The sequence below is a fragment of the Rhipicephalus microplus genome, chromosome X, assembly GCF_043290135.1.
Source record: "Rhipicephalus microplus isolate Deutch F79 chromosome X, USDA_Rmic, whole genome shotgun sequence".
NCBI lineage: Eukaryota > Metazoa > Arthropoda > Arachnida > Ixodida > Ixodidae > Rhipicephalus > Rhipicephalus microplus.
The window spans coordinates 140,053,341-140,186,831 of record NC_134710.1 but is presented as its reverse complement, the minus strand read 5'-3'; the positions used below and the strand labels follow the sequence as shown (position 1 = coordinate 140,186,831).

The 133,491-nt window shown below is 44.8% G+C and overlaps 3 protein-coding genes across 11 annotated transcripts; 2 read left to right on the top strand and 1 right to left on the bottom strand.

Moving 5' to 3' along the window:
- Nucleotides 1-39,571: 39,571 nt before the first annotated feature.
- On the top strand, nt 39,572-89,251 carry MEP-1 (zinc finger protein MEP-1). Of its 5 annotated transcripts, XM_037427915.2 has the most exons (6): nt 39,572-39,729; nt 40,764-40,899; nt 56,183-56,239; nt 66,612-66,709; nt 85,055-86,882; nt 86,974-89,251. In XM_037427915.2, the coding sequence occupies exons 4-6, from the start codon at nt 66,627-66,629 to the stop codon at nt 87,676-87,678; spliced, it is 2,616 nt and encodes an 871-aa protein (XP_037283812.1). In that variant the 5' UTR covers nt 39,572-39,729; nt 40,764-40,899; nt 56,183-56,239; nt 66,612-66,626; the 3' UTR covers nt 87,679-89,251. The 5 variants fall into 5 exon arrangements, with proteins under 5 accessions (XP_037283812.1, XP_037283814.1, XP_037283813.1 ...); XM_037427917.2 differs by lacking the exon at nt 56,183-56,239; XM_037427916.2 differs by lacking the exon at nt 40,764-40,899 and having other exon boundaries at nt 39,651-39,729.
- Nucleotides 59,102-106,432, bottom strand: LOC119176559 (uncharacterized protein KIAA1143 homolog). 4 transcript variants are annotated; one of them, XM_075877877.1, is made up of 4 exons: nt 106,058-106,432; nt 105,863-105,983; nt 60,152-60,224; nt 59,102-59,689 (listed from the first exon to the last, which is right to left on the bottom strand). In XM_075877877.1, the coding sequence occupies exons 1-4, from the start codon at nt 106,163-106,165 to the stop codon at nt 59,674-59,676; spliced, it is 318 nt and encodes a 105-aa protein (XP_075733992.1). In that variant the 5' UTR covers nt 106,166-106,432; the 3' UTR covers nt 59,102-59,673. The 4 variants fall into 4 exon arrangements, with proteins under 4 accessions (XP_075733992.1, XP_075733993.1, XP_037283809.1 ...); XM_075877878.1 differs by having other exon boundaries at nt 59,104-59,588; nt 106,058-106,431; XM_037427912.2 differs by lacking the exons at nt 59,102-59,689; nt 60,152-60,224 and adding an exon at nt 91,169-98,253 and having other exon boundaries at nt 106,058-106,428.
- A 17,687-nt stretch (nt 106,433-124,119) lies between these two features.
- LOC119176558 (uncharacterized) lies at nt 124,120-125,399 on the top strand. 2 transcript variants are annotated; one of them, XM_037427910.2, is made up of 2 exons: nt 124,120-124,226; nt 124,422-125,399. In XM_037427910.2, exon 2 carries the CDS (start codon nt 124,432-124,434, stop codon nt 125,269-125,271), a length of 840 nt encoding a protein of 279 aa, XP_037283807.1. In that variant the 5' UTR covers nt 124,120-124,226; nt 124,422-124,431; the 3' UTR covers nt 125,272-125,399. The 2 variants fall into 2 exon arrangements, with proteins under 2 accessions (XP_037283807.1, XP_037283806.1); XM_037427909.2 differs by having other exon boundaries at nt 124,182-124,316.
- Nucleotides 125,400-133,491: the final 8,092 nt, after the last annotated feature.

Genomic DNA, 133,491 nt, shown 5'->3' with positions numbered 1-133,491 from the left:
CTTCTGCTCTACCCAGCGCATGCGGACGTCCGCACATGTGCATCCGATGCACGCGGAAAATGTAATCACATCTGTATGTCTCTTAACGATGTCACATAGGAATCAAAGTTACTGGTCATGCTGTCACAATGTTTCGTACCTTTTCATTTGAACACCCCTTGTACCAATAACATATGCCATACTTTCCTCGGTATCGTCGCCGGTTTGTGCTCATTTATATCGTGTCAACAAGAAACAGAAACGAGCCTTAAATTCCCACTTCATTCCGTTTTGCGTAAGTACTGTACCGGAGTCTCTGGAGGGAGCCTTCGCGCTTAACCAGTGTGAGATTACGATCGGGGAAGTAGACAAACGACGTGGATTATAGAAACTCATTTGGCGCTATTCCCCACCTCATACAATTCAGATGTGTTTGTTCATGCGCGTTTTAGCCTTTTATAGTATACATACCGGTGAACGGCATTACATCTGACTATAAACGTCGCATATGATTTCTTCATAATGTCAATATGTGAAAGCACTAATCCGACAAAAGCGTAAGCATTTCAAGTATTTCTAGTTTTTTTTTTTTTTCTTCTTTAAAACCTGCGGAAGTCGCCGAAGCGTTGATATGTCAGAAAGAAGAGGAGTGTTTCGTTAGGAAGCTCTTGCTCTATGCATATCATCATGGGAATGATTGAAATACTCTTATTTTACAGGCTTGATCATTGGTGAACGCGTGAGGTGTAGACAGAAAGTTAGCTGGGAAATAATATTAAGACGTTTGCAGGTATAACGTGGCAGCAGAAAGAAGCACATGCATGACCGTGTTTATTGGTGGAGCATGGGAGAGGCCTTTGCTCTGCAGTGGACCTAGTGAGGCTGATGATGATGATGATTGATCATTGGCGAATTCAACTAGCTACTTCAATCGTCAGTTTGCATCTATTGAGAAAATACGCCTCCAGCTCATCTGTCGGCTCTCTTGCGAAGCTGAGCTTTTTTATAGACACATTGCTGCAATAAAACGTCCAATAATACCAAAAGGGGAGCTTCTAATATTATTTGAGAGCATCTAATTTTGAGGAACTCACATTGTTCGTCGGATAAGTAACTACCAAGACAGCCAAACAAAGGCATTTAGAAAATGCGTATCACGCCACATTCACAAAAAGTGTAGGAGGCCTATATCCATACGCTATGGCGATCACACTCATGGTAAAATATTTATGATCTAGGTATGGTGTATAGGCTGCGTTCCGCAGATTTTTAGGTGGTGATGATAACGCACAACTAGTTTCACACAGCCGCCCGCGCCTACCGGCTGTTTTATTCCTGTACGAGCGCTTTCTGCTGTGGTTCCCGCGGTCGACGTCCTTCAGTTCGCTTTTGAACTGGTGCCCACGTTGTGTTCGTTACAAAGCAAATATGCTTGCCCCTGACGGGTTTAGACAGCTTGTTGAAACGTTTGTCGCTTCAAATCGCATGTGAATGCATGCGAGTGACAGTTGACTGCCATGTCATATTTCGCGATTTCTAGGATTTTGCGTGCTGAAACCATGGCAGGATAACGTGGCACGTCGTATTGGAAGGGCTCGAGAAATGTCGAACATCTGGAATTCGTCAGCGTGCGCATACATCACGCAATACACGGGCCTCTAGCATTGCGCCTCGATTTAAATGCGACTGGGATCGAACCAGCGGCTTTCGGGTCAGCACCCGAGCCTCGTCGCCACTTCACCAACGCGGCAGGCAACTGCCGGGCGAGCATTTCAGATCAATGACACAGGTAATTTGTAATGCCGAGCCCACGATTCGGGCTCGGGCCAATCGGGGCAAATCCAGGCCCGCGCAACAGTCTAGTCTCACAGACCTTCAACGCGCCGCAACAAAGGGCGGCTTGACTGCCATTTGCCTTGCCCGCGCGTACCATTCTTCTGTTTTCTCCTCGCCCGACCCCTTTCGTCTAGACGGTTCTCTCGTGAGCCGGCTTGTCTTCTTGCTCACATCTTCCCAGCTCCACGCCTGTACCCTCCTTCACAGGCACGACCTTTTTGCTGCTTCACCCTCCGCCTCCTCCCCACTGCGAACCGCATTTTTACTCGGCGAGCAATCCTGCTACGAAATATCCACGCTCCCTCCCCCCTTCACTCTTTTTAACCCCCCCCCCCCCCTCGGCACCGCGACTCAACCGAAGCGTCACCAGCCGCTGCCGGCACCCCCCCTGGCAGTCTCGCCTCACATGGACTCGCCCGCGTCTGCTGGCGCGCATGCGCACTACCACTGTGCGTGCGTCTGTTCGCCGGTCGTGTCTGTCTGTGCGTGCGTTTCTAGCGGCCAACGCTGGGCTAACGCAGCGTTACGAAATGTAAAGTTGAAGGGTAACGATACCTAAAAAGTGGGCCGTTAAGGGGGCCACTGGCTCCTGTTCATGTGCGGTCTCTGATACATGGATCTTATTGAGAATGAATGCATGTTTTCCGTTCGTTGGGCAGGTTTTATGTTCGTGAAATTTTAACTTTTATTTCCCATGTTGGAAGCAGTCGGCGGAGGCCAAATAATTTAACGACCTTACCCAACTTCGTCTACGGGCCCTAGCCCCGGGCTCAGAACGTGTACATTCCTTTGACGGGAACGGAAATCCCGTCGACAGATTGGTTACACGTGCTCACTTCTCTTCCTTCCCTCTGCTACGATATTTTTATAGTGCTTCGAAATGAGATCCCTGGTGACCGTAAAAGCGGATGTCAATGCCACTTTCCGAAATTATATTTCGTGTTGGAGAGACAGAGAATAAAAGAGCGGCCGTATTTTGTACCATAGGCGTTCAACGAAAGCTTTATCGCATGCATCTGGCAAGCCGGTACAGTTGCTTTATGAACTTTACGGAAGATGTATGTCATCCGTTTCCAAACAATCATGCCATTTCTTTTGCTTCGCAGGAAAGCCAACGTGCAGCACAAGTGTGGAAAGTTCATAGATCAAATAGAGCAGATTCGCTTGTCCTCAATGATGTGCGCAACGCTATACTTATCTAACGTGGTGACTGAGATAGCCGGCTTCTAAAAGGACCTAGGTGTCACTCATACGTTGATGAATAAAAACAATCAATTAGAACAAAACAAGTTTTGAGGCCGACCCAGTATCGTGCACCGACATGCTTCCTTGGAGTCACCTTGGTATCTTGAATTGCAATGACGCTCCTCCTACACCCCCCCCCCCCCCCCCCGCGCTTGTAAGTTCGTTGAAGTGCACGCGTGCTTCGTTTGCGAAACTGGATGTTCCGCGAGTCATAAGAAAGTTTAGTTGCGGCGCACTCGAGTTCTGTCGCGCGGACATCAGCAATGCCAGGCTGACAGAGCGGTCATGAAGGCTTGTTTCATCCTTAACAAATTACGCTTTGTGAATTGGATGACTCGTATTGGCACCTTTGTTACGTGCATAAGCTAGGCATTCCACATTGTGGTTAACCTAATTAGAGCGTAGATGAAACCGACACGTCCTTGCGGAGTACATCTGAGCGCAAGTACATTCTCTGACAGGCCAGTGCGCCTAGTTCGAGCAATAGTCGGGCTCTCGTCCACGTAAAACGGCGAGATATCTATCCAGATAGCGCAAAACCGCAGGCGTACCTCGACCCCGAGCGTAATCAGTTATCGCACGCGGCAGCACGCCTGGTCTCTGGTCAGCTTGAGCAGCTTGCAGTGAAACCCGTCGACGACCGTGTTTATAGGTGCACAGACGGCACGTGACATCTGTATAGACTACTCCTGATCGCGACTGTCGGTCGTTGTTGCACACCTATATGTGTGTGGCATTGTCCCCCATGCCAACACATGAACCCTCAAGCATCAGTCCCCTTCGTGAAGACAAGTCAGCATGTGGTTGACTAAGCTGTGTAGTAAGAAATCGCTCACAAGGTGGCTGATACCAAAGCTCAGGTATAAAGGTTCACGTGTAACTGCCGAATTCATTTGAAAAGCTGAAGCTCCCCGTGCCCCCCCTCCCCCTTCTCTCAGTTTCTCCTGCAGAAAGAGGCTAGTGAAGATGCTGCGTTTCTATTAGACATGGCCGAAAGCGTGTTGTCACTTATCCATTAGCGAAAATACAACCGTGAAATGAAACCGTGTTGTGTTCAAAACCACAACATCCAGATTCACAAGGTTACTAAACAGAATCGTCGAGGCACAGCGGTATAGATAACCATCCTCGCCACCTTGTACAGCGAGCTGAGAGAGAGAGTGTCACGTTCTCTATCACAGACATCGACGTCGGTCTCACTGAGCGTCGGTACTTGCGTCATTGGCAGACATTGCAGCAACCTCCCAGTGAGCTCGCCTGCCACTTGATGCGTCCCTCGGACCGCACTCATATAAAAAAACGTTGTGGTGATAGAACTGCTTCTAAGAGCTGCTCTATGTCGGCGAACCGTGATGTTGTACATTTCATTGTACACTACTATACAGACTGTTTCCGATAAGTTTATCCAATCATACGTAAACCACAGGCAATTACGTAAACCACAGGTAAGTAGAGCTGTAAGGCGTTTTGTCAACTGTCTACTTTTACAATACCACGTTTGTGTACCAGTCACTTGGTTAATTAGAGAAAAACAACAACTTGGCTGAGGTTAACTGGGACGCACCGCGACATAGTGGAGGCGGCAGCAAATATGAAACGGCGATTGCGAACAAAAAGCCTTGCAATTTCCGCCATTTGATCCGGGTTCACAAAAAAAAAAAACATATTGGGCTGAAAAGTTCGTGAGAAAGCCCAGATACTCGACATTTCGTAAGCGAAACCGGCCAGCCGATTGCAAATAGCACCGAGAAACGAGAAACATTGCGAATTTGGGTCCGGGTCTTTTAGAAAGTTCGTAAGTGCTGTTGCCATTGTTTGACCACCTTGGCTACTCAGTGCCGGCTATATAGCGGTGGTGATCAGGGGGATCGCTCGCGACACCATTAAAACAATGGGGAGGGAGAGTAGGGCACCGACCACCTGTAGAATTCTGCTTTGTCGCATGAGCAAACACAGTGCCGTAGGCTCCATTAACGTTATGCTTTCTCAAATGCATCTCCTAGCTGGCAATGTGTTCATGCTGTCTAACTACCGACGCGCTTAGAAAGAACGTAATAACGTACTATCTAGACGCGGGTGTATACAAAAAGGAAGCCTCCTTCATTCTTGTTACCACGCGACCGAGTTCGCCCTGGGCGCCTCACGGTGGCGTAAGAGAAGCCCTGTTCCCGTCATCGGGAGTGGCCGAAATTCTATTCGCGAAATGTTCTTTGGGAACAATAAAAAGGGGTAGGGACAAGTGGGCAGGAACTGGAATTTTGAGTTTCAAAGTGTTCTGTTATTCAAGGTGGTGATGAAGCCGGCAATATTCCTCCTTGTCGCAGCGTTCTCGCCCAACGGCAGCTTCCGCTTCGCCGCACTACCACCGTGGGCTGTCCGGCCGAGGCGTACGTCCGGTGACCTTCGCACGACGCCTGCCAACTGGCCTCCAGTCATCCTCCATGGCGCCATTCTCCGGAGGAGGCCACGCTGCCTGGGTCACCGGTGCCTTACGATCAGTGGCACAAGCGTAGCCTTGCAGTAACCGTCTGCAAAAAAAAAAAAAAGAACGAACATACCGTAGCAAGATATCTTGCAACATTTCGGACATTTTCCTGCGAAGAGCTCGAAACAATGCGCGCGAGAAACTAACCCAAAAACTTTACTCACTCTATCTCATTCTACGTGAAGAAATGAATTTCGAAATGAAAGAAAGGAGAGAGTACTCCAATGAAGCGCCTGGCGCAATGCACACCTTATTCGACTAGCTGCAGTATGCTCCGAAAGAATACGTTGCGCACTATGACGGGGGTTAAAGGAGAGTTAAATTTCTGTATTCCGCCATTGATATATTGATGGGTGTTTCAGCTACATTTTAACGGTGACGAGCACGCGCCCGTAGTCACCACAATATTGCCCCCAGATTAACTCAGACGCCGAGGTCCACCCGGATTATGTTCGCGAACAGACATATTCTTGAGAGAAACTCACACTTACACGCTTTTAAAAATTTTTTATTGTTCCTGCAGCGCTTACTAATTTTCAGCTTGCGTGGTAACCTGCGGTTTATTTCGGAAATCAAACTCACGATATTTTGTTTCTTTTTTTTTCTTACTACGAATTGATCCATGACAAAGCCGCATAGGAGGTTAAAGTGTGGCTCAGCGTGCGAAATTATTATGCAGATCACAAAAAAAGCATCACCTACTACATTTCATGTCCTTGATATAAATGTCAAACTGCACCATGATACAGTTTTTTTTATTATTATTATCAAATTACTGTAACGTTCGGCGCCTTCCTGTGGCGTGAAACCTCATTTTTATTGTAACACCTTTAGCTTGACCTACTCGCTTGAATTTAGTTCATTGATGTAATGTAGTTGTGCAGGAATTCTTAGAAACAGGCTTGACGCTTCTAGAAGACACTTGCAGCGCCACGTTCAACACGCCAAAAATTTTCTTGCGCTGGACAAACTTCCCGTTGTCTGTTACCAGAAACTATAACACTAACAATATTCGCATTAACACAAACCGGGACAGCTACGGTGCCACCATTTAGCACCCTTCACGTGGTCTTCTGCGCTTTGACTCCGTTCTTTTTAGCTCGTTTCCAGATGCATGAATAGCATTGAACTATATACATACGCTCTGCCCATTCAGATGACCATTCAAATAAAGCGTGAGTGAAACAGGGTGTGGTGCGCACCTCAGTCTACTAAATGTGCTCTATTGTCTCGTTCGAAGTTAGCCCACATCGGCGAATCAACCATTCCAATGCGGTATCTTTCGTGCATATGCAACTCCATGGAGCGCACAGCCTGCACGACATTGTATACTATATCCTGTCGAGAAATCTGTGTTGGCAGTTGCAGCTGCAAAACTTGCAGGGTCTCTTAAGCATTCGTCTAAGACGACCCGAACATGAAAGCCATCCTCTTTTTGTTTTTCAGGCGGTGTATTGGTCCTTTCCCTAGCTCCCGCCTCTGAAAGCCTTCTGCATCTCACTTGGGGTTGCAATGCCTCCCGGATCGGAGGCACCCCAAGCTTTCTTCAACTCACTTGGTTATGCACTGCCTGTGTGATCGGCCCGCCTTTGACCAAGTGACCATGTGGTGACATCATCACGTGATGATGCTTTTGGTATAACTCGCGTTGAAGTCGACTCCACCGATGGTCAGTTTTCGTATTCGAGGAGGCGTCTAAGGCATATCGCCTTAATGCACCTACAAAGTGCCAGATAGGCCTTCACTCGTCTCCGGTGGAGCTCCGTATCAACAAGCCTGGGACGCCGGCATTGAACCACCCCGCCACCGTGGTCTAGTGGACAAGGCACTCGGCTGCTGACCCGCAAGTCGCGCAATCAAATCCCGGCTGCGGCGGCTGCATTTTCGATGGAGGCGAAAATGCTGTAGGACCGTGGGCTCAGATTTGAATGCACGTTAAAGAACCCCAGGTGGTCGAAATTTCCGGAACCCACGGCGTCTCTCGCAGTCATATGGTTGTTTTGGGACGTTAAATCCCCCATATCAATAATCAATCAGCCGGCATTGAACCGTCGCAGCAAGCTCTTAGTTGCCACAGGCTGGACCCCAATGGTGGGCATCATAATCACGAAAACATCCGCACTGCGTGCGCTCTCACATTACGAAGTAGCGACTGTATGTAGCTTTGTAGTAATACTAATAATATATAAGGTTTTACGTCCCAACGCCAAGGTATGATTATGAGGCAAACCGTAGTGAAGGGCTCTGGAAATTTTGACCATCTGGGGTTCTTTACGGTGCACTGACATCACACAGTAGACGAGGGGTCTGGCGCATTTCACCTCCATCGAAATGCCGGCATCGAACCCGTGACCTTCGGGTCTGAGCACTATAGCCACTGTTCCACCGTGGCAGACGTATATAGCTTTGTGAACGAGACGTTTTATGCGGTAAGAAAAGGCATTCGCTGCACCGTACATGCAGCGAATAGATGGTTGGAATCGACGTGTGTGTGTGCGTGCGTGCGTGCGTGTATACGCGTGGCGCCGTTCGCAAATTATTTAGAGGGGGCATAACTCTGCCCCATACCTTCGATACTCAGTCGTACGTGTCTGGTAGTTGTTTAGAGATCAGAATTACGGCCACTGAGGTTTTGGGCAATATACAGTGGCGACTGAAGACACCTGATGTTGCATGCATTCCAACAAATGTTTTCTTCTCATCTTTACTCGCCAGAAGCCAGATCTTTATTTTTATTTTTCATTTTTCATCCTCTGTGAAACACGTCGCCGTTAGGGCTCTACCAAAAGGTGGGGGGGGGAGGGGGAGGGGTGGTTGAAAGTTTAGATAAACCTTGGCCCCTCATAATGAGGAAGCCTACGCATTATTGAAGAATTGCTTTATGCATCCAGAACCGATGTAATCGGTTCTGTTTCGGCAGCGACATGAGAAATTAACCGCTGCATAGACCGCGAATTTGGAGGTTGTGTGCTCTAATACGACTCAGACTGCAGTGTCTTTGCACGGATGAAAAAGCTTCTTCGTCTAGCGGCCGTGGTCTTCATCAGACAGGAGGAGTCTCGAGGAAACAAACAAAAAAAGATGGGGAAAAGGGGACTTAGTTAATAAACAAAGTGGTAGCTTTGGTTGGGCAAGGAGCCCGCGTACGGAATACCTTGATACGGCTGCCTTTATATAGTTGTAAAAAAATGAACTCATGTGCTTCATTTGATAGTGCGAAGTCTTCACCCACTTTTCTGTGCTGTATCAGCTCTAGTGGTGTGTCTCGAAGGCCGCAGCTTGGTCTGATTGGCAAGCGCCTCATGACACGGCCTGAACCCATTACGAGGGAATGGCAAAAAATAAGGTTGTAAGGCTGCACAGAAGGGGGAGGGGGGGGAGGGTGCGTGAGAAAATTAAGCGTTGTAAACATAAATTTTAGCCTATTCTACGAAATTCTTCGTGACAAAGGTGTGTTCCAGATATCTTCACTTTACCTCATCTTGAGCGGGCTGACTCCATTTTAAGCCTGCGGGGGTTACCTATAGTTATATATGTACGCACGCGTATACATTTGAATGTGTGCTTGGACATATATACATGCAACAGTGAACATTCTCGAGGCGGGCGGTGGGTTGAAGCTCCTGGCTATACCAGTGGCGATAGCATCCCGTTCTTCTAGGGCACCCGTTGATATGTGTAGCCTTCTCATTCGCTTGCCACGCTTCGCTTATTGGTGATCCACCGCAATGGTCTAGCGGTCAAGGCACTCGGCTGCTAACCCGCAGGTCGCGGGATTGAATCTGGGCCGCATTTTCGATAGAGGCGAAAATGCTTGAGGCCGATGTGCTTACAGCACAGAGAAGTGGGTGAAGACTTCGCACTATCAAAGGAAGCACATGAGTGCACGTTAAAGAACCCTAGGTGGTCGAAATTTCCGGAGCCCTCCACTACGGCGTCTCTCATAATCATATGGTCGTTTTGGGAGGTTAAACCCGAACAATTATTATTATCGCTTATTGGTGGGTGCTTCATTCTTGTCGCGAGGAGGAACGTCCGTGCACGTAACATTAGCCGTTTTAAACTATATATGCCGAATGCCTGCTGCAAGCACAGTTCCAAGGGCCCACAAAGTCACAATTTTATCATTTTGTGAATTAGTGGAGTACATCCTGCGCGTCCGTAAAACAATGCGCGCACTTCTTGTCGGTCCTGTGGTTATTGATGGCGACGACGATGATGATGATGATGAATTGTAATGAGTTAGCAGATTTAGACAGCCCACCCTATGCCCGATTCACACGGTGCGATGCCTGGTACGATCATAACCTTCTGCCACGCAATTACGTGCATCTATCTATCTATCTATCTATCTATCTATCTATCTATCTATCTATCTATCTATCTATCTATCTATCTATCTATCTATCTATCTATCTATCTATCTATCTATCTATCTATCTATCTATCTATCTATCTATCTATCTATCTAGCCACCTACGACTTTTGGCTCTTCTGATCGTTTCGATAATGGGATCTATACCAAAATACGAATGCCTATGGCGAGCATTAGTGACTAGTCATACAAGAAAATTATAATATGGTTGTCGTGAATATGATGATTTACATTTCACGGTCTTGCTGCTCTTGCGGTAGTTTCGTTCACATCACATATCGTAAAACTGGTATAGTATGACATGACTGCGTCGCGAAAATAAGGGACAGGTCCTAACGTGGAAATCATGGTATGCATATGTCATGTAAGTCGTGACTACACGCCACGCTCATGCTGCGCTCGCGGCTGTTTCACTATAGCTTCACATACACCAAGTTTGGTAAATATGATGAAGATATATCACTGGTGCACACATGATAATCATAATATGCGTGTCATGTAGGAACATGACTACAAACCACGCTCATTGTGCACTCGCGGTCGTTTCGCTAGCTTCATACATACCACATTTGGCATTACGCGATGCGAATGGACGACGAACACAAATGCCAGGTGCGAATGCGATAATCATGACATGGAAGTCATGTATGGCATAATTTACATTCCTACCATTGCTGGTGCTTATATTACAAACGTTAGAGGTGCTGTCGTTACGCGACTATAAACAACATACGTGAATCCCATCTAGATACGTGAGTGCGCTTAACACTTGTAATAGTGTTTACTGTGTACTATACGTCCGTCTGCCTCGTGACGTTGTGCTGATTTCAATGGGACAATTCAACCTTCCACATTCATGCTTCGCATATAATCTTTTCCCAATGTACGTGGGATCTGCAATTTATTTATTTATTTATTTATTTATTTATTTATTTATTTATTTATTTATTTATTTATTTATTTATTCATTTTGGAACTGCAAATAACCTTGCTCACCTTTCGATCGTGTCAAATGGTACGAGTGTATACGTGGCTGCAACCTTCCCGTAAGGATGATACTGCTATACATGCTTAGTACTTTTTTTAGTACTTAGGTGTCGATACCATCTGCACCAGCTTAAGACGCGCGTCTTTCATAATCATATGATGGTTTTGGGACGTTATACCCCACATATCAATCTATCAGCTTAAAGCGCTGCATGCATTTAAGTTGTCGGTTAAACCAGCGACATCGGCAGCCTCAAACGTCATCTTGGGCATTACTGGGCAACATTACCGATGTCTGGAGGGCAATTAATTTTTCGATTATTCGGTAAAAACCAAGCAAAAAAACAAGAGTTGAATTTACTTTCACAATCTTGTCACTGAATGTGTCGATTACGCTCGTCACGCCGTGATAACGATTGCCAAGCGTACGGGTTCATCATTGGGAACCGCCCCGCCGCGGTGGTCTAGTGGCTAAGGTACTCGGCCGCTGACGCGCAGGTAGCGGGATCGAATCCCAGTTGCAACGGCTGCATTTCCGATGGAGGCGGAAATGTTGTAGGCCCATGTGCTCAGATTTGGGTGCACGTTAAAAAACCCTAGGTGGTCAAAATTCCCCGAGCCATCCACTACGGCGTCTCTCATTGTCGTATAGGTGGTTTTGGGATGTTGAACCCCACATATTGATCAATGCCCTATGTTATAATCACGGCTCCGTGCCTTCTGGTAAATCAGAAAAAAGAGATATATACTCTCGCCTGCAAAATGTTCCATCATTATAATTTTATTCCTCAACTCCCATTTTAACGCGATAGCGTTAAACAGCTTGCTTTCCAGAAATGCCGGCGTCGGTCTCGGATTTGGCGTCGTTGGTTGTGAACGAAGAATCATCTTATGCGTGACCCAAAAATGGAGAACGATGCAAATAAAATAATAGATAACAAATATGTTAGGTGTCAGCTATAGATCTGCCTAATGTTAACTACAGTTGCGAAGTGTTGCCTATCGGCTCTTTAAAAAATATGTTCTACTGTGGCACGCTATTCGACGGCGCAGCCTTGAGCTAACGAAGCCTGCTTGTGTATAAACATTCCTCCCATGCCTGTCCCCGATGTATATAACGGACGTCTGCCCTTGAATGTGAGTGCGGACACTACGTCGTACGCTATAAAATGCCCTTCTGGCGTCGCAGCGTAGTTGGCGTGCCTCGTAAGCTTTGGTTACGCGCACAACTACTCGGTTTACACAATGGCGACGCTCAGCGCTCGGCTCAAAACCAATTAAACCAGGCCCGTAACCATAGGAGGGGCGCTCCTCTCAATTCTGATGGAGGGGACTGTTTTACCAATAATAAATAATAAATATGGGTCTTTTTTTCAATTACCAAGGCTCTCAGCAAGTGCGTTTCCTATACCTTCACTCACCCTTCGAAAATAATTCCAACAGTATATAGGCAGCTCATCATTGACTTCTTTTTGCGTAAAAACGATTCCCGCATTGCGTGAGATCTGCCCGAATTCATTTTCGTTTCTGAAATAAAGCAATACACAACGTTTAGTCAAATAATAAATATCACACCTTAGTTTCCGCTCCTAGCGTTTATTGGCGTATTTGCGAGCATGCTTGAGTGGGGAAATAAACGCTACACATGTTCAGTGGTATCAAGATAAGGAGCGGTATAACACTGCTCAGTGAAAGCGACATCTTTTTTTTTTTTTCACCAACTATAGTCTTAAAAGATGCTAGTATACCTTATGAGGGGACTCAAAAGCCGCGGCTGCAGAACTCCATGCGCTCTGACGACGCGGGGCAGACGCCTCGGGAAACGCGCTGATCTTTCCAAATGATTGCACATGATACTTGACAAGCGGCTCTCGTGAGCGGTAAGAGGTGCAGCCTCGCCCAAGAGGAAAAGATAATACTGCCCTCTCGGAAGTAAAAATAAACTAACTTTCATTGCTTTCATTGCGGTATTTCGTTAGAGATCATCTGCTACAGCATTGTCATTCATGAGAAATTCGCCAGACTATGCGAGACATATATATAGAGTTTTCTACGGATTACCTATAGAGGTAACTGTGGCACTTGTGTTTACAAAAGTTGCAATATACGGCGTTTCAGTCAGAACGGTAATAATGGGTAGTACATGGACTTGTCTTATCTTTATTCTTTCGGCTTTGTTTGGCTCTATGTGGCCCTCAGCCGCTTTGTCGCAAGTTTAAGTTCAGCAAATGTTTAGCGGTTCCAGTTCACCACTGAAACCTCTTTAGGCTCAGCAATTCATTGATTGATTGATATGTGGGGTTTAACGTCCCAAAACCACCATATGATTATGAGAGACGCCGTAGTGGAGGGCTCCGGAAATTTTGACCACCTTCTTTAACGTGCACCCAAATCTGAGCACACGGGCCTACAACATTTCCGCCTCCATCGGAAATGCAACCGCCGCAGCCGGGATTCGAACCCGCGACCCGCGGGTCAGCAGCCGAGTACCTTAGCCACTAGACCACCACGGCGGGCCAGGCTCAGCAATTCGAATCGTCTCATGAAATTCTCATCAATCCACTATTTTATCCGAAACAAACGCCATGCGCAACAATAAACAATATAATGTGTTTTTTTATTTGCTCGTTCAAATTGAGTTTTTGATTTGCACATTTTAATTATTGCGTTTTCCTGAGAAATGGGCTCCGATGGTGTGACCCGATCTGTTATCTGTTTTAGTTTCTACGTAACACCCAACTGCCATGATGATTATGATAGTATATTGTGACGGCATCTAGGTTCGATTCCAGCATGTAAGAATCGAGTACACTGTCCTTTGAGGGGGGACATAGGCTTAACATACCAGTTTCAGGAAATTTCGATGTCATTATATATGCGAGCGTAGGCGTGCGCAGTCTGTCCAATCAGAGGGAGGGAAGGAGGGGGGCAGGCTATCATTTCAAAGTCCCACAACGCGTTGGACGAATCTAAAAGACATGCTTCGCAGTGGATTAATTTTTTAATTAAAAGTGATGAAGCGCTGCTCACAATGACCTGCCTTTGGTCCCCAGCTGTCTGGCGCTGAAGGTGAAAACAAATTATAGAAACACAAAGTCGGGAGCCATCGGCCGCCATTATCGTCGAAAACCAGCGTGGCCATAACACTATCCTTTAAATATTGACGGGACAGGTGCGACTGAAAGTATGAGGCAGACTTTGCGTTCCCCCCCCCTCCTTCCCAGGTTATTGGAAGGCACGGACAGACCCCCTGCACCTCCACCCCCCCCCCCCCACTCAGGCGCACGTGTATGCATGCATGCGAGCACTGGACCAACCGACTCGTGCCAAATATAGGTTGTAGTACTCACTAACTTGATTTACTAACTACTTGTCACATACCTTACTAACCGGTAAGTAAAAGCGGTTAGTGACGGAGAGGTTAGTATTACACGTTAACTACACTCGCCGTTAAAAACACAGTTAGTAATGGTTGGTAACGTAAGTAGTGACGGATACAAACTAACAAAAATGTAGTAGCCACGACCATATGTTCACCTCACGAATCACCCGTTTTTATAACGGCCCAATTCGCGAGCACCAACATTGCGATGTATTATTGGGTAATTATGCACATAATCTCACTAATATTTAGAAAAAAATGTTTGACGATTATGAGTACTTCGTAGTTCGTACTCGACTATGGGAGAGCAGTGAGCCGTCCCGATGATGTTGTCATTGCTTCTGATTGAGCCTGCTGTACGTATGCAGGAGTGTGTTTAGAAAAAATGGGTAATGATTTAGAGTACAGGGTACTCTACTATGGGAGAGCTTAAAGCCGTCCCGGGCTGTTCGTATGCAGGATAACCTGAATTTGTACGATTTCAAGCCCACGCGACAAGTAGTCCCAGAAGTATTTTAGTCCTAGCTTTTGGGAACGCAGCTGGTGGTGCTGGCGGGTGGTTATGCTCTAGGTCAAACAATTTGAGTTACGCATTTTTGTTTAAGCAGCGTACAAATCTATTTGAAGAACATGTAACGTAGCGTCGAACTTTTAATCAAGCATATAAAGACAAGTGATGCTTATTTTTCATAATACCGCCTAACCTGGTTTATTATACAAGACCTATGACGGGCTACCAAGCTTACATACATCGCCTCATTGAACTTGAGTGGATATCCGTGCTGTTAAATAGGTTGTTAGACGCTCGTAACAGTAACCTCTAAGGCTCTTTTCAACAAGTTGGTGACAAACAGTTAGTATAACTGTGTGCAAAAGGTAGTAACAGTGGTAACCTTTAAGTGTCTGTTAACGTAGGTAGTAAAAAGGTCGCAAAAATTAGTAATGGCCTAAGAAGGTTAGTAAGAGCTGCTGTTATTGTTTGAGTGTTGTTACAAGCTTTTTCTAACTTTTTTTTAAAGTACAGATCTTAAGGAGTGATGAGAAGTTCTACTCTGCATAATCGTCCCAACTAATTTAAAAAAAAAAGATACGGAAACCCCCACGAGGCATCTGAAGGAACCCTCGTCTTGACCCTACGTTAGACCCTAAAGGTCAATTCTCGTTTAGATACTTAACTGTATAGAGTCCACCCGAAGCTGCCGAAGTAGACCGCCGCAACCTCTGAAAAGTGTGACAACAAGGACGTTTTGTTAGTTGAGTTCTTGCGAAACGTGCCAAAAGTGCGTTTTATCAAGCAGTGGTGAGGCACAACGTCTGGATAGGTTATTTACATTCACTTTAAAGGCTTTTTAAGTGTGCTGTTAAACACGGATGAAGATTAGAGAAAGATAGGCCACGTGCATCCTCGTCTTCGTCCGAGTTTATTAGCGCACTAATTAAGCCTTTAAAGCGAGTGTTTTATGGATACGATTACAGCATTTCAGGACGTACGCTGGGTTTGACTGGGCGCGGAAAATCTAGAACATATTTTCATCAGTGGTACATGCATACCATTGTGTCTGTATGTATGCGATAACGACGGGGAAAGCCCAATTAGAGATTAATATCCGTATATTTCGGAAGTTAATTTATACTTGGACGGTTTTTTTTAATTATTATTTCGTGCACAGAGGTTTAGTGGACGTGACCATCAGCGTTCCGAGAGAACGCAAGGAAGGTGACGATTTCAATTTCGGAGAGACGCTTAAGGCGCTATCGACTTCTAGAGCTCCCCGTATATTGCATTACATGCCCTTTATGTACACTCCAAGAAAGTATAATTTGTTTTATCCCGGCTGTGGCGGCTGCATTTCCGATAGAGGCGGAAATGTTGTAGGCCCGTGTACTCAGAATTGGGTGCACGTTAAAGAACCCCAGGTGGTCAAAATTTCCGGAGCCCTCCACTACGGCGTCTCTCATAATCATATGGTGGTTTTGGGACGTTAAACCCCACAAATCAAATCAAAGTATAATTCGTTCTCTACTTATTTCTGACGTTTAAGAAAATGATACGCTTGATCCTCCCTCTGTTGTCCTGTCTTATAAGATCAACGCTAGCACTGAAAGTTTCAGCCGTTCCCAGTGAAAGCTTATTTAGAAATAGATTGTTCTGGGGTGCAGCTCGAGTGTATCCAGATGTCCTTCTTTCGACGTCACTAATCTTGGAGAGTGCTCTTTCAGCCAGAGGTGCGGTATAACTGTAATAATAAAGCTTGGACGCAATGACCACGCATATATATGTACTCCTTTTGTTGCATTACAGTTTCTTTACATTCTTTTTTTTTTAATATTTGCGCATCGTGATGCCAATTTAGTGCAGATTTCTCTCTACGGGCAAGGCAGAGTTTTCCGATGTTTAAGTTTCCCTGGATTAGGCGCCAAGTGGGCAGCATGCTTCACAAATACACCAAGCTTCGTTCGTCTCCGTATTATATATGGCAGCTGCATGACTCAAAAACAAACTGACAGAGCAGACTTCGACGCTTCGGAGCTTTGGCTCATCTGTTCCAAAACTTTTATGACACGAGAATATATAGAAATCGTTTTACCCCTCCCTCGTGCGTGCACCGCACAAAATTCATGGAGTTCGCTTGGAAGTACAAGGAAATTCTGCCGACTGATTTCTTGCGCCTCTTATCATTATTTTTTAATGGCTATGTTTGCAAAAACAGAGAGGCTACAAGGTTACAGTTCTGTGACTTAGTGCCACTATTCAGCAAGTTGTGCCTTTCAAGTCATGCGACCGCGACAAAGTGCATGTTCTTTAACAACTCCTAGAAACACACTCTTTAAAAAAAAAAGTTGTAGTACTTTCTAACTTTGGTTTACTTATTTTTCCCTTATGTTGCTACCATCTTAGTAAATGAAATTAGTGACGGGGAGGTTAGTAAATGCTACTACCCTCACCGTTACAAACACAGTACTGGTTTCTACTCTTGTCGTCACTAACTATTGAAATGTGGGTAGTAACGTTTACACCCCCCCCCCCCAAAAAAAAAAAACAGCGTGGTAACTGCGATCATTACGCCTCACGAATCACCCGTTTTTCAATGATTAATTGCGCCACCAGCAACACTGCAATACATCATTCGGTTATTAAGCCCTGTCGTGGCTCTCAGCGCTGTTACCCAGTTGTTGCTACGAATCCCAGCGCTGAACACCAGTTGTTGCGGATCCCGGTGCTGAGTCGCATCCCACCGCTGAACACCAGTTGTTGCGGACCGGGGTCTGCCCGGTCTCTCGTGGTAGCGTGGTGTAGCTTCGGGTCGAGGAAACGAACGCTCACAAGATGGGGATACGAAAAAACAAACAGGTTTATGGCACTATTTACAATTATTTACAGCATGAGGTTAGAAGTTTCACAAACCACGAGCACGGTGGTTGAACCGTTACAGAGCGACGTCCTGCACTCTGCAGCGTCGTTTTAAACCCTGTCGGGCTCCTTCTTCTTGATTGGAACGTCAATCACACACACACACGCAGCGAAGACACCGCCCACACGGCAAAATTCAGTAGCACATGGTCCGCCGAATAGTTATTGCCCCTCTTTACGCTATGCTCTGGGGATAGGGGAAATGGTGTTCCTTCCCGGAACAATTTGGCGGTTGGGTTGCTTCTTCCGCTTTTCCCATGAAGGGCAGCGCCAAAGAGTAGGTACTTGAATTGTGGAGACACGACCTGTGCGGTCGGTCTGCTTCGCCGTCTCGCTAAACAAGCCGGTTCGGAGGAATTGCTTGTCGGGACGTTGGCTCACGGACCGTCTTCTAATCCTTTTGTCGCTCCCCGCCGCTGGATCCGAGAAACTGGGGTTCCGGGCGTGGGAGCGCTGCCCGGCTACGTTTCTCAGCGACAGCACGGCGACTACCGACGACGGTCATAACAGCCCATAATGCCGTGAATGAGAACAACACAAATGCGTAACGACAAGGTCACGGGATACTGTTTTTCTAACTTGCTTGTAAGGGTACGTTATACGTATAATTCACAAGTGGTTTCAGGAGTATACATAGCCTTACCTATGTATAAGTTATGTGTCTGTAATTAGCTAGTATACAATTTTATTAGGTGCGTGAGGTAACGGATAGTAGGACTTCTAATTAATCATATTAATACAAATAATTTATACTGACTCTTTTTCATAATACCACATCAACATGGCCTAATATTCAGGACTCAAGAGGGAGGTTCAAAGCTTATGGATATCGCATCAGTGAACTGGATCGAGTGAAATCTCCGTGCTAGTAAATAGGTTGCAAAAAGCTCGTAATAATAACTTCGAAGATTCATTTAATAAGTTCGTTTAACAGGTACGTGCATAGCAAAAAGTAACGGTACGCAGGAGTTAGTAACCATTGCAACCTTTGAATGCCTGCTAATGTAGGTAGTTAAAAGACAACAAGAAGTTAGTAATGGATCAAAAAAGTGAGTAACACTGCTGTTTCTAACTGTTTGTTCGTGGTTGCAAAATAATTTTTTCAAACTTGTTTAAGTCTGTTGTGGTCCTTTGTTGGACCATCGTAAACATTGTAACAGCGTTACGTGCGCTGAGAATTGATACTTCAGAATTGACCACTTCAACTACCGTGATTGCTTACGTGCACCAGTACTACGTATACACGCCAGGAGGCGGGGATTTCCCACGTATCCTGAACGTTCCCAACCAGGTCAACCAAAACCAGACACAATACGTGTATATTGAGTCTATATATAGTTGCAGAGAGCATAATTCTCCAGATATTGTTTTTTTTTAATTTTAGAGTTTATTTATGAAGTCGTTAAAGTAGTACCAGGCCTTATACGGCCATACCAAGCAGCAAAAAAGGGCAGTAAACCATTCCGTCGGGTGATTATGGCAGTTTGCTGCCACCCCTTCCACGAAGAGAGTGACAAAAAGCCGCCAAAACAAGCCGACGCATCTTTGCGAATTCTCAGTCGCTTCGACGGCCCTGTAAGAATAGCGGGAAGATAGATAGATTTGTGGGGTTTAACGTCCCAAAACCACCATATGATTATGAGAGACGCCGTAGTGGAGGACTCCGGAAATTTGGACCATCTGGGGTTCTTTAACGTGCACCCAAATCTGAGTACACGGGCCTACAACGTTTCCGCCTCCATCGGAAATGCAGCCGCCGCAGCCGGGATTTGAACCCGCGACCTGCGGGTCAGCAGCCGAGTACCTTAGCCACTAGACCACCGCGGCGGGGCATATAGCGGGAAGAAAGAGAGAAACCAGAGAGGTTAAAAGAAGATTGCTAAAATTGGAAATTGACAAATTTCGGGGAGGTGGGGGATTTTCTGCCCCTCCCCCTTCCCCCGGACTACGTTAATGAATAGAAGCAGCAATGTCGGCACGTTCAGCGCTGTGATCCACATAAAGTGGGCACGTGTGTGCGCTTCTGAAAAAAAAGTGCGAGGTCGGCTATGGAGCACGCACATTTGAACCACGGTACGGTTGAAGCATGTCCCAACTCGACTGAACAAAGCAGAGAGGAGAAGCAATAAGAATGTTTTGGTGTTACCTCGACTCCTTCGTTTCAAAAGCAACGAAAGCGTAGAATGTTAGTGCACTTATAAAGCCGCAGAACGCCAGTCGGCGCATTTTCCCTTGACGCTCGGGATAAGTCTTTGTTACCGCGGACTGTCAAACCTGTTATAGACGCCGACTGACTCGATGGCCTCGATGCTAGCACCTTCACAATTCATGACTCATCTCGACCGGCTTGAGTTAGTGCACTTATGGCTTCTTTCGAAGGGTGTAATTATTATTATTATTATTATTATTATTATTATTATTATTATTATTATTATTATTATTATTATTATTATTATTATTATTATTATTATTACTGGCTGCTATGCCATCGTGACAAACGACAGTGTCCTCTTCCTAAGGCGAGTTACTTGGTGTCGCTCAGGAGTGAAGAATGACCTAAGGACATGTGGACGGACGCGGGTTGGCGACTCTGTGGCGCTATCGGGACGGCCCCAGTCAGGCCCCAGCAGGCGCAACTTATCTCACCGCGTCCAGAAAAAAAAAAAGAAAACCAGCAAAGAGGGATGTCAGCCGCCGCCGCGACTCGTGGCATCACCAGTGCCGTTGGAGCCTGTTTGCGGAGTGTAACCGGCGTAACTTGACGTCGAACACAAGTCACTCCCGCATGATTGCTCGATGTCGCCGGTGCGCAGGCGCACTGGTGACTCCCATGTGCCTTTCTTTCTCCTCCTTGCGCGCATGCGCACCTTGAGAGAGGGATCAATACGAGAGGAAGCGAACTGAATATGGCTGCCTGATCGGCCCTGCCAATCTGGGCAACACCTTTCCCTTCCCCCCTCGCTCTGTCCTTTCCCGCGATTTATTTCTCATTCTTCTTTTCACTCGCGTCCGCAACGCAGTCGTCGCGCGACTAGTCAGTCCGCTTTCTCTGTTGGGTGGAGAGCGACCAGGTGCGTTCCGCACAGCGTGGATGTACCCCGCGCACGCGGCCGTTGAACGCACTGCGGGCAACAGGCGAGTGGATGTGCGAGGAGGAGGGGAAGGTAGCGGCTCAGTGACGGCTACAACGAGAAAAAAAATAGAGCAAGAAGAAAAGGAAAGATTGAATAGCGAAGCCGTGGAAGAGTTTGCTTTTTGCATTGAAAATCTTGGTTTTATTGGCCAAGCTTTTGCATTGAACTGATTGCATCGAAAATCTTGGTTCTATTGAGTAAAGCGAGCACTCATTATTCATCGAAATTCCACATCACGTTGTACTAGAGTTTCCTCATGTACCGCATCTGAACCAGGCACACCTCCTATGTTGACCTCATTATCACCCTCGATCTGCGTAAATATCGTTTCGTGCAAGATGCGTGACTGCAACTCTACTTACTACGCAGTCTTGAACGAGCTTTAATATGGGCTAGTCGTGCTTGAAGTGGCCTATACTTTCCTAATCGAATGAATGCTGCTGGAAACGCCGAGTGGATGTCATGTTATACACGCAATTGTTGTGCTAACCCGTTTCTACCACGTAAGCGTCGCATATGTTTATAATCCGGAGTACACCTTCATGTAGCCATACTCCGTTTTATTTATCAAGTGCAACGCTGTGGAGGCTGCGAGACTTCTGGTAGTATATGCATGCAGACCATGAAATAGTCCAATGATTTTACCAGCCGTAATCTGATTCCTTTTCATGTTTAGGCTGAGTGATAAGTGAAGATTCAATGAGTCTCAAATAAAAACAAACAGAAGTACATGGCTGTGAATTGAGTTCTTCTGCAACGCTAAGCGGCTGTTTGTTTCCTCTTTTGGTGTTTCATTTGAAGCCTTTCGCGACGCATTACGCGCTCTTCTCGCGCGAGCGTTTACAACCATGAAAGCCAAGCGCGAGACGCGCGTACTGACACATCTTGCCGGCTGAACTTCTAGCACACCTTCACAGCGGTAATTGCATTCAGGGCCTTAACCAAGGGAAGTTGAGGAGGTTCTAATATCCCCCAACGTTTTATTATGTTTTAACCTTTCGGGTGGTACTAAATCATTTATACGCTTGCACATCGACCACCAGTTGACAAAGCTATAGCCGTGCTACACATAAACACCCCCCCCCCCCCCATATAATAAAAAAAAACATCCTGTGTATGCATTCGATGTACGAAACGGATTCAACAGTGAATTGAATTGTTGGGGTTTAACGTCCCAAGACCACCATATGATTATGAGAAACGCCGTAGTGGAAGGCTCCGGAAATTTCGATCAACTGGGGTTATTTAACGTGCACCTAAATCTAAGCACACGAGCCTCAAGCATTTTCGCCTCCACCGAAATCGTGGCCGGGATTCGATCCCGCGAGCTGCAGCGGGTCAGCAGCCGAGTGCCTTAGCCATTAAATGGATTCGAGAGTGTTACTTGTCGGGCGTACATATATACTCAATCTAGATTAAAAAAAAAAAAAGGCCATTAAAACGTCGAAAAAGGAAGAACTGAGAGGCTGAAGCAGACAGGGGCAGAAGCAAAGATAGTGAACACAGAGCCACCTCTGTCTTCACTGACTCTCAGTTTTCTTTTTTTTTTTTTCGGTGCCGTTTTAGTGGCTTTCTTCGAGCTTAAGTATGATACAGAGTATAGCCCTAATGTGATCGACCTATAACGGACCAACGAGAAATTTTCCCCTCCTTCCCCTGAGACCACATTTCTTCTCATGTGCGCGCGACTGCCGTCGCCGGAACTCGCGTAGCTGTCAATACTTTCCTGCATTCCGCGTCCTCAAGTGTATTCGCAAGAAAACGCCTGCGCCATTGCGCTGGTTTCCGGTGACGGCTGCAGGTTGGGTTAGAACTGCCGTTGACTCAAGTCTGAACGTCACTCCGGCCACAAGGCGAGACGGAGAATGCTGGCGTCACGGGAGGCGCCGACCGCGTGCGCGCATGCGCAAACTGTTCTCTGAGCGTCCGTGGGAGACTGCGTGTGGCGCAGGCAGGCAACGGCTGCAGCTGCGCCGCTTGGTCTCCGCGACTCGCCGCCTTCTCCTAAACCGTCATTGCGTAATTCAAAAAAGAATGAGATATGTAAGAAAGAAGAAAAAGCGCTCACATCGATTTTTCTTTCGTTACTGAGCAGCCAGCCGAAGAAGAAAAAAAATAACAGAGGCAGCGCTATTTCTTTTTCTCTTCGGGTTTCATTGCGTCTCAGCCTTAGGCTTCCTTTGTTCAATAATGTACGCGTGTTTCTTGCTCAAATGATGCGAATTCTACCGCGCTTTTAGCACTGTTTCGATGGTGTCGTCACTTCAACCGCGGCGTACCGTTTTGAGGACTTTGATGATTGATATGTGGGGTTTAACGTCCCAAAACCACCATATGATTATGAGAGACGCCGTAGTGGAGGGCTCCGGAAATTTTGACCACCTGGGGTTCTTTAACGTGCAGCCAAATCTGAGTACACGGGCCTACAACATTTCCGCCTCCATCGGAAATGCAGCCGCCGCAGCCGGAATTTGAACCCGCGACCTGCGGGTCAGCAGCGGAGTACCTTAGCCACTAGACCACTGCGGCGGGGCGTTTTGAGGACTTCATAGAGAATTGTTCGTGTGAGCTTCCAAAAAAAAAAAAAAGCTTGTCTAGGACAGCACCGGATTGAGCCGGCACTGCTGAGAGTGATCCCAAGAGTGTTGAATATCATTGAAATTATTACGGAGGCCACAGCGGACGTAGAAATGAGCATCTGAGTGAAGACGGAACGGGGGGGGGGGGGGGGTGCATTGTAAACTATGTGTCTTTTATACGACGTGTTTAACAGCGATAACGAGAAAAGAGCGGTCCTTTCCTCACGAAAGCCGCAATGAAACTGCACTCATTGAATACCATACCTTTGCAGATCAGAACATGTTGTTGTGCTGCTTGGGTTCACACTGTGCAAGATGACTCAACGCAAGGCGAAAGAAAAAAGAGGTACGGGGCTGCACTTCCTGTTTTCTTCGCCTTGTGTTGCGTCATTACCTTTTGCACGTACAAAGGCTGTCCTAGCTGTACCACCCCTCAAACCGCTAAGCAAACGGAAAGCAGCCATACCCGTGACTACTGTGGTTAGAGAACTCCGTACCCAAATATGGTCATCATGGAATAATTGACAGCGCAATGGTTTAAATGCATACCGGAAAAAAAAAACAGGACTCATCGCTGATGGACTGCAGCATAGGGACTGTACGAAAGGGTCCGGCGAAAGAAAGGAAGCCAGTGCCGCCTAGCTCAATGAGACATGCGGGGAGCCCCGACCCAGTACGACCACACAAAGTCCTTGTCCGTGTGGAACTGCGCCGTCCACATTGGCCACCGAAACCACTTCAGTGCTTCCTCGCCCACCCACGCGAGAGCCTGCTCCGCGGCGGATGCTACGCAGCAATCGGGTGGTTGCTTGTAGGCCGATTATTTCTATCACACCTCGTGTGCTTGCACGTCGTGTGTTCAATCCCGGAGTCGAATAACCACAGTTGGTCGATATTAAACCGACATATCCAGCTTGTGTGTGTGTGTGTGTGTGTGTGTGTGTGTGTGTGTGTGTGTGTGTGTGTGCGTGTGCGTGTGCGTGTGCGTGTGCGTGCGTGTGTGTGTGTGTGTGTGTGTGTGTGTGTGTGTGTGTGTGTGTGTGTGTGTGTGTGTGTGTGTGTGTGTGTGTGTGTGTGTGTGTGTGTGTGTGTGTGTGTGAACGGTGACCATGTCACTGCCTTGATTACTAGTTTCGTCCGCAGGTTGAAGTAACATCGTTACTGTCGTTTTGTTTAACTTTTTTTTTGTAGTGACTCTGCAGTCGTTGGATGACCAGGGGGCATACAGTCAGTGGATCTACACTCTATACATGCAAAGCTGAAGCCGGTGAACAACCTGCCATAGCACTGGGAATTGCAGGCACGAGATTCAATAAAATTTAAACTGATTCTAAAATCGTAAGTGGCTTTCAGTAGAGTAAAAGTAGCTCCTCAAGCGGCCAGAATAATTAAAGAAATCAAAGTACAAGGCTTAAAGTATGTTTGTTAGTTTCCAGCTCATTTGGGAAATATCGAAGAGTTGCCCAAAAATCCAAATGAGTTGGCTAAAAGGGCTGCCTACGAACTCACTGACCGGAGCGCTTCTACAAATGGCCTCGACTCTGGTGGATTTGAAAACACACTCAGACATTCGCCAACGACACACAACGGACAATATCACGCGAGTAGGAGACTATTCCCTCCACATATCACGCTTAACAGGGCGCAATCAGTGACACTTAGGCAATTACAAACTCGTTCATACTATCACTGGTGCTGTACAAAGAATGGCATAGCATTCAATGAATATTGTATGTAAAACATGCAATTGTGTATTGGAACATTGGCTCTGAGTGTGTGGTTCGCTTGGCGCTACCAACTTCTGACTGGTTCTCAAGCATTATTCGGTCGCGAGACCACACGCAGCAAGTTATAGCTGTCCGTACTGGAAACGGGAAGTAAAACGTCCTGGCTTATAACAGGACCAGTAGGCCCTATCACGGGCCAGGACGGTCTACTGCTACACTAATGCTACATACTAGTGACGCAACACTATCGAACACTGCAACATTAATGACGCAGACAGATAATGTAGCAACATTATCACCATGAGATCAAAATGTTTCCGTTTTCACGTGCCAGAACCACGGTTTCAAGCAACGAAAACACCTGTTTGTCTGTAGAATTTGCAAATAATGAAGGTGTAAGGTTGTTTGCTTTCCCAAACAGCCTTTTTCATTTGCGTAAATAAGTGTTAGTATACCAAAACACTCGTTAGGAGCTTACGGTATTGTGGGTTATCAACACACCTGTGCCCCTTGTGACAGGAGTGCAAGCTAATAATCCTAGGTCGATAATGAAAGAAGCACTGAATAATATGTGGGTTCAGATTAAAATGTCCGTCAGTTTGGGGGCTATCTGCAAGCTCACTACGTATTTACGCATATTCTGCGAATTTTCATTGTTTTGCTGTGCAGCGCAAACGCTCTGTCCACGTGGTGGTTTACGCTGCTTTATTTGTCTGTAGAGTTAGGTGCATATATGCGGATTTCTATCCTTCCATGCTGATGCAATTGGATTTACTCTTTTAATTTTCTGCTCTTCAGTAATAAGGTTGCTTACGGGATCGGGAACATCCAATTATGTGGGTGTTTTTATAATTGAAAATGCATTTTCCCAGGGTGTAAGCGTGTTCGTTATGATCTGGTAGCACACGTTTGGGGGCTAGTTGGTGCATTATTTCTGAAAAGAGTGATTGCGCAATAAACACAGCACACAAAGACAGAGACGACAACATTGCGCCAGTGTTGTCGTCTCTGTCTTTGTGTGATGTGTTTATTGCGCAATCATTCATTTCGTAGAGAGGAAGTGTTCGCTATATACACGACAAAACTCTCTTAAAGTTTAAAGTGGTTTACAACTTCACCGCTAGCTTCCAGCAAACATTTGTTGAAAAAAGCCTTAGATGTTATTATTACGAACGTCTAACAACCTATTTAACAGCACGGATATCCACTAAAGTTCACTGGGGCGATGCATGGCAACTCGGTAGCCCGCCTTCGGTCTTGTATACTAGGCCATGTTGAAGAGGTATTATGCAAAATAAACATCACTTGTCTTAATATGCTTGATTAAAAGTTCGACGCTACGTTACATGTTCTTCAAATAGATTTGTACGCTGCTTAAACAAAAATGCGTAACTCAAATTGTTTGACCTAAAGCATAACCACCCGCCAGCACCACCAGCTGCGTTCCCAAAAGTTAGCACTAAAATACTTCTGGGACTACTTGTCGCGTGGGCTTTAAATCGTACAAATTCAGTTTGTCCTGCATACGAACAGCCCGGGACGGCTTTAAGCTCTCCCATAGTAGAGTATACCCTGTACTCGAAATCGTTACCCATTTTTTCTAAACACACTCCTGCATACGTACAGCAGGCTCAATCGGAAGCAATGACAACATCATCGGGACGGCTCACTGCTCTCCCATAGTCGAGTACGAACTACGAAGTACTCAAAATCGTCAAACATTTTTTTCTAAATATTAGTGAGATTATGTGCATAATTACCCAATAATACATCGCAATGTTGGTGCTCGCGAATTGGGCCGTGATAAAAACGGGTGATTCGTGAGGCGAACATATATGGTCGTGGCTACTACATTTTTGTTAGTTTGTATCCGTCACTACTTACGTTACCAACCATTACTAACTGTGTTTTTAACGGCGAGTGTAGTTAACGGTTAACACTAACCTCTCCGTCACTAACCGCTTTTACTTACCGGTTAGTAAGATACGTGACAAGTAGTTAGTAAATCGAGTTAGTAGGTACTACAACCTATATTTGGCACGAGTCTGTTGGTCCAGTGCTCGCATGCATGCATACACGTGCGCATGAGTGGGGGGGGGGGGGTGCAGGGTGTGTGCCAGTGCCTTCAAATAACCTGGGAAGGAGGGGGGGACGGAAAGTCTGCCTCATACTTTCAGTCGCACCTGTCCCGTCATTATTTAAAGGGTAGTGTTATGGCCACGCTGGGTTTCGACGATAATGGCGGCCGATGGCTCCCGACGTTGTGTTTCTATAATTTGTTTTCACCTTCAGCGCCACACAGCTGGGGACCATTGTGAGCAGCGCTTCATCACTTTTAATTAAAAAAAATTAATCCACTGTTAAGCATGTCTTTTAGATTCGTCCAACGCGTTGTGGGACTTTGAAATGATAGCCTGCCCCCCTTATTCCCTCCCTCTGATTGGACAGACTGCGCACGCCTACGCTCGCATATAAGAATGACATCGATATTTCCTGAAGCAGGGATGTTAAGCCTATGCCCCCCCCCCCCCCCCCCTCAAAGGACAGTGTACTCGATTCTTACATGCTGGAAACGAACCTAGATGCCGTCACAATATACTATCATAATCATCATCACAGTTGGGTGTTACGTAGAAACTAAGAGAGATAACAGATCGGGTCACACCATCAAAGCCCATTTCTAAGGAAAACGCAGTGATTAAAATGTGCAAATCAAAAAGTCAATTTGAACGAGCAAATAACAAAAAAAACACATTAGATTGTTTATTATTGCGCATGGCGTTTGTTTCGGATAAAATAATGGATCGATGAGAATTTTATGAGCCGATTCGAATTGCTGAGCCTAAAGAGGTTTCAGTGGTGAACTGAAACTGCTAAACATTCGATGAACTTAAACTTGCGACAAAGCGCCTGAGGGCCACATGGAGCCAAACAAAGCCGAAAGAAGAAAGATAAGACAAGTCCGTGTACTACCCATTATTACCGTTCTGAGTGAAACGCCATGAATTGGAACTTTCCTAAACACAAGTGGCAGAGTTATCTCTAGGTAATTTATAAAAAAAACTCTATATATGTCTCGAATAGTCTGGCAAATTTCTCATGAATGGCAGTGCTGTAGCAGATGATGTCTAACGAAATACCGCAATGCCAGCAATGAAAGTTCATTTTTACTTCCGAGATAGCAGTATTATCTTTTCCTCTTGGGCGAAGCCGCACCTCTTATCGCTCACGAGAGCCGCTTGTCAAGTATCATGTGCAATCATTTGGAAAGATCACCGCGTTTCCTGAGGCGTCTGCCCCGCGTCGTCAGAGCGCATGGAGTTCTACAGCCGCGGCTTTTGAGTCCCCTCATAACGTATACTAGCATCTTTTAAGACTATATATATAGTTGGTGAAAAAAAAAAAAGATGTCGCTTTCACTGAGCAGTGTTATACCGCTCGTTATCTTGATACCACTGAACATATGTAGCGTTTATTTCCCCACTCAAGCATGCTCGCAAGTACGCCAATAAACGCTATAGGAGCGGAAACTAAGGTGTGATATTTATTTTTTGACTAAACGTTGTGTATTGCTTTATTTCAGAAACGAAAATGAATTCGGGCAGATCTCACGCAATGCGGGAATCGTTGTTACGCAAAAAGAAGTCAATGATGAGCTGCCTATATACTGGTGATATATATATATATATATATATATATATATATATATATATATATATATATATATATATATATATATATATATATATATATATATATATATATATATATATATAAGTTTGTTCTTGAACATGGTGTTTTTCCAGAAGCCATGAATAAAGCTCGAGTATCGGTTGTTTTTACGATTAATATGTGGAGTTTAACGTCCCAAAATCACTATATGATTATGAAAGACGCCGTAGTGGAGGGCTCCGGAAATTTCGACCACCTGGGGTTCTTTAACGTGCACCCAAATCTGAGCACACGGGCTTAGAACATTTCCGCCTCCATCGGAAATGTAGCCGCCGCAGCCGGGATTTTACCCCGCGACCTGCGGGTCAGCAGCCGAGTACCTTAACCACTAGACCACCGCGGCGGGGCCATTTTTAAGATTGGTGACCGCAACAATGAAAATATCTACAGGCCTATATCGGTCCTTACTGTCTTCTCTAAATGTTTAAAAATAAAAGTATTCGTGTCTGCATAACGAAATTTTTTAATAAACGATGTGTTAACACATGCACAGTTAGGCTTTACAATCGGCAAGTGCAATGAAACTGCATTGTTGACATACTTCATAGCTTTGAAGAAAATGAATTCACATTCGGCATCTTTCTAGATTTCAATAAGGCCTTTGACTCGCTTCATCATAATATATTGTTAGACAAATTAGAATCAAATGACATTGGTTGAGTTGGCAGATTTTTAATTTAATCTTATCTTATAGCAATAGGCACCAAGGTGTTTACATTAATGAAAATAGTTCGTCATTTTTCCCCCCACTTGTGGTGTGCCGCAAGGCAGTATGCTTGGTCCACTGATGTTCAATGTTTACATTATTGATATTGTTCAGCTGGTGACAACAGTTAAATACGTCATATATATGGACGATTCAACAACAATCCTTGATGGCGTCAACTTAGATGACATTGTAAGCGAAGAAAATGATATACTTTCAAGAATTCCGTCATCGTTCAGAATGAACCTGCTTAAAATTAATCCAAATAAAACGAAAGCTGCTCTTTTTTGTGCCAAAAACACCATGCCTGTGCGGAAGGTGCAACACAGTCACAGCGAAGGTTAGAAGAGCGGCCTTTCAGAGCCTTTTCTGAACAGTCATTGGGTAACTGCTGCAAGCACACTTGCTCGGACTGTTTCCTTGGCACTGGCGGAGAAGAATAAGCGAGCATCGATGAGTGGCCCCGAAGCGAAGTGTCTAGATTGACTGTTGATAACGGCGACTGTCGTCAGTGAGGGCGTTGTCAAAGAATGATAGGTGCGCTGTTCGGGGCGTCGGTTTTGGTTTCGCCAGATAAATTGCTCATCACTCCATGATTGATTGATTTGTGGGGTTTAACGTCCCAAAACCACTATATGATTATGAGAGACGCCGTAGTGGAGGGCTCCGGAAATTTTGACCACCTGGGGTTCTTTAACGTGCGCCCAAATCTGAGCACACGGGCCTAAAACATTTCCGCCTCCATCGGAAATGCAGCCGCCGCAGCCGGGAATCGAACCCGCGACTTGCGAGTCAGCAGCCGAGTACCTTAGCCACTAGACCACCACGGCGGGGCTCATCACTCCATGGTGATTACCAGCAGCCGCCTCTCCAAAATTTCAAAGCGGCTGTCGACTATTCGTAGGAAGTTCTTTGACTCGCCCATCGACACGAGCGGCTATTTCCACTGGTTAAAAAGTTAATTGTCTTAGTTTCTGTAATTACTACCGTAATTAATCTTTGTACAAATCTGAAGATGCCCCCTGCCAACGTAAATAGAACACCGCAGGTATTTCGCAAATGCCTCCTTTCTGTGATTTTAAATAATACTGGACACATTTCTTGAGACACTCTGTGTGTCTTTTTTTGTTTTTTTTATTTATTTATTTATTTATTTATTGGTACTGCGATCTTTTACAAGATCATAGCAGGGGTGGTACAAAACATAAACATAAACATCCGTGGAAACAGGCAAACAAACAATAAATGTAATACAAACTTATGTAACTGATAGCTACAGTGATTCTTCGAGACAAGAGAATCAACATAAAGCGAGGTACAAACATAGATAACAATCATTTCTGCAGTGACTCTTCAAATGCAGACAATGTATTTAGGGTAACAACATCGTTATGTAGATTGTTCCAATCCACGATAGTCCTCGGAAAAAAAAGAATATTTGAAACAATTTGTTCGTTGCATCAATGGAGAGATAGTGAGATTGTGTCTCTGTCTTGTTCCGTAACCCGATGAAAAGTGAACGATATGTGATGTGTCAACTGCATAGTGACCTTTTATTAACTGGAAAAGAAATTTTAAGCGCAATATTCTATTTTGGTCCAGAATGTTTGGAAATTTGCTTTCCAAGAGAAGTTTTGTAATTGAAGTAGGACCGTACGAGTTATAAATGAACCTAACAACCTTTTTTTTGCACCCTTTCAAGTTTTTGGATATCAGTCTGAGTGAACGGGTCCCATATGACCACAGCATACTCCAGTATAGGACGGATAATGGCATTGTAAGCGAGGAGACGAATACTTGGTGTGGTTGATCTTAAAGAACGCCTTAGGAAAAAAAAAAAAGTTTACGGAGAGATTTAGCTACTACAAAATCTATGTGCTTTGACCAGGATAGATTTTTTTTTTTGTAATCCAGAGACCAAGGTACTTGTATTGAGTTACTTCTGACAGAATTGTATTGTTGGTGGAGTACTGGAACAAAAGAGGGTCTTTTTTAAGGGAAATTCTCATAAAAACTGTTTTACCAAAATTAACAGGCATCTGCCATTTGTCACACCACGAAATTTCTTTTAGAAAGTTCCGATTTAGTTTAATTTGATCGTCAACTGAGGTGATCTTTTCATATAAGACACAGTCGTCGGCGTACAACCTAATGAGAACAGAAAGGTCAGTGACGATATTATTTATATATAACAGAAAAAAAAAAAAGAGGCCCAAGGACGGATCCTTGAGGAACGCCTGAGTTTACAGGAGCTTGTTTGGAAGATGTATTTTTTACCGTAACAAATTGACGCCTGTTTGTTAGGTATGCTGTGATCCAGTCAAGGATCTTTTTGTTTTGTAGAATACAAGTTAATTTGTGAAGTAATTTAGTATGCGAAACTTTATCGAAGGCTTTTTGAAAATCCATAAATATGGCATCCGTCTGCTTCCCTTCGTTAATTGCTTGAGCAAAGTCATGCGTAATTTCCACTAATTGAGTATTCGTTGAAAAGCCCCGCCTGAACCCATGTTGAACATTTGTTAATACTTTATGAGAATTAAGGAAGGTAATTATATGTTTATGAATAATGTGTTCTAGAATTTTACATGATGTTGATATAAGGGAAATCGGTCGGTAATTCGGAATAGATGACTTGTCTCCCGCTTTGTGTAAAGGCTTAATTTTGGCGATCTTCTAGTCATCTGGCAGTTGGCCCTCATTCAACGAATGGGTATACAAAATAAACAAATAGCGAGAACACCATTCTGCGTAGCGCTTCAAGAAGGCATTTGGGCCCCGCCGCGGTGGTCTAGTGGCTAAGGTACTCGGCTGCTGACCCGCAGGTCGCGGGTTCGTATCCCGGCTGCGGCGGCTGCATTTCCGATGGAGGCGGAAATGTTGTAGGCCCGTGTGCTCAGATTTGGGCACACGTTAAAGAACCCCAGGTGGTCAAAATTTCCGGAGCCCTCCACTACGGCGTCTCTCATAATCATATGGTGGTTTTGGGACGTTAAACCCCACAAATCAATCAAGAAGGCATTTGGAATGCCATCTGGCCCGGTTGATTTTTTAACATCCAGATTCAGCAGTAAGTTTAAAATGCCATTCTCGGAGATGACTAAGTCTGGAATAGGTGGGAGCGATATTGAAAAATCAGGAAGGATGCCGTTATCACAAGTAAAAACAGACTTGAAGTGGTTGTTGAAGGCGGAACAAACTATTTCTTCATTGCATGTTCTTTGGCCGCTTATCGTGAATGAGTCAATCGAGCGAGATGTTGGCGTGATCAGCCTCCAAAATTTCTCGGGTGATGTTTTGATAAAAGTTGGAAGCGATGTTTCGTGGTATCTTTTCTTGTCACGCGCAATTTGCAGTTTTAGTTCGCCCGACAGGTTAGCTATCAGCGGTGTATAAACAGCTTTATCATGAGATTTCGCTCTTTTGCTTTTTATTCGTTTAAGTTTTCGCTGTAAATGTAGCGTTTCTCTTGTAATCCAGGGGTTCCGGCATTCAGTTTTTTTAACAATTTTCGGTATGAAACGCTCCACGCATTCAAAGACAATATCTTTAAAAGTAAGCCACGGATCATTCACACTGCTACCCGCGTGTTTAAAATCATCGTAATGAAAATCAAGGATATCCAGAACGGATTCATCGTCAGCTCGGAAAAAATTCGGAAAGGAAATTTTTGTAACATATCTAAAAAAGTTAGCAAAACTGCCCTGTGATCCGAAATACCGCTGATGACTTCACATATTGCCGTGTTTTGGATTGAGCCACTCAAAAAGAATAAGTCCAAGATAGATTTTGAACCATTTAGTTATCTAGTGTATTCTTTAACAACCTACAGTAAATCGAACGAAAAAACAATATCTAGCATTTCGTGATTAGCATTGCTAGTAGAATGAGAAGAAAAATTTTCCCAGTCAATATTAGGCAAGTTAAAATCTCCTGACAAGATGAGTTTGTCATGTGGCTTTATATTTTGCCGCAAGTAGGTTCTAAGCTTATCCAGAACACTATCAGAAGAGTTCGGGGGACGATAAACCGCACCTATAACATAACGAACTTTGCCTATATAGACTTTGCAAAGTATGCCCTCAACTTCTAATATATCAGGCAATTGTTGCGGATGTAAGGAGTTCTTGAAAAGTATCGCAACTCCTCCTCCTCTTCGGTCGCGGTCCTTGCGGAACACGTTATAGCCTTTTGGGACAAATTCGCTATCAAAAACTTCACTGCTTAACCACGTTTCAGTAAGTACGGCTACATCGGCATCGTGCGACAGTATGAGACCCTCAAGCTGGACTGATTTGTTGACAATGCTGCGGCAATTTACGTTTAAGATAATGAAAGGCGATTTCGTTTTGTTATGAAGTCATTCGGAATTTCCGGAAACCTTGTAACGCTTGCCTTTTTTTTCGTCCCATCTGTATATTTTCTTGTCAATGCTTAGCTTATCAAAAATCATTTTGACCTTACTACCAGCTTCTCTTTCTTCTGCAGAACTCTGCCAGAGCTTTTTCCGAATTTCCCGCACTTTCTTAGAAAAATTTTCCGAGACCGAAAACGGTGTTCCTTTTAATTTTGGACACGACTTCAAAATCTCTACCTTGTCATGATAATCTAGGAGCTTAATTATAACCGGGCGAGCTTTCTCGTTCTTTTTGCCAAGTCTGTGGCACCTTTCGATACTGCTCACCGAGATTTTAAGCTTCTCTTAGAAAACATTCGTTTTTATCTTCTCGACAAGTTTTTCGGGTGTTTCAGACGGGTCTTCATCGATACCGTACAGGTAAAGGTTAAAGGATGTAAATGTCATTGTATTGGATGGTCTATGCACGGGGATATTTTTTTTTGGAAAACCGTTTTTTAACATTTATAAAATGTGTAAAATAATCAGTTGGGAAGATATTTTTGAGTTCGTATGTATTGTTCATGTTTTATATTGTACTACTTGCATGTGATGTAGAAATGTCCATCATTTCCACGCTACTGCCTTTGTCAGGGCCTTTGTCAAGCCGTTCTCGTGGCTTTTAGCCTTGGCGGCCTTCCAGTTTTAGCTGGTGAATAAAAAATTATTTGAATTCTCTGCACGTACCTGGGTAGGGGTTCCAGCTCAACACTGGTGGAACGCCCTGCCACGGTGGTCTAGTGGCTAAGGTACTCGGCTGCTGACCCGCAGGTCGCCGGATCACATCCCGGCTGTGGCGGCTGAATTTTCGATGGAGGCGGAAATGTTGTAGGCCCGTGTGCTCAGATTTGGGCGCACGTTAAAGAAGCCCAGGTGGCCGAAATTTCCTGAGCCCTCCACTATACGGCGTCTCTCATAATAATACGGTGGGTGTGGGACGTTAAACCCCACATATCAACACTGGTGGGACATGGCGAATCAGTATCTCAACTCTGTCGTTCAACGGGATCGTCTCGTTTAGCGAGCCCCATGGCGTGTACGTATATACTTTGCACTAGAAGTCAGTAACGCAAATGAATGTACGAAATCCACTGCAGGAGCCGGCTCTTGACAAGACTATCGATGCTTCTCGCGCGCGTGTTGCTGGGTAGGTGCTGGTGTCGCTTCAAAGAGCCCACACGCATCGAATGCGCAGTGTGAAGCGATTCACCGTTGCTGTCCTGCCGGAGGAAACGGATTCATTCGTGGAGTGGAACGAAACGAAAATGCTGTGAAAACGCAGTCCACGGCTTTCTTTGTGTCGTTCGTTTTGTTACGCGCGCTTTCTGATATCTCTAGAAAACGGCAATGGCTGCTCTAAAATGTGTCGCTCTTCTTACAGTGTCCAAGATTGCGAGGGTGGTTAAGGTAAAACGAGGAAGACGCGCGCTCGGAGCGAGTCTCTCGACGTCGCCGTTTTCTGCTCAGGATGGTGAGCGCGCAAACAATGGTCGTCGAGTGTTTTTCCTGCTCCGCCACGGAGGTCTATGGCGCTCGACTGATGGTCACGGGGTCGAATCCCGGCTGCCGCGACTTCGATGGAGGCGGAAATGTCTGAGGCCCGGGTGCACTTCGCAATTTTCCGAAAGCGGGTTGACCGGTCGCCCCGCTCATGACGTCATGCGCGCCCACTACTGGAGGATTGTGTGCATTTGCCTTTGAGTAGAAAATGCTGCAGACTTCTAAAGCCGTGTCCGACAATATAGGAAGCTCAGTAGCGTAAGTGATATGGCAACCAAATGCGTAAAGTCAAACAGTATTTACTGGGTGGCAGTGATCAAAAAAAAAAAAAACGGCTTTCAGTAACAACCAACAGTGCAAAAACGAGGGGGGCATTTTATGATCATTCAAAGGCAATCATTTACTATTTGAAGCGAGATCGGTTTGCTTTACGACGCGTAATTACGAAGCGAGATTCAGTAAAGAAGAACAACAATGCACATGCTGTGGGGAAGATAAAGAAACGATGGGGCATGTTCTGATTGAATGTAGGGATATTCATTCAATCCCACCCCCCCCCCCCCTCTTTTTTCTGGATGGGGAATCATGCGCACGCCTACTAGTTGTGCTGGTGATATGACGTTATAAAGATGCTAAGTACACTATGCTTGCAGCCGTGCACGTGCACCAACTAATTTTTGTCAGTAACGAAAAGCAATGCTCTAACTTTTCCGGGAAAAAGAACCACCGAGAAAATATACACACACGCACCATTGTGTACTTTCTGCCTATCCTTTTTTTTTTCTTACTGCTGCCCGATTCGTGCATGAATGATCCATCTCCTTGTAGTGGTTGGTCGAGCTTCAGGTGCCATTGTTCTGGACAAGCACACTCCAGATATTAAACCACGTTTAAATAACGATAACCGCGCGTAAGAAATGAGAGTCCACCGCTGTGATGTAACCGCTACGGTGCTCTGCCCGAAGGTCACGAGATCGATCCCGGAGGCCGCATTTCAATGGAGGCAAAACGATATATGCCGGCCCGTGTACTGCGAGATATGAGTGCACTTTAAAGGGAAGCGAAGAAGAAACAACGAGTTGTTTTAGACCAATCAACTGCACTCTGAGAACTCCAATATCACGGTTATCCTGTCCCAAGTTCATTATTAGCGGGGAAAATCAAGGTTGAAGCTTCCTTTCGAAATTTCGCGCCGTAATCACCGCACATGGCGCAAGAAATTTCTCAATGTATTTGTCGTATTTGCACGACCTTCGCTCGATAGAAAATTGTTTTGAGACTTGGTATGCTAAGTGTATGGCACCAGCAGATTACAGTGTGCTTCGAAATTTGATGGCGTCACAGTGTTTGGGTGTGGGAATGGCATCTCCGCGCGCAGTTTCTTTTCGCACGTTTTCTCGCTCACGAAGTGTGTTGCGGTGCGAGTGGCGTTTTCAGGATCGCAAAATTTGTACTTTATTAACACGCGAAAAAGCGTGTTGCTCCTTAGTGTCCCTTTAAAGAGCACAGGTCGAAACACCCGGAGCCTTCCACTGCGGCGTCGCTCACAATCATTTGGTTTTGGGAAGTAAAACCTCATTATTACTATAAGGAATGAGGCATGCATAACCTTCCAACTGCAAATTATTTTTTAAGAAATTAATAAAAAGGAAGCTTTGAAGGTTCAAGATGTGCGCCTTTGGCAGGAGTGGCTCCAGGATTTTTTTTTTACTGGGGGGCTCGGAGGCGGGGTATTTAGGCGTTGTCTTGACTGTGTTTTGTTCTTAGGAGAGCACGAGGCGGTGGGAGGCAGGCGAAAATGGGGGGGGGGGGGGGGCGGGGGTTCAGCCACCTTTTTCGTTTCCACCACTGGCGCCCCCCCCCCCCTGGCCTTTGGTGGAGACGGGGGTCTGATTAACCCAGACTCTACCCCTTTTCCAAAGGTTCCTCGACAACATGGGATAGTAAAGCTAAAGCTATAGTACTGAAATCGAGGCGACAGATTTTATGCCACCATTTTGTTTCTCTCTCTCTCCATCTGTGTGTGCGTGCGTGTGTATATGCTTTTCCTTGCCTTTGTGCATAATGGCAAGATTCTGGCGGGGCGGCAAAAGCTCAGTTCGTTTAGGTCACTTTTTGTATAGATAAATGAATAAACTTTGTTTGAAGTCCGGCTGCTGTATCTTTTCTTTTTATGCTGTTTCTAATAAACTGGTAAGTTGCGAGTAAGCGATGTGTCTACTTTTTGCCCTGTAGTTTGCGCTGCTTTAATTAATATTATATCCATGCCACTATCAGCGTTCCAAACAAGTAATGTTCACTTATGTAGAACTTTTTTGCCAATGAGCATAGGTGTAGCAGGATTTAGTTTACTGGGAATGGGAGGTGGGTGGGGGGGCACCCTCGACTAGTGAGTTTCTTCAGGGGGTAGAAAGGCTGGGAACATATGCGTTTTGTTTTTACTTTATCTTCGGGAGAGGGGCAGGCAGGCAGGAATTTTAAGGGAGGGAGGGCTCCAGCTTTCTTATAGCCCCCCCCCCCCACCCCCCTTGAAGCCACCCTTGGCGGTGATGCGCAGTAACATAAACCACGGCCGCTCTGGAACCGAGCAGCTGTCTATTGAGCCTACGATGAGTTCGCCACCATTTCATCATCTGAGGATGATGCCTGGGGTGGGTGTACGGGAGTATATGGGACATATAGGCCCGAGATTATGGGTTTCAACCCGAATCATTATCCCACGCCTGCTTGGAGCCTTTTGTGCACTTCGACGATGGAGCCCGATCGAATCATGCGAGGTCAGAAGTTCTCAAAGAACAGGTATCGCGCCAAGCATTCGATCAAAACGTTGGCACGTAGCAATTAACTCGACAGCTCGTGCAATGTGCCACGAATGTGTTACCTGGGTTATTCGCTACCCTTGCTACATACGCAAGTGTGATTGCCATACTAGTTTAATAAATTCAGTTTGTCGGGTGGGGCAGTTTTATTTCGCCTTGCCCTTCAGCATGCACAGCTTCTCTCTCTCTCTATTTGGACCAATGTGAATCTGTCGGCTTCGCTAATGTCACTTGCCAAAGTTAATCTTCTTTAATGGCTGGACCAGAGTTGTTGTCGGCACGCCTGCGCTAACTGAGAATCAACGAACCGAAGGCGCTTACTGAAGCGAGCTCCGAGTCAAACAGCACAAGTGGCTGGTAATGGCTTAGCGTGCGCAGCTTTCTTAGTAGTGCGTGCTCATCTACAGTGTTACGGAATATGCGATGGCAAATTGCTTCTGCTGTGCGTCCTCTATTCATTCCACAGAGATGTGCTGAGTGTCAGAGTGCACTACATGCTGCTCGAACCAAGGCAACTAATTGGAACAGGCAAATGCGAACTGCAGTTATTTTCAGTGCCTGAAACATGGCGCGTTTGAAACACACGTACAAAATGCCTTTAGCACTAATTAGCAGTCATTAAAAGTCGCGCTGCGCCCAGGAACTGGAGACTTGTGGACGCACCGTCAGGGCAGTTTCCCTCGCAAGTTGGTCCCATTTAGAAAGGACCGTTGTGTATAACCGCCTTACTCGGGGTGCAAAGTATGGACACGTGGCCCATGTGTCCGACTTGAGACGCAGATGGCCAAGGCCGAATGCAATGTTTCTCGAACTGCGTCCAGGGACACCGTTCTGAAGCTACCACAGAGAACAAAGCCTGCGTGATGACCTGTACTCTGTTTGTAAGAGTGCATGCACATGGACTACGGACAAGATCATGGACCTCGATGGACACATTGAACAAGGCATCGAACTCTCATGCTCCTTGTTCCAGGAACATGTGTCCCGCAGCTCCTACGGAGCGGTGTTTCGTAGCGCGTCTCAAGAGCTTCAGGACGCCCAGTACGCCAAGAACGCCAGAGCGCACTCGCCAGTGAGATTGCTCCCAGTACTTCCGGAAGTGTCAGGGCCCTCCATGGAGAAACGTTCTTCGCCATTGGGCGAGTCCACCTTGCTTCGGGACCGAGGGGTGGAAGCCCGTTTTCTGGTTGGCCGTGCTGGACCTCAATAAAAAACGCAGCGACGCGCAAAGTTAATGTCGACCTTGAAAGCTCGTCTCCAACGGTTTCCAGGCTTGCTGCACGGCACATGAACTGAAAATAAAGCAAATTAACTTGCCACGTCACGTGACCCACGAGCGCCATTTTGGTATTCACTTTGGCTAGTTCTCGTTCGCAGGAGCCGCCGCCGCCGCAGCGCGCCGTCGTGCACTGCTGCTCGAAGGTTTCGTGAAAAAGTAAGCATTACGAGCCTCTATTTGGTCAGGGAAGTCAACATTTTGGGATTACAGCGCTTTTCGTTGCGTATAATTGACGAGTATACGGTTATTTACCGGCATCGTTTGTTGGATGCGGCATACAGGGCGGACTAGGCCTAGGTGGCCCGTTCTCCAATGGACTGGCTACTTCGGTGCGTCTCGAGCGTCTCGCGGTATTAGCGACGCCTTTTCGAAAATTTGCAGCGTCAGTTTTAGTGATGCGCAGGAAACGTTTAATATATGCATTCATAGAGTGACTTCCGCAAGAAGTCGCGACTAAGGGGTTCGGACGCCCTCTCGCGTAACGAGCGACTCTCCGGATCCGTCTGCCGGATACTTGGCTTTCCGTTGGCTCGCGCTTCAGAATGGGCGCTTTCTTTGCCCGCTTTGACTGTCTCAGTTACACCCTGTCACAGTGCCCGGTGCTCATTGACGCGCCATTGCGCATCTGCTCTACATTCGAGCGCCAATTCGGCCCGCTAAAAAAAAAAAAAAAAAAAAAAAAAGGCGCCGGTTATGGAGTCTCGTGTCATTATCCTGGGAGCCTTGTTCTTGTTTGGATCGGCACGTTTTCTTTTTCCTCGCCATCAGTGAGATCTAACGTGCGCAAATTTATACGATGCCGGCTTTTTATACGCCTTCTCGGGTAGGAAGCAGTATTACCATGTGTGCATTTCGTCGACTACGATAGTGTCATGCCAGCGTGTCTGCTCGTGAATAAGGGATGGCGGTGGTGAACCGTTTTTATTTTTTAACGAGTACGGACCTGTGCATGGTAAGGGGCTTCAACTTAAGGCGAGTGTACGATGCTTTGATACTTAAAAAATGTAGTTATGAGACGCGGTACGCTGTAACAATTTCAGTGCACGAGAATTTTCACCTGTGTCGTTCGCCTGTCATTGTGTGGCCGTTTGGCGAGGCCTCTCCATTCAGTATTTTTGGAAGAGGATTTTGTATGATTATTTTTCGTTTTGGTGCATTTTAAATCCGCGTTTTTCAATTGGTTATTTCAGAGAGAGCGCTGACACATCACCATTATCCCATCACCATTATCCCGGTGCGGGTTTTCCCAGCAGCACCTGTGCGGCGTTTCTTGCCTTTTTGTGAGACGAGGAGCTTAAAAAATGTGCTCCAGGAGTTAATGTAAAGGTAAATACTTGTTCACGCTCTTCTCCTCACCTCTTTTGTCGTTCCTAGGTTTGCAGCTTGTCAGCAGGCAAATGCTGCATTAATTCTTCTAGAAAGGCGACAGCAACTTGAGGGAAAGGATCCACAAATGGTATTCTCACTTTTCTAGAAATGCGGTCTCAATTCATTCTGATTTCTCCTTTGTAGTCATGTGGTTGGGTTACCTTGCCCGAAGTATTATGACCTCAATATTGAGGGTAAGGTAAAGTGTATGTGCACTCCAATCATCGGTGGGGCCTGCCACACTATCCGACGCTATGTGGCCATAATGTCACGAAAACTTTTGATGGGGCATAGGAAGAACTTGCCAATGGTGGAGCTCATTTGCGTGTTTCTTAAATTAGAGATGGCATGAATGAAAGTAGAAAACCAATGGTGGTGTTCCCAATGAAACCGGTGTATTATGCTCCCAAATTTGGCATGTGTGCCACATTGTACATAAGCTGAATTTCCTGATGCAAATCGACATTTGCGTTTCTTTTATTTTTTCAGAACTGCTTCTTAATAATTTCATGCATGCACATTTGCCTATTCTTTATTACAAGGGAAGAAAAAATACCAGCTCCGTCCACAGAACTACACCATGCCTTAGCTGATCACAAACTGTGCACTTTTTCTTGGTTAATGGTAAGAACACGTATATAAAGAACTAAAGGTCATTTGTTACTACCTAAAACATTGTTTGGCTAAGCAGCAATTTAAGAATCCAGGAAGTTTACCAGGATGTTCGAGTTACCGACCTAAAACCAGTGACACAAATGTGCATCTGTATGGAAAGTTAACTATTTGAAACGCTAGATAACTGCTTTATGGCACGAATCTTAGTGCTATTGGATGCAGCATTAATGTAAATATCTCGTGGGAAGGACCCCGGTAATGGTGGACAGAGCTGACAGTCAATTTTAGGTTGTAACATAGTATAGGGTCATTCAAAGTGAAACGACCCAGCCCAAAATTTGACTACTGGTGATTCTATAGAAAAAAGAGAACCACACCATGCCTTTGATATATGGGGTTTAACGTCCCAAAACCACCATATGATTATGAGAGACGTAGTGGAGGGCTCCGGAAATTTCGACCACCTGGGGTTTTTTGACGTCCACCCAAATCTGAGCACACCGGCCTACAACATTTCCGCCTCCATCGGAAATGCAGCCGGGATACAAACCCGCGACCTGCGGGTCAGCAGCCAGGTACCTTAGCCACTAGACCACCGCGGCGGGGCCACACCATGCCTTAGCTGATCACAAACCGTACACTTTTTCTTGGTTAATGTAAAGAACACACATATAAAGAACTAAAGGTTTTTTGTTTCCACCTAAAACATGATGTTTGGCTAAGCATCAATTTCAAAATACTCAATAAAATTTACCTGGGATGTTCAAGTTTCCGACCTAAAACCAGTGACACAAACGTGCATCTGTATGGAAAGTCGACTATTTGAAACGCTAGATAACTGCTCTATGGCACGAATCTCAGTAAGTGCTATTGGATGTAGAATTAATGTAAATTTGTCTGTTGTACTTGAGACTTTCATGATTTGATGCTTAATGAGATTCTTCGTTTCCTGGGAAAGCTTGCCAGTGTCCTGTCTAACTACCCTGCCTCCAACTTCCACTGCACACTTCGTAATGATACTCGTCAGATTATCATTCATTGTATCTACGCTAAGGTTGGTTTCCTCACTAAGAGCCGAGTACCTGTTCTGAAGCGAGACTGAATTCCTGTACTTTCCCTCTCAGTGCTAGCTCATTGATTGCTTTCTTGCGTATCAGTTTCTGTCGTTCCTTTAAGTCTAGGCGAATTCGAGATCGTACCATTCTATGGTCGCTGCATCGTACTTTGCAATTCCACATCCTGCACGATGCCTGGGTGTGCACTCATTATAAAGTCTATTTCGTTCTTATTTTCGCCATTAGGGCTCTTCCATGTTCACTTGCGGTTTCCTCGTTTTCGGTAGAAGGTATTCAAAATCCGTAAATTATTGCGTTCTGCGAATTCTACTCGTAGCTCTCCTCTGGCGTTTCTAGTACCGGTGTCATAATTAATCTCCTACTGCCAGGTCTCCAGCCTGCTTCTTCCCTACCTTTGCAATAAAGTCTCCCATGACTATAGTATACTGTGTTTTTACCTTACTCATTGCCGATTCCACGTCTTCATAAAAGCTTTGAACTGAAGCGTCATCATGGATGGATGTAGGCACGTACGCCTGTACCACCTTCATCTTGTATCTCTTATTCAGTTTAATTACCATACCTACCACCCTTTCTTTAATGCTATAGTATTCCTCTATGTTGACAGCTATGTTTCTGTGAATTCGGAACCCCACGCCCAGTTCTCCTCTGTCAGCCAAGCCCCGATAGCAAAGTACGTGCCCATTCTGTAGCACCGTATAGGCCTCATCTGTCCTCCTCTCACTGAGCTCTATTATATCCCATTTAACACCCTCTAGTTCCTCGAATAGTACAGCTAGACTTCCCTGACTAGATAAGGTTCTAGCGTTAAACGTTGCCAAGTTCAGGTTCCAACGGCGACCTGTCCGGATCCAGAGATTCTTAGCACCCTCTGCTGCGTTGCAGATCTGACCGCCGCCGTGGTCAGTTGCTTCGCAGCTGCTGGGGACTGAGGGCCGCGAGTTAATTGACGTATGCATGTGGGAGGTGTAAGGTATGCGATGTAAGAAGGTATAACATGGAGAGAATTGAACACGCTCTAAAAAACAGAGCAAGCGTCAAAGCAGTGAAGAGGAGACTTGGGATAGGTAAAAATCGGATGTATGCACTAAGGGACAAAGAAGGCAAAATAACTACCAATATGGATAGGATAGTTAAATTAGCGGAGGATTTTTAGAGAGATCTGTACAGTAGCCCGGACAACAACGACCTTAATACTATAAGAACGAGCACTAACCCACATGACGCCCCACCAGTAATGATAGAAGTCAGAAAAGCGTTGGGGAGCATGCAAAGCGGCAAAACAGCTGGTGAGGATCAGGTAACATCATATCTGCTGAAAGATAGTGGACAGATTGTGTTAGAAAAACTAGCCACCCTGTTTACGAGGTGTCTCCTGACGGGAAGAGTACCAGAGTCTTGAAAGAATGCTAACATCATTTTAATACGCAAGAAAGGAGATGACAAGGACTTGAAGAAATACAGGCCGATCAGCTTCTCTCAGTAGTATACAAACTATTTACAAAGGTAATTGCTAACAGAGTAAAGAAAACATTAGAATTCAATCAACCAAAGGATTAAGCATGATTTCGAACAGGCTACTCAACAATCGACCACATTCATATTATCAATCAGGTAATAGAGAAATGCTCAGAATATAACCAACCACTATACATTGCCTTCATAGACTATGAGAAGGCGTTGGATTCAGTAGAAATATCAGCCGTCATGCAGACACTGCGTAATCAGGGCGTTGATGAAGTATATATAAACATCCTGGAAGAAATTACAGGGGATCAATTGCTACCATAGTGCTTCATAAAGAAAGCAACAGAATACCAATTAAGAAGGGTGTAAGGTAGGGAGACACATTGTCCCCAATGCTATTTACCGCGTGCTTACAGGAGGTTTTCAGAAGCCTAGAATGGCAACAGTTAGGGATAAGAGTTAATGGAAAGCACCTTAGTAACCTGTGCTTCACCGATGACATTGCATTGCTGAGTAACTCAGGGTACGAATTGCAACTCATGATTTCGGAGTTAGACAAGGAGAGCAGAAAGGTTGGTCTTAAAATTAATCTTCAGAAAACGAAAGTAATGTACAACAACCTCGGAAGAGAGCAGTGGTTCGAGATAGGTAATAGTGCACTTGAAATCGTAAAAGACTATGTCTACTTAGGGCAGGTAATTACCGCGGAGTCAAACCATGAGATTGAAGTAACTAGAAGAATAAAAATGGGGTGGAGCGCATTTGGCAAGCACGCTCAAATTATGACAGGTAGAATGCCACTAGCCCTTAAGAGGAAGGTATATAACAGCTGTATCTTGCCGGTACTTAGCTACGGAGCATAAACCTGGAGACTTACAAAGAGGGTTCAGCTTAAGTTGAGCACCACGCAGTGAGCAATGGAAAGAATAATGGTAGGTGTAACCTTAAGAGACAAGAAGAGAGCAGAGTGGATTAGGGAACAAACGGGGGTCAAGGATATCATAGTCGAAATCAAGAAGAAAAAATGGACATGGGCCGGGCATGTAGCGTGTAGACAAGATAACCGCTGGTCATTAAGGGTAACGAACTCGATTCCCAGAGAAGGCAAGCAGGTTAGGGGGAGACAGAAGGTTAGGTGGGCAGAGAAGATTAAGAAGTTTGCGGGTATAAATTGGCAGCAGCAAGCACAGGACTGGATTAACCGGCGGAACATGGGAGAGGCCTTTTTCCTGCAGTGGACGTAGTCAGGCTGATGATGATGAATGTAAATATCTTGTGGGAAGGACCCCGATAACTGTGGACAGAGCTGACAGCTTATTTTAGGTTGTAACATAGTATAGGGTCATTCAAAGTGAAACGACCCAGCCCAAAATTGCCTACTGGTGATTCTATAGAATTTTTTCTTGGTTAATGTAAATAACTTTGATATAAAGAACTAAAGGTCGTTTGTTACTACCTAAAACATTGTTTGGCTAAGCAGCAATTTCAGAATCAACGAAGTTTACTAGTATGTTCGAGTTTCCGACCTAAAACCAGTGACACAAATGTGCATCTGTATGGAAAGTTGACTATTTGAAACGCTAGATAACTGCTTTATGGCACGAATCTTAGTAAGTGCTATTGAATGCAGCATTAACGTAAATATCTTGTGGGAAGGACCCTGATAACTGTGGACAGAGCTGACAGTTTATTTTAGGTTGTAATATAGTATAGGGTCATTCAAAATGAAACGACCCAGCCCAAGATTCGAGTACTGGTGATTTTATAGAAAAAAAAAAAAAGAGCCACACTATGCCTTAGCTGATCGCAAACAGTACACTTGTTCTTGGTTAATGTAAAGAACACACATATAAAGAACTAAAGGTCCTTTGTTTCCACCTAAAACTAAATGTTTGGCTAAGCAGGAATTTCAGAATCCTGAATAAAATTTACCTGGATGTTCAAGTTTCTAACCTAAAACCAGTGACACAAACGTGCATTTGTATTGAAAGTTGACCATTTGAAACACTAGATAACTGCTTTTTGGCACGAATCTCAGTAAGTGCTATCGGATGTAGCATTAATGTAAATATCTTGTGGGATTGACCCTGACAGCGTAGACAGTGCTGTCAGTTTAGGTTGTAACTGAGTATGTGGTCATTCCAAATAAAACATTCCAGCCCAATATTTCACTACTGTTGATTCTATTGGAAAAAAAAAAAATTGAGGGACAAGGTAGCTTTATGAGAGAGATTTACTGAAGTATTTTAGTTTAACAAAATTTGCTGGTCAAGTCACATTCCTTTCGATATTCCGTTGAGCAAAAGTGAGGTGGGAATAAATTATGCTCATTTAGCCTTAATACTGGGTACAATGGAATGTTCAAGCATAGTATTGTCATCGTTCTTTCATGTAACGTCACAAGTAAAACCATATATTCATTTTCTGGCCTTAATAGGCCTTGCAAAGAAGCAAGAAAACGTGTATATTCAGGCAATTTTTGTAAAAACAGCAGACATGTTTCTGTCGCAAAAATTGTTCAGCTCTTTTACCAGTCAACATAATATCTGCTAAAAAAATTTTCAACCTATTATTAAGAGAACTGCTTGCAAAGTTTACAAGAAATCACTTTTTTCAGGATATTTACTTGTTAACTAAGCATTAATGCTATTTGTGGAGAGAATATATGAGAGTTCATTATATGCTCCAACATCTTTTCTTGTGATGTATAAGTTCTTGTTGCTGTTTATTTTGTTTAAAGCGAAAAAATAAGCTTTATGTCCACAACTGCAGTTGCTGATAGGCCCTGGCAAGAAGTGTTTTCCGTAATTTTAGATGAGTTATTGCAATTGATAATGGATTGTTTCGGTAGTTTATATTGTTTTCACCCGTGTTAAAATATTTTCATTGGTTTTGAGCATTGCTAGTCTTGTCTTATTTTTATTGACTGCTGCATCACCATTCAATGTGAGACAGTGGATGGAAGAGAAGCTGGGTTTCCACGAAGTGGCTACTCTATTGAAACAAAAAAAATTTCATCAACATTTACTACCCCGAAAAGGACCACAATCTAACAGCGTAGTGGAACTTCTTTGCCGCTTCACATGGCTAAAGTGCGTGTGTTGGCAGCCCACTTGAACTGCTGGCAGCAAAAGGAAATGTGCAGAGGCCACATGGTGGTCAGACTCGTACATTACAGGATTTCCTACAGGACACCACAAGAGTACCGTTGTCTCTTCACAGTAGGACGTGTGCTTACTCTCGGTGATTTCACAAACTTTGATGAGGACTGCGTCATTTTTTCAATCAAACTGTGGCTGTCTGACTTTGCATCAGTATGTACATATTGGAAATAGCTAACTTTTGGCTCTTCATAACTGCCTTTCTTGGCTCTTGGAGAAGCCAGGCAGATGAGTATAGCGTGGGCATAAACGTTTGGCCTTGGTACTTATTGGCTGACCCTGCTTTATTTCATGCCAAAGAGGTGCGCAAATCAAACGGTTCTTTGCTCCGCGGTGTTTCACACTGGCAAATGAACAGTGCTTCAAAGCGATGTATGGCTTCCACATTGTTACTTATTGTCGTTCACGTCTTTTGCATTTGGATGGGTCTTTCTGTCGTCGCATTTTCGACACTTTGATCATTAACGTCCAGTTAGGCTACCTTGTCATTAATACTTGCTTTCCCCCCAGAATTTCTTGGTTGAAGAATGGTGTAACCCTGTATGAAATGTTGAAACAGTAGACTGTTTGAAATGGTGCAGTTGGGTCTCTTTCGACAGCATCTCCATGGCGAATCTTTGAACCGGTTGAGTTCTCTCATCTTGAATTGAGGAATTTGGCATCCATGTTAGTTTCAAACTTCTTACATTCCTGTTGGTTCAAATAGACAAATCCTGTGATGTCTGAATCTGACCATCATGTGGCCTCTATGCATTTGCTTTTGTTGCCAGACTTTTAAGTGGGCTGCCGACACAGTCGCGTGCACTTTTACCATGTGAAGTGGCAAAGAAGTTCCAGTGTACTGTTTGATTGTGGTCTTTCTGAGCTATAAATGTTCAAGTTTTTTGTTTTGAGTAGCCAATCAGAAACCCAGCTTCTCGTTCATCCACTGTCTCGTGTCGCATAGTGACACATCAGTGAATAAAGGCCTAAAACGAGGCTAGCAATGCCCTAAAACCAATGAAAATAATCCAACAAGGCCCAAAACATTATACCGAAATAACGAACAATTGGTCGCAATAACTTATCTAAAATTGCGGAAAACACTTCTGTTTGCCAGGGCCTATCAGCCACCTTCGTCGTAGACATCAAATTTTTTTTATTAAACAAAAATTCGCAACAAACATTTTTGCATCACAAGAGAAAATGTTGGAACATATTGCTAAGTAAAAATGACATGAAGCGTGTCTATTTAAAATCTATATTCAAACTGATGTGTATGGCGTCGACTAAAATGGAGGACAGCGCGCACAACCGACAGACCACTTCCTCGTTGTCGTCTTCTGACCCCTGATATGTCAGCTACGTAGCATTACCCCCCCCCCCCCCGGCGGTAAAAGCGCCGTCTCTGTGCACATTAACTACGGTCTTCAGTAGGCAGGTGGTAAGGTTTTAGCCTGCTGACATGCACATTACTGGGTGTGGTTGCAGGCAGGCTTGTGGTCTCAGATGCAGGAATGATCTCATAGGTGACGTCGGTTACCTGGCGGATAATACGGTAAGGACCCATGTAGCGAGACAACTTCTCTGATAAGCCAACTCGACGAACTGGGCACCACAGGAAAACAAGAGAACCGGGTGAGAAGTGAACCAACTCGACGAACTGGGCACCAACGGGAAAACAAGAGAACCGGGTGAGAAGTGAACGTTAGCATGCCGGCTGTCGTAGATGGCTTTCTGGGTGGCTTGCAAAGCCGAAAGTCTAGAGCGGGCGATCTGACTTGCGTGGTCGGCACGAGCAATAGCGTCGCGTGCATATTCGGTTGACGGCATTGTAGTGGTTGGAAGTAGGGTGTCGAGTGGTAACGCCGGATCACGGCCATAAAGCAAATAAAAGGGTGAATAACCAGTAGTGTCGTGGCGCGAAGAATTGTACGCGAAGGTCATGTGAGGTAGCGCCAGGTCCCAGTCATGGTGGTCGGAGGACACATACATCGCGAGCATGTCCGTGAGGGTCCGATTTAGCCATTCGGTAAGGCCATTTGTTAGGGGATGGTAGGAAGTGGTCAGCTTGTGGTGCGTCGAGGAAGATCGCAGAAGATCGTCGATTACACGGGACAAAAATGCGCGGCCGCGTTCCGTGAGTAATTGGCGAGGAGCGCCATGGTGTAGGATGACGTTGTGGAGCAAAAAGTCCGCAACGTCAGTAGTGGTGCTGGTGGGGAGCGCTCGAGTGATGGCATACCTAGTCGCGTAGTCTATAGCAATGGCGACCCACTTGTTGCCTGATTTCGACTTGGGAAAAGGACAGAGAAGATCTATACGAACACGGAAGAAAGGTTCGGTTGGGATGGAGATCGGTTGAAGTCCAGCCGGGGGCGCAGTAGGTCGCTTCCTACGTTGGCATTTATCGCAGGAGGACACGTAACGGTGAACGGATCGGGCGAGACCGCGGCAAAAGAAGCGGCGGCGCAGTAGGTCGTACGTCCGAGATACACCCAGATGACCAGCAGTTGGTTCATCATGAAGCTCGCGCAGCACGGTTGAACGCAAATTTTTCAGCACGACAAGAAGGAGCTCAGGGCCATCTGGCTGGAGGCTACGACGGTACAGCGTGCCATTCAGGAGGACGTACATGCGAAGTGACGTGTCGTTCGGAGCAGATTCGAGACGGTCAATAAGTTGTCGCAGAGAAGCATCACCACATTGTTCATCACCAATCTGAAGAAACTGGGACATTGACATGACGCTGAGGCTAGGCTCGATGTCTGGTTCGTGGGGCTGATCAACAGGCATTGACATGACGCTGAGGCTAGGCTCGATGTCTGGTTCGTGGGGCTGATCAACAGGGTAGCGGGATAAGCAATCGGCGTCCAGATGGAGACGTCCAGACTTATAAGCAACCGAGTAGAAATACTCCTGTAGGCGTAATGCCCAACGACCAAGCCGTCCAGTGGGGTCCTTCAGAGGAGAAAGCCAACACAGCGCGTGATGATTTGTGATGACACGGAAAGGGCGGCCATGTAGGCGTAATGCCCAACGACCAAGTCGTCCAGTGGGGTCCTTCAGAGAAGAAAGCCAACACAGCGCATGATGATCTGTGATGACACGGAAAGGGCGGCCATACAAGTAAGGACGGAATTTCGAAACCGCCCAAACAAGAGCGAGACATTCCCGTTCTGTTATAGAATAATTGCGTTCAGACTTAGAAAGCAGACGGCTTGCTACGCGATTGCACGGTCGTTGCCCCGCTGAATTTGTGCCAAAACTGCACCAATTCCGTGACCACTCGCGTCTGTTCGCACTTCTGTAGGAGCATCGGGGTCGAAATGTGCAAGAATAGGAGGTGTCGTTAGAGCGGTGACTAGCTTGGAGAAGGCGTCAGCTTGAGGAGGGCCCCAACAAAATTGGACGTCTTGTTTTAGAAGGTCGGTGGGCCGTGCGAGTGCCGCAAAGTTTTTCACGAACCGGCGAAAGTAGGAGCAGAGGCCCACAAAACTGCGAACATCATGGACAAAGCGTGAGACTGGGAAGTTTGTTACAGCGCGTACTTTCGCCGGGTCTGGCCGTACGCCGGCAGCGTCAACAAGGTGACCCAATGCGGTAATCTGACGAAGGCCGAAGTGGCACTTGGAGGAATTGAGCTGCAGGCGGGCCCGTCGTAATGTGGATAGAATGGTCGAAAGGCGTTCAAGGTGGGTTGCAAAGGTAGGTGAGAAAATGATCACGTCGTCCAGGTAACACAAACATGTCGACCATTTAAATCCTTGTAGGAGCGTGTCCATCATTCTCTCGAAGGTCGCTGGAGCGTTGCAGAGACCGAATGGCATGACCTTGAATTGGTAAAGACTGTCGGGGGTCTTTTCTCGGTCCATGTCATCTACAGCAATTTGTCAGTAGCCAGATCGGAGGTCGAGAGTGGAAAATTTTGAAGGTGGCGCCATAGAGGCAATCAAGGGCATTGTCAATGCATGGTAGAGGGTACACGTCTTTTTTGGTAATTTTGTTGGGGTGGCGGTAATCAACGCAGAAATGCCATGAGCCGTCTTTCTTTTTTACTAATACCACGGGAAATGCCCAAGGGCTTGTTGATGGTTCGATTACATTTTTCGCAAGCATTTTGGCCACTTCTTTCTGAATCACTTCTCACTCGGACGCTGACACGCGGTACGGCCGACAGTGAATGGGCGCAGAGTCACCAGTGTTGATTCGGTGAGTGACAATTTTAGTCTGGCTCAAGGGACGATCATCGGTGTCGAAAATGTCACTGTATGTGGCCAAAACTTGGCAGAGAGTGTCGGCCTGGTGAGGCGACAGCTCCGATCCAATCATGTTTCAAAAAATACCATCGTCTGAGCTGGGTGACCGTGAGACTGCGCTTCGATCAAGAGCAGATACAGCGACAACACTGACATCGTCCTCTGTTAAGGCAGTTAGCTGGGCTAGAGACATCTGGCAGGGCAACACTTGAGGGGTGAAACCAAAGTTAAGGAGCGGAAGTAACACACAGTTATCCGCTATGGTCGCGATGGTATAGGGCACAGTAACACTGCGCGTCAGCCAAACGTCAGTAATTGGCGTAACGATATAATCACCGTCAGGAACGGGAGGGGTCGATGACAAAGACACGTACGTGACGGCTTGAGGTGCCAGGCGAACGAAAGTGGTTGGGCTCAAGCGACTGGTGGGCTTTGCAGAGTAGTCGGCAAAAATTGGAAGATCAAGGCTGAGGGTACCAGACGAACAATCAATTAAGGCCGAGTGTGCCGAAAGGAAATCAAGGCCAAGTACGAGGTCATGAGGGCAGCAGGCTAGCACGGCAAAAAGGACCACGGCGTGACGACCGGCAATGCTGACATGAGCAGTGCACATTCCGATTACTGGTACAGTACCGCCATCGGCAACTCGTATTGCCTGCGTCAAAGATGGCGTCATAATCTTTTGTAAACAGCAGCGTAGAGAAGCGCTCATAATAGACAGGTGCGCACCTGTGTCAATGAGGGCGGTCACAGGAACATGGTCAACTTGTACTTCAAGCAGGTTATGGTGTGTGGGAAGCGTCAGTAGAAGATTTTCGGCTGTCATTGGTATTGCAGCTTCACCTCTATAAGCTGCAATATCTAGTTTTCCTGCTGCGGTCGTCCAGAGAAGATGGGCGAGGAAAAGTGCCGAGGTGGCGGAGAGCGGGATTGGCAACATAGCGGCGACGGGGAGCGAGAGCTACGGCGACCGGAGGAAGGGGCGTCAGGGTAGCGGCGATCGGGCAAAGGGGCGTCAGTGGAAGGCTTGTAAGATGACGACGAATAGAAATTGAAGGGTGCGGCAACTGAACGTCGAGGGGTCGTCGGATGCATGAGCGCAGAGGTAGAGAAAGTCTGACGTGGTTGGTTTGACCAACGACGGCAGCAATAGCGAGAAACGTGCCCAGGCTGGTGGCAGGAAAAACAAATAGGCCGGTCGTCGGGTGTTCGCCATTCCGAAGGGTTATGGAAGGGCATTGTTGGAAGTGAACGGCGAGCGTGTCCTTGGGAGTAAGACGGGACTTCAGGGCGAGTCAAGAGACATGCTGATGGAATGCCGATGTTCGCAAACTCCTGCCTCGCCACAGCTTGTATTAATGGCTGTTGTTGGTCAGAGGCGAGCGTTGCGAAAACGGGTGGCTGAAAAATAGCCGGACAGGCGGCTTCGATTTCCCGATGAACAATGCGTGCGACGGTTTCATACGTGGGGGACTGGCGGGCGGCTTCACACTATGAGGTTGCGGCCGTGTTGGGCAGCCGGGTGAATCGCTGAGTAATACGGCGGCTCTTGGCTTCTTCGAACCGCCGGCACTCTTTAATGATGGCGTCGACGGTGGTAACGTTGTTGTAAACTAAAAGATTAATTGCGTTGTTTGCTATGCCTTTCAGCACATGGGCCACTTTCTCAGGCTCACTCATGTGCTCGTCAATCTGGCGGCATAGGGCGATGACGTCGTGAATGTACGTGACGTACGACTCCGTCGACGTCTGTGCACGAGCCGCCAGTTGATTCCACGCTGCGATCTGACGCCCAACGGTGTCGCCAAAAAGGTCGCGGATCTTATCTTTAAAGGAGTCCCAGTTTGTAATCTCCGCTTCGTGCGTCTCGAACCACATTCGCGGTGGGCCATCGAGGTAAAAAAGCACATTGGCAAGCATAAGAGTCGGATCCCACCTATAGCTTACGCTGACCCGTTCGTACCGGTTGATCTATTTGTCGATGTCAACACCACCCTGACTGGAAAATACACCGGGATCACGAGGAGGAGGCAGAACGACGTATGTAGAAGTCACTGAAGGGGCAGGTGGTGAAGACAATGGTTGTTCAACCTGTGACAGGGTAGGACCTATGATGATGCGGCCGTTGCGGAGCGTGATGTAGACGGGGAAGTACCCAGCACGTCCACCACAAAAATGTTACGCAAAAATCACACGAGGCGTGTCTATTTAAAATCTGTATTCAAACTGATGCGTATGGCGTCGACTAAAATGGAGGCCAGCACGCACAACTGACAGACCACTTCCTCGTTGTCGTCTTCTGGCACCTGGTATGTCAGCTACATAGCAATATAATGAACCCTCGTATCTTTTTATCGCAATGGCCTTGATGCTTAATTATGAGTAAATATCTCAAAAAAGTATTTTTGTGAATTTAGCAATCATTTTTCTAAATAAAAGTTCGTTTACGCCGGTTGAAAATATTTTCAGCAGATTCTCAGTTGACTCCTAAAAAAGCTGAAAAATTTGTGCGACTAAAATGTTACCGCTTTTTTTACATAAGTTGCCCGAATATGCATGTTTTCTTGGTTTTCTACTTTGCCTGGTTAAGCCGGAAAATTTATATATGGTTTTACTTGTGTGACGTCACATGAAAGAACAATGCAATGCTTGAAAACGTCTGGTTGTACTCAGAATGAAGATTAAACACGCATAATTTATTCTGACTTAACTTTTCCTCCTCACTGGAATATTCAAAGGGTGGTCATGCAACCACTAAATGTTTTTGAACGAGAATACCTTTAAGCTCAATATTTTTCAATAGAATCACCAGTGGTCGAATTTCGGAATAAGACGTTTCATTTGAAATGACCCTCTAGGAATGTTTGAGGTCAGGCTAGCTAGTAATCCACTTTCACTTGACCAACATATTTGAACATATTTACTTGACCAACATATTTGAAACTCCATCACTAGCATGTTGTGCATGTGCCATTTATCTTTGTTGGTAATCGAAAAAAATTTGCCGCTGAAGCCTTGCTCACCAACAAAGCAATTGTGGATGTCGATGATTCGTGGCCAAGGAAGTGTCACGTAGAGGTAAATGCAAATAGGCGTCAAGTGTTCTGGCTTTCCGAATGTCACTGCGCGGTTTACAATGTTGACTATGGTGGTGTAAACTGCGCTGCCTTGTTTGGATTGCCCGCAGACATCGTTTTCACTCTTTTGCGTTGCACATTTCCAGCGTTCCACACCTAGTATCATCCGAATTAATCAATTTTTGGTCAAGTTTGCCTGAATTAACAAGAGTTTGATTCACTAAACGATGTGACGGCTGGGACCAGAGAACACGTCCCAAAGTCTAATTTTATAAATTTACAAGGGTCGAATTAACAAGCTTTTACTGAATTATTTGAGTGGGAGCCAGGTATTTCCACTGTACTTGGAAAAAAAAATTTTAGTCCTAGTCTCAAGGGGACACTAGAGGCCAATAATAAGCAAATGCGAATTGTTGAAATAACATTCCAGAAGCCTCGTAGTGCTTGTTGTGTTAAGAAAATGCTTAGCTTGCAAGAAAATCACTTTTTGGTGTTCTGCATATCGTTAGTGCAATTCAAACTGCCTGCCTTCAAGAACGTCGTTTTTGACAGTGTTCGCCAAGCTCACCCTTTACTACCTGCCAGCCAGTGCAGCTTAGTGAAGCCCAGTGAAAACTGAACTGTCAAAGGGTAACATATAGTTATTTTCATGAATCAAACTGAAATGCTCAAGTTCTATTTTATTTTGTGTTGTAATGCACTGCAATGTTCTTTCCTCTCATGAGTAGCTTGAGCATTAGTGACTAGTTGTACTGAGGGCTTCCTAAGTTAGTGGTCAGTTGTGCCAGACTGTTTCACCGATGGCACAAATTGTGTCCTAATCTTAGCTAAATGTCTGTTACTAAAGCTTCTGTGTATAATATTGATATAATAATAAATTTGTTTTCATTTAATTTCAGTTGCAATGTACTGTTGCATATGATCACTTAGCTGAAGGCACTATTACGCAGTCTTAGGCAGATTACCAGTAAAAAGTAACTCACAGTTACCTAAGGGCAAAAAGTAACTCTGTTACAGTTACAGAGTTTCCTAAAGTGACTTCTTACAGTTACCATGGAAAGTAACGTCATTATCTGTTCCTTGCAACATCAAATAGATAGTGAAATAAATACCAAATGATAAAAGTAGTTTAATAAAAACATACAAAATGGTAAGGGGAAGTGGGTAATGAGTGATAACGATGTCCATTCCCTATGTTCAAGGCGTCCCAGACTCTATTCGAAGACTTATGCATCCACTGAGATTACCAAAGAGATTAGGACATATGTTCGCGAAAACCAAAAACTACACACCTGCGGACGTTCAGTGCGGGTTCATTCACAAGTATTATACAAGAATAGCTAAGCGACATAATTACGGTGGTGAAGGAGGCATAAAAGGATTAGGAAAGGAAAGGTTGCTAAAATCAACTATGCAACGCCTTCTTAGACGAAGCTTGTTAAACACTGCTTGACCGGACATAGCTTTGACTTAAATATGACGACGCTGTCTCATGAGTGAAAGAGGAGTAGGGGTGGGGGAACTTTTGGAAACGTTTGCTAGAACATGTGTGACTACTAAAATGGTCAACATATATGCTCATTTTCTTTCTTTTTCTTTTTTGTCAGAGGATGCCACCTGCATACAGTTGAAATGTTTGTCATCTTGTTAAAGGGACACTAAAGGTAAATATTAAGTCGACTTTGATTTCTGAAATAGCTGTTCAGTGTACGATGTGCCAATACGCTCAAAACATATCACGTACTAGCACACCTAAAACGATATACTACTAAGGTTCAGAAAACTTGTAGTGCTAGTTCTGTGCCAAGGAAGTGCTTATTCTAAGATAAAATCATGCTTTAATTGTCTGTATCGCGTTAACACACTTCAAATCACCCATGCGTGTGAGTGGACTCTTACAAGTCACTGTTTCAGTGCCCAACATTGCCCTCCTTTACTATGCGGCCGCCGACACCAGTAGCAGCAGAACGAAAGTAGCAGAAGCCACAGTAGCAACAACGACCATTGAACAATTTTCTGCAGTCTCAGAGGCGATGACTCTGCTTGCTTGGTTTAACTGGGCTGCTATAAAGCCTGGTGTTAGTTTAACTGGGCTGCCATAAAGCCTGGTGGTTCCCTATAGTAACACCAGGCGGTTATTTTTACTATAGATCAAGAAGAAACGGATAAGCAGAATTTTATTACGTCTCTAGATGCACGGAAAGTTCTTTTCTTATGGCAAGTAGTTTGATTAGTAGTGATTGTGGACGGACACTCTCACGTAATTGTTGTCATTTCGCAAATGTTCCATTCGTGCTTTTCTTGTGATACACCTAGCTTAATTTCTTTGCAAGTAATGCTCTGTTGTTGATAATATCCATTGAGCTTTCTTCACTCTGTCATAACTGGTCCTTTGCCTTCAGTGTCTCTTTAATAATTGTGTTCAGTTAAAGTAGGCCTTCGAGGATCAGTTACAAAAAAAGTTTTAAGAACTGCTTTGCTGGTGCACAGGCTTCTGACCTCCAGCGGTTTCATGCTGCTGTTTTCTGGCCACCAGTTAAACACGATTAACTCTGAGCCTCAAGTGAAAGAACGTTCGACCACCGGCACACCAAGAACAGAGGTAGAAGCTCAAGTAACAGAAAAAATATATGAACACCCCCCCCCCCCCAAAAAAGGAAATCAACTTAGGAATCAGTTGACACATGGTTTAATTAGCCCCGCCACGGTGGTCTAGTGGCTAAGGTACTCGGCTGCTGACCCGCAGTTCGCGAGTTCGAATCCCGGCTGTGGCGGCTGCATTTCCAATGGAGGCGGAAATGTAGGCCCGTGTGCTCAGATTTGGGTGCAAGTTAAAGAACCCCAGGTGGTCGAAATTTCCGGAGCCCTCCACTACGGCGTCTCTCATAATCACATGGTGGTTTTAGGACGTTATACCCCACATATAATAATATTAACACATGGTTTAATTAGGACTTGTAGTTCACAACTCTGATGTCTTCTATATGGAAGATGTTCCTCTTAGCGGCATCTTCCCCTAAACTGCGAGGGGAGCCCATTTTCGGAAAGTTGAAAAGTGGAGAGTATACTGTAAAGAAGATATTTATAATATAACATTTGTCTTCAACGAATGTTGCAGTTGGATAATTTTTTAAAGAAGCAAAAGTAACTAGCAGTATTTTCCGTTACAGTTACTATGTAAAAAAGTAAGTGTTACAGTACGAGTTCTTCCTATTCCAATGTAACTGGTTACAGTTGCAAGTTACCTAACAAAGTAACCAGTTACCAATAACCCATTGCTAGTAACTAGTTACTGCCCAATATTGCTACTATGTTCGACGAGCTGCTCCCTGCGAGCCATGTAAAAAAACAATTTTTGTGTGCTCAAAAGAGACATGAGGAAATATTTATTCGCATCTATTCCTTATAGTTATGCCAAAGCAGAACATCAATCAGTACAGGATAAATCAATCAATAAATCAATCAAAATCTTTTATTTTCATCATTTCGTACATAAGGTGAAAAAGGAAGAACTGGAGAAAAGCCGAATTTTCATCGGCTTGATAAAGCTCCGGTCCCCCAGGCTTTTAATGGGGAAGTTGTCGATGCTAAATAGCAAGCTCGGAGAAGACGCACACGTAAACAGGCCTGTTGCTTTAAAAATATGTTTTAACAAGACTGTTTGTTGGCTGAGTTGGTACTTGCTTAATGACATATTTTAGCCATAAAATGGCATATACACAGAACAAAGAAACGCACAAGACAGGCAGCACTGAGGATCTTGTTGATGCTGATAGCAAGCTCGGAGAAGATACACACGAAGACAGGCCAGTTACACTAGAAATATGTTTTACGAGACTGTTTGTTGGTTGAGTTGGTGCTTGCCTAATGACATATTTTAGCTGCGAAATAGCACAGAGCAAAGAAACGCAACCATAGGATGGGCGGCTCTGACTTGCTATCTAGTGTCGACAAGATCGTCAGTGCCACCTGTCCTGTCATCTCTCCGCTAAATTTGGTGGATTTTAGCTTATTCTAATAGAAAAAAAAATTTGTCTAGAAGCTAATGGATTTTTTTACAGGCCATTTTCATACATTGTGGATTTCTGGCGAACGCCTGACACAATGCACCTATTCAAAATTGTCGTGCGAATCATCTTCTAGAAATGCAAAAATTGTATTAAACTTCAGCCGGGTAGGAGGGCTCCTGGTTACTTGCTGCACTCATTTCAGACAAAAAAATTTGTGAAGCTTGAAACCGACCATCACTTTCTAGGCAAGACATAATAGACCAGCTGCGATGCACTCAAGCCGTTAGGGTGCCTTGATACGTGCCTGATAATTACAAGCCATTAGAAAGCCTTCATGCGTGCCGCCTCTGTTTTTTAGGGTGGTGACAAGTTTGACTATGGTTGCTTACAACCGGCTTCGGCGGCCGTCGTACTTGACAGGCCACCATGTTGGTTTGAATGTAGCTTGGGTTTCGACGAGCATTGGGTGGTTTTTTGTATAGCAAGTGCTGAATGCTGGAGGGTTGTTATCTGAAGTTAGCCACCGTTTTGTACAACAGAAAAAACATGTTTGTTCACTCATGTTTGTATAAAATATTGTGAAAACAATTCGTTTCATGCAGCTGGTGCACCTGCCGCATTGGCTGAATGATGATATTTAAGGTGCTTATATCTACGATAGGGAGAACCTCGATTTCATTGTGAACAGAATTCAATGTCTGCATGAAATTCCTGAAGCAAAAGTTACCTGATCACTTTCGGCACCTTAAAGGGGTACTGACATGAAAGTTTTCACTTATCTTTTTTTGCGTCGAATGTTAGACCATTGCGTCGATTGTTAGACCAGGTGGTGATGTATCCTCGTCTGCACGTCGCTTCTTCGATGTCTGCCGCACGTGTGGCAACTGTCGTGGCAGGGGCACAATGTTCGGTTGCCATCACTCTCAAGGCACAGGTTCTTCGTCGACAATTCGAAGTCGGTCAGTAACTGCACGTTGCGCGTGTACACGTCCGGAGTTAAGTGCTGTAAATAGAATAAACTTCGCTTGGTTGACGTCCAGTTTCCACCACGACTTGACGTCCAGCTTCCACCACGACCCCTGCTTGTCTCAGCGCCGGACTGGACTGGAATCGGTGGAATTTGCACCTATTGTCCTTATTTTCAATCGCACAAAACAATTCACAGAGGAAAATATTGGCGCCATGACGGAAATTTCGAAATCAAACGATTCATTTGTCCTTTGATAAGTGTAAGTCTTGTATTTGCATACACATATACTAGTCCAGACTCCTGTAGCTTGTTTCATAGCTACGCTCGATGATAGTTGGGGCTTTTAGCTTGTATGCATACTTTACGTTAATGTGTTACCAGATACCGGTCTGCATTTACCGTCTTACCGGAACACGTGTTTTAGCTCCCCATAAGTAAGCTTTTGCGTACGTACATAAATGTATGCCTTTACGTTATCGCGCACCATAAATGGTGATGCTAACTGCATTTAAACGAGCTTTAACTCAGATAGGATTGAATCACTGCTCCGGTGAAATCACAAGATGTTTCTTTATCGTGTACAGTAAACTTCGTACTTTGTAAATGAACTTTGCTTCGGTGACGTCCAGTTTCCACCATGGCCCCCGCTTGTCTCAGCGCCGGGCCGGACTGCGCAAAAGGGTGAAAAAATAAAAGGTTACTGCCGCGATGGTGTCAACATCTTCTTACACTTCGCGCAACCACAATCATGAACACTTTGGCTTACGTGTAATGTTTTCGAGCTGAAAATGATCAAAACGGTGAAGCATTTTTAACGTCACTGTGTAGTTCTTATCCGATACATGCAATGCACAATGTTTTTGGAATAGCAATTTTGTGATTTCTTGGTTTATCACAACTTGCCAGACTGCTGCACGAAGTCACCAGGATTAGTACTGTAGCCTTACGTCAAGTTAGTGTCGATGTCGGTAGGTGCGCCGCGAGAAAATTGACTTTAATATTAAAATAAAATTTCTTATTAGCATTTGCTGAGCATCACACTTTCTCAGAGCCGTGGCAGATTTGTATGGCAGAGTAAACTCTCCTCCGAAAAAAGGTGTCAGGACTCCTTCATAGGCGTTTCTCATACCTTAAATATGGCTTTTGTCCGTTATATAATTTCCTCTAGGAAATTTACTTCCTGCGAGTGAATGCGTACAACGGGCTGCTTAAAAATCTTGCAAGTGGTTAGCATTGCCAGAAAATAGTAGGGCATTGAATCGTATTACACCAACCCTCCTCTCCCCGCAAGGCTGTTAATTATGCTTGAAGAAAAGAACAGGGAAGACACAAGGGTCAAGCCAAGATTTTCCAGGCCAGATTTTGTTGCAAACGGCATCGGAACTGCATCTGGCCATACTTTCTTCAAACCCTCCTGCCTCCTTTGCTCGAAGCTTGTGTCCTCGCAGTGGGCCTACAATAAAGCAATAAGGTGAAAAGTCATACGCAGTCTATATACATTTTCTTTACAAGCTCTAAATGAAAGAAATGACAGCATATCCACGGAGTGAATGATGATGAGTGGGTGAAGCTTCGAAGGTACATTGGTAAACTGTGAACCCTCCGCAAATCTTACCCTCTCTATTATCATGTGAAGACAGCAAGCACGCGCGGCAGCCATTTTCTGAGCCCTCCGCTCCGCCGTCTTGTCTTCGTCGTTATACTTGAAGCACATGAGCGAATGCAGTCTTCAATCACACGAGAGCATGCATTAAAGTGGAGCGAGTACTGCATCACCATCAAGTGAGCAATCAGAGTACTAGCAGCAGGAACGTCGCAGCACCATCGCCATCTAGTGAGTGCTCCGAGAACTAGAGGTGGCTACGAGAACGTAGGACTTGCTACGCCTTAAGGAGTTTTGCCCCTAAAACTGAGTTCACGATATGAAATCATCTTTGTGCCCGGTTATGAAACAAAAGGGTGACAAAAATTAAGACGCAGCAACAACCTACAGCAGGTCATATTTGAGCCAACGGCTGACTTGCTTAATGCACACCTACAGAAGTATTTAGGACAGATAGACATACGGATGGATTGGAGGGATGGACTGTAATTCAGTCGCATGCTATATTATTAAAGCAAAACAAAAGATTGCTTGGCGTTGTTGAACGAGTTTTGGTGTGTATTTTCGCATGTCCTTGAAGGGAAGAACGAATACTCTGTGGCAAGCCGGGCAGAATTTAGTTGTCGTCTTGCAGCTGTGCAAGACTGCAAGAGTCTGCAGGGAACACGTTCGTCGGCTCGTCTACTTCTCCCAATGGCCTTCCTTAGCATCGGAGGTGTAAGTGCAGGAACACGCACATCTGCCAGCAAAGGAACACCCAAACGCGAGCGTCTGTTGGTGGCTTACAGGCCTGGTGTTTCTCGCGACGAAAGCAGTGACAGCTTTGGAAACCGATGAAGCGGAGGTGGTGACTACACGCAGTACGACACATTCAGCTAGCCATATTGTTTGATTGGCAAATTTGGCTTTGACTACGAGAGTAAACAGGCATGCCCAAGTTGACCAGTTTTCGCTCGCATTACCCAACATAGCCAAACGAAGTCGCATTTATTATTTTTGCCCCACCGCGGTGGTCTAGTGGCTAAGGTACTCGGCTGCTGACCTGCAGGTCGCGGGTTCAAATCCAGGCTGCGGCGGCTGCATTTCCGATAGAGGCGGAAATGTTGTAGGCCCGTGTACTCAGATTTGGGTTCACGTTAAAGAACCCCAGATGGTCGAAATTTTCGGAGCCCTCCACTACGGCGTCTCTCATAATCATATGGTGGTTTTGGGACGTTAAACCCCACATATCTATCAATCAATTTATTATTTTTGGGGGGGGGGGGGGGGGGCGATGCTTCTTATGCTGTGGCTCAGTCCCTCCTCTGTAGTAGTCGTGGCCTACTTCTCACAATTTTCACTAGATGGTGCTGTGCTGTTGCAGAACGTGAAGTGATCACTAGATCGTGTGGATACATGTTGCGTGTGGTTTAGTTTTATAGGATGGCAGATGGACAAGCTGAAAGCTCACAAAGTTTCGCCCCACTCATCATTATCATTCACTCGGTGGATATGCAGTGAATTTTTTTTTACTTCGCAAGTTGTGGCGTTTAGTTTGCGCGGGCTGCTTTTCGACGCGTAACTAAGCAAATCATTTTACAAAACATGCAGCGATATATTCAATCTGCTAGTAATATAATGGGTACTCACCTTACAAACACTGGAAGTAGTAGTCGGCTCCCATCATTCTTTCTCCACTTGTGTAATCCAGCATTTCTGTCGGCTACGGCAAGTTGGGAAGCGCAACATTCTTATGGCCCTGTATCCAAATGGTCTTGCATTGCGGCACGCAGCACCCTGGCATTCTCATTCCAAAGTTCTTGTAGATGCACTTAGCGCGAGGATGGTGTAACAGAAGGTACGTCTAGAGAAGCGCAGTCAAACGCAGCTTGCATCTGGTGCAGTACGGCGGAGTAAGAACGACTGGCTGGGACAACCAACATGGCGCCCACGTCGTCTCATTGCTATGGAAACCTCTACTGGCAACATTGTGTTTTGGCGGGTGGTGACAAGTGGTGGGTCAAAGGCTGACACCACCCTAAAAAAGAAACGGAGGCGACGCACTCCCTGCAGCTTGCGGTGCAGACAGTGAGCCAGCTGCTGGCAGGAAGTGAGGCGATTGACTAATTTTGTTTTTTGCGTTCGAAGTTGCAGAGACGAAAGGAACGACTGCTTTGTGTCAAAGAAAGGTTCTGTTTATTAAGGATGCCGGTTAATCAATCCAGAAGCAACTGGTATTCACTACAGAAACACAAGTTCAACCAGGGGATGCTACTGAGAGCAGAACTGCTCCATTCATCGCCAAACATTGTTCAATTATGACTGCGGATCACTTGTGCCAACTCTATAAAAAGCTATCTTCTGACAGCGAAGCTGCAAGAGCTTATAGAATGCACTGCTACAAGTGCGCTTCTGTGATTAAGAACGTTCTTGGCCTCCATTTCAAGGCAGATTGGCACAGGACATTGGGGACAACAATTACAGCTTTATGATTGATGAGCCAACCGATGTCAGTCTCGTGAGATTCCTTGCGATTTCTATCTATGAACACAGTGTCACCAAATCAATGATCACACGGCATTCTTTAACTTGTGCACCTTGAAAGTTTCAGAGACGAGACTTAAGGCTAATGAGGCTGACGACAGCCACTGCACTGAAGCCTCTAGTATCTTAGGAAGACTTTCAGCTCTCGTAGTTTTGGGAAGTTTACAAGATGATAAATCTTTTCGTCATACGAAATTTGACGTACTTTTAAATGAAATATGTCTTAGTGGGAAATTCAGTAAATATGCTTTATAATCTAGCGGTATCTGGTGGATTTTTTATTGCTTTTAGCAGGGTTCCGTTGCCCAGTGATGGCAACAGTGGCTGAACCAGGCTGAAAAAAAGTTAAAAAAAGGCATGTAGGCACTTGAAAACTGGTCCGGACTTATTCCTGGTGGATGCACAGAACATGTGGGATAACATAGCTTTAATGTTTCCGCACTGAAGGTTCTACAACAACTGCCCCTGAATTGGGGCACACACACAGTTTTCTTGCTTCTTTCCGGCGAGAGTGTTCTTATCGCCAGCGCCCGTGTTTGGAGGCATCGCCGCGACGCTCAGGCGCAGAAGCGGCGCCGACCCGTTTCGCCACAAACACTTGCTATCACAGCAATATAGATGTTGCACTGAACTTATTCACAACATTGATGACAAAAAAAAACATATTGTGTTAATATCGCCGTGATGTACTCGGTGCTCTAGAGGCCAAACTAAATTGTATATGCAGTGAAACCTCATTAATTTGAACACTTATTTTGAAATCTTGGTTAATTCGATCCCATATTTTGCAGCGTAAGTTTGGGCAGAGAATTAAAAGCGACAGTCCAGTTAATTTGAAAGCTTTCAGTGCCCCATGTGGTAATTCCCAATTTCGCTGCAAATCTGCGGTAACGATGAACTTTAAGAGCCGCGAGGGCAATATAGCATAGCCATACTAATGAGTGGCAGGTCAACAACCCAAGCCCCACTTCTGCGAATTGGGGGAGGCGATGTTTTCTGGTCAATGCATGCCTCTCACAATGTCAGTGTCTCATGATTTACCCACTCTTTCTGGAAATATAAAGAAATTAATAAATGTCAGTCTGACAGAATTTATGATGTATGCGAACCTCCGATTAGCAGTTGCTTGAGCAATTTGCGCACTTGCACTGCTGGTGGAGTACATGCCTGCAACGGCTACTTTGAAAACTCAATTTCAAAACATTAGTGATCATATTTTCCCACCAAACACAATACTGAATCTTTGCAATGTGGCAAACACAGGTTCTATATTTTACCAGAAAGAATGGGCGAACGGTCGCATCATGACGCGCTGACGCTATGAGGAGCAGGTGACATGCTGCGCATGTGTCACTACTGTGTTACAGTGAAGCACGTCATTGTTTTTCGGCAGGCGCACATTCTAACTGACCTAAAGATTGCTTTTTTTTTATTTTTCTCTCTCTGCTTGTACTAGCAGCAGCGACGCCTGCTGTTCCCCATTTTTTGCGGCAAAATTGGGACCAGGTATTTCTGGAAAACATGACCCTCAGAGCCGCAAACTAGCCAGCACAGTAAACTACCGCCTCTGGTTACTTTCAATAATTCAATTTTCTTTGAATTTCATTTTTTGTATGTTTAATTGATTCAAAAACCCACTTAATTTGAAGATTTTTCACAGTCCTAGTAACTTTGAATTAAGGAGGCTTTTCTGTCAATAAATTTGCTCTGGTTAGCCATAAGGCAGAAAGCAGTGAAAATATGTGCCTGCTTGCTTCCCCAAGATCTTTCATTATCATGGTAGTCATACATTACTCTGTAACAAGACTCCGTTTTTTTGGCAAAAGTCTGGTGAGGAACAGTAATGGAAATGTCATTTCAACCGTGAAACAGGGACAATGTTGGCAGGTGTCGAACTTAAGAACAAATTGGACTGCAATGGTGCAATCTTATCATTCGCGTCCGGTCTGCTTGCCCAAGATCTTTCTTCAGCATGTTCTTCGTTCATCACTCCATAAGTGTTGTGTGTCAACATTTGGCACTTCAAACGAAGGTCTATGAGCTTATTGTTTTTATTGTCTCTTGGCATTTTTTTTTTTTTTTTGCAGAACTGTTAAACCTGTAAACAAGCTAGGAGCATTCAAGGGTTGCAGTCTCATTGTATACCACATGCTGCTATATTGTGCATCTGTTACATTAAAGTGGCCCTGCGACACTTATTTTTAAGTAACCATCGAATGGCTTCACTAAAAAAGTTTGTCTCATGAAAGTGGCCCTGCAACACTTATTTTTAAGTAACCATCGAATTGCTTCACTAAAAAAGTTTGTCTCATGAATCGACCGCCAGAAAGATATTTTTATTCTGTGAAGTATGAGCGGAGTTGCAGAGATTTGTTGCACTGTGCAATTACCTTCTCTCTTCTGTTCTACCGACGCTAAAGAGGGACAGATAGATGGCTCAGGGGAAAGAAGTTGCATCGCATGCGCATCACCACCTTGAGCACATCTCTTTCTTCTTTTTTTTCTTTTTAACGCACGCCGGCTTATTTTCAGTGTGATTTCGAGCACCCATATGCGGGCACATGTTGGCCTCCCACGCCGGCCGCAGCAACTATGCAGCCTTTGATGCTCAAATTAACCAATGGCCGTGAACTAGGTGGTATGGCATCATTTCTTAAAAGAGCGAACATCTTCTAGCTGACTTTCAGCATTAATTGTGAATTCCAGGCCGCATTTAGTGCTATAATGTTTGGCTTGTGTCTTTCTAGGAGCCTCAACAACCGATTGGACGTGTTTTCTGACCATGCTAAAAAAGTGTTACAGGGCAGTCTGTAGCCTAGGTCCTAGAAGCATGATTTTATTTTTGAAGCTATAACAATACATGGCAGTGTTCTTCCTTTACTCCGTTGAACACATGTACCAAGGTTTTTTTTTTCTTTCTTTCCACGCAGGCTCCTGCAGTTAGAATGGTATCCACTAAGGGGGAAAATACTAATGAGTTGATGCCTAGCAGCACAGTACATCTTCCAGGAGAGAGCAGACATAAAAGGTTTGTTGAAATGTGGCATGGTTCCTCTGGTGGTGTTCTATGTACATTAGGCATACACCACCCCCCTCACCCCCTGCCCGCCTGTCACTACCTAAGAGGCTATATGCCCAGAGTGTGCACAGCATGGGTTGAATTCTAGTAAACAGTGACATGTGTAGCAAAGACTAGTGTTGTTTATGAAGCAGATTACAGCTGTAAAATAAATGCAGCATACATAGTGCTTTGCAGTTCCGTAGTCACTTTTGTGAGATTTGAACATCAAAGGCTTGTTGCCGATGAAACTGCTCGCATATTTACAAGATTATGATATGCAGTTGAGATAACAGAGTGCAGTGTCAATGAATGAGCATTCATACAGAGCACAACAAAGCATAATCCCTGTGTCATGGAATATGCTTGCTGGCTGTGATGCTCATATCGTGCTCCCTTTGTGTTGTACCTGTCTTACCTGCATTGTCTGCTCATCCTAACCTTTAGTGGTGTTTGAAGACTGTCACGTTACTAAGTAATAATAATAATAATCGATGGCATTTAACATCCCTAAACCACGATATGGTTATGGAAGATGTAAAGGAGGGCTCCGGAAATTTAGACCGGCTCGGGTTCTTTTACGTGCATCTAATTCTAAGTACACTGGCCTCAAGCATTTTTGCCTCCATGGCATCAAGGGAAGGCGCCCACTTGAAGCAGCATTGTACCACATGCGGCTGCTCGCCTATTTTCGTTGACACAACCATTCTGTAAACACCAGGATAAAACCACCTGTAAATGAATCCAAGTTTTTCATTTCAAGAGGTGTGGGGAACGATGTGTCAGACACCCGTCTATTGCCCTATCAGAGACGGAGTACTCTTATTTCATCAACTCGCTGCACTAAAATTTTGGGTTCTGATCACCCATCCCACGCCATTCTCTATTTTTAACTTTTTCCATTTAGATGCATGTGCCTTTATGATTTTAGTCTAATGGGGATAGTCATTCTGTATTTTAAGCAAGAGAAATTGTACCATGTGCAAAAATTACAAGCTATATACACTCATACCTCGATATAACAAAAGATATATTGGTTATAATGAGTTATAATGAGGTAAATTAAGAATAGTCTAGCTATAATTGTATTGTTAAGAATATACCTTTTTAACAAATTTTTGATATAATACATATTTCGCTGCAAGATGCAACTTTGTTACAATGAGGTGAGAGTGTATGTGTTGCCTCCTCAGTAAATTTAGAGTTGCTAGTGTGCGCCTGTGTTCTCTTCCAAGTACCTGTTCTATACTGCACCCTGTTTCTTGCCTTTAAAATGACTGTAAGGCACCTGTTGTAGTAGGCAAACTCTTTGTCAGTGAAGGCATACGTTTCAGCTGTTAAGCTTTGCTTAGAAAGAATAATTAACAAGCACTTGTCACTTAACATCTTGATTATGAACTTGCTGATATGTTAGAGTTTCAAGTTAGAAACGGCATTAATATATTTACATGAGAATTTTAGAGGCAGAATTTATTAGATAAAATAAATTGCAGTGGAACTATAAGTTGGGCGAGTTCAGTGCGCACAAAAGACAAGGACATAGTGGAGGGGACAAATGAGCTAAGCCCTTTATTGTGTCCTTGTGTTCTTTATTCTGCAATTTTGCGATGAAGGTGAAATCGTCATGAGTGCATGCATTACAGCTGTTATATTTTGGAATACATAATTTGATGTAGATAACAGGGCAGCAAGTAGCGGTATTTTGTAAAAGGGGAAGGGGCAACCCCTTCTAGATGTGTATGCATGTGTATATATCTATATGTGCACACTGATATTGGAATGCAGCTTGAAAACTTTAGTAGAATGACTGATAAGCACAATTACACGAGATAATCGCATTATGTAGCCACATATATTGTGCCAATACGATACAAATTGAAAATGGTCGAAACAAAAGTGTGTGCATTACCTAGCCGTAAATTGTCGTGTGTGTATCCTTGAGGACTGTTCAGAGAAGAGAAACAGATAACTGCTGCAAGTCTGGCTTTATTTCGACTGCAAGTTAGGCTGCAAGTAGCACCTGCGAATAATTCTTGGTCTAGGGTTGTGACCTTGAGATTGTCCCAACATCGAGCTCCACGCGTCTAAGAGCACCAGTGGCGCAACTACTGGTGACAGATGCTGACGAACCCAAGAATTTGTTTGACGTAGTTTGGCACAGTTTGTTTATTGTACACATATATCTAATAATAATCCCCCCCCCCCCCCAAACTTGTCATGATTTCTTGGCGAACTTCGACGACTTTGAGCGTATCTGTCTGTCTATCTATCTATCTATCTATCTATCTATCTATCTATCGTCTGCCCACAACTTCTAGCTCTCCTGGCCGTTTCAATAATGGTATCTATACCACAATTGGTATGGTATAACAAGAGTGTATGACAAGCATAAGTGACAAGTCATAACTTGAAAATCATCACATATATGTCATGATTATCATGATTTACATTTCATGGTCTTGCAGCCCTTGTGGTGGTTTCATTCACATTAGATGTTGCAAAACTGGTACGGTATGACTTGACTGTATGGCGAACACAAGTTACAGACCCTAACGTGGAAATCATGACATGCACGTCATGTAAGTCATCACTACGCGCCACACTCATGTGCACTCGCGGTCGTTTCGCTAACTTCACATATACCAAATTTAGTATCACGGGACATGAATGGATGACGAAGGCATATGACTGGTGCAAACATGATAATCATGACATGCGTGGCATGTAAAACATGACGACAAAATGCTAAGCTCATGATGTGCTTGCGGCCGTTTCGCTAGCATCACATATACCAAATTTAGTATTACGTGACGTGAATGGACAACGAAGCTAAATGACACGTCCAAGCATGATAATCATGACATGCGTGTCATGTAAAACATGACTACGTGCTACGCTCATAGCGTGCTCGCAGCCATTTCGCTAGCTCCACATAGCCGAATTTGGTGTCATGTGGCGTGAATAAACGATGAAGGTAAATGACACGTCCAAACATAATAATCATGATATCCCTGTCATAAGACGTGACTACGCTTCGCTCATAGTGTGGTCGCGACTGTTTCGCTAGCTCCAAATATACCAAATTCGGTATTACGTGATGTGAATACACGATGAAGGTGAATGACACATCCAAACATGATAATTATGCCATGTCTGTCATGTAAACATGACTACATGCTATGCTCATAGAGTGCTCACAGCCGTTCCGCTAGCTCCACATATATCATATTTTGCCCCGCCACGGTAGTCTAGTGGCTAAGGTACTCGGCTGCTGCCCCACAGGTCACGTAATCGAATCCTGGCTGCGGCGGCTGCATTTCCAATGGAGGCGGAAATGGTGTAGGCCTGTGTGCTCGGATTTGGTTGCATGTTAAAGAACCCCAGGTGGTCGAAATTTTCGGAGCCCTTCACTATCATATGGTGGTTTTGGGACGTTAAACCCCACATATCTATCAATCAAATATATCATATTTGGTATTGCATGGCGGGAATAGAAGGCAAAGGTAAATAACATGTCCAAACATGATAATCATGACATCCCTATCATTCAAGGCATGTCTACATGGTACGCTCGACCGTGCTCGCAACCGTTTCGCTAGCTCCACGTATACAGTCGAGCCCGACTATATCGAGCCCGTTTATATCAAATTATTCCGTGTATCGAACAATTCCTAAACACGGTAAATTTACATTGGGAATATATAGCAAACGTTACTGTTTTATCGAACGAAAATAGCAATAATTGATATATCAAACTCCTCGTGTCTTAAAAGTGCCCTAGCAAGTTGGCTTTTTCTCGTGGCGGCAGGGAAAACTGCGGCGCCACCCTAGAAAAAGTTGGTTAGACTGTGTTGCGCACGGGTGCACACCCCCCTGCAAGAAATGATCCTGGCCCGCTCGCAGTGCTTACAGCCAATCAACTCTCGCGAACACGCAACCTATCCTCGTGTGGGTTGTCACTCCGGAATGCGGCTTTTGGGCGAGACATGTGCATCACGTGGCGCAAACAACTTTACAGCGGGTGTCGGCACCCTCACGAGACTACATTGCAGACGTTGTGCCGACCACGAGCCAAAGCGATATCAATAAAAAAATTGTCGATGGCCCATTGCCTACATCCTCTGAAGCGATTAGTGCATTTGCGTTTGCCCGGCGCTATTGCGTGAATGTGGAAGGTTGCGGCTTCAGCTGCTCCGACTCATTGGACAACATTGAGGCGTGTGTGTTGTCGCAGGCAGCGAAGTCGTTGACACAGAAAAAAATACAGAACTATTTTGTTCCACAGTAGGGCACGCAAGTAAGCCACCATATTAATAAAGTACTTTTCTTATAATTTATTGTTATGTGTCTTTGTGTCAAATCCTATACTGGCCTATATCGAATTTTATGCCATATATCGAATTGATAAACGTTTTTGGGTGAGTTCGATATACCCAGGTTCGTCTGTACCAAATTTGGTATTACGTGACCTGAATAGACGACGAAGGTAAATAACACGTCTAAACATGATAATCATGATATGCCTGTTATGTAAAACATGACTACATGCTACGCTCATAGCGTGCTTGCGGCCGTTTTGCTAGCTTCACATATATCAAATTTGGTATTACGTGACGTTGATGGACGACGAACACAAATGCCAGGAATCATGACATGGAAGTCGTGTTTGGCGTATTTTACGTCCACTTCATAATTCTGTGCTGATTTTGAAGTGGCGTATCAACCTTCTTCATTTGTGGTTCACATATTTATTCCCACTGCATGTGGAATCTGCCAATATTTTAAATCTTTTTTCCATTTTTTATAAGTGGACAATATAGCAGCGATTCCACTCTTACTCCAGAGTGCACCAAATAGGATTTACTATGCCATAGTGGTCAACGTAAACTACGCCAAACAAAGTCTTGGGTTTGTCAGCGTCTGTCACGAGTAGTTGCACCACTAGTGCTCCAAGACCTATGGAGCTCGATGTTGGGACCATCAAGGTAACAACCCTAGACCAAGAATCATTCGCAGACGTGACTTGCAGCTTAACTTGCAGTTGAAATAAAGCTAGACTTGCAGCAGTTCTTTGTTTTGCAGATGGCGCACTGCATGTGCAAAGAAGACTTGAAGGAGGCTAGAGTTTCACCTACAAGAGTAGAATGTGATAACATAATATGTAGTGTTATCTGGCACTGTTTGTATTGCATTCTCTATTGCTAACCTAGCTTCACTTCTGGTGATTAGATTAATGCAACCTCATGTGGCAAGCCCTGAACACCCCAACTGTGTCTCAAGAAAAGGAATGCCTATGCATGTAACATTGACCCATTTCAAAATATCCTAGAATGCCTATTACCTGATGCCAAACAGGCAAGAAAGGGTGTTCCACACTCGCCATAACAGCAACAGATGGTACTGACTGGTGTTCTCACGTTTAAATACACATCACATCTATATCGTATGAAGTGGATGGGGGAATGACCGTCACTGTAGCTCAGTGGTGGAGCATTGGACGTGTTATTCGAAGGACGCAGGTTCAGATCCTGCCAGTGGCAAGTAATCTTGTCCACTTTTCTCTCTTCGAATTTACATTTCAGTTACTTCTCACATCATCCCCTATACTTTCCCTAGCATTTTTGCCTGTTAGTTCTCATTAACATTGTGTCTGACAAACAATAAACAAGCCCTTAAATTAACACTTTCCTTTATTCATAGTGTAGTTGCACAGTGCCCTAATTGCCATAATTCTCCTATATGCTAATTGTCAGTAGCCACTACGCAATCTTTATTTATTTGAATCTATCTAGAATTTTCACTCACAGACAAGCTCATTTTTCACTTGCGATGAAAGAAACAGAGAAAGGAATTTCTGAGAAATGAGCTCTTTGCTTACTTCCTGAGGGTCTAAGATATGCATGTACATCATCAGCTAGGAGCCAATTAGTCAAAGACGTACATGTACGTCGTTGCCATGTGCTGCCACCCTGGAAATATGTGATATTTTTTTTCTTGTGTCAATTTTTTTATAGATATATTTATATGCTTTACAACAGCAGTGTGCCTGCTAGATTTGGTTTCGTTCTTTGGCTGATTCGTGCCTGTTGCGCTCACAAAACTGATGGCTTTCTGGTTTAGAATCTTTCTAAAGGTGACTGATTTGTTACTCTTTTGTTTATTGCTCGTAAGCACCCTATTACGACCTGGTGAGCAATATACATCATGCAATCTCTGTGTGCAAACACCGACTGACACAAACGACGCCGCTGTAGTTTCGTTTCTGGTTTTGAGAACTGGTAGAAACCGCTTCCATCTCATTGGTGACAAGACTAAAAATTATTATAGGTTTCGGACTTGTTTTCACTTTCCAGACGTGCTCGAAAATGTAGTTTTCTTCAGTGCAATCTCCTGCGCAGTTGGCTTTCGCTGTGGAAGTGTGCGCCGGTTTCTCTGCCACAAGTGCGTCTAACGGCGATTCGGAGAAATGACCGCCTAACTGCAGCATCAGAATCTGATTCAGTATGTGTCAGCCAGCTGTTGAGGAGTGAGCAACAGCTAAAAAGCGTGTGTGGCGAGACGATGCTGACTGGATCAAAAGTGGCTTTTCTCCACCAATGTTTTCAATTAACGCCACTTTGTGCACTTATATTTGTACATCTGTGACTGCACAGACATTTATTTCATTCCATATATTTTAACAGTTGTATATATATATATATATATATATATATATATATATATATATATATATATATATATATATATATATATATATATATATATATATATATTTTAAAGAGTATCTTATCATTACTTGATATTTGTACATCTGTGACTGCACAGACATTTATTTCATTCCATATATTTTAACAGTTGTATATATATATATTTTTAAAGAGTATCTTATCATTACTTGCTGATAAACAATCACTTTACGGTGTCCTTAAAAAATGTCGCCACTTTTTTAGAAATAGATTCGTCTCAAGAATTTATTTCAGCCATAAAAAATACACTCTGGGGGGATGTATTTTACAACAGTAAGAAAAAAACTGAACAAATAATGATCCTTCAAAGCATTACAGTCTAGAAGCACTGCAAGATTATACAAGGATAAACTATTGATTGAGAAGAAATGCATAAGAAAAACTGCCTTTCGCTAAAGAGTCATCTTAGGGGAATGCATAAAGAGGGACTGTGTGAACTTTCATCATTGCAAGCACTGTGATATGTAGCGGCGTTTGTGTGCCACATTTTGCAGAGTTAAAGTGTGACATTTCATTAACGTCAAAGCTGGAGATTTGTAACAGGATTGCTGCCTTGATGACCACATATTTGTACTTGTTATGCCATGACATACAATTTTGTTGGTCCGGTATTCTGTTCTAAGGGTTAGTGTCTTAAAAAATTGCAGAAGAGATTGTCATATAACATACCATTGTACGATGAACCTTATTTCTATCATTTTTGAGTGAAATATTGAGTGTTTTGGAGAGCATTTTCTCCGTGAGGTTCACAAGGGTGGCGGCTTGGTTTTGTTGGAAATTCATGACAGTATAGTACTACTAGTGCGAACAGACACAGACAAGAAAGAAATCGACAAACTGTGCTGTCCTACAATAAAGTTTTATTGCCGAATTCGTGCTCGACTGCTGACCCGAAGGCAGCTTTGATCCCAGCCTAGGCGGTCACTAGAGAATTGTTAGAGGCCCATGTACTGTGCAGGGGTAGAAGTGCTGCGCCTCAGTGGCAGTTTCCATGTGCAAGCCAAATTTAGTCGAGTTCTATCATCGACCGAGCAACACGTGTGGGCTACACAAAGGACACCAAAATAGTTCTGTTGCGTCGTATTTCGGTTCATGCATGAATCTTAATTGTTAAGGTGGCGTTTGTGTGCATACCTCATTATATGTTTTAACAGCGAAGCTGTTAGCCAAATTATATAAACTGAAAAAATTAAAATCAGCGTCACCGACAAAGCGATGACTGCAATAGCAAGAATTTGTTAACCGTAATGCCGCACGCGCTCTTTTCTTTCTATTTTTGCTACCACGCCATTATGCGTGTCTTGCGCAAACCACGCTCGAATGACTGTGAAAAGTCTTGGTAATCTGGGAACCTTCCGATGAGGTTACGCGCACAATGCGGATGTTAGAGTTTGTTCTAGAACTTATGCAGCTGCTACTCTGGTTACAGCCGACGCTCTGGTTTGCTGCATCAGTCTACTGCGTGTATTGCTTGTAGCAATCTAGATAATCTTAGAACCTTCCTATGAGATCACGTGCACAACGCATACACCAGAGTTGGTTCTGGAGCTTGAGCAGCCACTAGCAATAACGCAAAAATCTTCAATGGCACATGTGTAAGTGCCGACGCACTTTTCTGCTTCGCAGATTATCGATGGCCGATGCTCTGGTTTGCTGCTATTAGTCTACAGCTTGTATTGCTTGTAAAGTGATGTTTCGTTTTAAGGTTCACTCATGAAAGCAGTGGCTGCTGCCTCTACAAAACGCTGGTGCAAAAAAAGACGTACGGCCGCTCCAGGGAGAAATGCTCTTATCGCACAATGTCTTTCCATTGAAAGCGCACCACGTTAAACTGTTTGCGAGCCATGCGCTGATGCGTGCCTATAGGGCGCATGCCAGCTTATTGCGACAATGCCCTTAGAATCAAAGTTCACCGCTGCTGCTCCAGCGACCCGTTTCCTCTCCCCCTTTCCCCCGGGTATTTTTTCATGCTCGTTCAAGACCGGCGGCGTGTTTCATCTCTGCTTGAGCATTGGACGACAGGTCTAACAAGCGGCGAGATGCTATCGCTTGCGCCTTCAGAGTGATGAAGATCGGTCGGCTCGTTTAATCTCTGCGTAAACAGTGCCCACGACCCCAGCTTGCGCAATTTTACGCGCTGGTAGAACGTATGATGCGCAGGGAATGACCAACTTTTAGTTTAGGCGGAACATGGCGTTGACTGCGAAAACATGTCGAGTGCCCGTGTAGTTCCTATTCTAATGAAAAAAATCACTTAATTACCCAGCAGTGGCGCGGTGAGCCCATCTTAATTTTTTCACCATTCTCATGTCGGGATGACTGGAACATACATTTTTTTACATTTATTTTTATACAGCCCTATTGGTTTAGTATGATAACTCTTATTATATTAGTTCATCTCTAGTTTTGAGTTGATGTTAGATGTGGTGTTTTTACCACATTTTGAACATTGCAGCATTTTAACATTATATTTTTATTCGTCTGAGTAGCTGTTCAGAGCGCCGTTTTTTTTTTAGTTACTGTGCTTTCAGTTTTGATATTGTAAGGTATAATATATACATATATATATATATATATATATATATATATATATATATATATATATATATATATATATATATATATATATATATATATATATATATATATATATTTGGGGTAATTCTAGTCATTTGATAAGCTTTGAATGCTTAGTAAAAACCAATAAATTTTTTGTATTGATGAAAAAGTAAACAGAAAACAAAAATATAGTTAACAGTGATGTGTCAACCAAGAAATCTGCTCCAAAACTAAATTTTGATGCTCGAAAACACTCCTTCTGGTGCTAAAGAGCTGCTCCAAAACACTCCTTTTACTGCTCCAAAGCTGCTCCAAAAGACTGAAGCCCGCTTCCACCTCTGACTGTGTGATGTCAGTGCACATTGAACACCAAATGGTCCAAAATTCCTGGAGCCCTCCTCAATGGCATCTCTCATAATTATATGGTTCCAGGACGTACAACCCCAGATATTATTATATTGTTATGCACAAAGAGGACCAGGACGTACACGGCTGAAGGGACCGTTTATTTTAGTCGTGAAGAAAAGCACCGGAGCGGCCAACAGTTTGATGATCGCAGCGTCGTCGTCTTCCCTCTTGGTCCAGCTTGGGGCGGCCAGCACGTTCAGCCATCTTTGTTTTCTTTCCAGGCATGCGCAACATTCCTCCCCTTGCAGCCGAAGCCCGCCGGGTTAGGTAATTATTCACCTTGGTGTGTACAACTTCAGTCAAACGGCATGGACAGGTTGGGTTTTAGCAGCTCTTCTACCACTTCTCGCGAGGTGAGCTATTGTGTACGTGACTTCAGTGATTTTGTTGAGAACAACAAACGGTCCGTCATATCTGGCCTAGAACTTTTGACATAACCCGCGTCTTCGTACCGGAGTCCAGAGCCACACTAAGTCGCCTGGATGGTAAGTTACAGGCCGGTGGCGGACGTCGTAGCGTGCTTTCGATTTTTCCTGTGATGCCAAAGTGCATAGACGAGCAATACGATGCGCCTCTTCTGCAAGGCAGAGGATTTCAGCGACAGAGAGGTTCTTGTGCGTCGAGAATGGCAAAACTGTGTCGAGTGTGTGCCGCAGCCGTCGTGCGTACATAAAAAAGAGGGCTATAGCCTGTTGTCTCGTGCTTAGCGGTGTTGAACGCGCACGTTATAAATGGTAGCACATCATCCCAGTTCTTGTGGTCGGTGCGCTCTGTGAGCTCATTTGTTTGCGGACGGTATGGCGACGAGTGACGAAGGTGGGACTCACTCAATCAAAGGAGCTCTTCCTCTATCTGCCGTGAATTGTCGTCCACGATCACTGATGATCACGTGAGGTGGGCCATGTCGGAGGATAACGTGCTGCTGCAGGAACACAGAGATGTCGCTGGCAGTTGCGGTTGGTATGGCCGCCATCTCGCAGTATAGGGTGAGGTAATCGATGCATACAATTATCCAGCAATTGCCCTTAGCTGACTTTGAGAAAGGGCCCACGAGGTCAATGCCCACTTGTTGAAAAGGTGTGCAATGCCCACTTGTTGGAAAGGTGTGCTTGGAGGTGGCAAGGGCTGTAGAAGACCAGCCGGAGCAATAGATGGGCGTTCGTGGCATTGACACTGCGTGCAGCTGGCCACATACACCTCGTCGGACTGTCACATTCCCGGCCAATAAAAGCGTTCCTTAGCACAGTAGAGCATCCGTTCAGAATCTAAATGTCCAGACGTAGGATCGTCGTGCATAGCACTTGAAATCGCAGTCCGAAAGCTCTACGGCACCACCAGGAGGAAACGTGCGCCAGTGCTGAAAAAGTTTTTTTTATACAGGAGTCACAGAAATGGCATGCTGTAGAAGCTGTGCAGAGCGGTGATATTCTGGTGTACTTTCGTCTTTGAAAGTACTGAGGTCGGGAAACTTTGGTGACACAGAAGCTACGAGGTGGTCAAGGTCATTGGTGTCACACTCTGTAGTGCTCAGTGGCATGCGCAAAAGGCAATCTGCGTCTGCGTGTCGTCCACCGCTTTTATACGAGACTATGAAGCTATGCTCTTGGAGACGAAAGTGCCCAGTGCGCTAGACGGCCTCAAGGGTCCCGAAGGTTGACGAGCCAACACAATGAGTGATGGTCGGTGACGACTGTAAAAGGGTGTCCATATAGGCGAGACGGAAACCGCTGAATTGCAAATACTACCATGAGGCATTGTTGTTCTGTGACACTATAATTCTGCTCAGGCCTACTCAAGGAGCGACTTGCGTATGCGATCACGTGCTCGCGGTTACCGTAGCATTGAACTAGGACGGCACCAATTCCTATGCCGCTGGCATCCGTGTGCAGTTCTGTTGGAGCGGATGGGTTGAAGTGTTGAAGAACAGGCTTCGGCGTCAGGAGGAACTTACGTTCACGAAAAGAGGAGTCGCACGCTGGAGTCCACTCAAAGGGAATATTCTTCCGTGGCAAACATGTGAGCAGATACGCGACATTGGCAAATTTAGGTATAAAGCGGCGAAAATAGGAGCAAAGCCCAAGAAAACTACGGAGCTCCTTAACAGAGCTCGGCGCACTGAACGCTTCAACGGCTGATGTCTGCTGGGGATCTGGACGGATGCCATCCTGATCGACTAGGTGTCCGAGAACAAGGGTTTGTCGGTCTCTGAAGTGGTATTTATTTGAGTTAAGAACAAGGCCAGCTTTTCTGATGCAAGTCAGTACAGTATCCAGACGTGAATTGTGTTCGCTGAATGTGCGGCCAAAGATGACTACGTTGTCGCGATAGCACATGCAAATGCTCCACTTCAAGCCATGAAAAACAGTGTCCATAAATCGCTCGGACATCGCCGGTGCGTTGCACATTCCAAATGGCATCACCTTGAATTCGAAAAGGCCGTCAGGGGTTACAAAGGCTGTCTTTTCTTTATCCTCAGTATGCATGGGAATTTGCCAATAGTCCGATCTTAAGTCTACAGAGGAAAAGTAAGAGGCCGAATGTAGACAGTCGATGGCATCATCAATACGTGGAAGTGGGTACACGTCTTTTTTTCATTACAGCATTCAATCGGCGACAACCGAAGCAAAATCTCCAGGATCCGTCTTTATTTTTAACGGGAATCACTGGAGCTGCCCATGGACTCGTCGACTCTTGAATGACTTCGTTCTGAATCATTTCGTTCACCTGTTCATTAATAATCCACCGCTCGGATGGTAAACATGGCATGGCTTTTGTCTAATCGGATTGGCCAAACCCTTGTTGATGGTGTGACATGGCCGAGAAGCAGGGATTTAAGGGCGCTTTGTCTGTCTGCGAAAAGTCGAATGCAGAGACGTGCTTCGAAAGTACATTCACCATTGTTTGGCGTTCACTTGTGTTTAGCGACTTATTCATCATTGACAGAACAGCCGTTTCCAAACTGTGACTACGATGCTCTTCCGGCACATCTCTAAGCTCGGTCACCAATAAGGCCTTGTGGTGTCCCCTGATGACGGCTAATTTTAGACCATCTGGTAACATCACGGGCTCTGTGGAGCAATTGACAGTCCATAAACCAGCGCGTCCACATCTGATCGACACCACACAATGTGGGATCAACACATTATTTTTCATGCAGTTGGTGTATACTGGTTCTACATTGGCATCTAAGTTGCCGGAATGGCCGTCCCTGCAACGAACAGGTACACAAACGGTTGATAACGGTGTTATAATAGTGTCGCCACAGACACACAATGCCGTCTCACCATCCATAGGGCTTTCCAAGAGTGCTGGCGGAATGTGATCGTTCAAGAATATTATCCCTGTACGGCAGTCGACACCACACTCCCTCAAAAAGTCCATACCCAAAATAACGTCATGTGTAGCCTGCGGAATAATCACAAACTTCGTTGGGATAACGTGGCCTCCAAGAAACACGTCAGCTTGACTTACGCCAACAAGATGCAGTGGCTCACCACTCACTCCGCAAAACTGCGAAGTTTGATTCCATTTAAATGAAACCTTCCGTCGCAAGGTATCTTTAAAACACGCACTCGTGAAAAAAATTGTTGCCCTCGTGTCCACCAAAGCCATCACAGGCACATCGTCAACAAAAACACGCACTTTGTTCTTGAGCGTCAACACAGGAGGTATTTTTGATATTAGCACATCTCCGGCGACCTCACCTCCATCGGCCGCGCTTGCTAGTTTTCGTGTGGCAAAGGAGACGTGTTGCGACGCCGCGGTGAAGGAGAACGGGGAACACGAGGCGGTGGAGGCATCAAGCTCCTGTCAGATATAGAGAAGTGATTCCGGAGACTGCATGTCCAGTAGTCGTCACGAGGCAGCAGGTGTGTTTCCCTCGGGTGTCGTGCGGTCGATCAGACGACCGTGTAAAGTCCGTGCGGTCGATCAGACGACCGTGTAAAGTGTTGTGGTGGGCCATAGTGCGTTGCTTGCGAGTCGTCACAAAGTCGTTTGGAAGGTCGTGCCAAAGTGTGGTGGGTGGCCATACCATGGGGCTACACGTCGACGGTTGCAAAATCGAGAAATATGTCCTGGGACACCACAGGAGTAGCAAACTGTGAGAGGACGAAACACTGTTTGCTCGTCGATGAATCGAACATTGTCTTCCCTGGCGTAGTGGGTTGGTTCGTCCCGTATATCATAGGGATAGACCGGGCGTCGCGAAGAAGGCGGATGCTGAGGGCGCCGGTCACGACGAGGAGCTGGCAAGCGTGGTGCTCTCCTTGGCTGTGGGGGTGCGCTGCACTCAGCAGCTGCTGCACTAACCATCGATTGTCAAGTGGTCGTAGAAGGCGGCGGTGCAGTCACAGCCTCACATGGCACATATACCAAATGTTGGTCTTATACAGAATGGTGATCGACTGCTGAATCTCCCCAATGCTGTTTACCGCGTGCTTGCAGGAGGTTTTCAAAAGCCTAAAATGGGAACAGTTAGGGATAAGAGTTAATGGAGAGTACCTTAGTAACCTGCGCTTCGCTGATGACATTGCATTGCTAAGTAACTCGGGGGACGAATTGCAACTCATGATTACGGAGTTAGACAAGGAGAGCAGAAAGGTGGATCTTAAAATTAATCTGCAGAAAATGAAAGTAATGTACAACAACCTTGGAAGAAAGCAGCGCTTCGAAATAGGTAATAGTGCACTTCTTGTTGAATTAACTAAAAGAATAAGAATGGGGTGGAGCACATTTGGCAAGCACTCTCAAATTATGACAGGTAGATTGCCTGTATCCCTCAAGAGGAAGGTATATAGCAGCTGTATCTTGCCGTTATTGACCTACGGAGCAGAAATCTGGAGACTTACAAAAAGGGTTCAGCTTAAATTGAGGACGACGCAGCGAGCAATGAAAAAGAAAAAAATGGTAGGTGTAACCTTAAGAGACAAGAAGAGAGCAGAGTGGATTAGGGAAGAAACGGGGGTCTAGGATATCATAGTTGAAATCAAATAGAGGAAATGGACATGGGTCAGGCATGTAGCGGGTAGACAGGATAACCGCTGGTCATTTAGGGTAACTGACTGGATTCCCAGAGAAGGCAAGCGGGTTAGGAGGAGACAGAAGGTTAGGTGGACAGGTGAGATTAAGAAGTTTGCGGGTATAAATTGGCAGAAGCAAGCACAGGACCGAGTTAACTGGCGGAACATGGGAGAGGCCTTTGTCCTGCAGTGGACATAGTCAGGCTGATGATGATGATGATCGACTGCTGAATGTGTCTTCTCTCCACAGCAAAAAAGTTCTTCGCGAACAATCTGTCGAATCACCAAGGACAGGTCTGGGCAGGAGCTCGTGTCGAGGCTGGCAACATACCTGCCAAAGTCTCCCAGATTGGCCGGGAGACTCCCGGATTTTGATCGGGTTTTTTTTTTTTTTTTTCGGTTGTACGGTTTTCATGAAAATCTCCCGAAAATCGAAATTTCTGTGCCTGATCTGGCCACATTGACAAAAAAGCAGCTCAATCCGCTCCAGGCTTTTCGAACCTACCCTATTTTATTATAAATGATTTTAAGAGGCGTTAATGTAAATGTACAATATAATCTCAGTGATGCGAAACCGCGGCAGATACCAATTCTTAAATTTTCCAGCCAAATTTTACAATGTTGATTTTAAATTCTCCAGCCAAATTTTACAATGTTCATTGGGCCTCAATTCGAATGTTCCGAACACATTTTTAATTGCGGCGGTTGATACGAACGTTATTACGGAAACCGTCAAACGAAGGCCGAGAGCAGCGTACTCGAAGCTTCGAAAGTACGCGTGCGACCGGCGCACGCACTGTCTTCTACAGTGCATGTGAGTGTCGTTGCCACAACCGCTGAGGACGAAACTGCAGTCGCTCTTGACACGATCATGTGTGATGACGACATAACTGAGAGAACTCCGAAAGTGTGCGCTCAACCAGTCAAATCAACGCTGCTTTCCGCAAACTGTGGACAAACCAGCGGCAGATGCTATCGTAGATGGCATAAAACGACTTAGTTTTGAAGGTGCGTGAGCAGCCAAGCGCATGGGGATTGTAAAATGAACCAGCATTTGCCGCTACTGCCGCGCACAAAACCGCGGTCGCGGCAATGCGATAGCGATCTACAAGCTCTGAGGGCACGCAGCGGTAGGTTAAAGACAGTAAATACCTGAAAATAAAAAATGTTCGTTTCGCCGCAAGGGCGAAGCAATGAATGCAACAGCAACAACTTCGAATGTAATGCTGAAAACGGCAAGCAGATCGAAACGTGCAATGCGCTGCTCACACACAAATGACGCACGAAAACGATACTCGCAGGATGAGAGCGAACTAACAGCGTTTACCGCTCGACACGAAATGCGCTCTTTAAACACGATGCACGATTTGTAATCACAGGTACTGATGAGTACAAACTAACAAGTGTTCAGTTGTTACACCTCGCTGTGTATGAAAAGTGTGCTGTTTTCGCAAAAGGGGCCTGTGCAGAGACCGAAGTGACCTTTGTGGGCCCAGCAACTAACGCTTTCGTTTCAGTGAAAGCCGAAGGCACACGATTCCCCCTCGCCCCCTCCTCCCAAAGAATAAGCGCGTGCGCACAAGCATCTACCTCCCTTCCTATCCGCGGGACAAAGAATGCGCGAGAGATAAGCACATGTTGGCGCATCGCGGCGAGCTAGGCGCCGAGCGCAGGCGGCTTTTTTTTTCTTTGAGTGTTCATATATATAGATATGTATACATATACGGTGACGGACGGTGGCGGTGGCAAAAAACCGCCTGTACTGTCCATATAATTGCTATCGCAATAAAAAGGGGCCAGATGCGTTTGGCATTCCTGTCAAAAGAATCTAGTAGTGAGCAATGCGGTGCTTGTGCAGCAGCCAGCTACGCCGTCCCGTCCGTTCACGTGTGTCCCAGGAGGACACACGCGAGTTGTTTTGACTGAAATAGATTCTGTTATTTGTGTTGATCCTTGGAGACTCTCACCTTAATGAAAAAATCTACCCTCGTGTGTTCGGCCACTCCTAGTCACTATAAGACCGCAACGCTGATGTTGGCGCTTGCGATGGAGACCCCTTTCCCCCCCTTTTGTTTTTCACAATGTTTTTCTTGTTTGTTTGTTCTTGTTTTTTTTTAATGCTCCCCCCCCTCGTTGCGAAAATCTCCCGGATTCAGAATCCTTGAACTTGGCAGGTATGTGGCAACCGTTGTAACATTTGTGAGCCGGCCGAACTTTGGAGCAATCCTGAGTATTTTGAGCTGTTCAAAAGTTCGGCAATGCTGAATGACGTCGGACACCGAGCTCAGGTGCTCTTTTCCGACGAGAAAAATTATAGGCATCCTCGGTTATGCCTTTCAGCAAATGTCCTACTTTGTCTTCTTCTGACATCTGAGCATCAACCACCTTGCAGAGCTTCAGCACATCCTCTATATACGTGGTGCATGTCTCACCTGGAAGCTGCACGCGTTGAGCCCGCTTCCGTTTGATGCTTGAGTCTCCAAAACACGCTTTCAGCTCTGCAAGAAAAACGTCCGATAAAACGTCCGATGTCGTTAGTGTTCTTGAGGCAGAAACTACAAAGCAAACTTTCCATGCTTTTGTGCACATGTTTATCATGTCTACAAACGCATGCAAGGCGCAATCTCCTAACTGAATCCTGAGTCTTACTTGCACAGCATGCGTACGTGTGTCCTTGTGGTTTTCGTACCAGATCAGCGCAGTATCCATAAGGCAAAAGACCGCATTAGTGAGCTGGGCGGCGGCATCCCAGCCGTTGGACTTGCTGACTCGCTTGTACTGGACGAGCCACGCGTCGACATCTCCCGGTTTTCCTCCGAAGGTTGGTGGGACTCGGTAGTATGGCACGGAACCCATTGGAGTTGGCCTTGAAGCATTAAATGGCTGATCTTGGGGCATTACGATCGGCGCAGGCGGGAGTCCGGCAAGGCAGCGGCGGCTGTGGCGAAGTCCTGGTAGTGAAGCTCTCGTCGTTGGGTTTGTCTTACCCAGCACCTCCACCAATCTGTTGCGCACAAAGAGGACCAGGACGTACATGGCTAAAGGGGCCGTTTATTTTGGTCGCGAAGAGAAGCGCGGGATCGGCCAACAGGTTGATGATCGCAGCATCTTCGTCTTCCCTCTTGGTCCAGCTTGGGGCGGCCAAGCACGTTCAGCCATCTTCGTTTTCTTTCCAGGCATGCACAACAATATTATAGTTTATTAGTGCAGCCATTTCATGTGCTTAACTCACAGGGAAGGGGGGAGGGGAAGAAGCCATTTAATTTTAGTATACTGTCATGATTCCCTATGAGATTTGCAACAAATTGAGATATTTTTTTATTCTGCTCTTTATAAGATCCCCATAATAATTACTTAAGTGTACCATTGTAAGTGCAACATGATTCTACACTGCACTCTAGAATGTGAAATTATCTACTCCAGTGTGCTCTCTGATGTGAAATGACCTGCTCTAGATTGCTCCAGTTCAGAAGTCATTGGTAGCAACACTGCATATAGTGAAAATTGAATGGATTTTAGATGTCCTGTTAAGCCAGCAAGTTATACTTACTGAATCTTTTTTTTGTTCTCTTTTTATACAGCACTGATAATATGGAAGACACCTCAGTGAATGCAAAGACAGAAGAAGACGATAGCCTGGCATCTCGACAAGATGATAGTAATGATAAGGATTCGACTAGTTCTGAGCCAGGTCGCAATGGAGTTGCTGAAGATAGCTCTATGCCTACAAAGGAGTCTCAAAACTCTGCTGACGTCAAGCCATGCAGAGAAGCATTGGAACAGCCAGTGGAAGAGGAAAGTGAAGACGGAGGGGATGAAGAAGAGAAAGTGCAGCCTGGCCTTCCTAAGTTCCTTCGTCGTTATGTAAAAATTGGCAAGTATGTACCAGTGTCTATGCCAAAGAGTGGTGACTTTCGCATGGAAGAATCAGAGGCTTTGCTAGAAGCACCATCATTGGTTACTCCCCTGCTTATTAAGAAACCAGACCAGTTTTTTACTGAAAATGGCGCAGCTCGTGAGAAAAAACCTGAAAAGAAAAGAGTTTCCCCTTTAGGAAAGGGGGGCAACTCTATAACTGACTTTTTCCAGAGCACAGCTGGGGAGTTCTTAATTGGTCTTGGACTGAGCAGGGCTCTTGAATTGTTCAACCGAGATTTAATACGGCTTAAGGAACGTGAAATGAAGAAGGCAGGTGGCCGTACGCAAGAGATGATAGAGGAACACCGTAGGTTGACTGAAGCACACCAGCAAGCTAAAATTGCCAATGCCCCATACACTTTCAAGGCAAAGCCTTGCAGAGTGTGCGACTTCAAGACTGAATCAAGTCTCGTCCTAGAAGGCCACCTACTGACACCACATTTTACATCACGACGGGAACTTCAGTGCAGTTTCTGCAATTTTGTGACACGCGATGCCAAGGCCGTCGTGTTCCACATGGAAGCTATTCACAACAAAATGCCAACTATGGAGCCCCCACCACAGTTCTACGAGTGCCCTTTTTGTCCTTTCGAGACCAACCTTAAGACTAAAGCCAGTGGTCATGTCAACCGTTGCCAGAAATATTTCAACAATGGCATGAATCAGCTGCCAAATGGCGGCGACCTTCAGCCTCCAGGAGTCACAGCCAAGCCAATTACTATAGAAGACATTAAAACTTATGAGAAGTTCTTTCTGGCATTAGGCACTAACGCTACAGCTCCAGCTAAAGGTGGCCAAAACCGCACATACAATGCACTGAGCCGGAATGGATCCCCTGCACTTCCAGGTCCTCGAGGAGCAGCCCCACCACTTTACCAGCAGCTTGCGTCAACTGCATCTTTGAATCAGAACCGGGGACGTGGACGTCCTAGGCTAGCTTTGATTCAGCCAGCTCCTCCTGTACCTAACCAAGTGTTCCAAGTCGTTGGTAGCGGTTCTGAAGTGATTCCACTGCTTAATGGAAGCCCACAGCTGACTGTGACCCTTGCCCGTGCGCCAACACCTGCCAACAATGGCAGTACACGACCAGGCCCTCGTGCTGCAGCACCTTTGCAAGCCCAACAACAAACCCCACCAGGCCAGCGACCACGAACACCTGTAATCCTTGAATCTAGTGGTTCAGGTGCAGCTTTTGTCATCTGCGAAATCTGTGATGGCTATATAAAAGACCTGGAGCAATTGCGTACACACATGCAGTGGATACACAAGGTGAAGATCCATCCGAAGATGCTCGCTTCACGCCCGCCGCTTAACTGTCAGAAGTGCCAGTGGCGTTTCTTCACGGATCAAGGGCTGGAGCGCCACCTGCTTGGTGCTCATGGCTTGGTTACATCCAACATGCAGGATCTGGCCAACTCTGGCCAAGATGGGGGTCGCTGCACTGTGTGTGGCCGCATCTATGCCTCCAAGCTGGTTGCCCACATGAGTCAGGTGAGAAACTGGATTTGCATTTTCATCACAGTGCTTTTTTTTTTGTTACCACAGTTTATTTTTAAGTAATTACATTGCTTTGTGTGTGCAGGTGCACCGTGTGGTGTTGAAGCCAGCACATCTCTCCTACAAGTGCACAGTGTGCACAGCCACATTCAACCTTTACAAGCTTTTCGAAACACATGTATACACAGTACACAGCGGGGCCATGAAGCGTTCTTCTGCTGCTGCATCAGATGACAGGCCTGCAAAGCGACCAGCTGTGGCACCACCTTCAGTTCCCGCAGCTCCTACAAAAGCAGCCACTGTTTCTACAAAGGTGGAAGCCAAGCCTGAGCCCAAGGAAACTGCCAACGTGCCAGCAAAGTCTGCACCCAAACCTCCTACTTCTGCGAGTACCAAGGTGGAGGACAACGCCTCCACAAAGGTGGCCACTCCTGTTACATCAGTGGAGCCAGCAGCAGAGCCTCTTATGGGCAGCCGATGTGCAACTTGTAAGGAGAATGTGGAGGACTTGGCAGAACACCTGAAGGAAAAGCACATACGGCGCTGCCATGTTCGTGTGTGCCACATTGAAAAATGCGACCGGTGCCTGTGCTCTTTCGACGGCATGATTGTGCTACACACATCAGACTTTGGTGATGAGGACAGCTCAGAAGATGACGAGGAGGATGATGAGGAGGATGCTACCCGGCAGGAACCCATGGATGTGGATGGGCCCCACAGCCCGAAAGATGCTGGTGGACAAGACTTGAAAAAGCCAGATGTGGATGACCAGCAGGCTGATGGGGAGTGACCGTGACCCATGTGCTTAGGAGTGTCTTGGAAATGTTTTCGTGGCATTCGGAGCCTGGCTGAAAAGAGGTCTCCCGAGTGCACTAGTGGCATCAAGTGACTGGGGAATGAACACGTGTGACCATCAGTACCGTTGCTCCTGCACCATTTCCTGCTATAGTGGCTACTAAGTTAATGGCTTCTAAATTGGCCACTCCCTTACTATTCTTAACTTCTGGAAAGGAAGGACACTCACTGTAGTTGTGCTTCGGAGATGGTTTCATCCTCAGTCCTCCCCTGAGAATTGCACATGGACTGGCTGCAGAGATCCAGCCCTGGAGTGGTTACTTTCTCATATGAAAAACTGGTGTGCGACACATTTATTTTGAAAAATATTTATATTTATATAATGTTTTTTTTTGCTTGCCTCTTACAGCTTTATTTAGTAATTTGATCTCGGGTTCGCTATTACTTTTGTTAGCTATACCTAATGTACTTTTAACATGCCTTATTTTTATAGTATGAACTTTACAATTGAGTGCTGAATCATTTCTTTTTCCTTGCTATATACTTTCTTTTACCTTCCCCTCCCTCCCCTTTTTTTTTTTAGTAATACTCATGCACTGCTCTTAAGCATGTTTTTCCACCATCTGTACCACACTCGTCAAATGATGAAAATGGCATCCTCCCCTTCTTTTTTTTTCTGTACATAGCGATGAAGTAAAGCTGATTTTGTGCGAGTTCCTTTTTGGAACTGCTGTAAATCTTGTTATCTATATTAAATCTGTAAAGAGCATTTGTGGTTGTTCATCTTTTAAATGTTGCATTCTCACCCTCTAGCTTGAATATTTCAAATGAAGATTGCTTGGTTGATACAGCCAAGTACTAAAACAAGAGATTCACTGACAAAAGTAGTAGTGTGCTTTTAGCATTAATTATGCCATGTTGCACTGTTTGCATATTGCAGACAAGATTGAATCGAACTTTGGGAACTAGCTTGGTTCTTTCTGTTCTAGGATTTGAATATAGCAATTTTTGCATCTGCATGATGGATGTGTTTGTGAGTGGACTTTCATGCGAGAGGTGTGAACATGCTAGAAGTCCATGATTGGTACAGCTGCATGTAGGGAATGAAGTTTGTGTGGCTGGTGTAGTGTGAATGTGGGGGTTTATGGCTGCAAGTGCCCTTGCATTCCAATAATTAATAGACCTCTTTTATGTGAGGTAGCAGTAGTCTTGTGTTTTATATCTTTGGCATCACCATAACACATGCTTTAAGTTCTTTTTTTTTTTTCTCTTTCTCACTCATTCATAGGTCAAAACTTGCATTTATCATTGCTCTGAAAAGTTAAACCCGCATCTGTAAATACAGGAATAAGATTCCTGGCTGGAAATTTTCTCTTACATTCACATGAATGTGGCCATTATGTGTGTCTGCCTTATGTTACGTATAATTTGATTATCAATGTATATGAACTTGGTATGTACAAACTGGTTTTGGAAGTTGTGCAAGCCAATATAATGCTGTGCAGTCAACTATATTATGCACAGGTTTCTTGTCCAAGTGTGTAAATACACTATCATATTGCAAGGTATTTTGTAGTAGTTTAGTTTTTTTTAGAATGTTTCAAACACTTCTTCACAACTTCTCAGACATAATTTTCATTGATGATTGTCTTTCTAACTATTATGACAAAAGCACTGTGGGTGATAATTGAAATAATTAAATAGCACCACTAAATTGGATGCATGGCGAATTATGAAAAAAAAAATTCTTCGCTGTTAGCATAACCTGTTTGTATTGTGATAGTTAAATGGCTTGCACAGTTATGTCTGCAACTTCAGAACAATTCACTTTAATATTGCAATTGTGAGCAAGGCAGCACAATGGCATAGTATTCATGGAATGTTGCAGCAATAAATTATGCAGAGGTCAATGCTATGCAGGGCCACATGCACCCAGTGCAGGGTTGCCCACTGCAATGTAGAGAGGGCAAGATTGTCTTTTGTATGGGGCAACATCCTGTAATAGCTGCTTGTACCAAATCATTGCAGCAAGGATCATGCAACCTAAGAGACATGCATTGTGCTGACAGTGCATGAGTGATGTCACTTGCAGCATAAACGAAAACTGCAAATGTTTTCATTCATTTCAGATGGCGTAATCAGCCAACAAAGTTGCACGTAGTGTGTGTATAGTAGCCTAAATTTCCAATTTTGCCTAGACTCCCAATGCGATGCAGTAAAAGAAAAACAGCACCTTGATGTTAGTGCATGCCGTTTATGAATGGATTAGTTGTTTGCAATTTGCCCAGGTGCATCAGATTAGCTACATGGCACACGAAGTTTACAAACATGAGAAAGCTAAGTGCATCAGGTTAAGTTAATGTACATAACACGTTCATGCAAAGCAGTTCTGTACAACCATATGTTTGCTATGCTCCTGGACACCATCTTGGACCTACCTGCAGCCTTGAGGGGTGGCATTCTGTAAGTGTCCACTAAATGGACTGTCCATTTCAATGTGCACCAATAGGATAGATTAAAGGCAGCATTTACTATTGGTGCTGGCCTGCTCACCCTCAATATTGAGCCAAAGGGTGCATTCTGAAGTGTTCAGTCTACCTAATGAACACTTGCAGAATATTGCCCCAGCATTACCTTATAAGAAAATAGAGGGCCACTATAGTAACGAACAACACTGTGCACTGGGTGAAGTCTGTACTTGTCACCTGTAGAAAAACCTTTTAGCAGAGAAGGAAAAAAAGGGGGGGGGGGGGGGGGAATCAAGAGGTCGCATACATACAGAGAAAAATCAGGTAAATTAATAAGCATTTGGTTATTAAAATTTAACCACTCTGACCCCAATTAAAGGGCATCAACACAAAAGTGCTTTGGATAGTTGGGGAAGTATGAAATTAAAAAAAAAAATTATAAGGGGACAGTATAACAATGCCAGTCTTGGCAGTTTTTTTTTTTTTAATCTTTCTAAGGAACTCTACAATGTTGAAAGTAGGATTGCCAGAGAAAAGGATGACAATAGCCAAATCTAATATTTTTTATATATTTTGCTTATTAACTATTCTCTTGGTACTTATTGTAATTTCTTATATTATTTGTTAGACATCTACAGTGCATGGTCTCCTCAACATATGTATAGGTACATGCGAAAGAACGGAATTCACACTGAGCCCTCGCGCACAATGGTATGTTTTGTAATCAAATCATGGCTATGATGGCCCGCGTGAGAAAATGCATTGCCCAGAGCAATTGACAACCATGTCCTAAAAAGAGGACACCAGCACTCGGAAGTTGTCAGAGCTCTGAATTCATTGCAAGTGAATTAAGATTCATGTTATATTAGCCTCTTGTTTCTTGATAAACTATTAGACAGCCTGGATTGCTTAACTGATTGGCAGGGGGTCCCCAGTAGCAAGATTGTGTACAGTAAATATGAATACTTAGGCTAACTGTATGGATTGAGGCTTGCGAATTCATATCAGCTCACAATGTTCACGAGTCATTCTTTTATTTGAAACAAACACCAAAACACAACAGTAGACCAAGCCACAAGCATAATGAACAGGCAAATCAATGTGTTACTCATCATACCCACAATGGAAGAATAATTGCAGTGCCAAAGTTCCCTTTTGTAAATATTATAGGTAACTATTAATTAGATGATAGCAAAGAAAACCTAAAGATAAAATATTCTAAATTCAGGACTAAAAGGTTTGATAATATGTAAAATTTATTGTGCTCCAAGATGTTGAAGTCTGCTGCCAAAATTTTTTGGGAGCCATAAAAGGTACATAAAGACTGTTTATAGACTTTTAAAGAATTGACCCTATAACTTCTGCCCTGCCGCGGTGGTCTAGTGGCTAAGGTACTCTGCTGCCGACCTGCAGGTCGCGGGTTGGAATCCCGGCTGCGGCGGCTGCATTTTCAATCGAGGCGGAAATGTTGTAGGCCCTTGTGCTCTCATTTTGGTGCAGGTTAAAGAACCCCAGGTGGTCGAAATTTCGGGAGCCCTCCACTACGGCGTCTCTCATAATCGTATGGTGGTTTTGGGACGTTAAACCCTACAGAACAATCAAACAACCCTATAACTTCTACGCCAATGAACTCTGGAATCTACTCTTGCACAACTTACTTGTTCACAGCACAAAGCTTCAAGCATGAGACTACAAGAGTTTCTTAAAGTTTCGAACTGAATGAAATCGCACTAGTAATCCCACATAGAGTGATGTCTGCATGTCACAGTAGTGCCATTGATCTCTGCCATCTGTCACTGAATAATGTCGGAAGCCAATCTTGCTGGCTGGATTTCTTGACTGCAGCGGCACTTGTCTGTGCTCATTAGTGCTTGTGACACTATAGTTCACTGCAATGCACCTTGATAGCACTGCCATCTCTGTGAATATGGAGTTACTCTGTAAGCCACCAGAGGTTCATAAGGCGACAAGCTAACAATCGGGATGGTTTCAATCTAAGACAACAGCCTTCGGCTGCTTGTACTTAAACACATGAGCAGGCGTGATGCACACACTGGAGTGTTATTTTATGATAGGTAGTGGGCTGCTAAATGACATATGCAGTGTATATGGCGGTGTCAGCGAAACTATGCAGCACTTTATGGCACAACTTAAGAAAATTTAATACCATTGTAAAAGGCATTCCTGTGTATGTTGCATTGATGATGATAGGGAGGTTGACTGGGCAGCTATAAATCATGTAATGCAATGTCTTGAAAGATGGGCGAGTAAACTCTGAGGAAGCGAAGTAGGAGGTCAGAAAAATGCACAAAGTGAGCTGTTCCCCATAAGGGGGGGGGGGGGGGTGATTTCTTTGCTTTTTTTTTTACTGCTGCCAGGCTGTCATAGATACATTCACTCACTATAAACAGTAAGGCACCTCATCATAATCAGTTGAGAGTATGAAAGCAGCCTGAAAATGCATCGATGGCACTGCTAGGAGGGTGGTTAAGGAGTACAACACAACATAGCCCCGAACCTCTGGAACTTAAGTGACGTCTTCGCAATCCGTGTGTTCGGAACCCCGAGTGGTTGAAATGGCTCCAATGCCCCACGCAAACGTCTCAAAAAAAAAAAAAAAAAAAGCAGGAAGTTTATGGAATGGTTGAAGCTTGAAGAGGTAAAAAATTTGTGAACACAAGGTGTTGCTGGAGCAGACATTGTGACAAGCAGATTTGTATTCTTCAAGCAGTTGTAGCCTTCAAGAAGACAAGAGCTCTTGTCAAAACATCTCCTCCAGTGACACCCTGTGTTCACGAATTTTCTTCTTTTCACAATCATATTGTGGTTGTGGAACACAAAGTTTCAGTGATTATTATTTGATTGATATGTGGGCTTTAACGTCCCAAAACCACCATATGATTATGAGAGACGCCGTAGTGAAGGACTCCGGAAATCCGAGCACATGGGCCTACAGCATTTTCGCCCCCATCGAAAATGCAGCCGCAGCAGCCAGGATTGATTTTCACGACTTGTGGGTGAGCAGCTGAGCACTTTGGCCACTAGATCACTGAGGCAAGGCGTGGGATTATTAAACATGTTAGTTATTTGAACACTAGTTGAAATATTTACCAATGAACATGTGAGTGATGAAAAAATATAACCATTGTAATTACCGTAAAATGCTGAGCAAGTGCCCCCTTACGTCGAAAAATAATCTGACCTGGGTGCTGACTTGGTCCTGGACTGGTCATTCGCACTTATTAGGCATTTCAGCTCTATCGAAAAGGGGTGGGGGGGGGGGGGGGGCTTGCTTGCTGTTTTACGGTACACACAGCTGCCGCTAAAATGAATTTGGTGCTATTTTAAATACGAAGCATTTCTTAGCGCACTTCGGCGACTTTGGCCATATCTGTCTATCTATCTAGCCGCCTATGACTTTTAGCTCGCCTGGCCGTTCGGATATTGGGATCTATACTGAAATCGGTAAGGCATAACATGACAGTGTGACGAGTATTTGTGATTAGTCATAACATGAAAATCAGGACATGTCATGGATGTCATGATTTACATGTCATGGTCTTGCTGCACCTGCGGTGGTTTCGTTTACATGACGTGTTTCAAAACTGGTATAATATTACACGACTGCATGGCAAACATAAGTGGCAGGCCTTTGCGTGGAAATCATTAGATTTGTGGGGTTTAACGTCCCAAAACCACCATATGATTATGAGAGACGCCGTAGTGGAGGGCTCCGGAAATTTTGACCACCTGGGGTTCTTTAACGTGCACCCAAATCTGAGTACACGGCCCTACAACATTTCTGCCTCCATCGGAAATGCAGCCGCCGCAGCCGGGATTCGAACTCGCGACCTGCGGGTCAGCAGCCGAGTACCTTAGCCACTAGACCACCGCGGCGGGGCTTGCGTGGAAATCATGACATGCCTGTCATGTAAGAACATGACTACATGCCACGCTCATGATGCGCTCGCGGCAATTTCGCTATCTTCACATATACCAAATTTGGTAGTACGTAACGTGAATGAATGAGGAAGGGATATGACTGGTGCAAACATGATAATCATGACATGGGTGTCATGTCAAAACATAAGCCACGATCATGATGTGCTCATGGTCGTTTAACTAGCTTCACTTATACCAAATTTGGTATTATATGATGCGAACGAACGACGAAGGTAAGTGACACATCCTAACATGCTACGCTCATAGTGCACTCGTGGTTATTTCGCTAGCTTCACATATATCAATGTTGGTATTGTGTGACGCGAGTGGATGGTGATGGTATATGACTGGTGCAAACATGATTATTATGACATGCGTGTCTGGTAAGAACATGACAACATACGTTCATTATGCGCTCGTGGCCATTTCACTAGCTTCACAGCTACCAAGTTTGGTATTATGTGATGTGAATAGATGAAAGTAAATGACGCGTCCAAACATGATAATTTTAATGTGATAATTCGACCTTTCTCATGCGTGCTTCGCATATCAATTCCCACTGTATGTGGGATCTGCCAATTTTTTTTTTCCAGCGGTCACAGGATTTTTTTACAAACCTCAATTCAAATTCAGCTGAGAGCACATGTATAAAGATAAAAGATACACACATACATATTATATATGTGTGTGTGTTAAAAAATTGTGATGCCAGGAGGGTGTTTCAAACATTTCGCACAGAAATGAAACAGATTAAAGCATAAAGTAACAATATTTTTGCTTCAATAATTACTGTGAGAGTGAGGAAACTTTTATTATCAAAATAAGGACAAGTCTTTATTGAATGTGATCCTCATCTTGGGGGCTCCATTGCCTAACGGGACTCTGCAAGCTTGCTGGACCAGCTGCTAATATTCCTGCCTGCTTGAGCTGAGCAGTGCAGACGACAGAGGAAGCAGTGGCAGGGTAAGAAAGAAGAGAACGCTCCATGAATTAGAGCATTCACACGTGGAGTGATAAAAACACAGAAGTAGACCCACAGTAGGAACTGCGGCAGTGCCAGGCCCTTTTTTTTCTTTTTTTGCCTGGAAGGTGGGGCACCCACAACATTAGGGTGCCTTTAGGGGATCCAGAGACGTGGGGAACTTGCGCTCTGTGCTTTGACTATGCTTTTAAGGTGGGGCTTCATTCCTCCTGTGCTCTACGGTATAGGATTAGATGAAAGAGATCAAGCATGTATAAATAAGGGAAGGAATTGATCTGCCATTGCTGCCAGGTAACTGTATTTGCCTTTAAGTGAAGAGTGGGGAAAGGGATGAATATGAAGGCCTTGTTGGTGGAACTCGGGTGTTGTAGTGTAGATGAATGTTTCTGTCAGTTGAGTGTCTGTATAGGACACCTCTTCTGATGATGCCCGGCTGGTCAAACCCTGGGCCACCACATGAACGTGCTCATTACAATGGTGAGAGGACGGTCCAAGAGTCTAGACTATGAGCACCGTTCCTAAAGCAGAGGGGAAAACATAAAAGAGGATTCTTTGTGAGTGTGGGGCCACAAGTCTATCCATGACCGCATGGCAAGCAGCCTGTGCATCTGTCACTATTGTGACAAGGGTGCCCTATGGTATTAAAATCGAGGCATGGCCAAGGCAATAGCTCCTACCTCTATCAATCTACTGTCAACAGCATGACAGCCACCACGTGAATGAAATATTTTCATTTAATTTAACAGTGCCAATTTTTCATGCCACTGAAAATAAATTTTTGTTTAAATTGACATTACTTCTGGCCATGAGGAATTATTACAAAAGGCAGCATTTTTTAATGTTGCATAGAATAAAATAATCTTTCATTGGGATTACATTACGGCCATTGTGCCATGGACTTTATAGGTGCATTTGCAAAGTAATAAAAATGCAGCGGGAGAAAAAATTAGAAGGGTGACCAAATTGACAAAAGTAGTATTTAAACTTACTGTGGAGTTTACTTTCACAGACTAGAAGGTGAAGTATAAATATGGCAGATACATTATTGAGTAGTATTATTGTCGGTAGGTGTGCAGAAAATTCCAATAAGAATTTTTGATTTTAATGAGAAAAAAAAAACTACTGAATAGCCAGCCAGAAGCTTGCTTAAGGTTTCTCTTTACTGTACAGCATGGCACAGGAGTCCAAAGGCACATTTCATCTCTGCAATAAATAAAACTGAACCTGTAATTAATGAAACTTGCAATTAATGTAACTGGTAACACCACAATACGCAGCATCATGCTGAAACACCAATAGTGATAAATGAGAGCTATTTTTGATTGTTATATGATAGTGCACAGCTGCATCACTGGACGTTCACAATAATTGACTTGGTTCTGGATGTACACACGATCCGTTTGCATCCAAAGGGAAATATAAACAGCATTCTTTTCCTGATTTAGAACACTATACGCAGGTTGTTGCAATTACGTGTGCATTTTTGTAAAATTAAAGACCAAAATGCAACAGAAGGTAACATGAATGACCCACTTATCACGACTGTAAAGCTCATTTGCTCAAGCACACGCCAGTTGATTACTTGGAGACGGTTTTACAGCACTCGGTCACAGTTTCAGAGAGCGCAGAAAGAAGCGGAACCCTAACGTGAGTATAGGTGGCTATGTGGGTACATCAAACCACGTGCACGTGGCTTCCCGTGCCCACATAGCCACTTATGCTTACACGAAAACCACTGTTAGAGTTCCGCTTCACTTTGCGCTCTTTGAAACGGTGACTGAGTACTGTAATTCTAAGAGTGGTTTTCGTGTAAGCATAGGTGGCTATGCGGGCACATAAAACCATGTGCACATAGCCACCCCTTTGACTATTCTCCACGAAGGCTTTGTGTGCGGTCCTATAATACACTCACAGGCGCTGTAAATGGACCCCCCACCCAGATTGCACTGCTGAGAAAAAGACATCAGCCTTTGTACTCCCGTGCAAAGGAGCGATACATTGACACGGTCTGCCCCCTCTTTCCATAAGAAAGAGCATTGTCAATGATCATTACAACAAACAAAAACTCGTGATGCAGGGGGCGGTAGGTTGTACATGAAAACCAAGCGCACGTTTCACGTGCAGCGGTGCAAGACGCTTTAGAATTTATTTTAAATACGTTCTAGGCTACATTATTCATTGATATTTTGTAGGTGATGCACACGTTTATTCAAATCTATCTTACAAGTTATCTTGCCTTTAAAATTTTGTGTCAGTACTCCTTTAAAAAGAGAGAAGTATATGTACACTGCTGAAGCAGTCCTGGCAAAGTTATGGGGCTTGTAATGGTTGTTTGCTTGTAAGCAGACTTGTGTACCTAGTTTGCATCACTCTGCCACAAGTATCAGCAGGGCTTTTTAGCATGCCATGGCTGCCATAAGAGCTGCTTAGTCTTGAAGGCCAGGCCAAGCTGTGCATTTCAACTTGTACATTGCTTATGGCAGGTAGTAATGGCAGCATACTTTAATTATTCTGTACTGAAAATGCCCATTTTTGAAAGCTTTTCATAGCACTGCAGGCAGGAATGTCCATCTAGGGGTGGTACACCATCTTAAACTGGGCATTTAATAGTTAAAAATTTCATTGCAGATGGCATTGAAAGATTCTACTGTCATCATTATGTCATGCTTGCTGACCACCTTGTCGGAAAATATAGCTGTACTCACCCCTGCATTGGTGCATCGTATCTGTAGACGTTGGGTACAACAAATGTTGCAACCATTGAAAGGCCTTAAGTGACTGAAACCACGTGTGCATGTCCTCCCTTCAATTGTGTCAAGGGATGACAGAGCGGTGCCCTGCACATTCACGACGCACATTCAACACACACGTCCCATAAACAGCAGGCAGCAGCTAAAGTCCTTTGTGTCTATGACAAACCTTCATGATTACACTGATTAGTAAACCAAAAATGCTGGCCGAATGCAAGGAGTGCCAGCGTATATCTGTGTGCATCATTAGCACACGTCGTCATCGTCACCAAAAGACAGAAGGCGGCTGTCTCTGACTGAATTTGCTTGCTGGCGGCGGCTCTTGTCAACCTCCTTGAGTCTCTTGGCTTGCCGGTCTGTTGGAGAGGTGGAATCTTTCCTTTTTGTTGGCTTTTTAAACATTATCTTGCCATCAGAAGGTTCATCATCTGAAACTTCACCAGTAAGCACAATCAATGGAGAAGATGGATGACTGTTTGAGAGCTTAGCAGAGTTTTATAAGAACAACAATTAGAAAAAAAATGGTCTGAGACTTGCTAGAGTTTTTGTAACTAAAACTGGCCTCATTACAGAAGCTAATTAGAGGCCAGGGGTGCATGTTGGTTAGCACCAAGAACATTACTTTTCTCACGGACAGCAATCTGCAGTAATGAAGCTATGGGAATGGAGTTTCTACAAACTAAATCAACCAGCATAGTTTCCACATGTCATTGTTCTGCATTTGCCCATGTATAAAACATAAAAGCAGAAAAGTAACTAATATTTAACTCACTGCTATCTATTTTGCTGTTGCAAAAGTTAAATTTTCGCTGATCAGACTTGAAAATTTTTTAGGATTTCAGCACCTTGCCTCAACATTGTCTTCGTTGCTATGAAGGGTTGTCAGCAAGTGCAGAAAATAAATGACAAATTGCTGTTCCATAAGCCCCACAATAATGTGATATCACATGTAATGACCATACAAGGGCTTCTTGAGTGCATCACCATACATGCCAGTTCAGGCGTAGAACACTATCTAGGCAATGGCTGTATGCATGCATTAAGGTGTGGCTGATGATGAAGTGAATAATAATAAGAGATAATAATCAGCAAATGTGTACTTACAGAAGACTAGAAGAAAAGAGAGAACCCTTCTACACTGTTTCACCAATATAACAAAAGTGCAATCCTTCAAGAAATGCTGGGCAGTTTTACAACAAGGGCAAGGCTCAGAATTGTGATTGACCTCCTCGAACTATACTTAAGGTGACATGTGAACAGAGAAGCTGAAATTTCTGGTAACCTGATAAGCATGTCATTGTGCTAACTACACAGCACCACCTAAGAGGCTTTGGTGCCACTCAAGTTGCATCACCTTCACATTGTATGCTTTAGAGGGGCCCTGCAACACTTTTTGAGCATGGTCAGAAAATGCTGCCGATCGGTAGTAGAGGCTCCTGAGAACATGCGATCCAAATGTTATAGCGCAACACGCGGCCTGAAATTCAAAATAAACTATCAAATTCAGGTAAAGATTGCCTTCTCTTCCCTCGACAAATAAGAAGATGCTCGAAAATCACTCGTAGAAGGCCATCTATCAGCTATTGGCTGATTTGAACATGGCGTGCTCGATCCTTACAGAGATCGTCGCGGGAGGCCGTGATTTGTCTACGCGTGCAATCAAGTTGCTTATTTGAAGAAAAAAAATGAAAAAAGTGCTCAAGGTCACGATGTGCGCATGACATATTTTCTTGGCCCGTGCCATCCCCCCTGCTTAGCTTCCGGTGCTTTTGTTGGGACGAGAAAAGAGAGAATGCGATTGCAGCGTGCAACAAATCTTTGCAACTACGCTCGTACTGCATGGACTCTTAAAACTTTTGTGCCGTTGAATTTGTGAGGCAATAAGCTCTTCCAGTGAATTCATTCCATGGTTACTTAAAAAAGTGTTTCAGGGTCCCTTTAATATTTTTCCTTCTAGGGTGTAAGAATTAACAGAAAAGACATACATTGTGACATAAATATTTTACAAATCTCAAAAGCTTTAAATAATGTCTTAGTGACAACTACAACACCTGGTGTGAACAGTTTGACCATATTTGTAATATTGCATGTAACTAGCAGTCATGGCATACATATACAGAATGGGTGGGAGTAAATTGCCTATCAGGCATCATTTATATTTTTTGTAATACTTAGCCAATTTTAATGAAATGAAACAAGAAAGTTTTATTTCTCTACATGCCGAGGATTATTGTTATGCACTGATAGATTTTATGTAAGCACCACCATTACTAACTGATTTCTTTGTAAACGATTAGAGGTGTTTTTGACACACTTGTGTAGATATTCATGTGCGTTTGCGAAAGCTTGCTGAATTCACTCCTCGTTATCTTCAGTTCGCTTTTCGTGTAGTGAAATAAACTTTCTCCCTAGCCCACACAAAGAGGAACAAGTCGCTGGGTTTAAGGACTCCCTGCAACCCATTTTAGGAAGCCATGGCAACCCAAGCAGCCTCCTAGAAAATGTGTTCTGAATAGCGTATAAGTCCACAACTTTTACAGCAGAGCTGTGATAGTCGAGCCTAGCTACGTGCCGAAAATAGAGAATTATCATTACAAACTGGCATAGTCTCTTTTTGTCCTCATCATTGCCTTCCTCTTCTCTTTTGCTTTGCTCACAGAGCATGTGCACTGATTTCTCCAGCAAGATGTGCATTAACTTCGATGGGTGAGAGAACACATACAGAGAGAGAAAGAAAATAAAAATTTTGGTGAAAAAATTATTGGAGGAAGTGGAACTCGAACCTGCACCCTGACAATCCAAAGCTGAGTGTCGTAACCACTTGGCTATCCACGCAGCCAGCAGAGCATAGCAAAGCCTTGTATAGCATAGTATAGAAATGGGGTGGGACGTGAAAAAAAAAAACAGACAAGAATGGGTAAAGAGAGAAAGAGAACAGAATAACCAAGAGATACAGACACAAATTAAAGATAATGAGAAGGAAAGAAAGCACACTAATATATAACATAGTTTAGCAAGTGGTGGGAAAGAGACAAATGAGAGGGCAAAAGATTAGCCATGCCAGAGCCAGCTAGGAGCTCACAAATTCTGCTGTGACCTTGCCTTGAGCGACTTAAAGCAAGCTGGGCTAATTTGCAGTCGAGGCATGTCTCGACGCCTCCAATTAAATATGTAACATATGTAATACATTCTATGACTGTATCGAACAAAATGCTTGTTTTATTAATGTTGGTTAAGTATTATACAAATATAAAATATTCTTAAAGGAGTGGTACCACTAAATTTTGAGGCTAAAACAAGCCTCTTGTGGGTTTCCTCTGCATGCTAGGACACTCCACACGAATGGTCGAATTCAGCAAACGCTATGAAGGTGCTGACACTCCTGTAAAGTTGTTTGCGCCGTGTGGCGCACGTGTCTCGCCCCAAGGCTGCATTTCGGGTGACAACCACCAGGCGATAGGTGGCGTTGTATTTGCGTTGAGTACCACTTTTGGTGGAGTGATAGCGCCGGCGGTGACCCCTGGCGGAAGGCAAGCCTTGGTGGCGAGCGAGAATTGAGCGAGTCTCTTCTGCGCGTGGTGTTAGGTTTGGCCTGGGGATTTGTCTCTCAATCCCTTCGGCGCCCAGTCTGACGGACGCTGTCAAGTATTTGAGTGATTATCCAGACCAGGCGGCGGGCAGAGGCAAGTCCCGTCCTTCAAGTGCGGACCCTTTGGTCGTCCCTTCGAGCAGCAGCGTGACTGATGGCCTCGTCGACTCGTCGGGCGACAGGAGGGCTGGCGTGGCCGGCGCCGGAGCTGACAGAGGAGCGGCGCTCCCTTTTGATCCCCAATCACCAAGCCGACCGGCCGACTGCCTATGCTCGTCAGGCATTGTACGTGCTAGCCGGAGGACGAGACGTCGTGTCGCCAAGACGCCGCTAACCATTCGAGAGAGGCCAACAAAGACAGCATCTTCCTGGAGGAGACCGACGGCCACCGCCAATCACCCCGCTAATTGAGCGAACAAAATCGGCGGACCCTTTGAAGTATGCTGCCAGGATCGTGGGAACTCTCGAGTAGCGGCACACCCACGACGAGGAAGAGCCCTGCTGGCGCCACCACAGTGCAGTGTTCACGTGGACCGTGCATGCTCGCCCCCCTCACCTGTGTGTGCGTGATTGGTGTTCGACTCGGAGGGGAGGAGCCCGACAGGGCATAAAACGACGCGGCAGAGTGCTGGACATCGGGCTCTGAACTATGTAACGTTCAACCACCACGCTCGTGGTTTGTGAAACCACTAACCTGTTCCTTTCTGTAAATATGTGTAAATAATGTCATAAACCACGTTTTGTTTTTCGCATCCTCCAACGACCTGCTTCCTCCTTCGTCAACTTTAACAACTGGTGGCAGCGGTGGGATGCCATCAGCGCCCTTCCTTCCCATCTGTAACAGTGGCGGTTGCCGTGAACGGTTGTCTGTAGCGTGGGTCCCCGGTGCTCGGCACCGCGGGCTTCGCGCCGGGGTCCCACGTGGCAAGTCAAACGTTGGCGACACTGCTTTAGGTATGTTATTGTGTGTTTATCGTGTTATTGTGTTTTTGTCATGTTTTGGAGTGTATGGAAATTGTCTGTAAAGATGTCCTAGCATGTTAATTACAATTGATGTATCATTCAGCGGACGATATCGTCGTTATAAATTAGTCAAATAAATGTATGTTGTTTGGTTTGTACCGACCGCATCTGCTGTGTCCGTTCACTCCAAGAGCCCGGCACTCGCCATATCGAGACCCCCACAACGTTTAGAATATACTTTAATTCACCTAAAAAGTGTACCTAAATGCTCATTTTCCCGACCAAAGCCCATTGCAAGTGCTTCCAGAACTTCCGTAGCTCTGTAGAAAGGGAAACGAAAGTTGCAGTGACGTCACACCAGATCTGTAGTGAGCTTAGACGGGAGCAGGTTTCCCCTTCAGCAAGGACAAAGATTCGTCGCAGCTCACTCCCTCCCTGTTATGTCAATGTACAGGGATGACTTTGCACCTCCTCCCCCAAGTTGCAGCACCCCCTCCCTATTATGTCAGTGCAAGAGAGCTGTGTTTGAATTTCTCCCTTACCACCTTCCCATACGCACGCCTATTGTAGTGAGGTGACGAACCTCCGGACACCTCCGCTAAGTTCTGCTGCTCGTTTGTTATGCAGGTGATGTGTGGCATGTCTGTGCAAGAGCAGACGATAATCAGCATGACGTGCGTCACTTTCTTGTGTGGTCATGTGACCAAGCCACCCACACTACCATGTCACAGCCTAATTCGGCGCCCAGAAACTGAAACCAAAAATTATCCTTAAAAAAGGCAATTGTTTTATTTAGCCAGAATAAATAATCTTGGTGCGTTATTATGCTTCCTGAAGTTATAAGAAAAGCTTGCAGCAAAGAACGCGCAAGCCACAAATATGGTGGCACCACCCTTTTAACTGAGGGTTACTTCTTTCCACCGACATAGAACAAATTAGAGATGTGCTAATATTATGTCTTATCGTAAGCAATAGCAACATATGATTATCAATTTTCATGTGTTTTGTTATAGGAGAGTTGCAAGTGAGTTCATCCATTTGGGGTGCTAGCTGGGTTCACGCCTTCATCTCTGTGGTCCATGGTGCTGCAGATGTTCTCTGGTGTGGTGCTTTATTGGTTCTGTTGAAATAGCGATGAGAGGCTGTGCGCAGGACAATGTGCATGACACTGCAGTGTGTATGGTTAGAAGGAGGTTGAAAGTCTGTGCAGTAGCCATCAAGATGGATGCCCTGCTATTCCAATGCTGGCACCATCTCGGGGGCCCCACCACCGTGCAACCCTCAGTTAAATTGAAGCAGTTTTATTTTCATTTTCAAAACCAGTAATGTAACCAAGCAACATCGTCAAGGCACAGATTATGATGATGGCTTTCCACCTGCTTCGCCCAATGCATGCTCTTTTATGCACGCAATGCTTTTTGTTCATCCTCAGAAAAAAATCAGCCCGGTGGGTGCCTATTTTATACCCCTGTCACACGGCACCTGTAATGTCATTTTCCCGTTGAATGTGTTCACCGAAGTCATGCAAGCGCGACTTATGTAATCTTGTCAACAGGCACTTGATAAGAGATTACAAAATTGATATCTTAAAGCAAGTGTAAACAATGTTTAGATGTACATTAAAGGTTGTTGATAACTTTAATGTAACTTTCAACGTAAAACGCAATAGTGGAAGCAATTTGTGGAGCTATATTCTCTTTCCTAGACTCCAACTTGACGCTAGCACCTCCTGTCAGCCATGTTTACAAACGCTCTGTGTTGTTTTGGCCATATGAGTTTGCTATAATTAACTAGATGGAACTCTGGCGCTGTGATCGTACAGCGACCATGGGAATGAAGGGTGGTACAAGAATTTGCCTAGTCTTCATGCTTACAGGCTCCGAACATCTTCTGGCTTTGTTTATTGCAGTGTTTAAGTCTTGTTTCCAACGAAAAAACAAATCGTTTTGAACTTCATGACTCGACTTGAATTAGTGAGCCTAAAAGATAAAAGTGGTGAAGTGCAACTGTTTGAAAATTTGATAGTTTTTGTTTTGTGACAAAGCAACTAAAACCACGTGGAGCCAAACAAAGCCAGAAGAACGAAGATTAGACTAATTCGTCTACTGCCCACCATAACCATGCTCCCTGAAGTGCTGTACGTTGCAGCTCCCATAGACACTAGCGCCAGAGTTACCACTAGTGTATTTATAAGAAACTCTGGTTTTGGCAAAGCACGCCACGGTGGCACTCGCTAGTAGCAGAACACACACGCACACATTGGGCACCAGCTTAAGGAAAGTGTTTTCAAACCCATTTTCCTTTCTTGGGAAGCACCACAGTTCTCTATTAATTGCCAACAAATTTGATGCCCCAAGAGCTGCCAAAGTAAAAGTATTGGCATGTAGGCGCAGCTCCTAATTCCTCGTCGTCTGTGATCTTTTTCAATAGCAAGTTTGAGCTGCTTCAGTCAATTCTCATGCTTTATTTGCAACAGGTGGAAAGCAATTAAAGTTTGTACTTATTATCATTCATCCCAGTCACAAATTCATAAACGCTGTCCCACTCCCAAAAATTGCAGACTGGAAGGGGTGAGCGGCTTCAAGCTGGTCTTGATTTAGTTTTGTACAAGGATTTTTTTCCACTGATGCTGTTTTATCGTGTCGCAGTATATTTCGAATCAGCCGGACAATGTTACATAAACTAAATGCACGATTTGTAACTTTTCGGTATCATAGCAGCCTGTGAATAAGCATTGACACCGATTGCAAATGTAATTTCACATAGCCGTATAGATCCGAAATGCAAGATCGCAATGACATTTGTTATGAATGTCATTCGCTGAGAATGACAGTGCATGTGCCGTGTGACATTAATGAAACCTGCAATTAATATAAATGCTGACACTACAATATGCAGAATCACGCTGAAACACCAATAGTGATAAATGATGAAACTTTGGGCCTTGTCTCTGATCTCTCCGAGAGAGCTATTTTTTATTTGAATGTTTAGACCTTCTCGATTTTGAACCTTCTCGAAAACTTCGTATTCACCAACTGCCCTACATGCGAGCAGGCGTTTGCAAGCACATTCAAAATACAGCTGTCACAAAAAGTCGAATCTACCATCGATTACCATCATGACATTTACCAATGACCATTGTCACGGTGTTGGCGCAGTGAGAGTGCATTCTCTGCGAAATACCACTCGGCTTTCAAAATTTTAATGGCGCCGGTTCGTATGCAGCTTATTTGTCGGAGCAGTTCTGCAGCCAAAATTTGAATCCATGAGAAGAAAAATGAAAGCATTGGCCAGCAAATATTGTATGTACATTTCAGCGACGGCAGCGTCCGAGTCAGTGAGGAAACGCAATCATTATATATCTCCCCTTCCAGTCTCTAAGGGTGGACAGACAGGCATGTTGGTAAAGCTGCTTACCAAGGATGCAACTTACAAGAACGTATATTCAACGCGACACAGAAGACGTAAATTGAATTTCAACTAACCTTGGCTTTGAATGACCATTTCAGCCTCCTCGGCAGTCAAATCGCCCGCCTCGAGTACGACGACGACAGGCTTTTCGTCATCGAGGTCAGGATCTACATCATCCACAGGACGGCGTTCCCTCTGTGGAGGAGACAACAGAATGCAGTCATCCAGCGTTAAAGGATACTTCGCTAGTTCTCAGCTGCAGTTCTCACCTTCGTATCGATTGAAGGGCCTTCTTTGTAGCCGACGCGCTCCTTAAGCTTCTTCAAGAACGGAGGATCTGATGGCTTCACACAAGTGACACTATTTCTTTTGGACATAGTTAATTAAACCGGTCCACACTCACCGAGGCAGACAAAAAAACCCAAAACCGTGCTCGTATCGATGCGTTGCAGGTGCGCTTGACCCTCAGTACAAAATCTCAAGAGTTGCAGATGCCGGAGAGTCCGCGTTCGTTTGGTTTGGCCACACAATACCTACACAGAACACCTACCAGTTTGGCTTCGGACGTTCCGTGTCTGGTTTTGTCGTCCGATACAGCAGTCTGACACTTCCGAGCACCGTGCTTCCAAGCAACGCCTTCTCTAGGAAGATGCCTGCCGCATGAAACGAAAAAAAACCTGCCACACTCTTTCTCTCCTTCATTCTGAACATGCTCTCGGTCGCTAGCGTCACTTGTGGCGGACGGTGCAACAACGCAACTTTGCATAGCCTCAGAAACAGTGATGCACAGTTGCAGGTCTCAAACAATTTTCGACTGACGCGTCCCTATGGCCCGCAGATGAAAAACGCTTAGCTGGTACCACGATGGCTGGTACCGCCCGCTTCCGTGATTCTTCCACCGTGGCTGGTACCGCCCGCTGCCGTGATAACAGTCTCGGTCGCGAGCGCCACCGCGCGGCGCTTGCTCAAAACTAAAGGCAGGCCAACTCCGCTGGGAGCGTGAGCCATTCCCCAGGCATTGTTTAGAGGAGGCGTTGTTCCGACTCCCGAGTAGAGGTGTGCGCCGACTGGTCGGCGCGCCGCCGCCGAGAGTTTTCACCGCGCCGCCGCCGCCGACGCGAACTGATCGGCGCGCCGCCGCCGCCGCCGCCGATGATTTTCATCGGCGCAATCGGCGCGCCGTTTATGCGCCAATTCTGACTTTTCACAGATTTGTCTTGTTCTTTTTCATCTTAATTTATAGCTTCGTTTCACATTTTATGTAGCCAGTATAAACCAGGCTTCTTAGTTATCTTCATCCAGCTTCAGAGACCGAGAGTACCACTATGAACAGCTGCACAAGTTCTGCGGCCGCTGCATGAAATGATATATTGGACAAATTGACAAAAAATAAATGTAACAGTTACAGTAAAGCATAGACGCTGCCATCTTAGGCTTAAAAGCAATTTTTGTTGGTTTTAAATTATCGTAATTAGCAATCATTATGGTCATACGACGTTGAATGTACTTGCCCAGCGTGTTGATGCATGCGAGTTCACCGTAGCACTATTCGAATATTTATATGAATGCAAAACGGCGTCATTATCAGTCCAAGATGGCAGCCTGTGATCGTGCCCGAAACAGGACGTATATACTGAAGAAATGAAGTAGTAGTGCAGCACGAATGCAGTGCGTTAGGTGAAGGACTACACAAAGCCCCGAAGGATGAAATCGAAAGGGAGAAGTTCAATGGAGATTAAAAGCGTCGAGGCATAATACATGCTCGAACCTACTCAGGGTATATCATCACCTGTCCGTGGTGTCAAAGTTGATGATTTTCGAGGATGACCACTCATATGCAGCGTCTCAACATGCTGCAGAAAATATTCACCAACTGTTTTATTCTTTAACCTCCGTTGATACCGGCCTTTTCAGGCATCAGATATCCGGGATGAAGATGCCAAGGCAGTAATATGGCAAGAGAGAGAAAGGAAGGCTGGGGGATCAACCAGATCTTGGCATCCGGTTTGCTGCCCAGCTCTGGGGGTGGAGAAATAGGGGCAAGAAGGGGGGTGTAGAGAGACAGAAAAGAAAACGCATGTGCACTCAGGAGTAGGATGGCAAACTTAACAGAGGATTTATTGCGTTCTGTACAGACAGGGTGAGAGATCTCTTGCGAATGAGCTGGGTGGCTCAATATAAAGTGTGCGTTTTGACTAAATCAGGTAATGGGTCCAGAATGTGCTGCTGAATTACGGGACACACACACCATTTCTGACGGTGCCGCTCACACTCGCCCAAGTCAACGTCTTTGATTGGGGCGTGGTCATCACATTGGACCTGTGACGCCAAGAAACCATTGTGGTCGTCTCGTCGAACGTCTTATGGTGTCGGAATGCCACCTTACTTCTCGGCTAAGATGGACAAAACACGGCGGACAGTAGGCTGGCAGCCCTTTGGTGACTTGTTTGATGAACAAAGAACGCCTCTCTCCCCCGTCAGCCCAGGCGCCGCGCGTAACAACGCTATCCAGTGGTGAGCAGAGGCGTATTAAGCTTGTCTGAGGCCACCAGTTTTAAAAATAACAAAATAAAATTTTAAAAACTTGCCAGCAGAAAGTTTACAAGAGACGGCTGGATTCGTCAATAACGCGGAGACAGACACTTAAGCGGCATGTCATATATGACGTAGTCCAGCAAACATATTTTCATCACGTAACTTCAACGGACCTACAGGCACTGGGAAAGATGAATAATAATTGTTGCGGGCAGTGGTGATGTACTTCTGTTGCGAAGGTAATGCTCAGAATCAACAAAATAAATCTTAACATTATATTCAGGTCTTGATAAACAGTAAGTAAAGTTAGAAAGCTCCTCAGGTGGCCAAGTAATAAATTACTTTACCATACTTTATGGTGAAGTAATTTGCAAATAAATAATGCAACCGCTGTTTAATTGATATTCAATGACGTGACCGCAATCAACGGTGTGTCTTCGCTATAAAAACTGGAACGTTATCTGCGGACACGAGCGGGGGAATGCAGCGGAGAACGAATATGTCACGTAATAAAAGCGATGTGATGTTGCACATTTTCGCCTCTACAACTCCGTGCCATTTCGCTTGCTCGTGATGTATTCGAAGGAGCTAGCCAAGTCTCTGGTGGAAATCGAGCAGAGTAGCCGGGGCTGATAAGAGGAACGCTTATATACACTATTTACACACTAAAGGTAGCGTAATACTATATGTTGATGGTAGCATCATGGAAGCTTGATGGGAGCTTCTGAGAGCTGTATCAGAGCATCTATGTGCTCGCGTTTTAAGCCCTGGTCTTCCTAAAATTCTCTGCAGGAGAAAACAATGGACAGTTTGCAATAATCTGCAAGGCAGCTTTTCTGTAAGGTTAGTTTTTCAAAACTCTCGTTCACAGACTGCTTTTCTAGCTCATTTCATTTTTGCCATTCCCCTTTTTGAGATCTTGTTGTACTCGTGTGCCTTCGCTAAAACTTGGAGAGGTGACATTTTGTTGTACTCGCGGGCTCAAAATGAGAAAGAAAAGCAGTCTGTGAACGAGAGTTTTTGGTTGAAAAACAAACCTTACAGGAAAGCCACCGTGCAGATCACTGTAAACTGACAGACTGCATGTCCATTCAGTTCAGGGCAGTCCAAAGGAATAGACCTCTCCCTTTTTGTAAACAGTGTGACGTCACTGCGGGCACCCCGCCCCCTACACCCTCTCTCGAAACAGGTGCTGGTTGGCAAGAAAGTTCCTCCGGTGGCATCTTTGTGCATAGCAGAGCTGCTTGTCTGTATTCTTTCGACAGAAATTTCTACATTGCTATGTTCTAAAGTTACAGCTTTTGAAAGAAGGGGGTCACTGAAGGGTTACTGCCCATAGTGTGGAAATTTGCTCATCGCAGTTGGATGGACGGAGAAACTGTTTAGAGTACTGAGAGACGCGACTAACATGCAGTGGGCCTCACCCACGTAGATGATAGCCATAAAAAAATCCGATCTTTTTTGAAAGCGAACCTTTTGAATGTACACGATTACTGGCTCTTTGAAAAATATTTGCATGGCATGGCTGTAAACTTACTCTATTTCCATCGTGGCATGTGCAATACGAGGTACAGCATTGGCGGCAGCATGGTTTTGAGCTGCTGTGCGCAAAGTCACGGATAAGATTCTCACTCATTGCCCAAAAGTCTCATCGGAGATGAATGAAAAAAAAACACCACTTCTTTCCGTTGGTTAGACTGAGGTTAACATATCCTCGTAAAAATCAAAGTGAAGTTCTGCCGCTGCGTTTCTCAATAACCCAGTAAAAATTTATGTTATGTAAAACCCGACATCTTGATATTATATATAATATTATCTTGCACAGTTATCTTGCTGCATTAGACACCTATAACGTGTTTTCGTACCTATCGCTCCTTTAGGCCTGATACACAAACTTCTAACGCGCATTTTCACCTCACAAGGATCGAGTCGTAAAAGTACAAAGTAGATGAGAAACCAAAATCTTCGCTGTTTCCATTAACACATATCAGGTATCCGATATTACGAGTTATAGCCGTGGTGAAGCATATATGCAGATTCGGCAACGCTACAACATGCTTATAGCTCATGCGTAGTCGTATATATCACCAGGAGATCATGTACTTTTATTTTTCTGCAAGCCACGCATACGTTGAGATGTACCCACTCACAGATAATCACGTCAAATGCCTTTTTACCTTGACTAAAATGTCAGATCGTAAAGTTATATCGACAATCTGATACTGAAACCGGCCCACAACGAATACCAGTGTTTTCGCAAACAGGACGCATCGCATTATTCACACTGCACACACCATGCACAATATTCCCAATTTTACCGTCTGTAAAGATGAACCAATATTGCCGATGCCTTTTAACGCACACTACACGCCACCGTCAACACTGCACATTTTCAAAGAAGATGCCGCTGTTCCTCGCCCAGACCGCCACGTGTGTTCACTTCTCGTAGATAAACAGCCAGCCGGCCAGCGTAGCGAACATTTCATCACGCACTTTATCCCACACCTAGATGTTCTCTGACACATGCCACAGCTAATGTTGCCACTGTAAGATGAAGATTACGCTTTCAAAAAAAAAAGAAAAAATTGCCCCAAGCACGAGCGACTGCACCCACACAGGCACCGGCAGGAGTGTTTTGCCAACCACCGCCTTGCACGTGCACCGGTGACGTCACGCGGTGACGTCCCCGGTAGACGTCTATTGTCGTCTTCATCTCTGTCTGCCGAACTGGGGGGGGGGGGGGGGGGTAGTGGTTAGAAGAAGGCGCCTAATTTATGCAGCCCAGCAGGGAGTGTAGGGCACAGCGAATAAGGATAAAAGAACGAGAGAAGGAGAAAGCGAGAAAAAGTCAAATACTGCCTTCTTTTCAACCCAGGAAAGAGAGAGAATGCACGTTCAGTTCGCCACACGGTGAGAGAGAAACACAACGTAGGTCACAGTGCAATAATACGCACAACACAGCACAGTGCAATAACATTGCATCGCACGTGCAGAATAGGGTCTGCAGTGCTAGGCAGGCTAGGGCTTGAGGGAATGGAAGACTTCCAAGCACCACAGAGTGTGGGAAACATACCTGACGACGGATCCCAAGCGCGTCTCGTGGCACGTCGAACAAATCAAGCAGCCTCGATTTCAAACAGCTCTTCCTAGGCCGTCGTCAGTCAGGCGTGTCCAAAGAGTTTTTGACGAGGGGAGCCAACAGCCCTAAAGAATTCGAAGTATGACTTTTGTGTTGTCCCCACTTTGGGCGCACCTCGAGAGCGTTGACCCGGAACAAATCAGGGTAGGCTTAGCTGCAATCATCCCCCGCGTCCAAGCGGCGCCCAGCCAGGGAGGCCGATCTTAACATCTACAGACACACGCACACAAGCACGCAAATGTTAATATTTCACCTCATTGGTCATTTAGTGAAGGTCATTTCATTTCCACATCCTTAAATGAGAGTTATGAATAGTTGATATCCAAGCATTTTTTAAAGATAGATGACTGGTGTTTATCAAAGGACCTAGAATGAGTTCCGGGGAGGGGGAGATATGAACAGTTTTATCATTTGAAAAATAAATTTTTCGGCTTTACAAGCCGGAACGTCAATACGACAACAAAGCACGCCATAGTAGGAGGTTTTCAATATTCGGAACCATAGGTTGGCAAAATAAATGTAGCCTATATAGACTCGCTCAGTAAATGTGCTTTTATCTTAGGACTCGATATAGGGCCCAGCCTATAGCCGGTATTTTGGTCAGATATATAAATGACCAAAACCTTTTTTCTCTGCAAAACATTTTCGCAATAAACTGCTTTCATGGAATAAATCAGCCCGACATTTTTTTTAATACACCTGAGGTAGTCACCAAAACGCCTTGGACGTTCGGCGTGGAATGACCGATCAAACTTTACGTCGATACCTATCACTTTTCGTCTCCACTGTCTCTTTCCAAGTTCGTGTTCTTCCTTTCTTGACATTCAACTTCACAGTAATTAAAACAAATCCGCATTATATTGGTTCTATAGAAGAAGATAGCTTGTGGTATATGCATCTGAAATAAAACTTGGCCGTGTACTTACGCCCCATGTCACTGTTTTGTATCAATAATTTCACCATTCTCATCTCACCATATTGCCACGTGGTTGCGACAGCAAAGAATATGGTACTTGGGTTCCTCAAGACGACACTTTTTATATCGTGAACGTGTGCCTAGAAAAGTACAAAGTACTAGAAATTCACGCTTTACGCAGATAGCGGTAATTAGAGCATTAGTCGTCGGTACTATGATCCGCGTGAAGGTACGTCGCTATATATACCCGTGGCATCGAACATCATCAGTATTGTAGGTGTCTCAAGCTTATCAGAAGATTCTAAAATAATCTAGAATTTTCGCAGACAGCCAAGCGTGCTTTGCACAAGGCAATTGATTAATATGTGGTGTTTAACGTTTCAAAACCACCATATGATTATGAGAGATGCCGAAGTGGAGGACTCCAGAAGTTATGACAACGTGGGGTTCTTTAACATGCACCCAAATCTGAACACATGGGCCTACAGCATTTTCGCCTCTATCAAATATGCAGCCGCCACAGGCGGGATTCGATCGCGTGACCTGCAGGTCGGCAGCCGAGTACCTTAGCTACTGAACCACATTGGCGGTGCCTTTGCGCTAGGCAGTGACATAAAAATACAAGCGAAGTGGCATTATAATAACGTTGCGATAAAATTTCAGCAGATGCGGCAGGCTCCACTGTGGATGCTATTTTCATACAGAACCGTCAGCGGGTAGCCACGCGTTGCTAGGTGGATTGACATCTTTGGGTGTTTTGAGTAGGCTAAGTTTCGACCTGAAACATACGGCGTGACGACAGCAGTCACGTTGACTATAAATTTTAGCGAAACGAAGTGCACGCTTCTGTTGGATGATATGCATAATATTAAGAAGCTGTTGTGTATTCCTCAAAGGTCGAGATCATCAATGGTCGAGCAAACCTTCACTATCACGTGCTAGATGAAAGGAATATATCTATGCAATGTGCACAGCCAGCCTATAGACCACAACCACAACTGACGGTGTGGGCCGACATCGCTCCTGTAAGTCTATATATTTAGGGTTGTATCCGTTACAGTAAAAAGTAACTAAACACGTTACTCATTACTCTAATAAAAGAAAGGGAACGTTTCACGGCTTCACGTTATATATATACATAAAAAAGGTAACGCATTACCATTACCGTAACAAAAAAAAACATAACGAATGTTACCTCTGCTGTAGCTCCGTAATCATCCGTTTTAATCAATGTGTCTTTGCCGCAGAAACCCGCAATGAGAATTTTTAAATTTCAAATTTATGTTTCACACATACTAACCCAAGCAAGGATTATACTCAATGTTCAATTAACGAGAATTATTTGTAGAAATGTGCTGAACCTTAGCAGTGTTATATAGAGGCTTAATGACGCCTGCCCATGTGATGGCTTCTGGCTCTGCAGCGACACAGGGCAAAACCATTTTTTTTCCTTGGAGCATTATACGCAAAGTGAGGTTTAATAATCTATGGTATTCACAAAGAAGCTATCATTGAACTCTCAAGAAATTTACAACAATCGGTCTTTTCTTGATCCTTCAGCACCTTCAATAAAGTATGTCGAAATCGGTACTGTTCGTCCTAGCAACCGAAATGGCCCACCGTGCGCCAGTAGGCAATCACGGAGGCCTGCGGAGGCCTTTATTGGTGCCTTTTTATTTGGGGAGGGGGGTATTGGGAGATATCGTGGGGAGGAGGAGGGGTACTTGCAAGTTTGTGACACCAGACGTGGCTTGCGGACGCGTAATTCTCGAAAAATCACGAAGGGGGACACACATCTTGCAATAGCAGCCATTTTGTTTTAATATTTTGCAGGTTTTATTTTTGTTTATATAACAATTAAAATCATGCCGAGAAATAAAATTGACAAACGAACGTAGGTTCCCAGCACTCGTAATTGCATTCTTCTATTGAGTCTTTTCCGGAACCATTCGAGAGTGGCAGTTGCGATTTTAATTGTCTCATACACCTTATGGGTATTGAGCACGTGTACACGTTACAAAAAAGCATTAAAAGTTGAATGTTTTATACATACTTATCAAGCATTCTTATTTGTGACGTTTTTAAGAGAAATTTTAATGGGGCCCACTTGCAAGGGGTGTTCCTTCCCTGACCGAGCACAAAGGGGCCGGGAGTCAACGTTCTCTGCAGGCGTGGTCAACGGCCCTCAAGGTCGTGATCAGTGTGGACTGTGTATCTGAGCAAATATTGCATTTGCTCTCATCTGCACATATGGCCATCGACAGGTTTTTGTCTTGGGGGTAAGCAAACCCTTTTTTCAACTTGCATCATGGCTGAGGGAGGAGGTCGTGTTGGTGTCGCTAGAGTAGGTAAGAAGTGCTGGTTCGGCTTGAAGGGATCAAGTGCCCCTTTTGCACCACCCGCCTCGCCCACACCCATGTCTACACTTCATTCATTTAACGCTGCGGTGAGGACTAGTTGACTAAATGCGCAGATTTGTTTTATTCCACATCTTATACCGCTACATAAAACATTCTCATATTGTGAAAAGTAGGTATTTCGATTCGTTTGAAGGAAAGTAACATTCAAGGCATGACAGATACTCAAAAGAGCGATTTTCTGCAATCGCAATAAGAAAACTCGTAGCAGAGGTGCTTCTTTTTTTGTGTGTGCAGCATACAGAGTAAAAGTGAGATCTGACTCGGAAAAAGCGAACTGAGTGACGTGCGTCGGTGCTTGCTCAATGTTCAGTAAAAGAAGGTTTCATGAAGTATGACGTAGCCAACAACAGAAACAAACTGCTGCATCTTAAATAAAAAAACAAGCAAAGTGCTGCACGTTCGTGGTAGAACATGGACATATATTGAAATACGCGTATTTTATTATGAAAGCGAAATAAAAACTATTTTACAAAACGCTTTTCATTCATCGTGATGCCGACACATCTGTGTAGTGTCATTAGTGCTATTTCGATGAAAATCCCTGAATTCCAACTAATTCAGTAACCTGTGCCAGAACAGCCTTTTGAATTTTTAGTTTCGGTTTCCGCGCCGCCGGCGCCGCCGCCGCCGATGAAAATTGGCCGCGCGCCGCCGCCGATGAAATAACCGGCGTGCGCCGACGACGCCGCCGCCGCCGACTCTGAACGACCCCCACGCCGCCGCCGGTCGAAATCGCCTCGGCCATAGCCTCCTATATTATAGAGGAGGCTATGTCCCGAGCATAGAGTTTCCCCCAATACTTACTAGAGGGAACTCGGGCGCTAGTGTCTATGGGAGCTGCAACGCACGGCGCTTCAGCGAGCGTGGGAATGATGGGTAGTACACACATTTGTTATGGTGGCTAGAATTGAAAGGTGACGCCAGCGCCCACATATTCGCCGAGCGCGCGCGATCCTCCTTTTCAAGCGCCGCCGCGATGGCCACCACGGCGCTGCTGTCGGCATAGTGATGCGGGCGAAGCGCGCGCTCCGCGTTCTCTCGTCGGCTCGCCTCTGGGCGAGCCGGTTCGCCTCCGAAAGTGTGTCTGGGCGCGTGCAGTTCCCCGCGTTGTCTCGCTTTCGGCAAGATGTATTTAGTTGCTGACACGACAGTGTGAGTTCCGAGCTTAGGATGAACTACAGCACAACGAAAGCCAGGCAATGCCACTGCTTCACTCCTGGCTGCACGAGCGGCTGTGTGTCATCGAGGGAGCAAGGTCAGCGTGCTTCTCTCTTCTCTGTTCCCGAAGAACCTGCCCTCTTCGAAGTCTGGCGACGAGCCGTACCCCGTGCCGACAAATCGTTGGACACGAAGTCGGCGCTCTGTGAACTTCATTTCGACGAGCAGTTGATTGAGCGTTTTTACACGCACGTGATAAACGTGCGAAGCTGTTCAGATTACCCGAGGGAAACCGGTGCTGAAATCTAACGCGGTGCCAACCATATTCCCAAATGTTCCTGCGTATCTTTTAAAGAAGGTGCCGAAGAAAAGTACGTAAAGAACATCCACTTGCGGCCTGCCATCGAAAATTCGACGTCGGGAACCAATCACGTCTGCTTGCGAGGAGACAGCTGGCTCGTACAGCACAGAAAGCGACAGTCGCCAAGTACCTGTTCCGAATGTTCCTGCAATTCCTGACGTCCACAAGTGTAGTCTTCCCAGTGCTTACTGGGCTCGACATCTAATTGCTGGAGCCGACAACGCCACGGTGTTTACAGTGTGCGCACTAGATGGTGACAAGTTGACTTTTGACAAGTATGTGCTAATGACATCAAATGAAAACAAACTTCAAGCGACACCACAAAAATAAAGACCCTTTACATTACCGACATCTAAATGGCAGAAGAGTTGCTTCGCGACGTCGACTCCATGATACCATGCAAAAGGTTTGGTAAAACTGGCGAACTTGGAGTAAATTTAAAGTACAAGGAGAAGACTTGATGACAGAACCTTCAGCCCATCTTGCCGTGGGGTTGCTCCAACGCCAGAAAAAGCCTGCCACAATGCAAGCAACTCCGAAGACTGCTCATGAATTGAGAGTCCTACAGGCGAAGAAAAGGCAAGAATGTGGCCCAGTCCCAAAAGTTTTCATACAGGCTTAAGCTGTGAACAGCGCAAGTGAAAAGGAGTCGCCTGATTGTCCTGCAGGCTAAATCACTCATCAAACAAATGAAAGAAAAGTATGCACAGAATTACATTACATACATACATACATACATACATACATACGGCATACACACGGTTTTTCCCCACGTGCAGCTGCTCGACGAGTTGGGACGTGGGACACGACTCCTGCAACGTAGCAATCAGCTCCGGTATATGTCAGAGTGGGCCGCGGACCATTGGGCAGTGTAACGCGCATACATACATACATACATACATACATACATACATACATACATACATACATACATACGTACGTACGTACGTACGTACCAACGTAGATACGTAGATACGTACGTATACAGTACATACGTACACGTATGTACTCTATGTACTACGTACACATACGTACGTGTTACAAGCTGCTACTCAAGCGTCACCAGCGCGAAGTCGGCGACGGGAATGACAGCAGGTTGGTTCGTTCCGTACGCAAGCAGAGACAGTGAAGAGATCAGAGACGTGAGAAAACAAAACAACTTTACTCTAGTAATATTGCAGCACACGGGATCTAATAAAACACTTCAATACAACTAACAAAATACATTAACACTTGATACAACTAAAGAAATATATAACAGAAACAATAAATCAGCTTACGAGAGAGAACTATTACAAACTACACAAACTAACAAGAATAGAACGACGGAGGAGAAAGTTCGAAGATATAAACAGGTGAAGGCATACGTGTGATGACCGGCAGCGTTGTGTCCCCGACGATCGGATGCGAGAAGTCGAAGAGCGTTCTGGCACGACTGCGATGTCGGCGGTGTTGCAACGCTGGTGGCTCCGGGAGGCTAGTGCTTGCAGGTGACTTCGAGCAGGTTGAGCTAACTCGAGGCGAAGTCCCGATGTCTACGTTGCAGACGTTAATATCGCGTCACAGCTAGACGAACGGCTAAGTTTAGGTGGCCAGCCGATACAGAGCCACACTAAAAACTTCTAGAAGAGATGCTTGTTGATCTGTTTCTACACCATCTTGGTCAGCGACTAGTCTGCCTAGCAGGGCAAAATCCTGCGCTTAAATCCCCCTCGTGTCTCCTCGCTCTCTTCCTTGGGGGACAAGAGACCTCTACCTGGGTCCAATCATGCGCGCTTAATTGAGGGGAAACTCCGCCCCAAAAATATTTTGACCCCACCCCTTTTTTAATTGGGAGAGGGCCCTCAACTAGCGAGAGTGACAACCTGTCGGGTTGTTGTCATACGGCTTGGCCACCAGAGCGTTTCCCACGCTTTTCCCCGTGAAAACGGTCAAACGTTTGGCTCTCAGCCGGTGTGTCTCGTAGTCTAATCCTTGTTCGGGGTATACCGCGGCCTTCTACGACCTTGCAGACGCCGCCACAGTTACACAAGGATTAACCGTCGGCGGCGACGTTCTAAGAAGAGCACCCCATTTTGCACTTCTCGGCTCCCTTTCATGCGCCGCCGTTTCTCACGGTCAATCGGAGAGTACGGCGCCCGTTAATTGCCGTGACGCGGTGTCGCCAAAAATGGCCGTCCGTGACAATCAGCCAAGCTCAATTAACTCATGACCACTCTCGATAACACTTTTACCCACTGCTTCAGTGTGATAGAAGTCGAACCTGACAGCATCATTGACTTGGTTTCCTTCTTGCAGCTAAGAAAGCTTACACTTGTTGGCTGCCCTGACCACCGCATGTCCCTCACAAACAAAATTATCAAGTTCTATGTTCTTACTAGGCTCAACTTTCGTGTCAAAGCTCAGAACAGCAAGCGAAGCGCTAAGCAGGAAAGAATGAAGTTGCTGAAGCTTAGACATGTGCTCCGAGTTTTATATTGTAACCTTAAGCTCTATTGTTTTTTTTTGCCGAGTGGAAAGCGATTGTATGCCTCTCATTACTTAGTGTCAAGCGATGCGCTGTGTGTAATGTATCAATGTTTTAACTACTCCCGAGCGTATGTAAATGTGCGTCTATTTTTCATTATTTTACCCTGTATTCTATGATGTGCAATAAATATTTCAAATATTATGATGTGCAATAAATATTTGTTTTATTTTCCTCCCCCAAAACTTGGGTAATATTCTTTTTAACAAAGCCATCGCCTTGCACTCCAAAACACTGCAGGGATATGCGAACGAAAGCTTTTAGTTACGCAGATTCAACGTCACAGAAGTCTCGCAGCGGCAGCCAATTTTTTTAATGCTTGAAATGGCTTTCTATCAGCCATCCTCACAGTGAGTTATCCGAATCGTGCATCCTTAAAAGGTCCGCGCACTCAAGGCGCAGCACGCGTAACTAGCATCACCATTCCGCCGACAGCGCCACCACCGCGCTGCTCGAAATGGAGGAGCGGCTCAGAGCTCCCGTTGGCGTCACCTCCATATTCTAGCCACCATACATTTGTCTAATTTTCGTACTTCTGGCCTGCTTCTGGCTCCGTGTGTGTTCGTGTGGCTTGGAGCTGTTTTTTCACGACAACATAAATTAGCAAATGTTCACCGTTTGTGCTTCACAACCTTATTTTTTTAAGCTTAATATTTTGAATCAAGTCCCTAAGTTTAAAAGAATTTGTTTTTTCTTTCAAAACAAAACCAAAACACAGCAATAAACAAAGCCGCAAGTATGATTCGCCGCCCGCAAGTACGAAGACTAGGCAAATGTGTGTACTACCAACGCGGGAATCCCCAGGCATTGTTTAGAGGGGGCGTTGGTACTACCAGAGTCCTTCAATGCTTTTCTGGTCACGAAACTCCGGCCGAAGTTTCATTCAGGGACAAAAGCTGCCGCTAGGATCGCCCCTGTTAGCGTGAAGGCTTCGCCGGCGACGCTTGCGGGCCGGCTGTTTCTCCGTCGGCAATGCGCCTAATTTCATCTGCTCTTCATTTCCACCTGTAAAAACGCGACCTGTAAAAACGCGAGCGACGCGAGCGAAGTGTGCGTGTTTTTGATTCAGTTGACGCTTAGCTTAGCTGTGAAATAGAGGCAAGGCCACGCGTGTTACTGAGTCGTATATGTTGCAGCGTTCGTTCGTTGCGGTAGTCACGGCCGCTACGTTCTCGCTTTGAGAAGGAGGACATCTGGCGTTTTCGATTTTTGAGTAGTCTTTGCAGTTTCCTGCATTTGAGTTAACTAGCACCAGATTTAAATCGGTATATACAGCCCTGGGCGACATGCTGCGCTTAGCAAATAGGTGTGCAAACGTACAGCACGTTGGGTTAGCGCTGTGTCTGCGCGATTTTATAGCGCGCTAATAATGTACAAAAATAACCTAGGTTTGGAAAGTGAGCATCAACATAATGAAGAAAAACGCTCACGAAATGGAAGCAGCATAATGAGCGCGCGTAGGAGTACATGCTACACACTTGAGCGACTTTCCCGGCTGTCAACATAGGTATAGGGTGTCAACAGAAAAACTCGTATGGTCAGTGTCTGACACACTCGTCCCACCAAAACGACAAGTTAATTGATTACTTGGTTATGAGGTTTAACGCGCTGACGCTATGCAGGCAATCGGGCGCGCGCCGTAGTGTAGCCAGAGTCCTTCAAGCATTGAAGGACTCTGGTGTAGCTCTCCGGAATAATTTTAACCACCCAGGTATCATTAACATGCGCGGGAATCTCTAAAACACAGGCATTTTCTCTTTTCGCCTCCATCAGAAAAGCGGCTGGGAACCCGCGTCCTTGGGCTCATCATCATCAGCACAGCGCCCTAGCCCCTGAGCCACCGCGGCGGGGACACTAAAACAAATTTAAAAAGAAATACAGGCAAAGCTAGCCATGCTCCGCTTTGCAAATTCAAAATACCTGATTGGATAATCAAAATGTCGCCGCCGTGGATTTTGGTTCCGCCACACAGATGACAGTAACCTGACTGGCCACTTGCTGATCGTCGCAGGCAGCTGCCAACGCATGCAAATGACTAGAAAACGCGCCGCGGCTGTGGTGCAAGTGTTTATTCATACAAGTTTACGGCAATAGCATGGCGGATAAAGGAAATAAACAACGTCACACAACCACCTGTCGCGTTGTTCGCGGTCGCTTGGGAGGCAGAACAGCGAAGCTTTTTCTGTACAACTCCGATAGCCAGGGCGGCAACCAGGTACGCAGCACGTCAGAGGCATGGTAGTTCACATAGTTTGCCGTCCGTGATGAGTGTAGACAGCTATACCACACAACAAACAAACCAGTAAGCTCGCGCTCCAACGCACTGCAAACGCTGCAAATGCGGCCGCCGCCGTCCAAGCCGCCTTCACCAGACTCGTAGCGCCACCGCACGGGAGCTTTGATCCCCATATGAAGCTCTCCCATAGCGTTACGAAGTTTCGTGACCAGAAAAGCATTGAAGGACTCTGGTACTACCCATCATTCCCATGGTCGCTGAACGATCGCAGCGCCAGAGTGCCCTCTAGTTAATTTTCAGAAACTCTATGCTTCCGAGGACACAACTAACATAATCATAATAATAAAAAAAAACACCTCGGAGATTGTCATGAACACTTATCAATAAAAAAGTGAAAAAAAATTGCCTTCACTTTCGGTTTCGATGTTGATTGTATTAGTACACACACGGTACACATCTCTGCTACCCAAGGTGTAACTATGGAACATAGTGTAACCGCGTGTGTAGCTTTTCACAAAGGGCTACCAGGGTAAGCCAGAGCAACGCTTCCAGAGTGCCAGGGCCTATGTGGCCTAGGATCATGCCTGGGGCTGCCTCATGGAGGGCTACCTTCATGGCGCGGAAGTAAACTTCCGGCGGCTGACATCAGAGCCTCCACGGAGGAAGGAAGAAGGTTCTGTTTTTCCTTCCTCCGTGCTCTTCTCAGCTTTTTCTCTCCTCTACAGTGTACTAGAATAGGGACAGTGTGCTCACTGCCCTATCCTTGCGGCGCTCCGCCGTAGCGTACTCTGTGTCGACTTCTACGATGCCCACCAGGGGCGCTGACGCTTGACGCACCTGAAAAACTTCTCTTGGTTCGTGTTGGCCGTGTTGGCGGACGGGGCTGGTTCGCTCAGTTCAGTTCGATTGGATCAACGTGGGTACCCCGTGTGCGTGTTCTGTGCTTTATGCTTGGATCATTGTGTAGTATGTGTTTGTGAAGATGCCTATCCGCCGTCGAAATTACTGTCTTGCGCCCGGTTGTCGAACTGGGTACTTGGTACAGTCGTGTGCAGGATGCACCACAGGCGTCTTTGTTCAGCGTCCCGCGTGATGAAGAACGGCGGAAGGAGTGGGAAAGAAATCTCCACCGTGCAGATAAGAAACTAGATGAGTTTTCTTCGGTCTGCGAACTGCATTTCGAACCGAGGTTCGTTATCGAGGAGTTCGTGCACCATATAGATGGCAAAGGGGTACGCATTCCTCGTGATAAACCGATGCTGTCGGAAAACGCCGTCCCCACGATTCTTCCAAATTTGCCGCAGTACCTCATGAAGAAGATGCCAAAACCGAGAGCTAAAAGGAAGATGTGCGAAAATGACCATGCAGCCGCAAAGAAAAAGAGCCGAAGTGCTCTCGAGACTGACGTACTGCACTGAATTTCCGCGGGCTGCTGTTGGTGATTCACGGGAGGACTGCGACTTGACACACGATGACGTTCCAGCGGAGCCCGAGCATTGCTTGTCGTTTTGTTATTGTTTAAAGACTCCTTCCAAGTACTGGAGTATGCATCACCATCCTGACCTTAACGGAGTGATGCATTGCTCGTCGACTTACCTTGAAGAAGGCGTTGTCACGTCCGAAAAAGTTGTGTTGTTCCTCTGCGATAAACCGCCCGATGGCTACTGCAAGGTGTACGTTTGTGAGGGGGCGGCTGATGCACCATGCAAACCGGCATGGTGCATATCAATGTGTAAATGTCTCGATTTGCCATTATTCAGCCTTTTTTTTTACCCTAATATTTCTTGTGCAAATTCTTTCATCACTTATTTGTGAATAAACATTATTTCATCAATTTACATGGATTTTTATCATTTCTTTTTAATTTGCTACGTCATTAACTTGATGGATACACGAAATATGAAAATTCAGAGGCAATGAATAGAATGGACTCTGGCAGTGAAGGACAGGAGCGGGTGTAAAGCAATGAAAGAGGTCTCCGTCCTGCAGGACCTAACAGGCTGTTGATAATAATGATGCTACGTCTTGTTTACAGCAAGAATCACGCCACACACCAATCACCTAAAGTCTCGAAGCAGCGATGTTAGAATGTTAAACGTCGTGCGTGGTTGTCATGGTGGTTAAAGTTTGGGTTTAGGGCGCGCATTCCTGCAGCAGGCACGTAATCAAGAAAAAACCCGGCGTGTAGGCTGTTTAAGGCGTTGTACTGTTGAACCCAGAGACTTGTGTTCGATCCTAGCCGCGGTGGCTGTTCTCCTGACGGAGGAGAAAAACGAAACAAGCCGTGTGTCGGCATTTCGGCTGACGTTAAAAATTCTAAAGGGACCTAAATTAACCTGCCGCCCTCCGCTATGGCGCACCTCATAGCGGAAGTGTGGCTTCGGCCCCTTAAACTCCAAAATTTTAATTCTGACATTGCGAAAAAAAAAGTGCGTAGTGTTTTTCGCACCTCGGAACCGCAGTCGACATGACCGCTGCATTAGCGAAACCACTTTGAGCATTTAAACGGCAGGAAAATAATACGATGTCAGTTGCTTTACGCCCTGCACACTGATAAGATGCCCCAAAAGAAGTGTCGTGCATTGCATGTCGCGAGCGTTGCATAATTTCTGGCATTTCAACAATTGCGCTGTGGCTCTCTACTTTGGCGCGCAAAGGAGTTTCAGGATGCATATGGCTGTACCCTTTAGATCGGGCGGTGGCTAGCGCTACCAAGCCGTAATACTTAATGAACCCAACACTATATTTTTTTTTTTCCTTAAAAAGTGAGTTTGAGGATTCGTACTTTGCAGTGAAGAGTTTAATTTTCACTCGTGCCTTGACTTTAGCCACCAATCAGATAACCTCCTTCTAGTTAAGTCTACTTGCTTAAAGTATATTTTGCCCTCCCGGTCCCTAAACCCCAGTGCTTTGAAAAACTCTGCGCCATCATCCTGAACTATGACGCTGGTGACGCTGCGAACAGCGCCGCCTCTCGGCGTCGACATGAAGTGAGTCACCCACCGCCGCCTGTGAGCACACTGCCCCTATTCTAGTACACTGTACTCTCCTCTATGCGTGGCCAAAGCGTTTCAACGGCGGTTTGCAGGGGTTAAATTTAAATAGCGATAACTTCAGTCGAAACCCAAAGAACGTTAGCGACGCAGGTTTGTCTGGCACTCCCTATCCGTTAATTTTTAAAGCGTCGACGGACGGTTTTGACAGTTTTAAATTTAAACTGCAGCAACATTTTGACGGTGCGTTTGAACCTTTAGTTGGGCGACTTGTCTGAAGCGTGTCATTTCGAACTGTGCAAATACGTCGGAAAGTTCTAATCGTGAAGTGTTTCAACGTCTTTCCAGTGTGCCTACAATGGCCAGCGGCAAGACTGTGCGATTTCTACTTCCGCCGAAGACGTTCCCTGCGTTAACCCCTCGAAGACGCGTCCCGGAGCATTGCAAGTGCCGGTTCAAGTGTCCCACCTGTGAGGCCGTCTTCAGCCACTATGTTCTGCTCTGCGTGCACACTTGGAGCCACGCACCGAGCGACCTGCGCGTGCCGGATCCAGCTGTGAAGCCGTGTAGCATTCTTCAGAGCACGGAGAACTTTGGTCTACAGTGCTTCCTCTGCCCTTTGCGGTTTGCGTCACATTTGGCCCTACGACAACATCTGGACGCCAGTCATACTGCTGCGGAAGACGTCAAGTTGCTACGGTTTGCCTGCGCTTTCTGCGCCATGCGCTACGCGTCAGCCGATCTGCTCATTGCGCATATCCAGCAGCACGATGTCTGGGAAGATGGAGACTTCTATCCGCTATTTGCTGGGATCGTAGGCAAGCCGCTTTGCGAACGCGACGATACAGTGACGTCTTTTGAACTCGATGACCTCATAAAAGAATTGCAGAAAATCGCTGGCGACTTGCCTGCCCATCAGCCAAAGCGAAAGTCTGCCCTGTCCACGAAGAGTCGCTCCGGTGGGCACACACCGCTCAACTACCTGTGTGCTCTATGTGGCATGAAGTTCCAGCACGGCTACCAAATTGATGAACACGTGCGCATGCGCCACAAGGGCTTTCTCAAGCTAATGAAAGCACGGCATGCCTGTGTTTACTGTGGCACCAAATTCTTTAAGCTGTCTATGCTTAGGGAGCATTTGCTCATGCATCATGCCATCTCGGTTACGCCTCGAAAAAAAAATCCCGTGAGAGTTTGAGTGATTGACAAGTAACTTTGAATGATCGCTCCACCATATCTTTCAAAACTATCAGCAAGAGTATTGAATAAGAGCTTCCATAAACAAGCAGAGTGTAGAGATGTAAAAGAAAATGAGTTTTATGCTTCTCCGTTGCCTTTGCGATTTTACTTCAAGTCCCCAGTATTCTACAAGCCTTTTTTGTACTCAGAGGATAGCAAAGAGGAGCCATTGCGACTTTGTAGGTGCACAATCGACATACGTTATAAGCAGAAAAGTGCTATATGTGCCACTGTTACAAAGATTATGCATAGTTTATTTTAGCCTGAATAATAAATGTGGTTATGGCTCCTTTGATCCTGAAATTCCACCATGTGTTAATCTAGTACATTAGGAAGAAAAAAGTGGTGACAGTTGTAGATAAGGTGCGACTGCTTGCCTGCTGCTACTGAATATGAGTGAACCATTTTGTGTATGATAGCAAGCACTTCTTTTAGGGGCAAAGCTCCTTAAGCCGTGGGTCGTGCGTCCCTGGTGTATGTAGTGTGTTGTTATGTAGATGTGTGTTGGCATACCATTTGCTTATAACAGTTTCGGAATAGAGTATTACTTGTAGTTTTTGACAAGTACTAACTTTAAATAGAGGGAACTGGGTTTAACGTGGAAACAAAAATTTCTCGGATAAGCTAGTCGGGACTGAGTAAAGAAATGCAGTCAATTATAACCATGCAATCTGCAACTTGAGAGAGATAAAGAAAGAATAAACGTTATGCAAAACAGTACACGAGCGAATTGGGTGTCGCCATCTTCTCCACACTGCAGCCGGAAAAACACTCTTTTCAATGGTGTGCTTGCACAACTATAGTCTGATACAACTCGAGTGTTCTGGAGAGGCTAGATGATTGAAGCACGCCAGCCGATCACCTCCTAGACTAAAAAAATAGACCCGCTCGTGCACTTGACAATGTTCTCTAAAGGTCGCCCGGCCATTACGGCTTTGGCTCATGACGCGAGTCCAGAGTGCGCACCGATTGGGGGCAGGTTTGTATACATCTGCTTTTGAGGTGGAAATGTTGCAGGATTCTGAGGTTTTATCTGGCTATAGTGCAACACACACAAGGAACACATTATTTTTGAAGGGGCTACATCTCATGGAAACAAGTCATTTTGGACTCGAAGGTAGTTTGTCCAGCACAAATGCAAATTATCAAAAGCAATTTTAATATTTAAATAAAAATGGAGGCTTTGGTTCGGATCCTCAGAGGCAAAAAAAAAGCAGGGTTCTTCTCATAAAGCTAGTAGAACATATCGTGATGAGAGTAAGAATATCCGAAATAAATAAAGAAATGTATTTACAGAATCTACACTGGGAGTTCTTCAGCCAAGATGGTGGAACACCACCACCAACAACGCGAGCCTTATTGCAGTCGTCGTCTTCATCGCCTCGATGGAGCATTCCTTCTCGTTCGTCACAGCTTGTAACAGTATTTCACTGCACTTGCGTATATCAAAGGGTAAGCACTGTATAAATAATTACCGCTGGGACGACTCATGTCCAACAGAGTAGCTGCTTTTAAAAAATTTAATCACTGCCAGCAACTTCTCACATACAACAATGCAAACTTTTAAATTAAAAAAAAAAAGATATTGTGGTGGGACATTTGGCTCTTTTTTCTTTTTCACCTTTTATCAAAGTATGTTGATTATATATCATTTTAACAATGAATATTTGTCCTTTGTTCTTAAGTTACACCAATAATGTCCATAAAATTCATGGTGAAAAACATAGCTAAATTGCATATTGTTCTCATCAGTGAGTTCCCAGCCTAAACTACCAAGAATTCAGCGGTCCATAATAATGAATTGGTGTGAAAAACAAAGAAAGATTTTGCTTGAAAATTAACAATAGGGGTCTGTTTATTGGCTTAGCTATGGATGTGTTTTTTAATTCAGGTTGAATGGTATTGTTGCCATTCCTATGTATTACATTATAACTAACACGGATAGGTATACATCGGCAAGTAACATGCACAAACTTTTGTATGCCAAGTGCCCTCAAGCCAATATAATTATTTCGTGGGCCTTGCTGTCTGCCTTTCTGCTAGGCTTACAAGATATGAGAGCAGTGAAACAACTTTTGACAGCCAGTTCTTCACATGTTATGATCAGTTTATGGAGGTGGGGGGGGGGGGGGAGATGGGAGCAACTATAGGTGCAAAGACTGTGGAAACAGCAGGCTTGCCCTTCCTCCTCCTCACTCCCCTCCATTTTGCTATGCTGTAGCATAAATCACTATGTCATGCTTTCTTCCTCTATCTCAGTTTCATACTTTTTCTTTCTCTCTTTAACCCTGTTTTCCACAACCAACGCAGTCGCACAAGTAAATATGTTTTGCACATGTGTAATAGCACTACAAACAAAAATGGGAATAAGCAGAAAACCTGAAAAACTCAGCTTTAGTTCAAAAAGAAAATGTGTCCACATATGTGGACGCTGGGAAAATCGAATGCAATAGGTCCGTCATCCTTCATTGTATGCGGGAACTTTGCCAGGCGACAACTCTGTTTCTACATATTAATCATGATCATCACTAAAGATCATAATCAATGCCTTGATGATCAGTTCAATGCATTCATCGTTACTTTATTGTCATCATCAATGTATACGTGATTGCTTGCTAATAACTGATTCAAGATATTCATCATCATTGTTCATTATCAGCATCATCAATGGCTTAATTCTCAAGTTCAACACTTTCATCATTACGATTTTCACCATTCAAGGCCCGTTTGCTTGCCCACAGCTCTACTTCAATATGTCCGTCATCATCTTTATCTTTGATCATCACTACCAATGTATTCACAGTTATGTTTACAGCTAGAATATTATGGCATGTACGTCATCACTTAACCCACATGCCCAATATAGCAAATATATTCTAAACATAACCTCAAATAGATGGATCTAGCTATATTACAGATAATGTTTTGTGCAAAGCTGCATGAAAATAAAGCGGGTCCTACCACCATTCAGGGTTTCATCACCTTTTTACATAAACTCGGTATGCTTAGCATCCACAAATGTGGATTCTGCAATGACAACTCGACTTACAAAACTTGGCTCGCTCACAGCTCAACAAAACTCCATAGCTCGGCACACTCACTCATGAGTACGTTCACTCACACTCATTTGAACGTGGGGAGTGTGGGTATGAGTGAGTACTGATGAGTGTCAGTAGAAGTGATTGTGAATGAGTAGTCATGAGTGTGAGTGGACGCGAGTATGAACGTGAGCGAGTGCCTACGAGTGCTAGTTTGAATGTGAGGGTTAACATGAGTGCCTACGAGTGGGGTAAGCATGAGTATAAATGTGAGTGAGTGCCTACGAGTGTGGGTAGGCGTGAGTAAGAACGCAAGTGAGTACTCATAAGCGTGAGTGTGAATGTGAGTGCCTATGGGTGTGAGTAGGTGTTAGTACGAACGTGAGCGAGTGCCTACGAGTGTAAGTAGTCATGTGGATGCACGTGTGAATGGGAGTGAGCACTTATAGGGGTGAGTATGAATGTGAGCGAGTTGGAAGTCTGAAAAAATTGTAGCGAGTTTGAGTGAGTAGGCTCTTAAAGTGCTGACCTACGCAAACCTCACACAACAACAAGATGAACCCTTCTGTTTCTTGAATAAAGCTGAATCATTTAAAAGCTTTTATGAATTTAGAGTGAACTTATTAAAAAAAATTGGCAGATCCCATATACTTTGGGAATCGACATTATGCAAAGCATGCGGAGGGAAGGTGACGGTGTTGTAATTTTTTTATTGAGCGACACATTATGAAAGGACTCTAAATATATGTACAAATGTTGCATGCATAGATATATATGTTCAACAGTTGCGCAAGCTTACATAACCAGTTGCTTGCACTTCTGCAACAATGCCTAGAGGAACATCCTTGATTCTCCCTAAATTAGAATATGCATACGTTGCCTGGGATCCTTATACTATAACTAACATTGATGCATTAGAAAAAATTCAGCGGAGGGCAGTTCGTTTCATTTATTCTCTTTACAAGCCTGGTAGTTCTGTAACTAGTGTAATGCTTTCAAATGGTGTCACATCTTTGCAGTCGAGACGCAGATTCTTACGTCTCAAATTTTTGTACCAACTTTCTAACCGCAAATTTGCTCTGAACCCTGACCCCTACCTCACACCACTAAGAACACGCCAGACTCGGCATTCACACGCACTTTCTTTTAACACCATATTTTGCTCGTACTAACTTGTTCAAATTTTCCTTCTTTCTTCGTACCATTGAAGAGTGGAACGATTTGCCTGCAAGCAGTTTACGCTCTCCCGATCTTATTTACGCTGAAATTTGAAGTTGATTTTTTAACTATTCTAACTATTTCCTCTTTTCCCTCCCCACTCTTTCCTTTTGTTGTTTTTGTATAAATAAGTCACGCTTTCCACTTTTTACTCTTTTTATTATTGATGTTGTTTTGAAATATGTATGACAACTGTATTATCTTGCCCCTCCTGCTTTGGCCTCTGGCCAGCAGTATTTGTATAATAAAAAATAAATATAACATATAACATAACATGAGTATTAGCAATACCAGAAGCAATAAGCTGATATCAGTGCTGGTGCTCATGAAGATGGTAGCCCTGGACACTGCTTCATAAATAAGGTTCAGCAAATGTCACTTGACTACAATTGACATTAGCCCGACGTGACAGCTGTATAATAGGAGTACATATGTAATGTTTATAAAATTGGATAGCTAGCACTGCAACCACAATCGACATTCCACAAACATTACAGTCTGTTTGAAAAGTAGTTCCGAGACCTGGCATGGTAGAATACTTGATTGCCACACAATGCTTGGATTCAAGCCCTGCTGAGACCATGATATTTATTGTATGCATTCATTGGGTCAACACTGCAGATGTCAGCTTTTTCTTGACGCTAACGCGTAAAAATTACCTATGTGTGTTCTCGCCGTTCCTGGGTAGATACAAAGTTTCAATCACCTGTAGCACATACCCGCATACCAGTGGCACAACCCGCCCGCGAGTAAATGCCACTGTTTAACGGGAAGTGTTTGATGACGTATGCGACGGGATTGTGATATCATTTAAGTCTTGACTAGCACACCATATTTATCAAACCATCTTACCCTCTCATACCAATTTTGGTTGACGCCAAGTTAAGGGGTTGATCACGAGAGCATCCAGTCGTGATCAACCCAAGTCGTGTATACCGACCAACCGATCGGTCAATCGGTTGGTCGGTATACAGACAGACACGAAAAGTGCTAGCAGTATGCAAAGAAATGCTTTGCATTTAAAAACAAGTTGGTATAGGTAACTTGAGAAGACCGCTATTGTTCTATACAAACATACTGCTGTTTGTTTATAGAAGTGGACACATATAGAGAGAGAAAGAAAGAGAAACAACTTTAATCGAAATGGCAAACTCTAGAAGAATGACATCCTCTCCCCTAGGTAGCAGCTAGGAGTCCTTAGGCCCTACTGGCATCTTCGGCTTGCATGATCACTTGTAGTTGGTCCTGAATGTTTGAGCTAAGCAGCGCTGTTGTAATGAAATGCTGAAGTAATGCCAACATTTCAAATACATTTTTAAGGCAATGCATTGGCTAGCCTAAACCCACTACACTAATATGTTTTGTCCACATATGCTGATGTTGGAATACAAAGCGTTAATTACATCTATTTAACTCTTTCGTTACCGTGCAAAAATAGTTGTTTTTCATATGTCTCTGGAATATCGTTTTTGCCAGTTTGTAAAGTACTCCAGTGAGCATTGAAGCATACTAAACTTTGCATAATGAAATGCTCTTTCAAAAAATTATATGTTGTAGAGCAACAAAAATATTTAAAAATGAATAAAAATGTGAGAAGTGTGTAATTTTTTGTTGTTAGCTAGTAAACAGTGCTATAAAAACACTATATATGCAAAAATATTCAAAACAAGGAAAATTCAGAGTATACATTTTGTAGACTAATGACCCAGGAACTGTATAAAAAAAAGAATGTTGTACAAAATGTTTCTCTTCACATCGACAAAAAATAAAATGTGAGAAGTGTGTAATTTTTTGTTGTTAGCTAGTAAACAGTGCAATAAAAAACACTATATATGCAAAAATATTCAAAACAAGGAAAATTCAGAGTATACATTTTGTAGATTAATGACCGAGGAACTGTATAAAAAAAAGAATGTTGTACAAAATGTTTCTCTTCACATCGACAAAAAAAAAAAATCAGAACCAAGATGCTGCTTCATTGCTCGTGCCATGCGGTGAAGCACTGCATGGTTTTTCGTGAGGCACAAGTGAACTCATACACTTTTCTCAGCAAATTTTTGTTGTGTGGCGGTAAGAGTCTTTAGGTGTTCCATTATAGATGGATGGCCGTGAAGTGAATGATCCCTGCATAAACGAGATGTCCAAAGAATTTCGCTATTTTATCTAGCGTAACCTTTTTCCATGAGCCAACTCACTTCGCAAAGGTTGGCGTTCCAATATATGCATCCAAGCATATTTCTTTGCATTTTTGAGCATATCGTATTAAAAAAAGACAATATCGCATGCAGTTCTAAAAAATTTCGCACTGCTCTGTAGTCAGGGCCAAGATGTGCTCTGGGGGCCTCCTTGTCTTTAGGAGAAAGTTTGCAGCTGGTGCCAGCACGCCCCAGCGAAGTGTGGTCCTCGCACGTAACCAGAGTAGCTTTAAGATTGTGCACAATGGACAGAAGCTATACGCACTTGTGGCGGAGGTGACAACTCGAGGATGTAAACAAAACAAACGCATGAACGGCTGCGGATGTCTCAGGCTGGCCCGGAACATCGTTGCCATAAAACTTGAAGCTGAGGTGCGGGCATCCTCGAACTCCAAGCTCGCTCTCACCTAATTCAGGTGGGATTGCAAGACAGTTTCGAGCAGTGCATGTGTTTTGCAGTGCAGGTGCGTACCCATGCGCGCGGGACGACGACGTCATAGGAGCGACTAGTGACACTAGATGAAACTTTGTGTCTGACATAACCATGCAAGCAAAACCAAAGCTGCTGGAAACTGTCAGAGAAGGCTGCCTCGACACTTTAAACATTCGGCGGATCTTCGTAAATATTTTTTGTAGAACAAATATTCTCCGACTCCTAGGAACAGATCTCTATTGAATAGCTGGCATAAAGTTCTGGCAATAATTACTGCTCAACATTGTGAAATTGTGAAGCTGACAATTCAATTGAATATTTAGCTTGCAAAGGTTCTTTTCATTACAAAATTTCGATGTTACTGTTGCATAATCGCGAGGTGCACGCACTTCTGTCCGCACCTCTGTCAAGTTTGCCAGCTAACTGCACTTTTCTAACAATACACGCACATTGGTTCGCTCAAAGGTCTGTTAAAAATTACTATGTTGCCAAAACGGGCAAATTCAAATAGATTCCGAAAGTTGAGTGGCAGGACTAACTGCTAAAGAATGCTGGGTGCACGAAAAACAAATCTAACATGCCAATATCGATAATCCAAAAGCGTCTATCACCGGTCATCAATTTGAATAGGCGTGGTAACGAAAGAGTTAGCATGCCAAGATATCCAAGTGGTTATGGCGCTCATCTTCAGACTGTGGCTACCTGAATTCAAATCCTGCCTTGCCAAATTTTGTTTCGCTTTATTTGTTCTCCTCCTCCCGTCCTTCCTCCAATGCATTGCTATACGATCCATGTTGATGCATCATTCGACGATGTATTTGTGTGCACACTCGATAGCCTAACCACCAGCTCAAACAGCTTCACTAATGAAATAATTTACTCGCTAGTCTGGCTCTGTATAAATAGATGTCCAGCAAAGTTGGACATGTAATTTACCATTACCATCAGCCAATGATTTGATCATGAGCAACGATCTGAATCAATTGCTTCCAATCTGACATAGATAAGTCTTCAAACATAGTTGAGCCTAGAACAATGTATTCGGTACAGACTACACTGGCACCACCTCTTACTTTCTTTTGTGCCAGGTGGTGCAAGAGAATGCCATGGCTTTCAGACCAAAATCAGAGGCAGCAAAGCACTCACACATGAGGAAGCAAAATCTTTAACTGCATTCTCAGTTTCATGACATGCACCACCCTGTCCTGGGAGGGTGGTATTCTGAGGCATACACACAATTATTTATTACACCATTATTATTATTATCATAAGGGGCAGAGAGAACACCTCTTCTG

Bases quoted from the DNA above. Each gene is read 5' to 3' on its own strand.
- LOC119176558 (XM_037427910.2), top strand. From the start codon at position 124,432: ATGGCCAGCGGCAAGACTGTGCGATTTCTACTTCCGCCGAAGACGTTC.
- LOC119176559 (XM_037427911.2), bottom strand. From the start codon at position 106,165: ATGTCCAAAAGAAATAGTGTCACTTGTGTGAAGCCATCAGATCCTCCG. The intron at 105,984-106,057 runs GTGAGAACTGCA...TCTCCTCCACAG, and splicing joins GCCCTTCAATCGATACGAAG to AGGGAACGCCGTCCTGTGGA. The intron at 98,260-105,862 runs GTTAGTTGAAAT...TTACTGGTGAAG, and splicing joins AATGGTCATTCAAAGCCAAG to TTTCAGATGATGAACCTTCT.
- MEP-1 (XM_037427917.2), top strand. From the start codon at position 66,627: ATGGTATCCACTAAGGGGGAAAATACTAATGAGTTGATGCCTAGCAGC. The intron at 66,710-85,054 runs GTTTGTTGAAAT...CTTTTTATACAG, and splicing joins GGAGAGAGCAGACATAAAAG to CACTGATAATATGGAAGACA. The intron at 86,883-86,973 runs GTGAGAAACTGG...TTGTGTGTGCAG, and splicing joins TGGTTGCCCACATGAGTCAG to GTGCACCGTGTGGTGTTGAA.